This window comes from Symsagittifera roscoffensis, chromosome 10 (assembly GCF_963678635.1).
Source record: "Symsagittifera roscoffensis chromosome 10, txSymRosc1.1, whole genome shotgun sequence".
In the NCBI taxonomy this organism is placed as follows: domain Eukaryota; kingdom Metazoa; phylum Xenacoelomorpha; order Acoela; family Convolutidae; genus Symsagittifera; species Symsagittifera roscoffensis.
The window spans coordinates 17,525,712-17,642,116 of NC_087071.1; the positions used below are offsets into that span (position 1 = coordinate 17,525,712).

At 34.3% G+C, this 116,405-nt stretch overlaps 2 protein-coding genes across 5 annotated transcripts; both read right to left on the reverse strand.

The window, feature by feature from the left end:
* Positions 1-5,393: 5,393 nt before the first annotated feature.
* Positions 5,394-83,143, reverse strand: LOC134855629 (excitatory amino acid transporter-like). 4 transcript variants are annotated; one of them, XM_063872182.1, is made up of 11 exons: positions 82,356-83,143; positions 58,685-59,019; positions 44,214-44,280; positions 43,422-43,568; positions 42,734-42,885; positions 14,777-14,903; positions 14,160-14,269; positions 13,601-13,724; positions 10,860-11,010; positions 10,242-10,420; positions 5,394-6,408 (listed from the first exon to the last, which is right to left on the reverse strand). In XM_063872182.1, the coding sequence occupies exons 2-11, from the start codon at positions 58,950-58,952 to the stop codon at positions 6,240-6,242; spliced, it is 1,494 nt and encodes a 497-aa protein (XP_063728252.1). In that variant the 5' UTR covers positions 58,953-59,019; positions 82,356-83,143; the 3' UTR covers positions 5,394-6,239. The 4 variants fall into 4 exon arrangements, with proteins under 4 accessions (XP_063728252.1, XP_063728250.1, XP_063728249.1 ...); XM_063872180.1 differs by lacking the exon at positions 82,356-83,143 and adding an exon at positions 73,259-73,499; XM_063872179.1 differs by lacking the exon at positions 82,356-83,143 and adding an exon at positions 61,438-61,761.
* A 7,646-nt stretch (positions 83,144-90,789) lies between these two features.
* Positions 90,790-92,574, reverse strand: LOC134855333 (dehydrogenase/reductase SDR family member 4-like). Its single transcript, XM_063871829.1, has 3 exons — positions 92,282-92,574; positions 91,604-91,951; positions 90,790-91,244 (listed from the first exon to the last, which is right to left on the reverse strand). The coding sequence occupies exons 1-3, from the start codon at positions 92,566-92,568 to the stop codon at positions 91,088-91,090; spliced, it is 792 nt and encodes a 263-aa protein (XP_063727899.1). The 5' UTR covers positions 92,569-92,574; the 3' UTR covers positions 90,790-91,087.
* Positions 92,575-116,405: the final 23,831 nt, after the last annotated feature.

A 116,405-nucleotide genomic window follows, 5' to 3' on the forward strand; every position in this document is an offset into this window, starting at 1 on the left:
CTGCCACTAACGAGTTCGACCCCTTCACCAACCAAAGGGTCCATTTGGTATTTTTTACACGACATCCTGTCTCGACCAACTGGCACAAAAATTTATCTAAAGGTGCCTCTGGCAACAGTTTATAATAATTTGGAGGGGGAATAAAACAAGCTCAGTAAAACAAGAAGAGCAACTTACGCCATTAAGTTTTATTTTTTTGCCTATTAATTTTGTTAATTATTAATCACAATTAATCATTTAAAATTAATTTTAATAATCAAAATTAACAAATTTGGTTAATTTTTTTAAAATTTCAAGTAATACAAAGTAACTTTAAAGTTTCAAAAAGAAGAAACTAAAAATTTGGGAAGAAATTTATATCAACTAAATTTTGAAAAATTAGTACTTTGAGCAAACAAAAAACGCAGTTCGCGGTAGCTCACTAAAGATTTAATACCAAAAACATTTAAACTTAGTCGCATAACATGTGGTATAGTAGGTGAGCAACAGCTATATATTGCGTCGAGAAATTTTGTGAACAGATAACTAAATTGGCTGCATTTAGTATGTTTCAAAATCATACAGTTTTGATACCTCGACTACCTCATGGTTCATTCCACGACATCATTTTGGTCGACCAACAAAAGAAACCAATTAAAAAAAAATTTGGGGTATCACGCTATGAAAAACGCAAGAATTTTGTTTAAAAACCTCCAAAACATACAAATTGTACTAGATTGGATACAAGCAATCATAATAATCAAAAACACAAATTATGATTGTAGAGTGTGTGTATATGTGTGTAGGTTTTCTATGCATAGATATGTTTATAAACTGATTTGCTTTTGCTGAATTTTGACTTTTAAAAAACTTAGCAACAGACATTTTGAAAATTTTCAATTATTATTTTTCAGCACTTCCCTCATCACATACCTATTTAAAAAAAGGTTCAATTGAAGTTTTATCTATGAACAACAAATCCAAATCTAACAACCGCTGTTGTCTGCCGTAATCAAAAAATCTAACAATTACGAAAAATTTAGTTGTTTGGTCAGTGTTTGTAATTGAAGTTTTCTTTGTAGTTTTTCTACTGCTTCGAAACTGCTCGGGTTGCATTCCTTCTTAAACAAACTTATTACTGCTCGACCATTGTACTGATATTCCCCGCCAACTTAAGCTCATTTAGGTTTTTCGTTATAAGCTGGAAAAGTAAAGCGGAGCTAGTTTTCGTTTGAAATCAGACGTTATTTTTACTAAGTCGGTTGCCTTTTTTTGCTATGTATGTTTTCGTAATTTTACTAACTCACTTAAAAAAAGTAATTTTTTATAAGATGTTACACGGTAACAGAACCGAATATGATATTGTCAAAAGCATTGTTCCATTTATCGATACCTCTGATCAAATTTGTACTCAGGTTTTCTTTGTCCGCTTACAAAAAAGCAGATAAACTAAATAAATCTGATAAATTCGAGTCTTATATCGAACTAAATCCCTCCAACTATTAATGCGTACGCAGTTGAAAATGGCTTTTTTTTTGTTCACACAAAAATTTGTATTCACAATTAATAATTATAATAAATTGTTTCCAGTATAGGTTCACATTGATCGTTATAAATTGTATGAATGACCACTTGAAAATACCCAGTCTAGGAGATTAGACAATTTCTGCTTGTTTTCAGACGTCTTAAAACAATTGAGTTTTATGAGTATTTCTATCGGATTGATCGACGCGGCAATTGGTATATTCCTCTTCTATTGAAAGTCTTTAAAATTTTTTCGTTTATTTATCAATTTCAGCAGCTACTTGTTTGTTAAAAATTTTTCTCTCAAACTTAGAAAATATATATATAAATATGTTTTTTGTTCTCTCATCCCCGTGGATAAATTTGTTTGAAAAGCCTGCGCCATTTAGTGGTGATGGGCATCTCGTTCATAACCGATGTTGGACCATAAGGCTTGTCCTACAAAGTTATTAACTGAATTTATCGTTGGCGGAATAAGTACAAAAACCCGGCATTTTATTCAAGTTAGTGTAGCAAGGTAAAAAAAATTGCAAAAAATTCACACTTTCATATGCCATTTTTTAGAAAAACGGAAATCAAAAACATCTTGATTAAGTAAAAACTGACGAGAAAACCAGAGCTGACAAAAAGTAATTGAACAATAATGAATCTCCAACATAACTAATTTTGAGCTTGCACTTTGTTTTCAAGTTTGTTATAACCTAAATTTTTGAGCTGATAAAGTACGCTAAATTATGCAGTACCACTCAGTATTGATCCAAGTTTCAAAATATATGACAAAATGTTTGCGCTCGGGTTGTTATTTTTTCCCCAGAAAAAAATCGACTTTTAAGTTAGTCATTTTTGCGGAATTTTTATAACAATCTGATTGATACTGATGTCTTTGATAGTTTTTAACTAGGAAACGAACGGTGGTTTGTAAATAGTCACTTCGGCCTACTTAGGACAATAAACAGGCAAAATATTTCATTCTTTAGCGCGTGGGTGGAAAAATTCCGGCTCAAAAGTTTGTTCAAACTGAATTAAGACTATTTGTCGCTACTTTTACGCTACTAAAGCAACAATTTTTGTTTGTATTTTATACGACGTAAGGGGGAAAACCTTTCTGTAAGTTTTTCATCGTTATTCATTGAAAAGCTTTTAACAATCATAATCAGTATCCAGCGCGAATCCACATAGAAAAAGTCGTGGATGTTTCACATTCGCTCTGCTGATATATTTTTAAACTCATGCAAAAAAAATTTTAGAGAATGAAAAAAAGAAACTCGGCCAATTTATAAAAAAACGTTTATTGCCCACTTATTCACTAAAATTTTAACTCCGGAAAACAAAACTCCTACTGAACCATTAGAGTTTATTTCGTTTTTTTTTTTGGAAATTCAACATCGTTGATGATTCAAAAATATAATTTTTCCTTATCAATTAAGCGGTCAAAACTCTATCAATACGAATCAACTAACTAATTCCTTAGGTACTGTTCATAAATTTTACATGTAGTAGTTGGTTTTCTTTCGCTAAGAACAACAATTTTTGGAAAAGGCTACAAGCAAAACTTATGCGAAATTGACTTTTTTGGATTTTACATTTTGATTGCAAAAAAGTCTCTGGAATAACACTTTTGATGATTATTGCTGCATTCTTTTATTGAAATGATCTTTTAGTGGTATTTTCGGTTTTATCCTTTTGTGGTTTCTGTTAAACTAATTGCTACTTAACAAATTCTCCCTGTGAAGATTGGTTAAGTAATTTTAAATCTCAAGACATTTGAGAAAATTGCAATAGTGACTGCATTAGCAATACAATTGAGGTTTAATGACAAGCTCTGTGATATAAACAAAATAAATTTCCATCAAATAGCTGCAAAAATTTTTGGAAACAAATCATCATTTCAAATTTAAAGAGGTTCTTCGAACTAAGCCATTGAATCACAAACAAATTTTGAAAAAAAATTAAACATTTGAAAATAAATGTTTACTTGAAGAGTGTATATTAATTATCATTAACAGTGAAATTTTTACCTAGCCTAAAAACACAAAGCAAGCAAGGTTTAATTTTTGTTGACTACAGATTTGCAATTGTTTTATTCGAAGCCATAAAATAGAAAACAGAAACCTTGAAAGTCTTATCAAAACTTTTGCAGGATATGCGATTTCTCGATTATTTGGGATATTTGTATTCCAGTTACCTTTTTGAAATTCTAAAAACAAATCAAAACTAAAATTGAAAAGCGAACGTCAGTTTTGCAATAAACACTGAAATTGTGTACTTTGTAGTGAGCGTAAAAATTAGACATGAATAATTTGGCATATGCTAAGTGATAGTATTTGAAGGGATCAAAGTTAGTCACTCGCAATGGAGTTCCATGGATAATAATTGATTATATTGTCATTTCATAGTCAGTATCTATATAGTTACAAAAATAACGAGTATAATCTATCAAAATTTGATTATGATCCTATATTTTCTAATCAATGTAATCCATTTTAATCGATTATAATCGAAATTAATCCATTAAAAGTGGACTACAAGCATAATGTTTTTAGTCACAAAAATCTTTTATAGAATAATATAATCGATTATGATGTGTTTTTCTTGAAGAATTTATGAGTTTTGCTATTTTTTCTTCAAAGTTATCTCATTTCCTGTTTCGTGCAGTTGCTACGTATTAATTTTCATGAATTTTTACTTTTACTTATATCTAGTTAATTTTTCTCTACTTCACGTCACTTCGTAAACTGCATCACCTCTTTTAACGAACCCTTCCCCAATTCACCTCCCCCCAGTTTACCCCATATCAAATTACCCCGCATCCCATTCAGTGGAACAAAAAACTTGGGTGAGTCGGTTAAAATGGAGAAAGGGGTAAATAGGCGTTGATCACACTGAGTAAACCCCCTCCCCTTTTCCCTGCTCAATGGTAATTAAACTGGGGGGCTGTAAATTGGGGGGCTGAGTTTGGGGGTAAACTTTAGTTAATATGGGGGTGTGCGTAGGGATAAACGTAGGGGAGTGGTTTAAATGAGGATGTGAGTGGGATGGGAGGGCGCAAATGCGGATGTGGGGGGCAAAGTGTAGCGGGTTAATTTGAGTAGTTTTAGATTGCGAGTAAGGCGTGAGTAACGCAGAATTATTGCAAGTTTTGCGAATGATTTTACAAATAATCTAAAGATAATAGTCCGTTATAACCAATTATAATGGATTTTAATGGATTGTGTTTTTTCGAAAATAATCGACTATAATGACATTATAATCGATTTCGTGGTCTAAATTTGCAGATATAATGGATTATCAAGACACCATTTTAGACAACAATTTTCCATTGTAATCGATTATTATCTATTGAACTCCGGTGCGGGCAAGATTTTCAAGTTTAACAAAACGAACCCAACTATATACGTAACCAAATAGCTGTATCCTGATAAAAACTGCGCAGCGTATTGGAAAGCAAGTTTGACAAAGATTTTTTTTCTGCAAAAATTTATTAACTGAAAAGCTCGTAAGCTTCTTGGGGATTCATTGCGGTATCAGATAAAAACATCTTTAGTCACGATTCGGACTCCAAAAACAAATATCAAAAAGTTCTAACAGTTTAAGAAAAACTGATCTGATTTCTTATACTATTTCACTCACAACTCTTGTGAAGACGAAACTGAGCGTTGATTTTGTCGAATGAATTTGATTTAGAACCTAGGTTGGTGGTTTTTAGTATCTTTTATATATATATATATATATTTTTTTTTCTCTTCAAATAATTCTTGTAATGATGACTGTAGTCGTTATTTTCTGTGATGCTTGCCATGCAAATTTCTCTTTAATCATCGATCTTTGTCTAGGTTGTACGCGCAATATCAGGCATTTCTTGAGAAATATCTCGGCAGCACCATCCAAAATTGAACCTCAATGAGTAAATTGAACCTCAAACTTCAAAAAATAATTATTAATAAAATTCAATATTTTATGTAAATTGAAACAACTACGATTTGAATCGTAATACAAACAAACATTTAGCAATCTACTACAACGATTTTGAAGAATCTAAAACCAAATTGTTGCGAGAGCTTTGATTCTAATGTATCCAAATACAAACTAGGCCATAAATAAACTTCAGTTTTTTTGGTTACTAAAAATTAAACGGCGGGTACACAAATGATAGCTGCGTCCCTAGAATACGGATATATATTTTTTCAAAATGACCAATCTGAAAAAAAAATCTTTTTTGATTTGTAACAAATTGGTATTACCTATATTTCATTCATGCTTTTTCTAGGAAAATAACTATGATTTTTGTCCATCATAGATGAAGAGATTATGCAGAGACAATTATTGGATTAAATTTTACCATACAAATGATCTTTTGATTATAAACAAATAATTATGATAACCGTTATAAATTTACTAAATCTCACCAAAAAGCTAACAAACATTTCAGAAAAGGATGCTAACATAAAAAAATCAAATAAATCAAATTTATTACTCTCATAATGATTATTTGTTAAGAGTTTGTTCGTTCATTTCTTCAAAAAGTTTGTATAACTTCAATTTTTGGTACTACTAAAGCGAATTTCAAATTTTTGTTGAGAAAAGGTTAGAAAAAAATAATAACAAAGAAAAAATAATAACGAACAAATCCCGCCCAATGACCTTTACAAAAACCATTTATAATTTCATATTACAAACGAATTTTTCTAACTGTTCATGATCAATAGTTCTGTGATTCTCTCGTTCTTAGTATCTTCTCAAACTTGCTCGTCCGCAATGTTCTCCTCTGCCTGTATGGGTAATTTGGGGAAGTCGACTTTGTTGTCTTTCGGTTCTGTGCCCTCTAGTTCGGCTTTGGACATCTCGTAGACGATGGCTGCTCCAAATGAGTCACCCATCACGTTGATCATTGTTCGGAACCGATCTCTACAACACGAAACAAATAAGATCAATTTAAAATTCAATTCCCTCCCCCAAAGCAGTTTTTTTTTGGGGGGGGGGGATATGCGAACTTTGTTTTAAACTGAAACTTTCAGCCAATGAGACTCGAGTATTTTAAACGCACCGCTCAGCAAGTTTACTCCAAAATCAAACGGTCGACAGCTCTCTGTGTATAAACTGCGGCTTGCTCAAAGTAACAGCGGATTGTCAATAATCTTGAATTTCTCTCTGTGTATTTGCGGGTAGGGGGACTATGTTTATAATGAGGAAAAAGCAAATTTCTTAATAGTTTTTTGATGTTTCCTCAATGAGATTAAATGAAAACAAACTTGCCTTTTTGGAAGCCTCTTAAGTTTCAGTTTTAAAAAATTAGTTTCAATCTTTGGACTGACTGCTTTTTGAAAATCAAATTTGAAAAAGTATATAATGGGTGGTGGTTTTTTTTTCAAGTGAAAATGGACAAAAAAAGAAACCACATTGGCTAGATTTTTTACCAAATTGAAGCCTTTTGAAATCTTATTACGGTTGCAATGATAAACTCCAAAACTTCTTCGGAAATCAAACTAATAAGTTATTCTAAAAATTTTGCAAAAAAATTGAAGACATGCCTTAAGAAAATTGCTGGGAGAGGTGGTGAAGTGGTTACGTCTCCGCCTCTCAAACGAAAGGTCAGATGTTCGCGGCCCACCATGATCTGTGCTCGTTGCTTGAGGGTGAAGCAACATTACCCAGCCCAGAAAAATAACCAGAAAAATTGCATCTAGTTCTTAAACAGAGGCACAACAGCGGTTCGCCGTGAAAAGCTGTACAGCTCTTGTCTTGGTTTTTCCCCCGTGGATAAATGGTCTGAATCTTAATATCACAATTTTTTTCAACAAACATGATTTTGTCTGCTTTCATTTTCTTTTTATTTGATTCAATTTCAGTACATTATCATCAACACTACATTTTTCTCTTTTATCGGTCGTAAACGAGGTGCCATGTGCCATCTTTTCCATAATTTATAACCTCACTATACTCGAAATACTACACACTAAGACGCCATAAAATCAGCAATTCCCGTCGTTTTCTATCTTCCTGCAAAAAAATCCATTCAGATACCATAAATCAAAAGAGAGAACAAATGACTTTAGATTCCAAATATCAAATGACTGAAATCTCAGATTTTCGTTAAAATTCGGAAAAAAATGTTTCTCTAAATGTAAAAAAAAACCATTACTCTTGAGAAATCTTTTCAGCAAAAACTACTTGCTTTCAAATTCAACAGATCAGAAAACAATATAACCTTATGCCAAAAAGTTTGCTGTTGAATAAAAGAATTAAAAATAAGAAAGATAATATTTTCCCGTTTTCAGTTCTCTAAATTTTGAACTTTTTGGCTAATCGCGCATTCTATAATGTGAACCTTCACACAATTTTTTGCATTTTAGTTTTTAAAAAGAAAACCAAACAAGAATGATATTAAAAGCAGTTAATGTTTATTCAGCACAATCTCTACAAAAAAGGAAACGAATGAATCCGTTCATGAAAATCGACCTCCTAAGCCAATATAGATAAAATATTTTCACATTTTATTCACAATTTTCAAGTCCATTCATCACCAGGTGAAGAAATGAAAACAAGCCAAGGCGCGGTACTATATTCAAAATTGACAAAGCGTTATGAAAAAGAAATTGGCAATTTGCTGCGAAATATTGAAACTCAATCTAATCTTGGGAATGGGGGAAAAAAGAAAAAAAAACAGATATGCAAAAGATTATTATGTAGGTTATTAGGTTATTATGTAGAATATAATGTAGTTTCTATGTTAAACCTATTCAGCTCAATCAAACTATGACTTAAAGCATGACAAGTGCTTATTCTTCTGCCATATCAACAGATAAAACGATATTTTTAACAAAAATTATTTTAAGGAAAAATATTTTTAGCATAAAAGTTTTTTTCGTGGTTCAATTTTGATTTTGACTAAATTTTTTAATCGTTTTCTTTTTATTAGTTAAATTCTTTATTAATCCAAATTTCAAAGAATGCTTGTGCGCGGGATTGTCTTTTTCTCCAGACATTCATCGACTTTTTAACTAGCAACTGTTTTTTTATACAGCCTAAAAATATTGGTTCCCAGCACTCAAACTTTGAAACTGTTTGTACCTGTGATCGTTTTCGAAAAACTATAATGGTTTAGTTTTGGGACCTTTTTGTAGACTATAACTCAATTTGGCATAAATAACGCACACCTTAATTCGTCAAAGAAAGCTGACCAAACGCCATAAAAATAAAAGCGACAACGGATATTTAAGCCATTCTGAAGTCAATTGAGGCAAAAATTTGCATATTATATGAAACCTTATTGGACGCAAATCATTTATAGTTAACATAGCGTTTGGTCAGTAAATTTTAAAAAACCTTTCAATCAAAAATGATTAGATCGACATTAAAGGTTGTTCAGAACAGGGTTTGTCCTGATGCAAGCAATCATATTGTTCTTTAGAAGTAAAAATTGACGCGACTTATAGAAATCTCTTCCTTAAGTTTATTTATTGACATTTAAAATGTCTACCATGTGTTTTTGACAATTTTTGTTTTAAATGCAAGTTAATTTCAAACTGTTTTTCAAACTTGCTTATGTTGCTGAGGAACGATGTAAGCTTTATAAATAGGCCAAGCTGTAGCTAGAGAAGCAACGTTTGGTGCGTGTTTGACCGATGACTATTGAGACACACCTTAAAACATGCCAAAATCAACCTCCAAAATAACCAAAAAATAATGTGGAATTCAGGAGCAAATTCTACAACAATCAAAGTGATTTGACACTAAATTCTATTGAGATTTTTTTCCGTTGAGTACAAGTTAGGTGAAAAAATATATACTGCAAATTATTAAATAGACCAAAATTATAATATATGCCTCAATTCAATTCGATACAAATTCTGAGACGGAAATCTCCCTTCACGCAATAATACCACAAAATATATGGCACAATAGCTATCCAAATTAGACCGAATTTGCCATCATTAAACTCTCATAACTTAACGAAAATGAAATACCTTTTTTAAATTTGAGCGCAGTAAAACATTGCCTTACGAATGATTACAAAGCTAGACAACATATAGTTAGAAAGAGCCAAGGATTGCAAGCAAACAGAAAAAATAACGATTTGTTGTCTGAAAAATGTCAACTGTCAAATTTCGAAACATTTTATGGCTCTTTGAAAGCGGCTTAAAATTTTAAAACATTTGTGAGTGACTTTTTTTGCTGAAATTTCACTTTTGAAAGTTCTGATAATTTCAGGAACAATTTATGATTGATCCTTTTTATATTGAAAACTGGATCAACAAGTAAAATTTTATTCCGCTAAGAAATCTGAAAACTAAAACCTACTTCAAAATTAGAAGTCGATCACGATTTTCGTAGTCTCTACAGATTCGTACTCGGGGGTAATTTTTGAATGTTTTATTGTTCATCAGTGGAGTTTGTCTTCTTTTTTAAGAAAAGAAATGAAGTGAACTTAAAAAGTAAATTAGAAAAAAAACCTTGAAAAGTCTAGCTTGAACATGGACCAATTCTAAGGTTATTCCTGAAAAAATAATCAAGAACTATATAAGAGTCCTTTCTTTGATCATCAACTCTAAGAAGTAAATCAAAAAACGTTGAAAAGACTGAAGTTTGTCCAGAGAAAAAAACCACGACGAGCACAAATTTTCCGTCATTTTCTTCAAAAGTCAGGACAAAAAGTGGCAGTTTGGCCTCGTAATAGTGGAATATGATGATAAAATAATATTTACAAGTATATAGATAGGAGGACTTGAGCTAGTACTCACAGGAACCAGTCGATGGTGTAGATGAGGGATATCTGTTCGGTGGGCAGACCAACAGCAGTGAACACCAGTATCATGGTCACCAGTCCAGCAGAGGGAATACTGGCTGCGCCCACACTCGCCGCAATACTCGTGATGCAGATGGTCAGCATGTTGCCCAAGTTCATGTCTATGTCGTTCAGCTGACATAAAAAACAACAGCTATTTATATCACGCCTCTAAGACCCCCCACCCCATGAAATTAAAACAACAATTTACGGAGTTACTATTCATTTTACGAGTTTATATAAGCGCACATACCCCCCTTATCTCTCTCTCTCTCTCTTCCCACTAGATAATAACATCAATTTACCATCAAGTTGTTTTCCTTTTACGATGTTGAGAATGTAAGCTTTTACAAGAGAACTTGACAAAACCTCTGCGCACGCCGCTGAAAATCACTTATGTACGTGCCGCTCAGCTCTTTACGGAGAACTCCTGCTCTGCCTTTAATCACAAACTACATGCAATTAGTTTAAGGCACCACTACGGATCTTAGTTGGCCTCGAACCGCCGACCTATCGACTGAGAGTCGTATGAATTAACATCTTGCTTGACCACCATGTCGAATAATTCTGTTACCTGTGCGATGAATATTGCAGTGAGTGCCTCGTAGAGCGCAGTGCCGTCCATGTTCACAGTGGCCCCGATGGGGATGACGAATCTGGTCACTCTGGCGTCTATCTTGTTCTTCTCCTCCAGACAGTGGAACGTCAGAGGCAGAGTCGCAGTGCTACTCACAAACATAACTGAACATCATGCAAAATTTTATAAGAGAACTTGACAAAAACTCTGCGCACGCCTCTAAAAAGGCCCTGATAACTGCAAAAAAATAGATCTTTTCCATGGATGATTCAATTCTGTTGCATTAATGATACGGTTATCTCAGAGATGTTTTCTGATCAGAGTTTAATTACAGTGTGCAGAGTCTGGTCCTGAATACTGGAACTTTACTGAAACAATAAAGAAGCCGAACACACGAACTAATAAGAAAATTTCTAATTAAAACAAACGGTTTTGGGATTTCCAAAAAAACTCAATTTTCATAACATTTCTCAGACATCGAAAAGGGATTTAATGCACACATTAGGCTGATGAAGCACAAAAACTTAGAACTATTGTCTCTAAAAAAATTTCGAAAGAGTGAGGGTCATTAGTTCTTAAAAAATTCAAAGTTTTTGTAGATTTTCTTTGCCGCCACATGCAACTTTTAAACGGTGAAATGATAATTTGGCAATTTTTGTTTTCTTTTTTGGCACAAGTCACATTAAAAGAAAAACTGCATCTTTAATGTTTCAGTGAAATTCCAGTACTGAACCAGACTCTGTACACTGTCACTTCAACTCTGATCAGGGAAAACCTCAGAGATAAAGATCATTAATGCACCAGAATTGAGTCATCCATTAAAAAGATATAGATTTTTTCAGTATCATAGTTTTTATTACAAATTGAATAAAACAAAATTTATCACAAAAAGGCAAATCGCAGGAGGTAGAATTGAATACGTGAGCGAATAGGGGAGGGAGTATGCTTTAAAAAACTGACAGCCCGCATCCAGTTTCAAGTGTTTATAATCAGTTATATTATGAATTAAGGACCGGTCTTACTAAAGTTGAGAAAAAAACGATTTTAAGCAATTAATAATCGATTATAGTCTCTCTTTTTGAAATCTAATTACGATCATTTAAAATATATTTAATCGATTATAATCGATTACTGATCGATCTGTTCTCCGATACATTTATAATCGATTATTGTTATCCCGATTTCTAATTGATATGTTGTTAACAAAAAAAAATCCATTTTTACCGATTATAATCGATAATAACCCTTTTTATGTGCCCATTTTGTATTGGACCTTGCATCTGAATTGCTTAAAGTTTATGCTTTTTGTAGACGTTGGTTTATATGAAAAATGAGAGGTTTTCAATTCAATTCAAATTCATAACTTTTTTATATCACTTTTCTTCACTGACGTTGTTTCACGATGACCACTCAAAAAATTTTAAGCCACAAAATATTACCACATTGCTTAAGTTTCATGATTTTATTTCACCTACCGCAAGAGATTTTCAACTAAATTGAAAGGATTTTTATAAAAATTTTGTTTCGTAATAAAACTTTGTGTTCAAACGAACCAAAGTGTGACAAGACATTTTTTTAGAGATTAATTGACGCAAAATTAGTAATCCATCGGATGTTTTTAAAATATATTTTGGTGCGCGAAATAAAAGATAATAATTGTTTCTCAACGATTAAAATTGATTTAGAGAGTTTTTCGTATAAAAACAAATATGATCGGTTGTAATAGATTAAGATCTCTTGGAAAATATCAGGGTTCTAATCGATTTAAAATTTTCTAAAGAACTAACTAATTATAATTGTCAAAAAATCATAATCATAATCCGATATATAATTGGTTGCTTACGCCTAAATTGGGATGCGTGTAGATTTCGTTTAGGCTGTGAGTGTAGGAGAAATTGTTGAAAGGTTTGCAAATATTTTTGCAAAAAATATATAGAGATTTTAGTCCATTATAATCATATATAATGGAATTTAATTGGATTATAATCCATTATAATGAAAATTAATGGATTATGATTTTCCAGAATTAATTGATAATAATGAAAATATAATCAATTTCATGGTCTAAATTTGCAACAATCATTAATTATAATGACAACACTTTAGACAGCACTATTCCATTATAATCGATTATTATCCATAAATTTTCGGTGCTGGATGTTAGAGTTCTGCATTTCTATACATTGCTGTTTAAGTGTTTGAACACAATTATTTTTTGGCAACGTCAATCCGGGTATATGTTTCAGACCAATTTTGAACAACTAAAGAGCCGCTTTTGTCGGAACTCATTAATGTGATGTTATAACTATCAATACCCAGAGCTCAATCAAGTAATCAAAAAAATTTTCACCTGTTATCAATTTTTGACCAATTTGTAATCACTGATGCAAGGAAAATATCCAGTTTCAATTAACGCGTATCAAATAGGAGAAAAATAATCGGGCTCAGAAGTCAACCAAACCTGATATAAGGTGAACCAAACTTGCTAACTCATCCAAATAAGGTTTGAAAAGACGAACTGCATTTTACATTAAGCGTGGGGGAAAATTTTCAAAAAAAGTTGAAAAATATTGACACTTTAAATCCAAATATACTCCAAACACTTCTCCGGACAGACGGATTTAAATAAAAACACTGCTGAAGGGAGGCTGTAAGTTTTTTCTGTTAAGGCTGTCGGGGGGGGGGGGGGGGGGCTATAATAGGGATGACGCGTCTGATCTTTCCAGCATGTGATGTACCTGGATGCAGTTCCGAATGCCGTCATCATGGCCGGGAGCATGTTGCGGATGAAGACGAGGGGGTTCTTCCTAGTGAACGCGAAGTACAGACCCACCAGCGTCACACAAAAGTGAACCGAAAGACCTAACAATAAACACGTATAACAACAATAATACAGTGAACCTAGTAAAAAACACATACAATTTAGTCCAGACAAATTAGTCAGTATAAAACATCGCAAAATAACAGCTTCACTGCTGTATTAAGAGTATTAAGAAAAAAAATTATTTTTGAGTTATCTTGCCGCTCCTTCCATTCTAAAGTTTCAGTGCTTCCAGGTTAAACATTTTCAGCATTACATAAAATGAAAATTTTTCTGCTCAGACAAGTTTGAAAACGGACCATTTGGGCTCAGGACTTTCTCTCAGGCTCTACTCTGAGAGTTATTTTTGCCAATATCATACTAGTCTACAAATTTGCGAGCCCGGTAACAATTTATTGTTATAATTAATATTCAGTTTTCATAGTAAAATTTTCACACTGCTTGAGTGAAAAATGAGTTGCCAAATGGATTCGAACCTGCTATGACTGTGAATATGAACATGCCCATCACTTTTCCGGTGGAGGCGAGGTCTTTGATAGTCAGGATATTGGAGACGATCAGGAAGAAAATACCCACGGGGGAGTACCTAAGCAAATAGTACCTAAGCACCCCTTCTTGTTCGGAAAAAGAAATGTTGCTGTAGTCTCAGCCGATACAACTTGTATTAAGTGACGTCGTTAAGACTTCTTACATAATTGAGATTAAAAGTAAACGTAGGAGTAGAAGTAATAAAAACTTTCTAAATGTCATGGACAACTCAAATACTTGATTGAATTTTAATAAAGTCAAGTGATTTCTCCATGTTTCTACAAGGAGCAAGGCATCCCTGAGCTTATACAGCATACTTTTTTCAGCGACTGATAATTTTTTTCCGTGAATAATTTTTTTCAAAGCGTATAACTCATGAGAACTCACCGATCTACTTAACAATGCCCCTTTCAAGAACGGGGATGTTGATGAGTAAATTAAGTTAGTCGAGTTTTCGACCAATCATAATGCAGCAAAACTAGAATTCTCAGAAGAAAGCCCCGCTGCAAATTTACATTAGTTTTTATTAGTAGGGGTGTAGATTGTTCGGTAGATGCTAACTTACCACATGAAGAAGAGGACTAGCTTCATGATCATGTCGTTCAGGGCGGAGATAAGGGTGATGAGGGGTTGGGACACCTCCTTCATCTTAGTCATCACCACCCCGATGCAGATGCAGAACGTGATCAGACCTACAACACATCACACAAATATCACACCTGAGCTACGAGGAAATCACAATCATATTCAACATTTTAAAAAAAAACAACCATTATTACCAGCGAAACATTTTTTTATTAACAGCAAGACAAATGAACTCTTTTTTCTTCACTTCGCGGGTTGACGCCGCAGCGATTATTATGGCTGCTTCAGGCTCTTATCAGTGGCCAGTTTACACAATCAGGACGGAAACATTGAAAATGAAAAGCTAGCTCTGAATTAGATCTGAGTTACATCCGAAACAGCTCTGGTTTTTGAAATTACAGCTCAACTATTTTTGTATCAGCCCTAGTTTTACGAGTTTTCAAAGAGGAAAGCTCCTAGTCGATTATCATACTTAAACTTGAAAAATCATTCCGTACGCCATAAAGTTGATGCTCATATGAAGTGCGGGAAATTTAAAAACTGCCGAAAACGCTTGAAAAATAAGTGCAAAACTCACTAATTCAAGGTTTCAAAATTTTCTAATCGACTGGGTATATAACAACAATAAAAACCAAAAATGTTTTCGTAGAAAGATATGAAATTAAATTAAAGGGTGTTATGAAAACACTTCTTTGATGGTTTTTCATTTTTTGTATTTATTCGCTTGCTATTCGTTTGTACTCATTCTACTGTTTTCAAAAACACGGCCAATGCTTATTGCTAGAAAATAAGATGGCTGAAAAAATAACTTGAAATTTTGATAGCAGAGTAAAAATATATATACAAGGCTAATTGTATATCAAGGTAAAGCCCTAAAGGTTCCAATTATGTCTCTTAACTGGTCGCGAGAATCACTATGAATTTTGAACTGCCAAAATATCAAAAATTATGTTCTAAAAATTGAGTAGTAACAGGAATTAAAATGAAAATTACGTTTGTATCAATTCGATTTTGAACGAATATGAGTTCGGGATATATTGCCATACATAAATACTGATATGGCCAAAACAATACATGCACCTGATTCTAGTTATTCTAAAACTTTTATATTGATAGATTTTTAGAAGTTTTTTTTTACAAAAATGGGTTGTTTGTTTTGTAAATAGTATAAAAATAGTATTTTTTAAAATAGCAAAAAATCAATGATTAAGTTATAAAACTTGTTTTGGAGACAATTTTATACCAAAACAAATTCTGTTGTATGTGTAGCTGAGAACAAAATAAAACTATTAATAACTGTGATTTTAAATCTTTTGAACAACTTTGTTTTATTTAAGAAAAATTGATTTTTTTAAAGTTTTTTTGCTCTATATTAGATGGATGGTCTAGGCAACCGCAAAGCTTTTTCTAGCAGTGTGTTTTAATAATTTGCTCACAAACATTGGAACTGAAAGACAAAAAAAGACTGCTCGTATCAGGGCAAACCCCTGAATGTTTTGACTGTCTTTCAAGGTCTATGAACCAGTACTCGCGTTTAAAAAATGATAAATTTTTTTAAGGTCTAAGAAAAACAATTCAATCGCCAAAAAAACGACAAAAAATACGTAAATTTTGATTTTTTCTTAAATCATTCCCCACACGCCGTATCAAATTCAAAGTGATGGATTTTGTTCTCAGTAACGTAGAAATTATGACAAATAGCTTGTTTCAACCAATTTGGAACGATTTCTATGAGGAAAACCTCCGCACACGCGTTAATTGCGAGTTAATTGTCCCAAATTGACCAAAATGGTAGTCTTTAAACCCTCATAAATTTATGAAACTGGCCACATGGGAAATATGTTTTCGTATGTAAGCTCAGGATAACAATACTTTTCGAATATAAACAAATTCCGTCAAAATGCTTAGTTAAAAAGTCGAAATTTGTCTGCAAAAAAAACCCACCCGAGCACAAATATTCCGGTACTTTCTTTCTGAAAGTCGGAACAAACGTCTACTGGTAACTTCAAATAGGTTTCTTCACATTGGAGAGTTAAATTCAATTGTTTTCTCCGAAACTTCTCAAAAACATGCTTACTTAGACAAATGAATCTCTTGGGCAAATGAATATTTAGGCAAATCGTTATTCATACTCTCTCGGACTGGAGTCAAAAAACGAAATCGCTCTCGCTCAAGTACCACTCCTTTTGGTAATTGAAACGAAAATTTTAAATGCAAAAAGTGACCTTTGAAGAAAATTTTGCGTCGAATTTGACAACCTCAAAAAATTTTGTAAAAAATTGAGCTTTATTTCAAATAAAAACGCTAATTCTCTTGATTCGGCTTGAAATATGACATCACTCTCAGAAAAAACTGAATGTTTTGCTTTTTAAACACAAATGTAGCAAAAAGCGGATCATTTTGAGACTTTATTCGTTTATTTGCAGAAAAACACAGGATAAAATTTCAATACTTGAAACGAAACTGTTTTTTGATATTTAAAAAACATTAATTTCTTATATAATTCCAAAGATTGTATGACTATCTGGGTTTGCATCTTTCTACGCTATATTTGCACCACATTTACATTAATTAAAGAAAACAGCTCGGATCAAGGAGAAGCTCTGAATGTTCCGACTGCCTTTTAGGGTTTATGGAGCAGTAATAACATTAAAAAATTAAATGTTATAATACAAACTGAAAAGAAAATTCTAAATTTTGAAATTTTTCAAATGAAAATCATTCCCCCACACGCCAAATAAAGTACAAAAGGATAGATTTTGCTCATTGTAACAAATCACTTATGGCAAATAAGCTTTTTTCAACCACCAATTGGAACAATTTCTAAGACGGATTAAATCTCCGCTTACACGTTAATAGCGCGAAGTATATCGCGCTTTATTTGTCCCAAATTGGCCAAAATGGCAATCTTTAAACCCCCATAATTTTATGATCACAGGTGAAATTTTTTTTTCAATTTTAAGCTCAGACAACAATACTTTTCGAATGATACAAGAAAACCTCCGTCAAAAATGGCTAGTTAAAAAGTCGAAATTTGTCTGAAGAAAAAAAAACCACCCGAGCACAAATATTCCGTTACTTTCGTATCGAAAGTCGGAACAATGAAGTGTTGACTTGAAGTAATGTTTGACAAAATTTCTGAGTGAAATATTTTGTTCTGTAACGTGTAAGAAAGAAAACATTGTATTAGGGCTTTTCCCTCGCATAGTCAAATATTTGTGATTACTCGTCATAGAGAGTCGTATGATTAAACACATTGGAAGTTCGCTCATCCATCATTCAATTTATACCAAAAACTTCTAAATAGTTCTCTTAGTAATAAAAAAGAACGGTCTAAATACTTTGTTTTTCAGTTTTTTGATATTTGCATGCCATTTGTTTGAAATGAAATCAAGTTTTGACATTAGTTTACAAATAAGCTACATAATTATTTTCCATGTCTCAAAAAAGTTGCTGATTAATTTTGGAAGTTAACTTCCGTCGTTTTTCCCAATTACATAAACCGATTGGAAAAATTAACGCGGTACAAAATGTTTTTAAAAGATGTTTTTTTTTTCAATTACAATAGCTGCTTGCGCATCAATCGGTTATTTTTTCTTTCAATCGTCAGAATTCCTAGCAAGAAAAAGTTATTAAGTTAACCTTAAAATAGTGAATAGCGAGCGCTGACGTACTTTATCATGTGAGATGAATTATCATCGGAAGTTCAGTTCTCAAAACATTTTCGATATTCATTTCAAATTAGTTCATTTTCCTATCAAAATAAACATCCTTCAAAATCTTCTGACAGTATATGCTAATTATCTATTCAAATATTCTCCTCTTTTGAGATCTACTCATGTACCAAAAAAATTTGGCCGAAAGCTTAGGAAATCTACTTATAAAGATTTTTTCACGACGTTTTTAAAGAAATATTCAATTATAATTTTGGAAAAATTTTCTTAGAATTTGTGTTTTCGGCTTATTTAAACCCATTTATTAACTCTGCCGACATTTTATTTTGAGAATTTGTAATTTCGGCTTTTTTACCATTCATAAGTTCTGAATCAACACTGAATGGAGTCATGACGCAAATTTAATTTGCCCCCGGTGCTTATCAGAAACGAATCAATAAATCTGCAACTACCCCGTCATTTTTGCTGCTCTAACCAACCCCAGGCTGAAAGAATAAAGAAAAAACTTAATTTAAATTATAGATACCAGTAATCATTATGCATAGAAAATGTTAAATTTAGGCGTGGTGATTATTTATAGATTTTCTTTACATTTAAAAAGTATACGTACGTTGTAAAAAAAACATATATTTTGAAAACGTCTAAAAAACGGAAAGTTCAAAAATGCTTCTGTATCAATTGGTATTAATTTGAATACGTTGGGTGGCAACACAAAGCAAGCATGATTTCGTTGTCTAGCAAAACGACTTTAAGTTTGACACTGACAATGTTCATTTTTGCAATTTTCATGGAGAAAATCAAGTACAGTTGAAAAACATATGTTGGAGTGACTTTTGCAATATCTTTTCACAATATGGAGAAATTGTTTTACTCTCACTTTTTTTAAAAATTAAATTTCAGTCACCAGAAACAAAATCAGCCAGTTTTGATATTAACTTACAGCACCTCTATAGTTTGTAAAATTTAAAAGTAACATCTACAGTTTGCTTTATATCTTTGTTCTTTTTTATACTTGTAGGAACAAAAAATGCATTGAAAGCGTGTTTTAAAAAACGCAATACAAAGACAGTTATCCAAAATGTCATGAAAAACATTTTTTTGAAACAATTAAAATGAATTTAAAAGCATTGGTGTTTTTGTTTTCATTTTGAATTGCTTTTCAGAGCAATTTTTATCCGAACTGAAATGTTTGGCGTCTTGAAGGCAGATGGAAGAAAATCTTCAATCGGCTTTGAATTATTTATTTGAAGTCGCTTCCTTTTAATAATATTAATGTGATAGAATGGCGGAGCCTTATACCGGATTTCATAAAACCGGTTTTGTTAGTTTAAAAAAGGCCGGAACGATTTGGATAATAATTTCAAACAAACAAAAACAGAATAAAAAGCAATCGCAGAACAATTTATCAGTATAAAACCTTCTAAAGCAATTTTACGTAGTAAAAACAATTGTTTCATCAGATAGGTTTTTAAATGACAGAGACTTTTGTGATATAGTGACGTAAGCAAGCAAAATTTATGAATTTTACATATATTTGTGTATAAAATTAATACTCATTTACCTTCATCAAGGTTTACTTTTTCTTTATCCAAAAGGACAAGTTTTAAAAACCTATAAAAGAAAATTGTGACCAGAAATATTTTTATCGGTGAGCGCTCGAGGGAGGGATACCGCTAAAAATTCTTGTGACCAAGAGATGAAAAAAATAAAATAGAGCCAAAAAAGGAATATGCAGTTGTTACATACGATTGAAAAATGGCTTGAAATTTCTATTGTGAAATTGCACTCCGTATGTCTTGAGACCAGCTTGAAGCTAAAAAAAACACGCAAATCTAATTAATAATTTCACTTCGTTCTTTGATTCTAATAAATCACAAAAGCCATGCAGAAATTTTTAAACTTAAACTCTTACCCATGGGTAAAGTTTTTGATCGTGATTTTTTTATTTGAAATTTTCGGGAAAATAGTCTATCGTCAAGGAAGTTTAAAATTACAGAAAACAAAATAACGGTTATTTGAGCGTTTTTGAAAAACAAATTGTCTGCAAAAGAAGATTTTGTTGTGTATTGGATATACCCTGGGTATGTCATGCACTCATAAATTAAAATCTGCAGTAAAAATATTTTCTTGAGACTGTTTGTACGAAAACAATACGTAACAGGCGACAATTCGTAACAGGCTAAAAGTTTTATGTAAGGGACTTGGGTTTGAAGATATTTTTATGGTGAGTTTGATGAGATGAGCAATTTGGTAAATCAACACTCGTTATCTGTCAGCGTTCAAGCATTACACAAAAAAAGACGAAAAACTCAATTATTAAAAGAGCTTTTAAACTTGTACTATGAGAATATCAGGTTATAAAAAATATTACCTTGTGCTAATTAATGCACAATTTTTGAAAAGTTCTGGAAAATTATTTTTTGTATTTTTGTTGATTTTGAAAATTGCCATAAACGGAAACAGTCAGTAAAATGTGAGACAAACCATATAGTTGTTTTTAGACAAATTGCATACAGGTTGAGCCTTGAATATTCTGATAGTTATTCAACATGTTTCAGATACAACTTGGGGAAAAAATTGATCAAGCAAAAAATTTCAGAAACTCGTTGAGTAAATTCCATATTAAAAATATTACAAGTAAGTTAGCACCAAATTAATTAAGAGAGCAATTCCAATTCTTACTAATTGAGAAAGTATATAAAATTCTAAAAGCCAATAAAATTCTAAAATCGGTCTAAATTGGCTGATTTGCAATTTCAAATCTTGATAAATCCACCGAAGACCATTTTTTTACATATGAACGTTATGAAATGATCTCGTCATTGGAAAAATAAAAAATGTTAAAACTCTTTTTTTTTTCATCGACAAATTTGATCGGAATTAAAAAAATAGGTTTTCCAAGTAAAAATATTCTGCTAGTTTCATCAAAAATTGCTTAAAATGTGATGTATATAAGGCAAAAACTATACAAGGCGTATTAAATCCCTGTAATTTCAGCAAAATTTTATCAACAAATCATGTGATTGGTATTCATTGCTTCGGACTGAAGACTAGCAATGCTTGCTCCGCTTCGCCCATATTCGTCGCAGATGAATATTGCGCGTAAATTGTTGCTTACCACTACTCTAGATTTTCTGTTGACCCTGATTTTTATTTTTGTTTAGATAATTGTGTTTTTTCATGCACGAGTTGTTGATTGAACCCGGGTCAAGGATCTCATTTTATTTTTTCACGACCAAAAATTCGTCCGACCAAAAATATCTTTCGAACGTCTCGACCAAATTTTGGTATGTTTCGACTTTCTCGACCCAAAATTTTGTATGTTCGACTTTCTCGACCAAATTTTGAAATATCTCGACTTTCTCGAGCCAACAAAGAAATTTTTTGACATTATTTGACACAGTTGAGATATGTTTTGAATTTCTCGGTCAAAATTCGACATGCTTTGACTTTCGCGATGGTCTCGACCGACATTTAATGGGTTTTTGTGCTCAACCCTGCATGAAGTATTTTGATTTTCCGGACCAAAATTGGGTATATTTCGACTGTCTGCACTTTCTCGACAGGCAAAAACTTCCAAAACTGATTTGATTCTTACCAGATTCGTTTCAAAGTGCTAAATCAACAATGGGACGAGTAAGGATTATCGCAACTCTCTGGATCATAAAAAAGTGAGCTTAAGCTTGAGTTCATTCTGTTATCAAGAACTTAATTGAAAATACTTTGCCAAAAGCTCCTGCGAGCCATTAATGCATGGAACCCACTTTTTACAAGCATAGCTTTAAATAACATTTACTTTTTATAATTATTGCTTATTCTTCTTCTTCTGAATTATAAAATCAATTAGAATTCTAATTATAAAGTCACATTGTCGGAACAAATTTCTTGTCATGAAATTCACAAAAAGCAACTGAACAACGGTTGATATATTTTCAAAACTCGGATAAAGAAGATGTTTTGAGTTTCACTTGCGCGGATATCAATGTACGCAAGTCAGTTCCAGTGAGATTTATTCACATATATTATTGAGGCATTTTTAGTTTTGTTTTGAGCCGAAGAAAAAATCTGTTAAAAAACTCTTTGTAATTTTATATTTTATGGACAACTTATTGAAAAGGTTTTGATAACTGAGTTAATAAAGAATTTTTTTCCCATTGTTGTTTGAGCTTATAGCGGTCAGGCTTAGAAATTTTTTCCAGGGTTCATCTACTCTCCTCAAAAATGGTTGACAAATGTTAATAGTTTCTGATTTAATCAACCAATTGAACGATCACTTTCCTAAAGTTGAAATTTTTTCATGATGACATTTGTAACCGCTGTAAAAAACACATATAAAACCAAAAAAACTTTATCTAGGCAGCTGTCCCGGCAGTACATCTCATCTGAGAGTAATATAAGTTTCCAATACAGAGAATTGCAAAACGTTGGAACAGACAAAAATAATTGAAAACCTGCGTTGACAAAAATGGATTAAAATCGCTTATTTACAGAAAAGCAATTAGATTTTCGATAAATTTTATTTCACTTTTAATACAGTTAAACTGTGATTATCACCTTTAGATAATTGATTAGATTTTTTTTGCTAAGCTTTTATACAGTATATCTTCATTTTTTAATCACTATCAAAAGACAATAATATGGTTTTTTCGTCCATTTTTACACAAACTATATACAGATTTTATACAAACTATCTACGGATTATCTAAGAAATATTTACAAATTATCTACAGATTATCTACAAATTATATACAGACTACATGCCGATTATGTACATATTTTATACAGACTATTTACATATTATATACTGATGTTAGAGGGGTACCTTCAAACTTGTAGTTTTCGTAAAACTCGTTTCCTCAACTCACTATAACTCTGAGGAGGATTTTTTCTGCTCACAAAAATTGCTAAAATTTGTGGGGAAAAAACCATTATTAAATCCAAATTTGGATGATCAATACTGAAATTGTTACAACACTATAAATTTTAGACAAAATAATCAATTTTTAAACAAATTATATGCAGATTATCTACGGGTTATTTACAGATTATATTTAAATATTTATACACTATAAAAACGATTATTTGGCATGAAAGTCTTTTATTTTTAATAAAAAAGAATCGATTGTATCTGTATAGAATCGATTATTGTTCGAAAAGTGAATGCAGATAAATTGATTTTGTACTTAAGTTAATCTGTAAGTTTTTCTGTATATAACCAACTTTTATCCATTTTTGTCACTGCGGGAAGAGCAAATGACCTATTCCAGACAACTTTTGCATGCAAACATTAATTGTTCAGACAGAACGTGTGTCTCAAGGTCACTTAAGAAGTTGCAAAAAATTGGCAGATTTGAGTTATGACTGGGGCGTAACTCATAGAGTAATTTCGGATAGGGTACACCGTCTGCTCGTCACGCTATCTTATTTTCGGCCGGATAGATTCGTGCAACTTCTTAGTCTAATACCGATCCTAATCTTACTCTTATACTATCTAGTCTCAGGTTGTTTAACTAGTCTCTGCTAGGCTCAATAGATCTAGGGTATACTGGTTTATTGCGGCTGCTGAAGTGCTCGGGAGAGTCCAACTAATTTCTAAGTTAAATTCAAATCTCTCTGGTGCTGAAATTACAAGTAACTTCAGCACTTACAAATAAGTGGGTTGTTAGTTAGATGGATCATGATTGGTTAATATTAAATACTTTACATTGGTAAAACATTTAATTTATCCAATCATAAAATATAGTTTAGATCAGGTTCCACCCATCCGGGTTTTACAGTGTTTTTTAGAACAGTTCTTCTGTAGTTCAAGGATGGATGATGGACGTTGGTATTTGGCGAACATCACAATTTTCTTTCGCTTCTCCTTGTGACAACGACTGAGTCTTTGCAACAAAACCAATTCTGATTTCAGAATGGTTGGCTATGTCAGGTTTTTCTGTTCTTCAGGGAGAACTTCCTTTGTATCTGATCTAGCTTGGGAATGGCGTGGAGATTGTGCGTGGAGGGGATGCCTGATTACTCGGATCTGTACGTATACTTGAACATCGAGGTGGTCATTGGTCTAGTTCAATGAAGTCCTTTTCTGCGAAGTCAAGTCGTACTCTAAATCCTTTGAGTTGTGATTGTGAGTGGCATATCGATTGTAGTTGGTCATTCTCTCTCGAGTGTAGTGAGGTCGTCTTGTCTTTTGATGTTCGTCCTTGGTGTTGTATTCTGATCTATATATTGCATCATGTGATTTTACATTTTATAAAACTTTTATTAGTTTAATATTTTTTAATCATGATTTTAGTTAGTTGTTTTCACAAAAGCTTTTTGTTTTAGTTCGGTTATTTTGAAGAGTTACTCACCCTTGAGTAGCTCTTATTAAAAATAAAGGTGTGGTCACAAAGCGTGGATGTAGCGCGGTGGGTTAGGCCGGCTATAGAGCATGCTCAGGACGTCCTTTCCTGGTGGGTTAGGCCAGGTGTGGGAGTATGATTTCATGCGGTTTTTGTGAGGGGTCCTGTTATGTGACAACGTTTTATGTTGGGTTTGTTGTGGTTTTACTTATGTTTCTTTGGTTGTGTCCTTTTTTCAAAAATCAAATTGTTTGTGGTATGGGTTTGTCTTTCGACTTTTTTGTGTTTTATTATTTCTTTCTAAGACTTTATAATAGTCTTCAAAAGAATAAATTATCCAGTTTTAAACTGGGTTAATCCGGTTTGGGTACCGTTGGTTTCCTTTTCTTAGTCATGCTGTTATTCTATGATTTGTGGTATTTAGTAAGCTGCGTTGGTTAGTTTTGTTTAGTATATGATTCCTCTCCAACCGGGTTAAAGGAAAGTTTGAAACTTGTTATCGTGTGTTAGAGTTATTGAGTGTGAAAACTTGAAACTGAAATTCATTATTTTAAACAATTCTTCGTGGGCGAGCTGTGCGAGTATGGATAGAATTTCTGTGCGAGTGAATGAAAATATCAAAAGGTTAGTACTGCAATTGCATTTTATTAATTTACTGCATAGAATTTGGAAATTTACTGCTAGTAATGGGGGAATTTTAAGATACAAATTTTCATCATATGTAGATTTACTGCTTTTGGGGGAAAATTTTATAAATTAATTTACTGCATTGGTATTGAATTTATAAATTTATATGTGTAAGAGATTAATAGAATTTTGGAAATTTGTTTGATGAAATTTGCGATTTTTATTTGTCTTTTGTGGTTTTTGTAGGTGATCGTCGGATGAAGGCTAAAAATCTAAAGAAAACATGAATAAAGAATGGTGAGTTTTTTCAATATTTTAATTAGTTAGTAATATTCATTTAATTCATACTTACCTGTTAGTCGTCGGGAAAAAAACCGTGGGGGAAGATGTCGTGAATTAGTTCTGAAGTTGTGAGTAGTTTAGCTAATATGCGGATGATATTTTTAGTTTGAAGTAGTGGCCAAAGCAATTGAAGTGCCTTAATGGTGGTTAGTTCTTCAGTGCCTACTGCAAACTCATAAGGTGTGTTTTGGATTAAGTTATATAATTTGTGGTTAAATGTAGTGTTATGGATGAATTCTAAAATGGGGATTTCTATAGGCTGTACAAACTCGTGCGGGATAAGGAAGGGTCGGGATTCTTCGGCGTTGAAGGTCTTGGTGATGGGACAGAAGATGTACATTTGGGTTATGGGGTCATAATTACGAAGAATACCATGAAGGTTAGTGTCTTTAATACAATATGTGAAATTTAGGAAATATGGTGAAGTGTATTTTGAATTGATGAATTGGAAACGATGGTGTGGTTGTCTAGAGGGTGTGTGGAGGTCAAAGTGATTTTGGATGAAACGATAGTAACTGTATGTATGTGTTTGTTTAGTTCGCAACATAATATCGTGTGAGCAGTGTAAATCTCTTTCGTGTGGTGCAAGGAAATGAAAGGTTAGTGAGAAGATTTGGAAGCGTTCTTTAAAACTTTCGTATGCTTGTGTGCTTGTTAGTGCTTCTGAAATAATGTGATCAAACTTTCGGTCAAAGATGTTTAGTGTAAATACATATGGTGTCTTGATGAAAAATTTCTCGGTGATTTGTGGATTAGCGAAGCGATCTTCATCTAAGAATTGATCTTGGTTAGCTCTTATGATGTTGTGATCGTAGTATTCTAGTGTATATTCATTAGCTCTAGGTGCAGTGTGTATTTTTAGTGATTTTTTATATCCTACGTAAGTAAATTGTCTAGCGGTGAGTGGTGTAGTTAGTCGATATAGCATGTCTTTGTTTCGGTCTGTATCGATGGAAGTGTTGGTTAAAGGTAAGCAAAGAGGGTTAGTGAAATGATAGTATGAGGTCCAAGAGAGAGTGGGCATTAAAACGTATTCGTCTACAAAGTTGCGTGTTTCGTTAGCGTCATGAGGGGTGTTTAAGGTGTATTGTGGAAATGAGGGTAAAGTGATAGCTAAAAATTCTCTTGTGTTAGTATGCTGGGGGTGATTGATGTATTCACGGGCTGTTCCTGGTTTTGCTGGGAAAGGATGGTTGGGGAATTTTCTTTTAAAAGTGCGGTAAGCTCTATTAGTATTGAGTGAGGATTCAGTTGATGTGGATGATGGTGCTAATGATTCAGAATAATTTGAAGAGGGTGTAGGAGGATTGGTTGAATTTGTAGTGGAGGAGATTTGGTTTATGGTCGGGGTGTTAAGGTGGTAGGGTTGTTGTTGGAGGGTAATAAAATTGTCTAGCTCTGGTGAGATTCGGGGGGTATCTGGAGATGATTGGTCAGAGTGGTATGAGGAGTAGGTTGGGGTAACTTGGGAAGCATAAGAGGGTGTAGGAGTGATGGGGTCAGGGTTATTTGACAATATGGGTTGAAAGGGAGGTTGAGAAAAATGAGAAGGGTTATGGAAATTATTGGATGGAGATGGTTCTGAGTCGGCAAATTCATCGGGGGTTTCAATATTCGGGTTATTTAGCTGTGAGATGGAGTATAAAACTGAAATTTGTGAGTTAGTGTCGGAATTCATGCCTGATGTTACATTGCTAGATGGAAAATCGGGTGGCGGAAAAGCAAAAAGTGGGATTATTGGGATTGAAGAGGTAAGGTTGGTTGGATGGGAATTTGATCGATGGAGTGATCCAAGTTGGCGGCTCATCGTGGGCTAAAAAAATTATTATTTTGAGATTGAAAAGCGGTGGTATGGGGTTGTTCAATAATTTGTTCATAAGTGTTATCATCGTGTGATTGATGTGTCATTATATGCTGTACGGGACTTTGTGATGTGATGAGTCTAAAATTTGGATTATGTGTGATTGCTAAATTTCGAAAATTTCGTGGGACTAGGGATAGTGGATGGTTATTTGGCAGGGGTGGCAATTGTGGTGCCGTTGGCTGTGTGTCTACATTGTTATGTTCTTCGTCGTATGTATTTTGTCGTGTTGTTATTTTTGTGTTATATTCTTTTATTTGTGCGTCTAAAAGAATTTTGTTTATAGATGTGGAAAAGATTCCAAAAAATCCTGCAAAGAGTATGCGTGCTACACTTGCTTGTCTGTTTACTTGTGTGTGTATAGCACATGTATTGTAGATTCCTTTTAAGAGTGAGAAAAGAAATCCAATAAAGTTAAACATTGCGTATAAAATAGTCAATTTTTCTAAGATGTAGTAGGGCCATCCTAGAAAATCTAGGATCTCATTTTTGAGTGTAACAAAGCTAAAAATGTTGATTGGTGATATATCTTGGGGACGGTATTTTTCGCCGTTTAGATATATATAATCTTTAATGTCTTTAAAATATCCGCTATAGTCTTGTGTGTAGATATCGGCAAATCCTGCGGTTTCTGCAAGTTTGCGTAAGTTTTGGTCAATTGATTGTCTTTGTATAGTGTCCATTTGTGTTAGTAACTCTTGGAATTGTTGTGTTCTAATGTGATGTTGAATATCTGATTTTGAATAGATTCCTATTGATTGTAAGTCTATATTTGGGTTTCGAGCGATAGCGCGAATGCTTTCTGGTGAAAATTTTTTGAGTGATTGCATTAATGTGGGGTATGGAGTGAGAAGATAATATTTATTTTCATCAGGGTTTAGTTGTACTACATTGTGGCTATTTTCTGATCCACATGGGACTGCGGTATCCCAGAAATAGGTTCTTCGTGAAAGTGTATCCACGAAATGTACTTTATTCTTATAAAAGATAGGGATTCTTTTATAACATCGTTTATCTTCAAAAACGTATAGTGGTGATACTTTTTTAGTACAAGTATAAAACCATAAGATGTTTCCTTCATAGTCTAAAAAATTTGATCTATTTCCTGATAATAAATATCCTGCGTAGGGTATTTTTAATACTGCTAGTGCAAGTGATTGTAATATTTGTGTTCGTTCTAATTCGCATAGTTGATGTAGTGTTTCTAATTCGGAGAGTGACATTTCTTGAAAAATGCGGCTAATTGTATAGTCTAGTTTCATATCCAAATGAATATCATAGTGGATATTACCAAAATATGTGGTATTCATTAGTGATAATTCTTGTAAGCGTGTGCTTCTGGTGTCATAAGGTTTTAGATGTCCACCAGGTTGTCCGTTGCTTTTTTCAAAATTAACTGGTATATAGGATGTTCCTTCGTTTAGAGGATGACCTGTGGCATATGGGTCGATTTTTACTTTTCCAGTGGTCATGTCGAATCCTTTTTCATATTCAACTAAAATTTCAGAGTATTGTGTTCTGTGAAGTGGATTTCTGTATTTACATGCAAGTTCTGTTTCTTGATATATTTGAAAACGTGTCAATTTATTTTCTATGTTATCTATGTTTCTAAAATCGGAACTTAGTTTTCGTGATGGATGGACTTGTTCGTAAGGAATTGATTGTATGAAATATTTTTCGTGAAATTTTATCATACGAGCGTGTATTTTTGCTACTTGAAATGTTGTACATGTGTCTTCGGGGAACCAAACAATTGTTGCTTGTGTTCTTGTTGTAGGGTCGCAATATCCTTGATCGTTTTTACAAGGTAGTCGGATTCCTTGATAGATCATTGTATTATCAGATAAATCTCGTGTGAGTTGTATTTTTTCGAGTTGTATTTTCCAATCGAAAAACATTATTTCTTGATATCCTTTATTTTTTGTGTCTGCTTTGCAGTTTGATGGGTTATTTATACCAATGTGTGGTATCCAATGTTTATCATGTAGGTCATATGTTAATCGTCCGTGTGCGCCGTTATACGGGTATTTTTCGTCTAGTTTTATATGTCCTTGGTGTCTTTCAAGTTGTGATTGATGTACAGAGTCTGAAAAAACTTGAAAATTAACTAATTTTCTTTGGGAATTTTTATTTTGTGTGATGTTTAGTCTAAGTAATTCATTTTTACAATCGTCGGGATTGAGATGTAAAAGACGTTCTATATTACTTTGATAGAATGATTCATGGTCAAGTCGGTTTTTGTTTCCGTTCGAGACTTGTGAACAATGTACTTTCTTTTCGGAAAATGTTGCTTTGAATTTATAACCTGTAACTGTTGTAGCTCGGGCTTTTGAGTAGAGTGTTGCTATTATATCTGTGGTTTCTATAGCTTGTGGTTCTGTTTCACATTGTGATACTTGATTGATTGCATATTTATGTAGTGTTTTTTGTTCATTTTCTTCGCAATCGTAATGTGTTACTAATAAATCTTGTGGTCCTGTACGAGGTGAAGGGTTTATGTTTTGAATTGAAGTTACTAGAAAAAGGAGTTGGAGAAAATTTAATAATTTTAGAATATACATGTGTATGATAATCCTGAGTATGGATTATAAAATGTAATGTAACCAATTGTGTTTTTGGTGTATCTGTCGTATTTATATATTACTTCGGTAGTTATAAACGGTGGTGGTAGTGATTGAGCTGTGATGTTAGGTGGATTTAATGGGTAGGGATGTTGTGTAATATTGTTTAATTTAACTGTGATTTCAAACTTTAATTGTAAACTGTTTTGTTGGAGTATTTGAATATTGTGATCACGGATATCGTTGTGAATATCTTGGCGATATTGTAATCTATTAAGTGCCCAGTTATGAAGGCGGTTACTTTCTTGATGCTGTCCAAATAATGGTGGAGGTGCTGTGAATGTATTCCAATCTAATCTTAAAGGAATATTTACTGAAGATTGTTCTCGATATCTGGCGTCGAGATTATTTGGAAAATTTAAGTTAAAGGGTAGTGGTGAAAATTGACTTGTTGATGGTGTTGATGGTAGTGATAGTGTTTCTGGTAGTGATGAGGATGTTGTTGTATCCGTAGAAATATCTATGGGGTCATTGGCTAAATTTGGTTCACCTTGTGTAAATGAATGTGTAGTCCAATATGGTAGTCGTGATGTTAGGTTTGGGGGGTTAAAAGGGTTTTCTCGTATTTGTTCAGATGTTGGTGTTGAACCTAAGTAGTCTGAAGGTAGACTTGAAGTGCTTCGTTGTGAAAGAAGTGTAGGGGTTTCTGGTGTGATACCAGTGGTGTTTTCTGGAGTAGTTTGTGTTGGGGATTGAGGTATATCAAAATGAACTCGGGGAGTTTGAAAATTTCTATTTCGTCGAGGATGTATAATTTGTCTATTTATTTCTGTTGTGTTTTGGTTTTGACTAAGGTTTCGTATTCTACTTAGTTCTTGTGGTAGTGTTGGGTAAAGATTATATGTTGGTTCACTTAGAGGTGCTTGTCGTTGAACTGGTTCTAGTGGTTCAGATAAACGAGCGTGCCGTTCTTCAAAGGTGTATGGATTGTCTTGAAAAGAAATTCGTGTAGATGTTTGAGGATTTTGAGTAGTTGAAGGTGGTGTTGGATTATCTTGGGATGATGTCGGTGAAGACTGATTTTGTGACTGTTGGGTAGCAATTTTTGATGGATTTTTGAATTGTTACTTTAGTGAGAAGGTTTATGTTTATTATAATATTCTTCTAAAAAAAGAATTAGGAAAATTGTTGCTAGGGCAAATGTGATGATTGCTTTCTTTATACATTTACATATGGTCAAAATGAGGGATGATAAAAATGTTATAAAGATTACAAACAATAGAAAAATATCAGTTCTACTGAAAATTGTTCGTATCATTTAGACAAGTTGTTAAAATCGTACCTGTGGATATATTCAAGGGTTTTGGAAAGTTGGAGGTATAGTTCAATTATTGTGTAGAAAATTAAGAAAATATTACAAAAAATTATTATGATTATTAGAAAAGATTCGATGATATCAAAAAGAAATATTATAAAAGTTTGGAGTATTGAAAAAAAATGTTTAAAATTGATAAGTATTTGAACGACTGTTTGAGAGAAAAGCATTTAAGAAATGATCTCTTGGTCGAATATTTTTTGCTGTTTGAGGCGATTTTCTAGTGTGGTCGAATTATTTATTAGTTTTTTGACAAGTGGGTTGAGTTTCGTAAAAATTTGTTGGGGGCAATTTTCATGGTGACTGGGAGGTCGTCTTTTTCTTTATTTTTGTTTGTCAAATGATCCGGGGTATGGTGAGATTTTTATACTTTAGGCTAATTAAAATTTTCATTTTGTGACTTTAGGCTAAGTTATCAAATTTGTTTTGGGGGTATTCGTGGTCTGAGTTGGGGAAATATTGTTGATCTTTGGGTTATTAGATAAGGGAGGGGTACGGTATTATGGTGATATTTATTTTAGCTGTCAAGTTGGAGTGGTTTGCTTATTTTTAACCTGGAGGTTGTAAAGTTATAGTTAGAGATGTGCCTGGAGTTCTAGATTATTCGTCTAATTGATCTTAGTTTGAGTTAGAGAAAGTGGCGGATTGGATGAATCCTATTGGTCTATTTTGAACTAGAATTATTGCGTACTTGTGAGCATGTTATTTTGAAAAAATGAAATGAAAAATGTTACGGAGGTTTCAAGATTGTGAAGTGTAAAATTTTAAAATTACTTTTTAAATTCTACTTTCTTTAATATTTTAGATTGGGGGATGAACATTTTGTAGTTTTTACGTGGTTGATTTCGGAGTCTTGTTGTTTTTCTATGTTCTGATTTGTCTATTTCTTCTTGGGGTATTATTTGTTCTGTCATTTTTCTATTTTTTCTTTGTTTTGGAGATTCTTTTTGGTTTTGCGTATTGTTTTTTGTGACGGTTGGTTTTGTGTTTTGATTTTCGGTGGGGTTATCATTTTGTTCTGTGTTTTTCAGATGTGGTTCATTTTGAACGATTTTTAATCCTGTGAAAGAATATAATTGAGTTAATTCACGGAGTGCGTATTCTTTTGGGTAATAAGGTAATAGGTTGTTTCGATGTTGAACGATTTCTTTTTTGTTTGAGTCGATAATTTTATATGTGACATCAGTGGGTTTTGCAATTATTTGGTATGGTCCTTTTCGAAGGGGTTGTAATTTTTTAGAAATTCCTTTTTGAGTATTAAAATTAGGTATTAAAACAAATGTTCCAATTTTTAAATCGGAAGCTGGTGTAAATCGTGAATTGATTTGTTCATTTATATTTTGTCTTTGTAATAATTTTTTTGTTATTTTTTGGTAAATTTCATTGTGTTTCTTATCTCTATTTAAAATCCATTCGGTGTGTGTACCGGAGGCTAATTTAAGAATTTGTGGGTGATGAAAATGATCTTCATCGTGCGTATGTAATGGTAGGTTATAACAAATTGAGTCTTTATTTGGTTGACAATAACCTTGTGCGTTTTTATGGGAATTTGCTGTAAACATTATTGGTTTGCGTGGCTTTTGGTTGAAAACCATTTCGTATGGTGACATTCCTAAAGTTGTCGTGATTTGTGAATTATATGCTAAGGGAAATAATTTTACATCTGCTGACCATTCGGTATATTTTGTATCATTTCCGTTGATGATACATCTAAGATATTCTTGTAGTGAACGGTTCATACCTTCGACTAAGCCGTTTGTCCAAGGTGCATGAGATGTACGTGGTTTGTGTTTAATGTTGTATAAATGACATAGTGTTATTATTTCATTATTTATGAATTCTGTACCATTGTCTGTGACTAAAATTTCTGGTAGTCCGAATTTTGCTATCCAGTGTTCATAGAGTGTTGTATATGCGTAATAAGCATTACAATGTGGTACTGGGTTAAGTGCTACATAGTGTGTGAATGCGTCAACAATTACCATAATGTAGGAGTTTCCTTCTGATGAGGGTGAAATTGGTCCTTTAGTATCAAATGAGATACGGTGATTAAAGTACAGACTTTGTCCTTTAAAATCTTGTTTTTGTGCTATTTGTTTTTGATTTGGGTAAGGTTTATTCAGTTGACATACTATACAATCATTGCATAGTACTTTTATCCAAATTGGTGCATTTGGGAAGTAAAAATTTTGTATAAAATTTGAATATGTTTTCTCTGATCCAGAGTGTCCTTTAATATTTTGTGTATGTGATATATTAAAAGCTATAAGAATCATACTTATAGGAAGACAGGGAACTGTAGATTCATTTAGGTTATACTCTAAAAGGTCTGTTTTTTCGTTAATTGTTGTGTTGTTAAATTTGCGAAAGTATCGGAGGAGTGTTTTATTTCCTAGAATGGTTGAATCTGCTTTGATAGGTTTAGTTTTATATTTATGCCATGATTTCAGTTGTCGAATTACTGGGTCAAGGTTTTGATATTGTTTCAGTGTTGAAATTGTAATTGTTTCTGTTGGGGGGAGAAAAATGTTTTCGATTTCTAATTTAGATAAGGGTATTGTATCAAGTGGGTCGTGAAGGTCAAAAACTTGATTTATTGTGTATTTTGAATCACTTGTTTGGGGTCCTGATAAATTTATTTTATCAGTTAAATCTTCTTTTTCAATTAGTGGAAAATGATCTTTTTTAGGCAGGTGTTGTTTTGTTCGTTTTTGTTGGGTGTTATTTTTTATCCATTGAGAATATGGGATTGGTTTGAAAGTTGAGGTTCCAAGTAAATCAACTTCATAATGATTATTTTGACAATCTAGATAAAGTGGAAAATGTTGTAAATTATTTATTTGTGATTGTTCAATATCAGTTTTTACTGCATATTTGCATTCTAATCGGGGTGATGTTTCGTTTTCTGCAAGGTAGAATTTTATATTTTTGGGTATTTCAACTGTGGTTTTTCGCGTAAGTAATTCAGGTGGTGTATTTCGACTTAAGGTGTCTGGTAATGCAAGATTTTTTCCTGCAGTCCAAACTATATGTAAGTTTGGAAATTTCATTAGAATTAGTTGAAATCTGTAAACTCGGTGGTTTGGGTTAGATTTCTGTGTGAAGAGAAAAATGATTGGTTTGTGATCTGTGAATAAAACTGTGGGATGTTTTGATCCAAGTATCAGAAATTCATATTCTGTAAGTGTATAGATTATGGCTGTACATTCTCTCATTAGAGTTGAGAGTCTTAGCTCTGCTTGAGTGAATAATCGAGAGTTTGCTGATATAAGGTTCATTTTATTTGTACCATTATGTGATTGTAATAGTGCTGCGCCGATGCCAAAGTTCGAAGCATCGCACATTGCATAAAATGGTTGATCAGGGTCTGGAATTGTGTTTGAAATTTGTTCGGTTAAAAGTTTCTTTATTTCTTCGAATCGTGTTTGATGTTCTGTATTCCATTCAAAATTATTTTGTTGTCTAAGGATGTTGTAAAATGGTCGTAGATATAATTGCATTTTATAAACATATTTACTTAAAAAGTTTAACATTCCAAGGAATTCTTGGATTTTCTTTTTATTTGTTGGTGGTTGAAGTTTTTGAATAGCGTCAATGCGTGATTTCAGTGGAGTGATTGTTTTTCTTTCTATGTTATGTCCTAAGAATTTAACTTTTGTCAAAAAGAAGTGTGATTTATCGGGGGCGGCCTTCAGATTTTCGTTCTGAAGTATTTGGTGATATGTTTCTAAAACTTTGAACATTTCGTCTTTTGTTTGTGATTGCATAAAAACATCGTCTAGATAGGTGATTGCGTTTTTCTTGAGTATCAGTGGTCTAAAAATTTTGCTCATAAAAGCTGAAAATGCTGCTGGTCCTATGGATATTCCATAGAATAAGCGGTTAAATTCATATTGTTGGTTTCCGATAACAAATTGTGTTAAACGTCGTGATTGTTCATCTAGTGGCATTTGATTGTATGCACTATTCATGTCGGCGGTTGTGAAGTATTTGCCGTTTATTTTTGTTAAAATAACTTGTATTGGTTCAATGGGCCAATTACATTTTGATTCATCTATGAGTGAATTGAGGTATCTAGCATCGAGAACGATTTTTAATGATTCTCCTTTAGCTAGAATGATAACGGGGTTGATGAATGTGTTGCCTTTTGGTTGTTCTTCTTTGTTTACTGGTGATATAATATTGTATTGTTCTAAAATATCGAGTAATCTGTTTACTTTATCATGTAAGTGAATTGGTACTTTACTTGCTCTTTGTTTTTTGAAAACTGCGTCAGGTTTTAATGGGAGATGTAGTGATGAACTTATTTTACCAACATCGAATTTTGATGTTGCATAGACTGATGAATATTTAATTAGCTGTTTGGCTAATTTTTCGAATTCGTCTTGTGTTATTTGTGAATGTTGGAAGTTAAACATTGTTAAGAATTTTTGTTGGTGCTCTGTGTAATTACTTATGTTGAATGTAGGTTTGAAATATGGAGTTTTTGTGAAATAATCCGTATTTCTGTTTTCGTTACTTATTATATTATTTATAGATAATTCTTCATTAAGAATTGTAGATTGGCATATATCTAGTAATTGGAGTATATTATTTACGCGATAGGCTTTTTCGTGTATTGGTGTTATTGTAGCGTTGGTTTCACAATATCCTAGAAGTCCTAAAGGTAATGTTACTTGGTAAGGTGTGTTGTTATAAACATGTAAAGAAATTATATCTGAATTCGAATTTTTCAAATATTTTATTGAAGAGATTGTGATTTTGAAAAATTTATGAATAGGTTTGAATTCAAAATCTGACATATAAAATTTTTGTTTGTTTTGTTCTTTATCATATTGGTGAACTTGTTTGATTGAAAAATTATAGATGTTTCCTGATAGTGGTTTCAGGTGTTTTCTTTGTTGGTTATATATTGGATAGAATTTCGAAAAGAATGGTGGTTGTTTATTTAATCTTTGAAAAAATGTTAAGGATGTTTCTTTTGTTTTTGTATATTTATCTTTGATTAATATTTTACTATTTAGTATGTTAATTGTTGGTATATACTTTGAAATAAATGGTATTCCAATGATATTATATTTAATATCAGTGATATGGAATATTTGTTTGAATGGTTTATTTAAAATTTTGCTTTGCTCTATTGTTCTGGTAGGGAGGAGAAATAATTGGATTTTTCCGTAGTTTATCAATGTTGATCCTTGTGCTGTTGCTAGCTTGCTGGAGGTTTCCAGAGGTGTTAGCTTTGGGTGTAAGGATTTTATTTCATTCCATGTGGGAATGTTTATTATGTTTGATTCTGCTCCTGAATCAATTAAAAAATCTATTTCAAGGTCTGGTGGTTGAAATTCTTTATTTCTTGGGCTTTCTAAGAGAAATGGTATTGTCCAAATTTTTTCTTTGGGTTGTTCTTTTTGTATATTTTGGTAGATGTGGTTTGTATTCAAGCATTTTGTTTTGGCATTTTGATCTGGTTGTGCTGTAGTATTTTTTGCATTTGTTTCTTGCGTTGTTGGTGTGGAATTTATGGGTGTAGTGTAATGATTTTGAAGAAATTCTGATTGATTTTCATATATATGTGATGGAAAGGGTTGTTCATATATAACAGATTCATAGTCATTTTCGACTTTTATCATATTGATAGCAAGAGTGTTTTCAGTATCACTTTCTGAATCTGATGATGTACAATTTATTTGATTGAGTTGTAACGTATCGGTTACTGTGTCATCAATACCTGGGGGGTCTGATGTTGTTTCTGGATTAGATTGTACTTGATTGATTTGTCTTTGATGTTTAGGTGTACTGCTTCTATGACGATTATTAGATGTATTATAGTGATTATTATTTCGGTGTGGTGATTTGGAATAATTTCTGTAACGATTATTATAACTTGGGTGTCGATTTTGTGAATTATTTCGCGATCTGTTTTGATAATTGTTGTTTGGTCTGTTATAGTTCGATCTATTATATGAGTTATTTCTTGATCGATTGTTTGGGTAATTCTGGTTTCGGTTGTTTGAATAACTTCTATTTCTATTATAGGAGTAGTTTCTATTCCTATTGTATGATGAATTTCGTGATTGGTTGTTTGGATAGTAGTTATTTCTTGGTTGGGAATTAGATCTAGAAACAAATCGTTGTGTATTCGAATTTGATCTGGAGTAGTTATTTCTACTATTTGGTCTATTGTAGTGATTTTGTGATGAATTATACGTGTTTCTTCGTTCTGGTGATCTTCCTCTATAACTTGAGTTATATGGGGATTGATTTCTTGTATAACTTGTATTGTTCGGAAGTGGCTTTCCTGAACTGTTGTTGCTGTATACATTTTTGTTTGGTAGATTTTGATCTTTTTTCATGTATTGATAGAATGATTTATTTGGTTCTTTGTATTTTTGAGGTTTATTTTGACTATCTTGCTGTTTTTGTCTACATTCGGAAATACTATGTCCGTATCGTCGGCAATAATTACACCATTTTTTGAAAGATGGTTTGCCTTTAAAGTTCGGGTTCTTTTCGTAAATATTGAGTATTTCAGTGATTTTTTCAACGAGATCTGTTTCTGATTCTTGTATATTATTAATATTAGTGGGAGTCGTTTCAATTTTGTTAACGTATTGTAATTTCAGATTTTCCGTTTCTTCTAGTTTCATCGTAATTTCTGCTTGTTCTAGTTTGTCTACTAGTTTTCGAAAATCTAAATCGGGTTCTCGAATTGAAGAAGGATGGGATGCTCTCTTTTTTATTGCTATTTTCCTTAATTGTGGTGTTAAGGTCATCATTAAGATTTCTGTCATCTTAGTGTTTTTATAGTCGTGTGTATTTAGTGAATATGCTTTTCGAACTAGTGTTTCGATTCTTACTGCTATTTGCTTGATGGTTTCGTTTGGTAATCTGCGAATTTCATTACATAAAACTCTTTGTTGTTGTTTGTTTCTTTCGGAGTCAAACATTTTTGAAAATTCTTGTGTAAATCTTTTCCAGTTTGATTTTATTTCTTGAGGTAGTACTGAAAACCATTTTTGGGCTGCGCCATCTAAGGTTGTTTGTATTAACGCTGTGCGTCGATGTATCCAATTTTGATGTAGTGGCGTATTTATTGGTTCAGGTCCGATATTTAAAATCAGGTTTGCTGTTACTGCATTTAAATAGTCTTCTACAGAGTATTCAGGGTCTGTTCCTGTGAAAACCATTAAAGGTTTGTTTGATGTTATTGATGATCCACCCATAAGGTATGGATTCATTGTCATTTGTAATGATTCTGCTGCATTTGGCATTTGAGAAAAATTTGAAAGTTGGTTTCTTGTTATTTCATGTTGTTGAAGATAATATGGTAGTGGTATTTCATTTTGCATTTGTGATGGTTGATACGAGTGTGCAATCATTGGATTTTGTTGTTGAATTGGTTGAAAGGATTGTGTATTAATTGGATTTTGTTGTTGAATTGCTTGTTGATGTTGTGCATCTATTGGTTGTGGAGAAAAATTCCTATGATTTATACGTGTTTTCTGTATTCCTTGTCTACGATATTCTTGAGTATTTTGTGCAAATATATCTGGTTGTAGGAAATCTTCATCTGAGGATAAATAATCCATTTGATAAGATGTTTGTTTTTTATTTTTATTTTGTTGAAAAAATGGGTAATTTTCACTGCGATCCTGTGGAGGATTTGGTTGAAAATTATTTGAATTATATTGGGCTGTTGGGTTATCCCAGTTTCGAGGTTTTGTATATTGATTAAAATTCCTTTGTGGTTGATAATTTGTTTTTGACGGATGTGTATAATTATAATTATGGTCTGCAAAGTTGTTTCTAGTGAATGTTTTGCGTGTTTTTGATGGTATTGTCACGGGTTTGTATGTTTGATAATCCATATGTGAATATTTAGGGGCAACCGAAGGTTTTACGGTTGATTGTAAGGTTACCTGTGTTTGTGAAGGATTTGTATTTCTTGGTGTTGTTAAATTTGGGCGTATTGGTGAAATACTTTGTTGTGTAGTTGTTGTGTGTACAATTTCTTCATTTATGAAGTGTGATGGTGTCTGGATATCTTGTTGAGTAAGATTCCTAGTTCCATTGAGGTTTTCATTGTGTATGACTGTAGAGTTTAAACTATTATTTTGTGTATCGGGTAAAAATGTATTATAGTTTAATGGTGTTGCATCAATTGTTAATGGTATTACTCTTACATAGTCTCTTATGTAAGATATTGTACCTATTGCTTGACTTGAGATTGATTGTGGGAAGCTTATAAATGCGGGATGAGACCATTCGGGGTCCCAAACATAATCTGATTGTTCTGTGATAGCGGTTTCATCGTTCGAATTTTGGGGTCTAAAATTTTTTCTTGCTTGTGCAATTAAATCAATATTGTGTGTGAAATAATCTATTATGAACCATGCTAAAATTTTTTGTAAATCGTGTCTGGTATGTTGTGAAACGTCGTCTTTCGTGAAATTTTCTTTAATGACGTTCAAATAACTAGAGAGTAGTGTGATTTCATGTCGTACTCTTAAATGTTTAGATGTGTCTGTCGGTGAGACATTTGTTAATGGTAGTTCATTTTCTAATATTGAAATATAACTATATATTATTGCGAAAACTTCATTGGTGAAAATGGAGTTTGCTCTTTGTGAGTTATGGTATTGGATGCTTTTTATATATTCTGAAAAGACTTTTGAAAATTCTAAATCGAGATCGTCTGTTTGAATAGTATATGTTCTATTATTATGGTTTGGGGAAGTGAATTCTATAGAGTAGATTCCATACTGTTGTGTTATGTTGCATATATCTTTTAGATAGTGATCTATGATTTGTCTTTTGATTTTTACATCGGGGAACTCTGTTTTACATGGACTAATTCCGGGTTCAAATAAATTTATGAGTAAATTTTGACAAAATAAATGTTGTCCTCTATCAGTATCTGCGTCTACTATAAAGGGAAAGATTTCATCATCATCTGGAGTTTCTTCACCTGGAGTGTGTGTTGAGCTCATTTTTTCGTTCGATGACTGTTAATATGTAATTATTAATGTGTCGAATTGGTTGATTCCAATTGTATAGATGTACTGGTTTGTGTTTGTACTGCTTTTTTATTCTTCTTTTTCCTCTTTGTGATGAATTTGAAGTTGTTTCTGAGTCAGAAAAATATAATTGATCGTGAAGTGGGTAATTTTTATCTACTGATTCTTTTAGTTTGTAAAGTTCGTCTAAACTGTTGGTTTCTGATTCTGAAAATGCGTTTCGATTCTTTGAAAATCTTTTTCGTGTTATTTGTCTTTGTTTAGTTATTATTTTTCTCTTTAGTGTTTGTCGTTTTGTGCGAATGTATCCAACTGTTTGTGTATGAGGTGTGATTACAAGGTCGTATTTTTTGTTATCTATTTCACAATTGTGTAAAATGATTGTTTGTTTATTTCCTAGGTTTTTAAATGACATAAGGTTTAGGATGACGGATGCAAAAGGTTGTTAAATGATTTCTATTTTCTTAAACTGTTAGTTCTTACGATTTTTTGGTTAGCTTAACCTGGGTCTTTTTGTTCAGGGTTGGAGAGAAAAGTATATCGATTCCGGAGAATGATTTTACTTTCTCGTGACTAGTATAAGCTAAGGTGTTAACTTACTTAATCTTACTTAAGGGAGTGATTGTGTTCAAGGGTTGGAGAATAGTAAATCGATCCACAAGGTTCAGGTATAATTAGAACGCGAGTAGTTCGTTAGGTACTATTTTAAACTTACTAAGTCTAAGATTTATCCTGGGTCTGGTAAGAGGGGGGGTCAAGTGAAGGATGAATAACCGAAGTTCTTCACTGCTTATCCTAATTTGAATGATTAGTTTTGTTTAAAAATTTCTATTAGTCTTGGGTTTTTAGAAAGGGTTGGATAGTGAATCGACGTTTGAGGTCGTTAGACACTAATTAAGTGGGTGGGGGAGAACAAAGTTGTTCTGTTTGATCCAAGGATAAGCCTTGATGATCAAATTTAAAATTTAATTAAGTAGAAAATGATTTAAGATCCAAGGATAAGCCTTGATGATCTGGTTTTAAAATTAAGTGACTTTAAGTTTTAATAATGTTTTAATTTGTGTAAAGTAAAGATTTAGTGTTTTTATGATATTAGTGGGTTTGATGATTGCTGTTATGTTTTAGGTGATGAAGCTGGAACAACAGGATGATTTATGATTACTAACCATTTATTGTCATGCTACTAATTTTTATTTTTATTTTCCAATAAATATTTTTCAAACATGTTTTGTATAATACTGCAGAATTTTAAGAAAACGATCTTAGATCTTTTTATCAATCGTTATTGTATAATATTAATTTTGTTTAGCGCCTGAAATGATTTTGAAGATTAGCTTCAAGGTTTTATGTTTGCAAATGGAAATCTAAATTCATTGCAAGTAGTATTCGAAATATAAAAGTTTGTTCTGGCTTTTGCCGAACTATCATATAACTATACGGCAAGTTTCTACTTTGTCGTATGTCGTCTTTGGTTCGATGTCTTCTTCCAATTCCGGGTAGTTCTATTATGGTTCGGAATATTGGCTCTGATCTATTGAGTCGGAGAGACATTTCAATTAAATTATTGTCGTATAACATTTTGTAAATGTTTTTGTCTAATTTCTAATCTATTCTTGGTTAATTCTAATCTAATAAGGTCTTGTTCGAGACTTATGGTCGCACCAGATGAGTTATGACTGGGGCGTAACTCATAGAGTAATTTCGGATAGGGTACACCGTCTGCTCGTCACGCTATCTTATTTTCGGCCGGATAGATTCGTGCAACTTCTTAGTCTAATACCGATCCTAATCTTACTCTTATACTATCTAGTCTCAGGTTGTTTAACTAGTCTCTGCTAGGCTCAATAGATCTAGGGTATACTGGTTTATTGCGGCTGCTGAAGTGCTCGGGAGAGTCCAACTAATTTCTAAGTTAAATTCAAATCTCTCTGGTGCTGAAATTACAAGTAACTTCAGCACTTACAAATAAGTGGGTTGTTAGTTAGATGGATCATGATTGGTTAATATTAAATACTTTACATTGGTAAAACATTTAATTTATCCAATCATAAAATATAGTTTAGATCAGGTTCCAGATTGCTCCTTTCAATAATTTTTGTCTGTTCCGACTTTTTGCTACTTATTATAATCTCTAACCTAAGACATTCATGCCATTGGCGTACTCCACTCCACTCTGCTGGTAGACTGTAGTCACCTCTCCTGTCTTGCTGTCGTTCACTTCCACAGCCTTGAAGCTGGTCCTCGCCTGCTGGAAACACGCCTGCACCAGATTGTCCGGAAACATGTTTCTAAACACAAACAGGGTTCAAATAAATAAATTTTTTAAAATAATATATGTAGAATAAATTCAAACACAAGTATACACAAAAAACAGCTTAAGTCAAACTCCTTTCTTGAAAAGTCTTCACAATTGGTCAGAAATTATTAACAAATTCTAAAAAAAAGTTACCCAATCTGTCAAGTTTGAAAAAATTGAAAAACAAAATCAATTTTTGCGCGGTTTGTGCGCTGTTTCAATCGAAAAAAAAAATGATCCTGAAGGTGCAAAATTTAGGATTTTTTCAATAAGAAAAGTGTTAAAACTTTGCACTTTCGTGATCAAAATACAAAGCGATCAAATTAAGTGCTTACAGATTTTCTTAAGCTTCTCAAAAAAGTATATCAATTTTAAGCATACGAAAAATCGACAAAAAAAGTATCCGAGTATACGAAAAAAAAGTATTTGAGTTTTTGCGAACATGTAGGGATTCAAACCGGGGTCAGCTATCGGGCACCTAATTCCGTTTTTGCATATTATTGTATCAGTCAACATGGTCACTATCACCTGACGAGGTCGAATAGTGCGTCGATGGTGTTTCCCTTAAATGCGTCTGGCTTCTCCGTGAACTGGTCCTTTGGGTTGGCCTTCGGGTCCCCCGGGTGGATGACTATGACCATGATCAGACCCAGAATTGTGGCCATGATGGTGGTGCTATAAAAAAAATTAAGGTCATTTCGATCAAACGGATTGAAGGCCAGCTTTTAAAAAATCCTCGAAGAAAATTTACACTTACGGTTTTGCAACGAGAAAAGTTTCAAAGAAAATAGCTGAATTTGGCACTCGAAGTATAAAATAAATATGATTTTTCGAGTCATTTTTAAAAAAAAATGAGATATTTAGTTTTTAACTTCTATTTTCTGAATTTTTCATACAAGTTAAAAATTTGCTAGAAATAATTCAACGATGAACTTCAGCAAATTGTTAGGTTAACTACTAAAGGTACTTATTTACAAATGAAAGGCTCCTTCGAAAAAACATCAGTGAAAATTTGTCTTAAGAGTCACGATAAAAACAGCCGAACAAAAAACGAGTCCGAGGTCATCTTGATCTGGTGTCTACTGTTCTGATTGCTTGCAGTGTGTACCTTGAAGAAGAAAGACCCTCATGTGCAAAGAACCGAATGCGCAAACAAGTTTCAGCCTATCAGAGCTCAGTGTTTAAAAACTCAAAAGAAATAAGCAATAATAAGTTCAGTCTCTGCTTTGGACATGTTAAAGGGCATAATTGGTAGACAACTTTCGCACATTCATTCTTTCGCGCTTGAGAATATGAAAATAGCCCCCCCCCCCCACCTACCTAAAGTAGTAGAGGAGTGCCTTGGAACCCATCTTCCCACTCGCTTCAGAGTCCAGGGCAGTTACTCCTGAAACACATCACAGACAAAACTAAGACTTGATAGTATGGCGTTGAAGGTGAAAAAGTTGATATGGATCTAGATTAGTGTAACAGTGATTGTCACGTTAATTGAAATCCAGGTTCTACATTTTAACCAAGGCAGCCGGTGGCGGTGCAGATTTTTGTAGAAAATTGTCCTATTTCAGTTATTGGCGCAAAAAATGTCCAATTTTTTTTCATTTTTCCTACAAACCTTGTGTTGTTTTCTTGTTTAGTAATAGTGAATGAAAATAGACACAAATTGGATATCATTGTATAGTTTGATACCTTAAAATAATTAATTTAAAATTGGTTATTGTTCTGACCATTTAAAAAATGGGGAGGAACTTTATATTCGGATGTGTTTGCTTTTTTCCTTTTTTTTCTTTTTTTTGTTTTCCACAAAAAATCAGCTACCACAAATAATCATCGCAGAGAGTTGAGGGACCTATCATATTAAGTCGCGATTTCAGCTCTTTCAGTCGTGATTCGAACGATAATTAAAAAAATAAGAAAAAAGATTCCCAAATAAAAAAAACGGTATAAAATTTTTGATTTTTTGTCTGAATTCGAGCGAGAAAAGCGAGCAAAGAAAGCGAGGGACACGCTTATTTATGCTTATTTAGGCAATTTACAATAGCTTATTTATGCTTTGTTTTAATTTTACTCGAGTAAAATTAGTTTTTGGAGATTTCTAATGCCATTTTGGGAATTACCTTTCAACCTTTTTTTCGATCTTCAAACTTAACGACCTTTTTTTTTAGGTGGAGGAAACGGATTTTCCAAAATCAATATAAATATTCCAGTTTGACCAAAAATTTGAAAAAAAAGAGTTTCTGGGAACTTTTTGAAAAATTGGACCAAAAAACGCGTTTTTTCGGCGCGCGTTTCACCCTCAAAATTAATATATTTTGGCACCGAAGGGGCCTTTAGAAAAACTCAAGTGTCCATCAGCCAAAATTGGAGATCTGAAAACAGTACAAGGGGAGTCGAATCCCTGAGGGGGGTGGCATCCACGAATTGCAGCTCTTTGCTAATTGAAACTACGAGCATTAAAACTAAGTTTAGGTTTTGAAACAATTCAACGCTCTTTTCAGGTTTTTAATTTCTAGTTTATTGTGAAAATATCATTATCACCGAAAATTACAGAAGTTCACGCCTAAAAGCTGTCCACTTTATTTGACAAGAACACTTATTTTGAAAACAAAACTATGGAAAACAATACGCGCCTAAATAAGCACAGATTAGAAAAATGAGATAGAATTTTTGAACGGCAGAAAAAACTGTACACGATTATTTGTGTTTTCTGGTGCTGAATTAACCACATTGCTGCTGGTAGCATATAGGGAAAAGTCGAAAAGATTTCATTAGAAACAAATCCAACCAACATAGTTTGATTTGTTATATAAAAGTTGTTAACAATTTTTGATATGTAAAAAGATTATCCATATTATTTTTCGAATTGACTACAACTAGAGTTAGAGCTGCAACAAAACAAATGACGTGCTTTATCATGAGAATATTCTCTCATGTGGCCGTTTTATGTTCTCTCTCATGTAAAAAAAATCCGTTTTGATTTAAAAAAAATCACTGAAACAAATGGTTCACTGATCATGACTCCATTGAGGCTCTAAGCGTAATTAGCGTCAAAATCCATAAACCGTTTGATTTTTTTTCAATTGAAATGCGGATAAATTTTATTTTTTTAATATTTCTTAAAATGCCAAATCAGAACAGTTTTTTGCATTTGATTTACTAGATTTGTTCCATCATAATGTCAATTTAGATGTACTATTTATCAATAAAATTCAATAATTTTTCAACGACAATTTTTTAGGCCAAATATTATCACAAAATCAAATTAAAAGCATACCCTAATTTTTTTCCAGTTTTTTCTATTCTTTAATAACCGAAAAATTTTAATGTAAGCAGTATAGAATCTGTATAAAATGAGTATATAAAATGGAGACAAAAATCGATTTAAATTGATTTTAACTGATTCTATTATTACTCGAAGTCTGTACAAAAAATTTCTTAAAAAAATTTTAAAGTGTATTTATATCGATTTTTGAGCTTTTTTGTATCAAACTAAATCATTTTTTATAGATCTTTGCTACATTATCTGATAAAATAGATTATATTCCAATTTTTGTCAGTACGGAAAGTTGTTAAAAAAATTACTCCTCATAAAAATCACGATTTTTTTGGAACAATGAATTAATTATTTCTGTTTATTTTGATTTTTTAAATTTTTTTTGAAATTTGCTGAAACAAATCAGATGTTTTATTAAAATTTTTAAGTGTTGAGAAATGGGAAAAATGGCAGAAAAATATCAAATCAGATGGAAAAAACATAATGTTACGAAAATGAGATTAAGCTGCTGCTGCTTCATAAATTGAATTTTTCAAATGGTTTGTGAATTTTGGAATACAGTTAATTTTGTTATATAAAATTTGATATCATTTTTTGATACAAAAAAAAATTATCCATCTTTTTTTTTCGAATTGAATACTACTAGACAGGGGCGGATCTAGGATTTTCTCGAGGGGGGGCGGATTTTCAAAAAATTTTCCAAAATTTTGACGATCTTTTTTTTTTTTTAGGTCAACCAAATTGACTTATCGAACTCTCCCAAAGCACTGTCTTGCCCCTATTTTGGCAAAATTTTTTGCGCCGCACTTTTTGAAAAATGTTGACAAAAAAATCGCGTTTTTTTGGCGCGCGCTCCCCCTCAAAGTTAGTATGTATTGGCGCCAAAGGCGCTTTTAGAAAAATTTTAGTGTCGGTCGGCCAAAAATGGATGGACTGAAAAAGTATCAAAGGGGGGACCCTTTGGGTCGGCAGGGGGTCGAATCCCTGAGGGGGGGGGGGGGGCGTCCGCCCCTGCTACTAGATTTGAAGCTGCAAGAAAAAAAATTTCCTGCTTTATCATGAGAACATTCTTTCATATGGCCGTTTTTGGACGTTTTTTTATCTAAAAAAAATCACTGAAACAAACAGTTCACAGATCATGGCTTCAATTAGGCTCTTAGCGTATTTTCCTCTCTTAGCTTATATAGCGTCATAATCCGTAAACCGTTTATAATTGTTCATTAAAGTTCATTCACTTATTATTTCTTTAAAATATCAAATCAGAACAGTTTTTTTGCCTTTTATTCACAAGATTTCTTTCATCATAATGTTAAATTAGATGTACTATTTATCAATAGAATTCAATAAAATTTTACTAACAATTCCCATTAAAAATACCGTGCCTTGAGAATTGGGAATAAAGGAAAAAGATTATCAATTTAGAGGAAAACAATGACAAATAAAAACAATAATGCGATTAAACTGCTTCTTTTTTTGCAAACACTTTCGCAATATTCTTTTTTTGCCATTTTCTCAAGCGTTTTTACAAGCCACCAATTGCAAAAATTGCTTTTTGCAAACACTTTCGCAATATTCTTTTTTTGCTATTTTCTCAAGCGTTTTTACAAGCCACCAATTTCAAAAAACTCAACGTCTGTGAAAAATGCAACCGTTAAAGATGGAAAAATTTTACAATTCACTTTTCTTTTTTCAAAATCATATTTAAGACTGAATGTTTCAATCAAAGTCCAGACTTTAAAAAAATTTGTGACTTTTTCAGATTTATAACCATTTTTTAGAGACAAAACGAAACTGTTTCTGATTTAAGAACTTGCCAACTATTTTGCTGTGCTTTTGTTTTCATTTTGGTATGTTGAAGGCCCTGTGTTATTTATAATTGTCATAAAAATTAACCCTAGAATAAATCAGTTCAAATAAACAACTCAACTCAACTTCAAATTTTTTCCATTTCAATAGAAAATGGTGCATGTTTTCGGTCACTTCACAATTTCTTGTTCCAAAAGAAATTGGCGAGCAAAAGGCCCCAAGGAAAATTCCTTTTAACGAGAAAAAAATGTGGACACAGAATGTCTTTTTGCAGTGTTTCGAACTGTTCTAATTTTAATGTAGTATCGATCACTTTCACCTCGATTTGTCAAAACTGCTAATGCAGTTTTTTCCCTTTAGTTGCTTTATGTTAGTAACAAAACACTCAAAAATTACAATTGAATGCTCTGATAAAAGCGCATTAAGACTGCCTGTTGCGACCAAATTTTTATTAGAGACAAAATAAACTTTTTAGAACCGAAGAAAAACCAGCTTGAAAGTTAAAATAAAATTTTCCCACAAAAACCGCCCACTCTTGTTTTTTATCCGCAAAGATTCAACAGCCAATAAAAGCCAACCAACATTTAAGTTAGGCTGCGTAAAATTTTTCATTCAAAAAATTAATAATCTGGAAAAAGCTGAACAAAAAGTATCGCGCAAAAAAGCATTAACTTTGGAGATGTATTTCAGGTAATCGAATTTGAATCAAAGGACCATTTTCTTTTTTAATGCACTTTGAAATGTGCATATCAGTGAAATTAAAATCCGTTTAATTTTTCAAGTATGGAGCACTGTATAAAATTAGAGAGATCACACGATTTCAGCTTTACCTTTGATGATGCAACAAAATATTGAGAGAATCAGTTTTTTTATCTGATACTATTTTCACTTTCTTTTTTGAGTGAATAATTCCCTGATAATTTCTTTTTCTAGAATGGGTCATATAATTAGGACAAATTGCAACCCGGGTTGTTCCCATCAAAAATTAGCGATCGAAATTGGAAAAAAAAACTTCAGTGCTTAATGAATTAGAGGTGTTTTAGCGATTTAAGCGTTGAATTTTCGTGATTTAGTGATTAATTATTTAAATACCTCAACCCCCTATTTACTCCCTCCCCCTCCTCGTTTTTACCCCTTTTCGTTTACAGCCCCGTCAGTTAATGCGGGGTGTGCGGTGTGGAATGTGTGGTGTGTAACGTGGGATGTGGAATGTGTGGGGAAGAGTTGTCCCCCTACGTTTAAATCTCTGCCCCAACTCCTAACTAAATTCGTAAATCCAAAGGAAATCGAAAAAATTGAGAAAAAAAAACAAAAACAAAAAACGAATGCTGTGACAAAATTTAAAGTTCTAATCGTTATAATAAATGAGAAGAAAATAAAATAATTTAAAGCTCCAAAAGGTAATGCGATTGAATCAGCGATGAATTCGCATTTTTAAAGCTAATTTTTTCTTTATTTTCCAGCGCTAACAAGTCATTGATAAATCATCACTAAATCATCTATGTTCTTCATTAAAAAATTGTTAATTCATTGATCTATGAAATAACATGGTATCCATGAAAATTTTAATAAAACTGGACAAGCATTTTTTCATCAATGATTTCCACTGGGAGCTCAACCCGCGAAGAATAATCGGTATCTACATTAAAAAAGAGGTTACCACAAAGAAGTTAGCCTCTCAACAAATTTCATCTAATTTTGGCTGAGAAACAAAAAATCCAGACCAGTCTTCCTCGACGCTATTTTTAGAATCCGAATCGCTTCCTAAAAATTTGAGTCTGTTAACTTATTTGACCTTGTACGAATTTTTTTGACAAAAATAACCAGCCTAAATCAAAACTTTTTTTCATTTTTGAGTGGTTGAAACAATAACATATCATTTTCTAAAAACTTTTAGAAAAATATCTAAAATTCACCAGATACAAAAAACCAGATATAAACCAGATATGAAAACTGTTTGACATCTCCAAAAAGACAAAATTTTATCTGTACTTATTAATAAATTCTTATGTCATATCAAAGATAACAATAAAAAAATAAGAAAAAAATCATCTCAATTGAAAAAAAATATGAAAATTTGTTTTTTTATTGGGGCTGTGATGTGCACTGAAAGCGCAGACTCTCAACAAGTTCTCCTCGGAACAATTGAACAATCGAAATTTTGAGATAACTTCAATTGATTAAAGTTTTCAACAAAGTTAAGCAACAGTCGCAGATCTATCGGATATTACAAAAAATTCTATCCAACAATTAGCAAAAAAATTTCTGAGAACAAAAATTTTGAATTTAAATTTGAACCATTGAGCAAGAAATTGTAGCTGGAAAAAATGAGCCCACAAATTGTGACATTTCAGCCAAAAATGCTTTTTCACGAATAGTATTGTGAGTCACAATACTATTCGTGAAAAAGCAGTTTTGGCTGAAATGTTTGATACAAAGTTAAGCAAAACTGTTCGTATCAGCGCGAAGCCCTGAATGTTCCGACTGCTTTTTAAGGTCTACGGAGCAGTAATAGCTTGAAAAAGAAAAAGTAAGAGAAATAAAATAAAAACGTTTGTCTTTTTGTAAAAATCATCACCCCACACGCCATTTAAAATACAAAATGATAAATTTCGCTCCTAGTAACAAATAAATTAAGGCAAATAAGTTTTCTTCAACTAATTTGGAACGATTTCTGCGGCGAATTAAATATCCGCTTGCCCGTACATAGTGCGAAAAATATCGCTCGTTAATTGTTCCAAATTGGCCAGAATGGCAATCTTTAAACCCCATAACTTTACGAAAAAGTTCACAGGTAAATTTTTTTTCAAATTAAAGCCCAGGACAACAATACCTTTTGAATGATGTTGAAAATTCCGTCAAACATGGCTAGTTAAAAAGACGAAAGTTTGTCTGAAGAAAAAAAACCCACCCCGAGCACAACTAATCCGTTACTTTCGTTACGAAATTTGGAACATTAATCTTGCGCAAATGCAAGGAAATGTTAGAATCAATTTAATATAATGTTGCTGTTTCCCAATTTTATTATTTTTTCGACAGTTATTCCAGCGCAACAATTTTACCAGCTTACTCGCTAAACTTATGATGGAGTTCTAGCCAAGAAAACCTGCTGAAATTTTCCATATATAATAAATATTTTTTCTCATCTTTTTCAGTAACGAATTTGAGCTTAAAACTATTTTGATTTGTTCGCGAACAATATTTGAACCGGATCGTTTCGCCGCTTATGCGTTGGAAAACGAAATATGCATTTGACTTGTTGAAAAAACAACAATCTCCCCATAAATATTCTTTCACTTTCTTCAAAAGTTGGAGAAAAAAAGCGTTTAGCTACGATAAGCTCGCGTAATACGCTGAAATTAACAAGCCTAATTGTGAATAGCATCTGAGAAAAAAATAAGGTATCGAGAAAACTTCGAATATTTTTTACGCTAACAGATTGGATGAAATTTCACAATGTTACAACAATATACATAGTCGAACAGCCAAAACGATCGGATTTGGGCACGTTGCAACCTTCGTGATGTCGAAGAAACTCGATATCAGGGTAAAAGCAAAATAATCTGTCGTGGGATCACACAGGATCAGATTTCAGCTGCTACAGCCTCAATTCACAAGCGAATGATCAAATGTCAAGAAAATGGCGGGAAACATTTTCAACATCTCTTGAAATGAATCGTTTTTACTTTATATAAATTTTCCACATCTCGTCTATAATGTGTTAAATTTTCATTTGTCCACGTCAATTCAGTTAGAAATGACAGCCTTTTCAAAAGTCTCATAAGTTTTGAAACACCATGTATTAGGTCATTGGCTTAGTTGTCTTATGAAACAACATCATCCATTCCATTGTACTGGCCGTTATTTAAATATTTTTAGGTGTATATAACGATTAAGAAATAGGATTTTTTTGTATAAAATCATTTTCTTTGAATTATTGTTCAAATTAATTTTTCCTTAAGTTCTTTTTTTCTTGGATCTTATAGGCTACATGCAGATTGAATGGTTACTTTTAGGTCAAGCAATTCTTTTGATTTATTGACGAACCAAGAGTAATCAATTCTTCTAAAGTTCAGGAACTTACTGCGGATACTGTTTAATGCCTAAGTATAGATGAAAATAAACTGAACCACATTGTTTTTGATCGAATTAAAACAAGTAGACCAAATCAATACTTATCCGCATTTATTTAGCCGACCATCAGAATCGGCACATTATTTATGTCTGTCACGGTAATAAATTCACTTTTAAATCCCCCAACTTTTCTTCCCTTTCCCCCCAATTTTATTAACTACATCGCCGGACAAAATCCGGGTAGGCAGGGCATGTTGTGAATCCCACCGCTGCGTGTAAATAATTAATCCGTAAGTTATTAACCGCGAGTATCAAAAAGGCTAAGTTACACCCAATGCAAAATCAGACAAATTTTTAAATCTTGAAAAATAAAGGGAAAAATATATAATAATAGCTTTAAAAAAGAAATTTTTAAAATTTAAGAAATAAAAATTCAAATTTTACAAAAGCTTGTTCTAAAGTTTATGAACTTATCTTTTTGCATCATAGCAAAATGTTCCTTCAAAATTTGTCTTCATTTTTTTCTCGTTCTTTTCAGCGTGACAATAGGGTAATCTAGCGTGTATACATAAATGTGGTTGAATAATTTAGTATATGGGGAGCTATGGTATTACTACTATACTATCTGTCACACTCGATTATTGATGAGGTATATGGAGAATTTATGGCCAGCAACCACCAACAGTCACTATAATTTAGCACACTTTTTGTTAGTGTCCTGTTATTTTTTTGATTTTTCAGTTATTTTTTGGTCTAGTTTTCTGGTAGGCAAAATTGGTGGAATTTTCAAAATATGCTTGCTGAGCTCAGCTTGTTTTCTCGGCCTAATTTAAATGAAAGATAATTAAAAACCTTTAAATTGGACTGCTGTGAGCATTTTTTTTAATGTTGGTGCTGCAACGTTTTTGTGAAGGGGGAAATATTTTGAGTTTTACATTAATTTTGAATTCATATACAAACAGACGAGACCTACTTAAAAAAAAATCTAGGTAAAATCCGCAGGCCATTCTGCTAATTTTTTTCTGCCATTCCCTCCCTGATATTCACTAGTTATCTTGCATACATGGTGGCTGGTTATGCATTTAGTTATAACCCGGTTTAGTTAGGAACATCAAAAAAGTTGAGTAAATCAAAAGCTCAGAGGGAAAAACAACAAAATGAAGAAAAACACCATCAGCAAACCTGCAATAAAATCAGCAAAAAAACTGGGCAGCAAATTTAAAAAACTACAATTTGAAGCTGCCCTTCAAAAATGGCAAAAGCAAACTGTTTTTGTTTCAAAATATCGATCAAAATTGACAAATTATGTTGAAATTCCCGCAAGGTTTTTAATAGCAGTCATTGCAACCCTAGCTTTCAAGCAAGCAAAGAAATAAATGAAAACTTTCTTTTCATTTTCTCGTAAGCTATACAAGGTACAATGCTATAATTTTGACACATGGATGCCCGGGTTGAAGTCTCGCCGTTAATTATTTTGGTACAAGTATGATAGTTGTGTCACAAAAATTAAGATGGTTACCTGAAGAAAATTTGTTAGGCCTTAAGAACCTTCGAAAACATGGTTCGCATTTGTTTACCTGTGTTTTTAAAGTTTTCACAAAAAATGCGGGACGCAACTATCATACTTGTACCATCGCTTTTTCTGTAGCATCCCAGTGATTGCTATTTTCCAGCGCTGATTAAGGTTTATTTCAGAGTTTGTTGCATAGTTAAGCCTGCGATATTTGAGAGCTATTTCAGCAATGATTCCGTAAAAACTATCGCTAAAACTTAAAAAGTTTTAAATCATTCCAGCACCTTTCAAATGCGAGTAAGGTTTTATGAGCTCTTTAACTTGAGGATATCTAAGTCTTGGTGGCGGAGAGGTAGCATACATGTTTAAAAAGCTGATGATTGGAGGGAGCGAACCCAGGTAGTTGACTATTTTTGCTGATTTTGATAAGTTTTTTATCGCTGTTCCATCGCTGAAAATTTAAAAAAAAATCAACGATAATCTAATCTATTGATAAAATTTGCTATTGTGGCAATAAACATCGATAATTTATCATTGGCGATCGCTGTTTTGTTTTTCACTTTTTCATCGCTAATTTTCAATATGAGCTCAACACGGGTGATGAAATTATTTAAAATGATCAAGTTAGAGGAGTTAATTGCCAGACAATCCTTACAGCTGGCTCCTCATACTGCGCAAAAACAAAAAGTAAAAATGAAAAAAAAAACCCGCAGCATGAAAATCTCGCTAAATACTTCTGAAAATCGCGGTGTTGACACTGATTTAAATCTCAGAAACAAATATTTCTGCAAGTAGCCGAAGATTTGTATAGCCTGATATATGCCTAAAATCATTATCATTAGTTATTTTGTCTATTCAATTTTTTCAATGGGAGTAACAATAGTGGTTAGAATATTTAAACTTTTGAATCGTCGAAAGCAATTGTCTTGATTTTCAGTGACAGGCTGAGATTGTTCATCTCTTGAAGAAAACTTCCTCTGCTGTTTTAGCTGACCCAAAAGTTTAGGTTTTTTGGCCTGTTCATGATTTTTTTTCGACAACATGAATTTTTGTAAAAACCAATCGTGGTTGAAAACAAATTTATGCGAGTTTTATCATCATCAGCCACGTGAGAGAGTTCCAACCCTGTACTTTATACAATTGGCGGTTGTACAAAAACGAAAAAAAAAAGAAAACTCTCATTTATTGAACCGGTCGAAAACCAGATTTCGCAATAAATTTGCATATTGATTGCGCCTCTGGCAAACATATCAGAAACAAAAAACTGTTTAAATTTAAAAATGCGCAATGGATTTGTAAAAAAGTTTATTTTAAATTAGGTTCTGGTGCAAAAAAAAACATTTGGTTTGCTTGAATTGATTTTTGAAATAGACAAGAACATTAAAAAAAGTTTCCGAACATTCTAAGAATTGATTTTCCATATTACGTTTTGTTTTGGGATAGTGACAAAAAATCGCATCATAAAGAGTTTATTTTTATCATTTTTTAATCTATGTACGATAAAATGAAAAAGTTTATAGGTAAATCGCGCCCAAGTTATGCCCGTCTCAATAAAAATAAAAGGCGCAAAACTTTGAAAAAAGGCAGAAGGCAGTTAAATAATATAATCAGAGAAGCAAAAAGAAGCCATATTTTGACCTTGAAACTTTCGGAATGTTTTTTTTTTGAGAAAATAGAACAAAACAATGATGAAAAATGGGCTTTAAGTTGTATGAGATCAAAATAACATCGGCCTTCTTATTAAACTTAATTTCAGATCACCCTTAGACCTATTCATTTTGAAATTAAATTGCTGCAAATAAAAACCTAGATTCTAATTTGCTGCAATTTCCAACGAAGTGCCAAGTTAACATCCTCCCCCCTAAAACGCTTAATTTGGCAGGAAGTTATTTTTGTCCAAATTTTAGTACAATTTAAACTGTCGGTGTTAGACCCACCATGATCCGATCTCAATGCCTGTGAGGTCACAGAAAAACTCGCATGCATGTTTCAATAAAGTGATACAACAGACTTTTGCCACGATGAGCTGAAAAACATTTCTTTCCCTCGAACTTGGTTGGTCCTAAAAAAGTTTGCTACCATTTCTATGAAGTTGATGAAATGAATTGAAGTTTCTCCGAGGTTTCATTTCTTAAAAACGTCAAATACAAAGTTCAAACTTTTCCAAATCTCAGTGTGACCTTGCCTGTCTAAAGTAGTGTCTTTCTATAATAAAGCCAAGAGCGAATTCCGTTTGATTTTCTTTGTACAATTATTTTTTTTATCCTCATTAATAAATGTAAGCGAAGCTCAAAATATTTTCTATTTTAAGAACCTGTCATACAAAAGGTGCTTTTTTGGATGTGATTATTGCGCGCTTCGCTTTACGCTCTAATTAGTTAACAAAGACAAGCTATTTGTAGACAGCAAAAAACATCTATTCAAATATCATAAAAAACTGAAGCAAAACAACCGTTGTAGCTCATTACGAAACAATCCGAATTGAGTTAATTAGCTCTGTATACCATGGCGAAGATAAAAGTTTCGCAAAAAACAATTTTTCAATGAAAAATTGACGACGTTCCAATCTGAACTCACTTTAATTGCCAGAAAAAAAAACTTTCACGGATTTGCAATTTTTCAAAAACTTAAACTCAATTTTGAAATCAAATTATCTCATTTCTGACCGACGAAACTTATTTAATTTGAAACAATCAGCACTACTATAAGAAGATGGATTTTGGATTGTCGGAGTAAACAGAAACTTAACAAATTTAATTGAAGTCGAAAAGGTTTTTATAAAATTACCGAAAAAAGCTCACAATTGAAACCCAAAATCCAGAAATATCATGCTCGTATTAAGCCCGTATGGATTTAGTCTTTTTTAAAGTGGTGATATTTTAGCATGTAAAGTAGTCATTACTCTTGTATTTAGCACCAATTAGTCATTACAAAGTGATAACTTAGTGATTACTCTTCCTCGTCATTTTCAGTGGAAATGGTAGGAAATTGAGTTTTTTTTGCAAATCTCAGCTTTAAAAACAAATATCAGTCATAATTAGGCATTTTATCAATAAGGTTTTCTTCAGTCATGATTCGATTTGTATTAAAAAGTACCGAACAGTTTTGATTACCAATACGTGACACGCAATGCGCTTCCATGTATAATAATTAATTATATTGGATTTTCATGGTCTGTCTCCATAAACTTCTGAAACAATCGATTATAATGGATTAATAATAGATTATTAAGCAATAGAAGTAGAGAACAATTTCATCCATTGTTATCAATCATAAAGGAGTATAATGGTTTATAAAAGATTATGATGGATTATAATAGTTTTTTTTGTTAGAGCCTGGATTTTCCAAATTTTTAAGAGTAAATATTCAAAACTTGTAAGTTGCAATCGCTAAATTGAGTTTACATTTGGCTACAGCAAAAAATTGTATTGTTTACTGCCTTTTTTTACTTGTTCCCCCTCACCCACTATTTAGCCGTTACTTTAATTTACCGTTAGCACACGTGAAAAATATAGTAATTGGGTGCCCCCACCCCAATTCCCTACTGATGGGGGATATAGGTGGGGAATATAGGTGTGGGGGATATTTGTGAGTGGGGGGGGGGGGGTAAATTTGAGAAGACTTGGGTTTAAAGTGTGAGGAATAAAATTTTGCAAAAAATAAGTAAATGTAAGAAGGTTTAGAAATCGAGTAGGCTGTGAGTAATACAGAAGAAGCTGCAAAATTTCCAGAAAATTTGAAAAACAAATTACAAATTATAACTATTTGTACAGTCAATTATAATCCATTATAATCCATTATAATGGATGTTAATTAAATTTTAACTAATTTAATTTCTCTAATAATAATGGATTTTGAAAAACTATAATTGATTGCGTGGTCGCAAAGTGTAATTAAAATGCAACATTTTTGACCGCGAAAATCGATGATAGTACCTTATTATCCATAGAACTTCACTATGGGCAAACAAGGGTGTGTCTATCTCGATTAAGCATCAGTACAAAACCAGTGATTCTAATTTAATTAATGAACTTATGAGTCATCAAATCTATTCACACAGTTTTTCGAAGCCAAATTTATTATCTTGTTACTTGGGAAAAAAGAATGTTTAGAAAAAACCAGATGGCGAAATTTAAAAATGTTAACTCTAATTTTTTTTTGCTAAATTCATTTTTTTTACTATTCAAGCAAAATGAAGCTGAAAAAGCAGCAAGCCTCCTTCAGTGACCATGCTATCGACCAGACATTTTTGAAAATGCCACAGGAAATCATGTTTCCGCCCAAAATTGCACAAAAGAAACTAATCTTGACCCTGAATTGGCAGTTTGTAAGCTTTAATAATGTTTGTAAATTCTTGAAAAATGCCATTTTTGGCTGATTTTGAATCTTGGCTACAATGGTAAAAAAAAGCAGACCAAAATTCAAAATGACCTCTGAAAGAATTCCTCAATTAGATTTTTTCCGACTACTCTTCGGAGCTACCTCTCTGTTACGAGGAGTAGTGATTGTAATTGATTTCCTAATGCTTTTTTGACAGGTGAACCTTATTAAGGGCATTCTGATCCGCCTCCATGGGGGATTGTAATCCGCTCTTGCTTCTAGTTAGTTATTTTTACTGACTTAAAATTCATTACAACTAGCGGCACATCCTAGATTGTGTGTAGAATTTATAATGCTTTTCTCAACCCAACAAGATACAACTAGGCTAAAATTACATCTTGAAAATAAAAAACATCAGTTTTCAAGATATGAGAAACTAATAATGGTCATAAAGGGCATTTGTCCTAATGAAGACAAGTTTTTGGATCTACTTATGACTCCAAAAAAAATTAAAATCGATTTTGATTGTTTCGGTCAGTTGGCAAAGTTATCACATACTGAACTCATAATTTTTGTTCTTACATCTGCAGTCAAATATTAGTACAGTCAATCTAACTCAATGAAATAAAATTCACTAAAAACATGTACAAGGAAAATTGAATTCTTTTTGAGTTCCTCCCCTCTTTGCAAAGATTTTTAGTAAATCAATTTGTTTAATATTTTTTGAAGATAACTTAATCGTATCTATAGAATAATCTTTAAAAATTTTTCGGCCGAGTTATTGAATTAAAAATACAATTTACTAACCGGAGATCAAACTGCAAGTGATGAGTGGCAAAATCAGCATCTTCAGCATTCTAAGCATAATTTCTCCCGGAAACTTCAGAACGTAAATCGTGTAGGGCTCCGGCTCATACGTTCTAAGGATAAAACCCACGAGCGCCCCCATCAGAACCGCTAAGATTGTCAGATATAAAAGTAAATCATTGAGGAAAAATTCTAGAATTTTCTTTCCCATAGATTTGGGCTGTTGTTGCGATGTGGTGCCGCCATCGGCTTCAGCTGTTTCGCCCATGGTTGTGCAGTTGTATGTCAAGCTAAGGGTCAGAGGATCGAAGCTACCTGTGGTCGAGATACGTTATCTAAACGGATGCAATGAGTTAGTATATCATTTTCACAAAACTTAATACAAAAGCAGATAATACATGCTAATTCGATAGTTTTTATTCTGATTTTTGAAGCTAAACTCCAGACAAAATTTTAAAATTCCCAACATTTTAAGCTTGTTTGATTTATTTCCATAAAGCTAAATTGATCTTTTTACTTTGTTTAGTAAGACTTTTGAAAATAATGTTTTGGAAAATTTTGTTTAGTAGGATCATCAGCGAAAACAAACTTGTTTCAAGAAATAGTTTTTCTTTCTTTTGGCAGTTTTTGCTCTGATACAATTTTGCTGGTCGATAAGGAAAAAGTTCAAAAAACTGCTGAGAGAAAGCTGATCCTTTGAAATAATTATCTAAAAATAACACGGTTTTAGCAGTTTTTCGAACCAAAAACTCTTGCACTTCAAAGAAAAGCAGGTAGTTCCGAAGCTAACGACGTCAAAAGATATTCCAAGAAAAAAATACTCCCTTTAAAGTAAAACACACAAAGTTAACAATGAAGTTGAAAGTAACTTACTTATATCTAAATTCACTTTTGAAAGGTTTGAAATAAGTGAGCAAGCTCGAAATCCCTTTCTTCAATATCAAACAAATTGGAGTCAAGCTCAAACATACTTAAGAGATAAATTGAGAGTAGCTGGCATATATTTGACTACTCTGCAAAAACTAGTCTCTGAAAATCAAGGTTCATATAAAGGTGATTATGACTAGATGTGGGCAATCAAATCAATTTAGAAACTTATCGAGTTTGAAGATGCATGGTTTTTGTAAATTGCATGACAAAATGCGAAAAAACAATCTTAATTAAAACTTCAGGACAATCTGATCAACTACTATGCACTTTTCATTGTTTTATAATTCACAGTTATTATATATCACTATTTATGATGTTTGTTTTGAATATTCAAAAATAAAGTTTGCCGCCTTCTGTTAGGTGTCGAATACACGTGTTAAATAGCAAAAAAACACTCCTTATGTTTAAATATGCATGTTTTTTTTTTAAATGCAAAAAACACATCATGACAAAGGGCGAAAAAATTTCATGTTAAAATGCTCAAATCGAAGAAAAAATGTATGGTTTAGTTTTCTCAACATTTTGTTCCTTTCATTGTCAGAATTTTTACAAAATTCTGAGAAACTAGGACTGATTTGACTACAAAAAACAACGACAGAGACTCGTCTCAGTAAACCATGTTCGTCCATCGCTCAAAAAATCCATCTTGTTGACCATTAAACGACCATGTTGCATTTTGACCGAACAATTTTTGTTTAAGGTTTTTTAGATCAATTTTTTACAGAGTGGGTGCCAAATCAGAGTGGGTACCAAAATACTTATTTCACGTCAGTTTAAAGAGTAACTTTAAAAATTTTTTTGGCACAATGACAATTTTAAGGCATAGTGTTTTTTAACTCAACTATCTGGTTTTTGCTCCTTCACTCAAAACTCACTATTCGAGCATGTGCACGAAACACAGGTGCGTGAAAGTATCCGCCTTGACAAGAAATGGCTTGCAACAAAAATTGAGACTTTCAGAAAGGTAGTTCAGATCATTTGCTGTCGGAAGATATAATTTTTTGTTTGTACAAAATCTACGTAAGTTTTGTCTAAATTGTCCCAAAAATTAGCCATTTTAAAACAATTCCAGAAGGAGGAACCTTTGAGTGGTCACAGGGTCGAATGCCTGAGGTGAGGGTTTGTTGTGTTCCCCCTTAATTCCGCCCCTGCTACATGATTAATTTGCATAAGCGATAGCCAGTGCAATGATAATTGTTAATACAAGATAAAAAGTTTGAAAGTATGAGCTTTTCTGCTCAACTTTCAATCTGATTTTTGTTAATTAGTGGCAGAAGCCTCTGATATTACGTGAAACATAGCTCTTAAAGTCTATTTCTCATCAACAAATATTGAACTCCCCATTTCAATTAAAATGAATTAGAATTACACGGCAACCAAGCGGTAATGGTTCACTGTATATGAAGTTCGATGTAACACGTTTCTCAGTACTGCTACAATGAGCCCTTTATTAATTTCGATTATTTGTTGAAGTTATCAATATTGCAATGAATTGTCACCATGCGAAAAAAGTGTCATCTGGTTTAAATCATGCATTCTAAGTTTTTTTGTGTATCATGCCGCGGACAAACAGTCGAGAAAAATGAAATTTGCTGTTCTCCAAAGCAACTTTTGAAAATGTTATTTTTTGAAAGTCAGACCAAACAGTTTTGCTATTATCTTTAGTTTTACATGAAAAAAAAAACTGAAAAATAGCGCGTGAAACTTCTTTTTTTAGGTTCACTGGCGCGGTGTGAAAAGACTTACGAAGTAACTCAGGGGGGCAATCTGAAAATTAAAGAATAACGAGTTCTGATAATTGAAAAACAATGAAAAAAACTTACACACAGATGAAGTGTCAAATAAAATCTGCAGGTGAAATGGTATTCAATAATTGGAAAATAACTTGACGGTTTCAATCCGTAATAAATAGAGGATTAAGTAGGAAAAAAGAAGGGAAAATTCAAATGAATGAAATTTGGGAAAAGAGAATTCGGTGATGGGAAACAGAAAAAAAAATAAAACAGAATAAATAATTGTCAGCTAGTAGTAGTACTGGTTAAATTATAGTTCCTAGATGGGGCATTAATATTGTCACTAGAATTGTATTATACATCAAATGCTGCTGGATATACAACGTCTCCTATTTTTGTTTTTAGGCCGCTATTGGACGAACGGGATAAACTAATTTTGCTACCGTTATTTTTTCAGCTCATCGTTCAAAGAATATTTTTTGTACACTACTATACTCATATGACCTGAAAAATAATTTGGCTGTAGTCTTTGTTTATTTAGTGTTAGTAGCTAGCTTAGTATTTTTCTGTGACAACTTAAAAAAGCTGTTTTTTTTCGATGGGATCTCGTATTACTTTCGAAAAAGGGATCTTTTTTCCCATATCCCCCCTTTGCAAACGCGGGGAGAGTGTTTACTAGGTATAAAATTTACAAATATTTAACCATTGAATAATTTCACTATAGGAGTGGCAATGTGTCAAATACTGGGGAGGTTGTGAGTGGGGGTGGGGGGGTTTCAATAGATCCCGAAAAAGGGACGGGAGAATTAAAAAAGTAGACGAGATGTGTCGTGAAATTTTATACAACAACAGGTGATGAGAAACCAAAAAAAAAACAATAGGAAGACGTGTTTAAAAAATTAGTGTATTTGATATTTTTTTATCTTTGGCTGATCTTTTTCTCATCAAAAATAGGTTGACTGAATTTGTGAATTTGCGTTACTAATTTTTTTTTCATATATTTGAGATCAAATTCGATTTTTGATATGAGGATTAATCTAATCCTGGTTGGAGCGAGTGGCAAAATTGATGTTTTTAATGCGTTTCCTATTTTTCCCCTTTTCCTGAAGAAGAAAAACAGGATGAAATTTCATCAGAGAGAATGAAAAATTTGATTAGAAAATTGGGAACCGAAAAAAACTTGGAATTTAGACCTTATAGATGGGAGCATTATTATACTGCATCAATAATTTATATTGTACTGACCAAAAAAGGGGTTACCAGAACATGAAATTGAAACTGCAGCTCATAAAAATCGATGAAATGAATAAAAAGAAGCTAAATAATAAGCAGATTTAATGAATCTAAAGCTCAGATTCTCTATATCAAAAAGACCATAACCTTTACACTATTCGTAAGTACCATCGAATTTCATCATGCTAAATAATTGCATTTTTGAAGAAGAAGTTTTAGCAAAAAGGGAGACTAAACGAGAAAGAACGTGCCTATCAAAAAAAGAGAAAGAACGTGGGGGGAAGGGGGGGGGTTCAATAATAGATCCCGGAAAAGGGACGTGAGAATTAAAAAGACTTGTTTAAAAAATTAGTCTATTTGAAATTTTTTTTTGCACAAAAAAAAAATTATTGCACTTAACTTTTTTAAACTTATTTAGTCAAGGTGTTTTATATGAACTGGAAATGTCTTTCTGTATTTCTGTTTGTCAATCTGACAGATAGCAAAGAAAAAACATGACATCAATCACTGGATGACATAATTGATTACCTCCCCAAGGCAGTCAAAAAATCATAATAAATGGAGTCCATTTTATGCAGAACGGTAAAGTTCACTATTAATTTCAACTGCTTATAACTGTGTTAAACATTTTAACATGTAACAAAAATTTTTTTATTTAATAATACGAAATTTAATGCAGAATTGTTCCAGAGTAAAATTCCAAATATGTGCCATGTGCCAAAAAAAAGAAATCAAAAATGCTATATTGTTGAAAAGTCGCCTTGAGTTTCATAAAGTTTAATCAATTGAAAAACTGTACAAAGACTTTTTTTATATTTTAATCAGTGAAATAACTTTACACAAACTTTTAAACATAAACACATATGCGATGCGGGGCTTCGCGCCACTTGTGTTACAACACTGACATAAAATAAAAACATAAAACTTTAAGGTAAAGAGGCAACTGCTTTACCTCCAGGCCAAGGGGGATGCAAACTGAAGCAAGATAAGAAAAACTAAGAAGAGAAGTAACGAGAAGATAAAAAGAGAAGTGAAAAGAACCATTCAACTGATTTGTTAAGCTAGATATTAACCCGAAAAAAAGTCTATACTCCAGTTTGATAACGCTTGCTTATCGCAAGCGTAAAAATGTTCAATTACAAAAAATCTTGAACAAGTTAGTCCTTTCAATCGGGGAGGAAAAATTGAGGGACCAACCTATGAGAGTGTGTAAGAAATGTGCTCCCTCCACAATTCAAGTTTTTAATGTTTCTTTGGAAGATTAGGCTAAATTAATTTTCGTCTGACTGAACACCCGCACTAAAGTTTCTCCGTTAATAACCAATCGTTTAGCGATTTTACTTTCAAAAATAAACTTAACCATGGGACAATCAACTCGTTGTCATTTTTATGTCCGACGACAAAAAACAGATTAAATGGTTAAAATAAGTGATTAATTTACTTTAATTTTGTGTCAAATTCTTTTATAATGATTTTAGTGCCCCAAAAACTTTAAAATTATTCGGAGCGGACAAAAAAGTTTGGTTTCCTAATAAAAATTTTCAACGAAAAAATTATCTTTTGTGTGTATACTTTTTCAGAAATAAAAGCTTGAGCGCCGAAAAAATTTTGTTACAAAAAGTTATTTAAATGTCCTATTTTGACATTACATTGTAAAATGCGTATACAATTTTCATCGAAAATTTTTTTAATCAAATTAATCAAAAAAAGAATCAACAAAGAAAAAAGTCTTCAATAGCTTTTTTCAAATTCTCGATTAAACAAATGTTTTTGAAACTTATCAGCTTTTATTTTTGAACAGCATTTTGAACTATACAAGACGCAGCAAATTGAAGTAAAAAAATGAAGTAAAGAGAGTTCGCGGAAAAAGTAGACATATCATAAAGTAGACATGTCGTAAGCCAATCAGAATCGAGATAAAGAAACAAACATACGAATCATTTTTTCTTTTTGATGGGCTTATGCTGTGTTTACTCCATCTGTTAACATGAATGAAAATTGTTAGACTGCTTTGTAGTTTATGCAAAACCGTTTGGCTGCAATGCAATTTTAGCTGAAGCTACTGATTTTTCAATGCCAAGTTTTCACTTTTTTTCCAAAAAATTCGCATTTTCAGATGTGAAAGATTTGCATTTTCAGAATTTCAGAAACTTTTTAGATGTGCATTTGCTTGCAAAATTTATTTCTTTGCAAATCCATGACATTTTTTTGACATAATCACTGCCACCAAAAAGTTTGAAACGAGCCATAGTTATTGTTTCGACTCTCGATTCGAAAGTAACGGAATATTTGCGCTCGGGTGGGTTTTTTTTCTTCAGAGAAATTTCGACTTTTTAACTAGCCATTTTTGACGGAATTTTTTTAAAATATCATTCCAAAGGTATTGTTGTCCTGAGCTCAAATTTGAAAAGATATTTCACCTGCGATCATTTTTCGCAGAGTTACGGGGGTTTAAAGATTACCATTTTGGCCAATTTGGGACAATTAACGCTCGATATATTTCGCGCTATTAACGCGTAAGCGGAGATTTAATCCGTCTTAGAAATCGTTCCAAGTTGGTTGAAAGAAGCATATTTGCCATAATCGATTTGTTACAATGAGCGAAACCTATCCTTTTTTAGTTTATATGGCGTGTGGGTGGATGATTTTCAAAAAATTTTTTTAAATTTTAGAAAAAAAAATCATTTTGTTCTATTACATTTAATTTTTTAAGGTTAATACTGCTTCATATACCTTCATAGGCATTCGGAACATTCAGGGCTGCGCCCTGATCCGATAATGTCTATTTTGCAATGCCAATGAAACATAAAATTAAAGCTTTTACGTACGCGTTTTTACATATTGAAAACTTTGCATCAATAAAAAATCTGTTTATGCTAAATGAAAATCTATTTAAAAAGTCTAAATGAAAAATCTAAAAAAACAAGCTGTTCTGTTTTTAATTTACACTTGCTTTAAATCTAACAATAGAACTTCCAAGGCATTCTAGATACTGCTCAGATTGGGGTGGGGGGGTAGTCAAAAACACTGAAAAAAGAAATTAAATATAATATTGATTTACTGCTGATTTCCTGTAAACTTGCTTTAGGACAACATCTTACACAGGCTAACAAATAATTCCCATGTGCTTTTACTCATTAGATTTTACCTTCACAATTCGGTGCAATTTGCAAAATTTTTAAAAGGTCACATTTGTTGTATATTTGCAAATTTCAGCAAAATGGTGACAGAGTTTGAAGAACAAACTGTCTGCTCAATTTGAGCTGCGATTCATTTGCATATAAAAAGTGTGCTTGTGACATCTTAATGGATATTTATGTTGTGTGACAAGTACTGAAAAATAACCTCGTCTGCGGTTGACATTTATGGAGTACAACTAAGCTGCAGTTTTCTCTAGTGATTGGAAAAAAATGTAAGAATGCTCTTATCTGTTTCTGAAATGATTGGCTCTTTTCCACTTTTCCCCATTATTTGAATTTCAGTTTTCAAAAAGTAGTCTAGCGTTGTGATAATGTAAAAGAAATTTGCATGGTTAACGAAATAAATATTGTAATAAAATTTGCTATTCACAGTTGGCATTGGAACATTTTGCTGTCAGGCTAATCGCAAGGGTGAAAATTTAGCTGCCAATTGTGACTACTCGAAACAGTTTTGTTTCCAAGATAAGATTTTTTTCTGTGATTTTTTGAAATGTTTCAAAAAACTTAAACTCATAAAACCATGTCTCAAAAAACATATATTTAAATTCAAATTTATTTACTGTAAAATTAATGCAGGGTTGTAAAATTGAAGATGTGGCCTCCAACTAGGGTTGCTTGAAACTTTTTTTAGATTTCGAAAAAAAAACGTTTCTGAAAAATTCGTCAACCATTTCTACCGAAAGTTGATTGTGAAAACTTTATTAATGAGAAAATTTCAATCCACTGATGTGTGCTGTCAAACTACCCGATGAATACATTGTTAACTATACTGTAAACTTCACATGTATTTATGGAGTAAATCGAATCTTTAAATTTGATCGGAGACAATGAATTTAAGGTCATCCAAAGGTGTCAGCACCAGAACTGAACAGAGTGATTGACAGAGTGAGATTGACTGACAGTATGGATTGAAATAAGAAGAACTAAATAACTGGCGAGCTAGTTCAATCAATATCACATTCCCCTTCTTGTAAAAAAGAAAAGTTTGAATAACTGAATATGAACGAAAAGCTTTAACTAGCACCATAAAAGATAATCGCTGAAGTTTAAAAGTTTTACTAAATGTTGATTTTTTTTCACTGTTCGACAGTCAGCCTTTTCCATAGGCTGTTTAGTACAATTCTTAAGTAGATTTGGCCCCTTTTTCGCTCGACTCATTTTTCGCCGCCTCCGGTTTTTTAAACATAGCCAACCATGACCGCGCCCATTTGTAGACCGCGGTCTTTTTCCGTCCTCTACGTCTCGATGGCTTTTCATCCTGCCTGCTTGCCGATTCCTGAATCGAATACGAGACACGTCGCTGGCTCCGGGCCTGCTTCTTTTATCCCTGTTTCGGTCGCGTTATCGAGCCAGGTGTTAACGAATCCTTGAGACGGTTTTTTCACTCCGTTGATTGCCGCGTCGAGATTTTGTTTCTCTGTCGTTAAATAGCTCCTGGTTGCCGATCGCTCTCAATATTCCGGCCTTTTTGCCCATAGTTGTCGCCGTTTACTTACTGACCATTTTTGTCTGCCCGTCTCCGTTTCCGATATCGTCTCAAGTTCACGCGTGTGACTTGGACATATCTTGATCTCCGTTGATTCAACCGCCCATAGTGCCCTTTGGATCGAATTAGCTGGACAAGAGAACGACGGATTTAACAATAATGTGCTTAAAAATCCGGTGTAGCTCTTTGGAAGATAACAAACCCACAAAACGAGCACGGAATTATTAGTACTATTCCGACAGGGACGTTGCTATTCTGTCCCTGTCTGCATTTTGCTAAAATCGGTAAATCGTCCTCCTACTCCGAATTGTCCCGTGATCGAATTGCCTCCATTTTCCGGGGATGCCGCTATTACTTGTCGTCGTGGTTGGCTTCGGGCTCGATCTCCTTTCTGCCGCGATTTTCAGTCAAACTTCTTGTAGCGTTGGTGGTGCAGTGGTGGTTCCCGATGCTTGTTTTTGTGGGGTGCTTACCTTCCAAAAGGCTACGCCCAATTCTCTAACCACATTACCGTTTATAATTATAATTGTATGCTCGCCTTGTGATGCGAACTTAGTTTCTATTTTTTTTTACCTGTGAAGTTTTCTGTTCCCGTACGCTGGAAAATCAATATCGACCACGACCCTGTGGTAGCCAATGGGCCTGCCTTAGCTCTGATCAGCGGCTCCATTTCCTGTTTCCCAATCTGCTCTTCGGATAGGATGATTGGGTGTTTTCGATGCTTGAAGTAGTTTTCAGTATTCGACCTCACCCTCAGTTAGAGTCCGCCGGATGCGGCATATTCGTGGGTACTGGCTCATTTTGATCTAACTTTGATTGATTTACGTTATTCATTTTAGATTGCTCAATTGAACTTTCTTAGTCTGGTTTCTCAATACCGTATTCGCCTCTCTGCTATGGTTTGCCTCGAATAGTATGAGTTTAAGAGTAGCGTTATTTGAGAATCTTAATGCTCCAAGGCCTTTTAAGTATTTTCTACTTTAAGTTTTCTACTTCCCGGCTAATTGTTAAGACCAAGTCCTTTAGTCCGCCGATTTAGTTCTACGCAATCCGTCGCCCAGTTATCCTTCACCGGTGATTGATTGATTTGAAAAACATCATGGGAATTTATCTACAGCCACGATAACATATTTTTTCGATTCATTTAAAATGATTGGCCCCTAAAAGTCTAACTGAAGCGACTTATTCAAATAGTTTGGTTTCGGTTTTTACCCAAATACTTAAATACACAAATTCCTGCTGCGCACAGTTTTGAAGTTCTTAAAAGACAAATTACATTCCTTGCATTTTTCAGCAATCGTCGCGATAGATGTAGGGGTACGGAACATCTTCTGCAGATGCATACTTATTTGACTAGCTATGTTGGTAGTGGTGTATTCGGTTGCTTTTTGCCGCGTGCCGTGTGTAATAAATTCGGAATAACGAGCTTCTCGACCATCCAGAGGTACCCATCGTGCAGGTGGAAGTCATTTGTAAACTGATCGCACTATTTGCTCTTTGCCAATATTTTGCTACAAGTGTTAGGCGTTTGGATCTAATCAAGCCGATAGTCGCCTTTAATCGCGGATCAGCCGGTTGTTGCAATTGAATTAATTGAAGTTTGACAAATTCAGGGAAGCGACTGTTTTTATGTACAATTTTACAGTTTGTCGGAACAATAGACATAGAAATCTTTTTGGCGTATACCTGCGTATTAGACTCGCATGGAAAGGTCGAAGGAGTGGAGATTATCGTTATGCTTCGGTAATTCTTCACCTCGAGGTTGACCCTAGTGATTTTGAGATTACATCAGTTTGTTTGACGTCCTAGCCACTCTCAATGCTTGGATGGCGCTCCAGCGTTCTCTCGAGTGTTCTAAATTTTCTTTCCGATTGTGAGTTTTCAAAAAAATTTCATCTGCATGGTTTCAAGTCAATAAATGCCCCAACTAACTTTGAGCTTTCGTAAGCTGACCATTGGCTTATGAAACTTGCCGGTTTCATTATTGGTAAATTTCTCAGCGCATGAAATTGCGCCTTTATCGGCCGTTTAAATTGAGAAACTTGCATGTTTGGCTCTGATTGAATGAAACTTCCCGAGGCGTCTCATCGTTTGAGTTATTATTTGGTCCCTTGTAATTAATCAAGGCTGTGAACCTTAGGGCACAGCGACTTGAAATTAATTGAAGTCGATTTATTGAAGTCCCATATATGAAAATATGCTGACGTACGTGATGACCGGTTTTGTTTCGCTATTTTGAGGCCGCGAAAAGTAATCTAATAAACCAAATTTTGCCCTCATGTAGGTATCGCGATGCGAATGAAATCGGCCTCCAACTTCGGAACCAACTAATCGAGGACTGCTCCGAATCCATTATAGCCGACATCGCCCACCATTCGAATATCGCGATGGAAAACAAAAACACCTAACTCTACTATGTTCGTTAGATATCCCTTCAGACTTTCAATCTCCGTTTGATGCTCCGGTGCCCACAATTTTTTTTCACGATATTTTTTTAAGTTCGATAAAATTTTTACTCTACGTTTGTTTCTCGACTAAACCGTAAATGACCATACGAGTATATCAAATCCATCGTCGAAAGTACACAATCCCTAGTTATATCGCCTATCGTTTGCTCAATAATATCCATCAACTCTTCAATATTCGTCATTTAGTTTTTCGTTTGTGCACCTGTTTATTCAGTTCCCGCAATGCTAACGCTAATTTCAGAGATCGACCCTAATTTAGAGTTTATTAACTTACCGACCCGGCGAAAAAGATTTTTACATTTCGTTAAGTTTTCCTACCCTGGGTCAACTTTTGCTTCGGCCTCTATACTCATCTCACCAGCTTCCCGTCGCCTTCTGAATCAACTGCAATCCATAATGGGGCAATGATTAATATTCCTATGAACGCCGGTCGATTACCTCCTATCTCTTTGACTCTTGCTGCTGCAGCCCATCCGTTCGACTCCAAAAACTTCAAAAATTCCCAGTAGTTGAAACGGGTTTTTTCCGCGATCTCGGAAAACGTCGTCTTCGGGCCTTAGAGCGTTCAATTTCACACCTGCGGCGCCCACGTTATTTTTAGTTCATCGATCGTAAGCCGATGCTAGGGATAAAATATCAGTCCACTTGCTCTTTTTTCATCTTTTAACTAAAGCGGTAACTTTATGTCAGCCACGTTTAGTTTTAAATCCCGTTTTGACTTGCTAGACATTACAACGTAGTCTCCTTGAACTCCGTTGTTCCTATCCTCCGCCATTTTGACCCAACCAGCCAAATTTTTGCGCTGAAATTGGGTATATTTTATATCTGGACTCTTTCAGTTTTTGATCTTCTTGTCATTGAATCAACATCATTACCGGACGCGCAAGGCTTCCGCGTTTGCCCCGGCACCTCCGCTCGTCATGCCCTGCTTTTTGCAGAAATTGCACGTAACTCCTTTGGCTAGGCACCTCGTTGTGTGCTCTAGTGTGAATCCCAGATGGTAGCAATTGTATCTACGTCTAATTCCTGCTATTCATGTTTTTTTAATGAAAACGTCCGTAGAATTCTTCATTCAGATGTCCCAAAGTTGCATATTGCTGCCAGTCCAATTAAGGCCGCTAGTCCACTGTCGCAAGTATACTGCTTGAGCGCCGCCATTCCACTGCTTGAGCGGTTCTCCGATGTGTTGCTCTCTCCATTTTGTATTTTCATACATTTCGCTCCTCTCGTTTTTGACCTCCGTTTCGATCGCGTCCAAGACCCTTGAAAAATTTGTCGTGCCTAGGTCCAGATGTGGTTTTGTGAAATTCGTCCTGCCCAGGCATGGGTACATTTTGAAAATTAGCGTCTGCTCCGCTTCCAATCGAGTATTTTCATCAATGTCTCCCGCTAGAGCCGTGACTTGCACCGCTATTGACGCAATCGCATAGTATAAGTTTTTGGGATTAATCCCGCACCTTGCCACCATCCTCCATTGAATACGGTTAAACCAACAATCCCATAACATTTGCGGCTCCGCGATTTTTGGTGGCCAAAACGAAGTTATTCTAAGTAACTTCCCCCTTTCCCACTTCATCCTGCTGGCTGCGCCATGTGAAGAGATTGTAATCAAAACTGTAAATTTTAGATTTCTGTAGAGAGTAAATTGGATGTCCAAAGTTGATCGGAGACAATGTATCTAAGGTCATTCGAAGGTATAAGACAACTTCGAAGGTAAGTATCTGCTAGCACCAAAACTAGACAGGTTGATTGAAATTATGAAATTGAGTGACGCAATGGATTGAATTGAAATGAACTAAATGAACTAAAATGATCTACTTTAATTACTATCTCAACACCCTTATTTTTAAAATTTCAAGTTTGATTCATCAAATAATTTTTTATCAAAATTCGAATTTTTCAACTCTATATCGTGGTGCTGGCACCAGAATACTCTCCGAAGTGTCAGAACGAGCAATTAACTGTATCTGATAAAAAGGTTCAGTTGCCAAGATATGCCGTTCTTCGTTGTACGAGTTTGCAAAACAAAATCTGACTGAAAATTTTTACTGATGTTTGCTGCAATAACCTGATGATATGCACGGACTAATGAAAATCAAAAATTAGATTTAATAAATAACCTCATTCAGGAAAAGTATGCAGATAAAAAGCTACTGTTTTTAAAACTTTTTTAATTATGAAAAGTGAAGTTGTATGCTAACAATTTTAGGGCATTTTGAAACCCATCTCTGATGTTTGAGGTAACCATTATAGTTAAAACGAGCCAAAACAAAAAAAATACAGTCCGTTCAAACTACGAAACAAAAATGCCAAAAATTCTGTAGGATGTGCCTAGTTTTTGTTTTATGAGTTGCCTTAGATTTTTTATTTTATGTCTTTCAGGAAACAAATGCCACGTCCATCATTCTCTTTGAAGCATTTTAGGTCGAAGGTACCGAGTCATGCACAGGTTTGGACTTAAAATTTGAAAACCTAGGTCAGTCTTGTCATAATGCAACACACTAGACGTGGAAACCACTATAACTACTGCTTATATAACTATTGCTTTGAAAAAGTTTTGTTCTCCATGCTTTGCATTGTAATATCACCTGTTTAGCTATCATGTCACGTGGCAAAAACTACAAAAACAATCAACAAAAGTTTTGTGGTTGGAAAAGAAACGACTCTTTTTCCTTTTTCCCCCACCTGCGAATTTTTGCGAATGATCTTTTGTTCGTATAGTTCGATTGCTACAAAAATTGGCATGCCAATAAACTAGGCCATGAAAAGCATATTTAGTCTCATAAATAAAAAAAATTGTCAAGAAAGCGGGGTGGATCAGAACAAAAAAAATTCTGATGACGAGTATCACGAAAGCCAGGGGGAAGAAAATGCCAAGCAGGACATACAAACAGAAAAATGATGCCTAAAAGTCCTATCGGGACTATAAAACTCAAACCTAATAGACCCAACGGGACATTAAAACTCAATTTAACAAACAATAGTTTATAAAATTTTGTTGTCAAGGGGGAATGTCAGACGGTCTGGATCGACAAACTAACCTTACATGTATGTTATTTATATTATTAATAATCTTATGCTAAACGCCTAGACGGCCAGTCACTTGACCTTGATAGACAGAGAGGACGAACTCTAATTGAAATAAGAAACAGAGTTGAATTAATGTTATCTGTCAACTCGTCGTTTTATACCGCTCCGACTTAGAAATAAGGTTTTTCGATCCATTCGGGTTCAAGGATTAGAAAATCATACCCTCCGGTATGACACCTAACCTTGTCAAACTAGTTGTTACAACACAAAATTGATGATTATGTGGGAGAAAAGGAAAAAGAGCCAAAGAAAAAACTAGAGTTCTAAACTAATTGTAATTGTTTTAAAAGTTATTTGCTGAACTGTTTTTTTTCTTAACTTACAACAAAATTTCAGAGGACAAATTTTGGAAAAAAGCATTGGATATTTATGTCCTTTTTAGCAAGTTGTTGATTTTGGTCAGATTAAAGTATCAAATGGCTGCCTTAAATTACCTTTTCTCCGATTCAGGACAACTTCTGCGACAGAAAATACTCAGTTTCTAAGTTATTTGTGGTAAAATTAGATTAAAATTGTAGGAAGTTTTAAATTAGGCCCCAAATATTCAAATCAGGTCGTCTAGTTCCAGTTTTGAACTTTAAGTTAGACTGAGGTGCCTACTAATATAACAAAAACAAGTTACTGGTCATTTTATATAAGCAAGCAACTGTGCTCTCCAACTTCAAATATAAATAGAAGTATATTTCTAAGATTTTACGAAGATTAAACCAAACAAGAAGATAAAGACGGTTTAAATCCTCTTCTATTGAAACTCACTCAAGAATTTGCCAGAAGATTCACTATCAAAGTCAAATTTGCAGAATCGGCAAACAATTCTAACGTGAAAACCTGAACCTTGAAGCTAGAGTTTATAAAAACTGTGTTGAATGTTAACAAATTCGACATTCATATTGTAGTTTCTCCTGATTTTCTTGGAGTTTTTGCAACTTTTGTTGCAAATTCGGCTATATCGGAAGTTCTTCAGGCTTTCTTGGACTTATACAAACAAATAAATAATTATTGACAAGTTTGCAGAATTGAAATCGGGAGTTAAGTTTTATCGAATGTTTATCAAGTTTAAGCGACGTTAAAAGATTCAAAACTACAAGGGTACTGAAGCCCGAAATTCAGAGCTTTCAGAGCTTAACTTTTGTTTATTTTAAAAACCTTTTTGATACTGAGAGTGCAAAGGGTGTGTTTAGACTTTCGCAAAACTGATATCAACAATTTTGTATATTTGAAAAGAAGCATAAATAATTGAGTCCACTGGACGGACGAAACCTCCCCTACTTAAGAGAAAGAATTAGACTCAGATACAGCCTAAGGCACAGTTTTCGAAGACCCCGATCAACCTTAAAAGCGTCCGAGCAGCCCTCAAACATTCCCAAAGACAATTTATGGTGAAATTTTGTACTCAATGTTCCTCTCCGCTCGAAGAAAAAAGGCGCTCTAAAAATACACCTTGTCTAAAAGTTTTAAAAAGTTTTTAAAAATTTTAAAAAAAGTTTTAAAATGCCTCAGAATACATTTATTTTTGTCACATCGTAACACAAAAAAATTCCTGCGGTGCGCGTTTAAAAATGGTAAAAAAAGTTAGAGAGGTCAATAATTTGGGTTTCATCTCATTTTTGACTTTCTGTTTTCGAACACAGTCATTCTGTCAGGCTTTTTTGACGAGTAAAATTTGCACTAAGATTGCAGGTGGATTACTATAACACTTCATACAACCGAATGATCATCATATTTAAAAAAGGTGTGTGTTTTTCGATCTGATATATTGTTTGTAACGATCCATTTTGCCACACAAAAACAGTATAAAAAAACAAATCACTCCAATGGTGTAACAACATTGGCATGAGAAAAAAAATGGCCAATAATTTCCATTTCCATTTTCATTTTAAATTGAAAACTTTTCATAAAAATTATTCTACAACCTTTGTTTCTAGATTTATGAATCTACAAAGTCAACCAGTAATTTTGTTAGCAGTACAGAACTTTTCCAGCACATGCCGTTATTTTTTTTAAAAAGTCTATAAAATCATGTCTTTCTTTCAGTTCTATAAAAACTTGAGGGTAAAAATTTGTTCCTAAAAGTTCAAGTGATAAAAAAAATTGTGTGACGTGGTCTATACTCACTTGAACTATTCATTGATTAACAATTGATGAGTGTTAGTAAGTTGTGCCTACATTATTTCTGGGTAAAAGGTTTACCAAAAAATTCAAAAACTGCAGTAGCAAAGCGCTCTAGAGATGTTTTCGTTGTACTGAGAGCAGTTTAATAATTTAGTAAAAAAGAATGTATTCTCACATTTCGCCCTTCATACATTTCCCCCTTCATACATTTCCCCCTCATTAAATTATTGGCACATTTCAACCCAAACATCACTCGCCCTCACACATTTCACCCGTGGGTTATATTTTAAGGGGAGAGGTGTGGGGTAAATTCCATTTTCTCCCCCATGTTAGTTTTGCATCCTCCTCCGCACGGTAAGCCTCAAATTCAAACCCCCTGTCCAGGAGCGGATCTAGGATTTTCTCGAGGGGGGGGGGGGGCGGTTCAAAAAACTTTGAAAAGACCTTTTGGGCACTTTTTGGAAAATTTTGACAGAAAAAAATCGCGTTTTTTTTGGCGCGCGCTCCCCCTCAAAGTTAGTATATATTGGCACCGAATGCGTCTTTAGAAAAAATCTAGGGTCGGTCGGCCAAAAATGGATTTTTTTAAAAGTACAAAAGGGGGGACCCTTGGGGTCGGCAAAGTGTCGAATCACTGAAGGGGCTTCCGCCCCCCCCCCCCCCCCCAAATTCGCCATTGCCCCTGCCTCCATTTGATTTTTGAGGAAAGTAGAGTAGTAAAGAGGGAAGTAAACAGAACGCAAGGGGGGATAGTAAATGCGAAACAAAGATGGGGTAAATGTCTTTGTTGTATAGTTGATTTAAACTTTTTGTGAGTTTTGTTCTTCGTTTAAAAAGGTTTCGAGACAAAGGCGATGCTGCAACTTCAGAAATGCAATTCCCCTTCCCACTCACGTTATTTTTACCTCCTGTTTTATTTTATATGCCTTTTCGTAAGTTATGCTCAACCCGTCCCCACGTTATACTTTGGGGTAGAAAGAGGGTGGGGTGAACTCCTTCCCCTCCACCATTTTATCTTTCCATCCCCATCGCTACGTTAAGCGTCAAGTTCAACACCCCGTTACCATTTAAAGTTTCCATGGAAGTTGGTAAGTACAGGGGGAAATAAACAGAACGTCAGGGAGATCATAAGCGTGATAAAGCCGGGGTTAATGTGGTTTCATAGTTGATTTAACTTTTTGTGAATTTAAGTTTTTGTTTGAATGAGTTTCTAAGCAAAAAAGAAAGAAAATCTAAGCGTCAAGTTCAACTCGCCTATCAAATTCATCTTTGAGGTAAGTAGTGGAATAAACATTGAAAAAAAAACAGAACGCGAGGGGGACTGTTAAGGCGAGATAAACATGAGGTAAAGGTGGATGGTTTGTAAAACTTCAAATCAAGCCACCCTCGTTATTTGGTTTTGAGGGTAATATAGGGGAGTAAAACATGAGAAAGTATCAGCGAAAGTGAGGAGAGACGTCAAAAGTGAGATAAACTTGGAGTAAATATGGTTGGTAGGTTGATTAAAACTTTTTTGTGAGTTTTTTTCTTTGTAAGGGAGTAAGAGTTTATGCCCGTCCACATCCTCGTCCCCTCCCCGTGTTGAGTTAAGGGTAAGAGAGGTTGGCTAAATTATTTTTTCGCAGCCATATTTTCTTTGAACCGCAGAAAAATGTGGTTTAATTGTAGTTGATTCATTGTTTTGAAAATTCGGCTCAATTTATAAGCAAAAAACTACAAACAGAAATGGTAAATTTGGATTTCAATTTTAAAATATCAATGGAAACATAATACTTTCACATTCAAAATAACAGAAACTGAACTATACACCAAATTTGAATCAATTAAAATCTAAGCTGTTTTTTGTTCTATCAAGTTCGACTGAAATGCGATTCTCAAATGAAACGAATTAAGTGAGAATTGAAATCACACTGGTTTCCTCGGATACTTTCATACACTTTCAGCTTAATTTTCTATATACTTTCAACTTCCAAAGAGCGCTAACCGGAACGAGCTTAACGATCGTTTGGGTATAGTTTTCTGAGACGGTTCCAAAGTTTGCGAAACGGGCGACGTTGTTTTTGCCGTAGTTATTGATATTACTTGCTAAAGTGGGTAGTAGACCCTAGGGCTAGTAGATTCACCTAATCACACTAGGTATCTTGTTTCCAAAGTATCTTCGGAGAGAGCGTGCCACTTAACTCTCATATTGATTGTCGGAAAGTACTCACGTAACCATACGCTGCCAAGTTGCGTTTGCATAAGCTTGCCCACGAGCATAGCGATTAGAGCGAAAATAATTTTCACTCGACCCTAGAGACAGAAACGTTAGACTGTGCTGAGCTATAGGAAAATGATTCCGTGTCAAAGGGTCAAGACTATCTGGGTCGTCCGAAACAGGAGTGAGCAGACAGGCCCTAAGTGAAAATGCAACTAGGCATATGGTTGTAATCAAAACCTCGTCAGTCACTTTTATTGACCCTAAGATTTCATAGAAGCTGCGCTTACAACTGTTCACCAATCGCTCCTATGCTCCACCCTGGATTGGCGCACTAAGTAGACTATTCTTCCACTTAAAACTTTTGTGCACGAGTGACAATTGAGCTTCTGCGTTCCAAGTTTTGATGCACAGAAGAAGCTCTTTTTTGGCTCCTACAATTGTCCAACCAAATTGTTCGACCAGACTATCGAGTGTTCCTCGCTTAAAAAAAAGCGCTCGATAGCCATCACACAAGAACTTATCATGGAACCAACACCATTTGATTTGTAAAACAAGTAAATAGAAAACTCCAGCGTTTCTCCAAAGATCGGCAAAGCTTACAAAACGAAATTTGAAAAGGTCGACCCCAATGTTTGAGTACGGAGAAACGGTCGGACTAAGCTGTGGCTGCTATCCAAAATTGTTGGTTCTCTAGTTATGAACGCGATTGCGAAAAAACGTTGGATGCGGCCGGTAGATCTAATCAAATAGATCTAGATCAATTTGATGAAAGGCAAGGACGATTAAATACGGCTCGACCTTTTGACTCGCTTTCTTCCAGCTAATTGCTCATATTCTGCTGAGAACGACTCCGAGGGCAAAAAAGCAAAGTTTTGCCTCTGCGATGACAATTTCTGCTGGATCAGTTATGGCCATATCTTCGAGAACAAGGTATACTCCTCCGAAAACGAGAGCAAAGTCAATCGAAACTGCAGTGAGGGGAAAGATTTAACAGATCTCAACACCTCATTCAGATCGTAGACCGAACCACCTAGGCAATTTTTTCTCAGAAATTTCCCTATTTGGCTTGAAACTCCATGTTAAAGTTTTCAAAAAAGAAAGGTATTTGAACCAACTGCCTTGCTTGAGGAAGTCAGCAGGGCAGTAACGTCTAGGGTTTCTGTGTCAGCGGAATTTTCTCCGCTCAAAACATGGAAACATTGTTCAACTAGTGTCGACTCCAGAATTTCGTCTAATCGATTGGCCACAAACACGGCCGATCAAGTACGACCACTGAACGACTTTAGTGCTGTCAGTTCACATGAAAAATTTAAAAGTGCTGAGTGTCAAAGCTTCTTTGATATCATCTTCCAGACAAGTAGCGAGAAGCGAAGCTTGAAGTTTCTGATTTGCAATTGAATGCATCTTCACTGGTTACTCTTGCTGTGCCGAACTCGAAGGCAAGTTGACATTTAGACTAGGCATTTTTTTGAGCGCGGACTGCTACAGAACAGAAAAACGTCAATTAAGCTAGCAACGAACATGTGTGTTTAACTAATTCTATTGCAAATCAAAAAAAACAACAGCGAGAAATTGTGAGCTTCTCTAAAAGTAGAAAACTGGATTGCCGTTTTTTTGAATCTGCGGTACAATTCTTTTGGCAGTGGGACATCCCACTGTTAACCACTCAATCGCTAAATACCGTGCACGTACGTTATACGGAGCGAAAAAACCTATTGGCTCGAACACAGACGACAAAAAATAAGAATAGTTTGCAATGTAATAGATTCATTGAGTTCGCGGTTAACTACTCTGCTCACAGCCACTGTATCGGTGACGTGGTCGCAATTGAGCGGTACAATTTTCTTCAGAGTTGCTAGCGCCCGTTTTAGTGGGATTTAATTTCAAGAACATATCGAGAACAATACTAACAACCTTTGTCAGATTGAATACACCTGCTTAAGAGGTTCAACCAAACTGCGTTTTAATTTCAGAGCTTCGTCTGAATTTTTCACGAAGCCAAGGTAATCATCTATCTAATAGGTATTTAGCATGGCGTAAGCGACTTCGCGATAACGGCAAAGAGCACAAATAACTTAAGTCGGAGAATCTTTTGCTCCAGATACATGCCTGGTATATTAAAAAACACTCACATCCGATGTTGGATCCTGGCGCGACAAAATACGCAAGAAACTTTGATCGCATTCTATTAATACGATTAGCACAAAAATGCTTTCAATGTCTGCGGAAACTGCTTATTTATGTTTTTTTGAAGAGAAATACAACGAATGACAAAATATCAGCAGATCGGAGCCAACAAGAAGCGAGATATTGAGCATTTGCCGTAAAATTTGGACCCACTGTTCAAAACTTGCTAAAAAATGCCAGATTTTTACGGATACAAAATTGGGTGGTTTGGAACGTACCATTCTCGGCGAATGGTTTTATGAGTTTTGTGACTACGGAATTCTCCTCTGAATCACCACAAATATCCGATGCGTAATAATTTTCAGGTTTAATTGTTTCCCACGATGCTTTGCAAGAAAATTAAATTGGACCAACGATTCGTACAAGTTATGTGGAAGATGAAAATTGTCTTAAGCTCAGAGCATCCCGACAATGTATCATTTCCACGTGAAACGTGGTAAAATGAAGATTTTATATCAAGAGTTATCATAACGAGCAAGTTTATCAGCCGCAGAATGTTCATCAGCTTGTTTAAACGTCCCATACTAATCTAGCGCGAACCACTTCTTCTCTTGGTCGGCAAGTGCTCCATCTTCAACATTGCCCATTGCCACTGACAACTCAGCCAATAGGCAGACGAACAGCCGAACTAGTATTTTGATTTCTTCCGTGAAAGTGTTCGAGAAGCTTGATTGCATCAAAAACATCCTGCCCCAAAATCATTTCAATGTTGGAGTTATTGTAGAAAGTACTTTCTTTTGGCTGCAGATGCAGAAACTTATCTTGCACAATAGGAGGGGAGCATCGTCGCTTTCGCATGCAACGCTCAAATTGTCTTTCACAAACTGCGTAACACTAAATGTGTAAACATATTGATCGACTTTGGCACGCAAACTCACTTCGGGCTGTTGAGTGAAGAAAGATTCCCTCAAATTGAAGCCGTTTATCAGAATCTCTAACTTTTGACCAGTTGAATTTTAACGTTGTGCGAGGCTTGCCGAAATCCATGAATGGAACAACAGGAATGGCGCATTACGAGAGATGTGATCATATCTGTGCTTTAACCTATTTCAAATTGAAGCACAAGAAGTTTTGTTTCCAGAGTGAAGTTCCTAGAGACTCTCCCAAGGTTTGCGGAACGGGCTGCGTTGTCTTTGCCGTAGTTTGATGACATTACGCGCGCTAGTAGCCCCTAGGTTTCTAAGCAATTGCAGAATGTAAAAGTAAGCGTCAAGTTCAATCCCCGTATCCATTTGGTTTTTTGAGGAGTTACAGTAGTAAGCAGAGGGATGTAAACATATCGCGAAAGGGATGCTAAACGCAATAAATCTGGAGTAAATGTGGTTGGTTGATTGTCTTAATTTTTTGGGAATTTTGTCTTTTGTTTGAATAGGTTTCCATTGTTAGTTAAGCACAGAGGCGCAGCTGCAATATCAGAAAAACAAAACCCTTACCACTCACGTTAAGCTTATCTCTGCACGTTAAGTTTTTTTTTGCAGGCCTTTTACCACATTATTTTTGCAAGCCGGTCCCATGCGTTTTATTTCGGTGGTGGGGCCGGGTAAAATCTTTTTTTTTCTCTAACAAGTTATCTTTCCATTCCCCTCCCTATGTTAAGCATCAAACTTCAGCCCTCGTACCAAATCACTTTTGGTGAAAGTAAGGAAGTAAATTTAAGAAAAAAAACAGAACGTGAGTGGGGACGGTAGTATTTTACGCTTGGAACTCCAGTGCGGAACCTAAAAATAAAACTGAAAATTAAATTTTTGCATCGGTTAAAAGGACTTTTTTTCAAAGAAAAATCGCAAAACTGAACCGTAGAAACAAACAAGGATAGCAAGTTTCTGTGCAATTGGCATAGAATGTTCAGACTATATTTATAAAAATTACATAATTTTTTTTTAAATTGTATTTGTTGCTTGTAGATGATGTGAACCAACAACTGAGAAAACTATATAAACGGGTAGAAAATTAGTAAATAAGCATAGTCGACATCAGTTGTTTAAAAATTTTAAGCAAAAAAATGGAAAAAGCCAAAAAAATACTACTTTTTTATTTCACAATAATTTTAAAGAAGTTTTGGAAAAAGTTTTTGTCCAAATATCGCTAAATTAAGCACAATTTTGGCATAGGGTCCACTAAAAAGCTTTTAAATGAGTAAAATTGAGTTTCGATAGCCTACACCTTTCAGGTAATGACGGTATTTGATCGCTTTACTCGCTCAAATTTAGAATGTAACTCAAAAATTTCAAAATTTTCTCATTACTCGTGCAATTTTTTACATGACTACTTTTTGAGGAATTGGGATTGCCGGGATCGTTTTTAGAAAGTATTTTAGTAGAATAGACACTGTTGCTCACAGCAGTTGCGCCAATGTTTCAATTTTTCTTTCCAAAGATCAAATCAACTAAACGAGTTCTTTTGAAAAAAAAACCAGGATCAATTGAGGAATCTCCCCCCGTAATGACCAATTGAGCTATCTCCCCCAATCAAAAACGGTAAAACGCTAAAAAAACGTCAGCAAACGCAAGTAGATGGTAGATGGTTGATGTGTCCGTTGCACGCAATCAATTGACCGACTGAAGTTTATTTTATATGAGTATCGAGAAAAGTTTTGAAAAAAAAGAAGAAAAAAAATCGTTTTTTTCTTTTGCTAATTTTTGTTTGGGTGACCAGGGTTGGTGCTCTAGCCTTGAATCTGAATAGCAAAAACTGTTCTTCGCAGCACCTTAATATTGTACGCAATAGCTTTTTTCCTTTGAAGAGAGAAAAAAGTCGCTTTCTATGCCTCAGTTTAATTGATTGTTTTTTTCACTTTGAATGAAAATTTTGAGCTCGGATATTGTAGTTTTTGGAGTGTTCATAGACATTTTTCAAGTACCTTTTAAGCTCAACCCCCCCCCCCCCCCCCCCCACGCGAGAATGGGTGGGAGATTGCTCAATTGATCCAAAGAACGCGCTTGATAAGTCAAAGAATTTTATTAAATTTTGACTGGAAGATCTTTTAATAAACACACATAGTAGTTTGAGTCTCTGATTGCTAGGTGACTTACCGATTATCAACAATCATGGACGATAAAAAAATAGTAGCTGCAATCCAGAATTACAGGAATTTCTAATTTGGGAGCGCTAAGTTTTGCTGCATAAAATAATAAATAATATTTTTTTCTGAAAACTTTTGCAGCAAGAAATTGATTCTACTGAAAATACGAATGTAAAACTTTTTCAGTTTTCGGGCAAAAATAAACACAAATGAAATATGATATAAGTCGGTAATTTTATTAGATTATAGAAACTTCATTGAATGTAAGGAAGAAAGTTCCCTTTTATAATTTCTTTTAGTACTATGTTCCAACAGCAAACATCACAAAATCCTGTTCGTCTATTTTAACAGTCATATAATACCTATTTGACACCTGAACAGAAAATAAAAGAAACAGCAGTACAGAATTAGGCGTAAAATATTGAACAAAATCCGGAAAAGAATATGCTCGGAGCTAAAAAGAATGACTAGAAATGTAATACTATATGTATGTAATTCGATCTAGTCACTGATGATTGCTAAAAACAAGGTAACTGGTAGAAATGGTAAGAACGAAATGAACCAATTAATCTGTTTGAAGATCGTCAGTGCCATCAAAAATAAGAAAAAGGAGAAAGCCTGCAAAGCATAGGATATATTTATTCAACCCGCACTTCACAGATAAAAAAAATTGATCTGCAAGATTGTGCAACTTCAAGAAACGTAAGTTAATTCAATTTTTACCCTCCAAAAGATTGTTTTTTTTTGCAAGGAGTTGTGTGAGATAAATTCATTATCGTGATTATAAGAACATCCATTTCAAATCGACCGCTTATAGGACAAAAATGAAAGCTAGTATTACACAGATGCAAAGCCGCACTTCTTCGCTTCAATTTTGATGCAGAAAAACTAAAAACCAAAAGTTGATTCACATGCCATACAGAAAGAAAAACAAAAGCTCCGATTCCTGAATCAGAAAAGTTCACTGCAATTCGCAGAACGTACAAGAGCAGCTAAAATTCCTGAGAAGGATATTGCGACCTCAAGATAACTAGTTTTTCATAAAGAAAACAAGATAAACTATCCGAAATCATTGAAAAAATCGAGTAAAGTTTTTATCCAATTTTAACAATCACGTAGAATTTTTTTTTAAAAAATGGATGAGCAAGATCAAACAGACAAGATGGCAGACAAGATCTAACACAGACAAAAGTTTTTCCTCCGAATTGCTTTCCCACGAAATATCAGAAACAGTAAAAAAAAACTTATCAACAGGTGCGCATCTAGGATTTTCTTGATGAGTGGGGAGTGTGGATTTTCAAAAATTTTGAAAAATTTTTATCGACCTTTAATTCAAAATGATATTTTGAGCTCTGCCAAATCACTCTTAAGACCCTATTTTGACCAATAATTCTGCGCTACAATCAATTTTTTGAAAAAAAACCGGCCATATCAGGCGTTTTTAGGTACTTTTATGAAACTTTTCACCAAAAAATTTTTGGCGCGCGCTCCCCCCTCAAAGTTAGTAAATGTCGGCACCGTGGCGCCTTTAGAAAAACTTAAGGGGGTAATCAGTCACAAATAAATATCTCAAAATAATGCAAAAGGGGACCCTTTGGGTCGGCAGGGAGACTAATTCCTGACGAAAAGTGTCCGCCCTTGCCCTTCCATCCTCTAAATCCGCTGCTGCTTCTCAATATTCATACATGTAAGCACTTCACTTCAATTTTTAAACTCAGAGTCGAGGCTTCACATCGCAAACACAAGAAAATTCTTCATGTGACTCCTATATTCTTTTAAGTAAAATGAGACTTTTTTTGCCTTTTTTTCTTATTTTACTTAGATACCTTCAAAAGCCACATTTAGAATTTTCTTGTGTTTGCGATGAGCAGCCTCGACTGTGAGTTTAAAAAAATGAAATTCTTTAGTAAACATTGAGAAGCAGCAGCGGATTTAGGGGGGGGGGGGGGGTTGGAAGGGCGATGGCGGACACTTCACTTGAGAAAATCGACCTCTTCGGGCCCTCTTTTGCTTTATTTTGAGAGATCTATTAGTGGCTGACTGCCACTAAAACTTTTCCAAAGCCAGCACGGTGCCGATTATTTTTGTATCAATGCATAGTTACATAATTAATTTTTTGAGACTTCTTTGGCCTTTTTTAAGTTTAAAATTTTCCGCAACCGTACTAAAATTTTAAACAGCTGGCCCACGAGTTGGATTAGAAAAAACGGATTCAAAATATAACGGTACGCTCGCCGATTTGCTACTGTAATCACGCTATAAACCAAAATTTTATCAGTTTTAAAGATATCTAGAAGAGAAACAAAAAAGTGACATTAAGAAACATAAAAAGTCAAAATCAGCGATTGTTATGCCAAAAACATAACGACATCAATTAATTACTCAAAACAACCAAAAACAACTGGTTAATCATCACAATGATATTTTAACATAAATTCAAACACTAAATTCTAGTTTGTGATGTTTTATATTTGGTGGGGTAGAGTTGCAAATGCTTTGTTGGGGAAGCATGAAGAACTACTTTTTTTTAAAATCCTAGAGTACCCGCAACCAAGTTTAGGCGTAAGTAATCGATTATAACGGTTGTTATGATGTTTTTTTTGACAATTATATTTGATTATAGTTACCAAAATTAGATGTTTAAAGGATTTACAATTGATTACAATCGTGATAGTTTCCATGAGCTAATAATCTCTTAAAATCGATTCTAATTGATTATAGTTCTTACAAAAAAAACTCTCAAAATCAGTTATTTTTGATTATAATAGATTATAATCTCTTATTGTGTCAAATCAAAACAATATTCGAATTATATCTTGTGGGTTAATAACTTTGTGTCAATAACAAAACTTCTGAAGAAGAGATCTCTTGAACACTTTGGTTCATCTGAACACAAAGTTTTACCACGAAACAGAAGTTTCACAGAGATCCTTTCCTATTAGTGGAAATATTTCCGCGGCAGATGAAAAATAAATCTTCCGAATCAATCATGAAACTAAACCAATTAGCTGATGTTTTGGTGGTTAAAGAACTTTAAAATGTGCATCCCAAAACAACTTTTTTGGGGAAGAAATGAAAAACTGAATTGAAAACTTTAAAAACACATTTTTCTCAGTTTTCACAGGAACCAACGTCTACAAAAAGCATAAAATCTAAGCAATTTATATGCAACTTCGAAGATACAATAGACAAGCAAAAGGGATTATAATCAATTATAGTCGATTATAATGGATTTTTGTGTAAAACTAATGATTTAGAAATTGGAATAAAAACAATGGATTATAATCAATTATAATTGATTATAATTGTATCGAAAAATAGACAAATAAATAATCGATTAATAAGTATTAAAATTCATTATAATTGGACTTCAAAAAGAGAGATTATAATCGATTATTAATTGATTAAAAGCGATTGTTAAAAGACTGGTACCAAAATCGTAATATAGTTGATTATTAACCTTTGAAACTAGATGCGGGTATGTCATTTTTTTGCTTTAAATTTGATATAGGGAAAAAAGTTAGGAAAATTATACTTATAAATTTGCAATATTCTAGGTAGAGACTATATCTGACTTCATTAATGGCAACATTTTTGAAATCCTGTGTGAACGTTATGCTAAGCAAAAAATATTGATATTTAATGCACACAAACGCAAAAAGGATTTTTGATAATTAAGCAAAATCACAGGAAAGCATGCAAAAGACTTTGATGCTTTCTTGGATGAAAAGTAATTCGGATGCAGTAAAAAATGCATTTCAGTTGAGCGGTTAAATTACTTTTCATTGAACTGTCTGATATAATTTGAGCCTTAAACAATTTGTCCAATTTTTATAAAATTTTCCTTGGTGGCTAATTTGGCTATTTCAATTATATTTGTTCTTCACGCATTACCTCATCAAAAATGTGAAGTGAAGGGAAAAAAGCGAATTCAAGTATTGTTTTGCTATTTCACTTTCTATGTAGCGTATACCATTATCCGGCCAAAATGTAGTTTGGATAAGTGCATCGTTTTGTTGGGTGTATGACCCTAAGACTCGGAGAACAAGTTAGACTCGGAAAATAAGAACAGGTTCAAAACAGATGCGGAATCAAGCTTTTTTTTCGGGTTTTGCTTACAAAATGTGAATTCCGCGACCGAGCAATACTCAAAAGAACAAGACTGCTTGTATCAGGGCGAAGCCCTGATTGTTCCGACTGCCCTTTCAATTCTATGGAGTAGTGTTTGCTTTAAAAAAAAATTGATGAAACTGTGCTTAAATAAAAATTTTAAAAGTTTTTAGCTCAGCTGCATTTGGTAAATGCATGATAAGTTAGTTTATGTTCTATCAACTCTTACAAGATGATAATTCAGAAAAATTTAAAAAAATTTGCAAACGTTTTGTTTTGAATTACACTTAAAATTATATTTCGAATAAGTTTTTCAATTAGAAATAAACGAGTTCAGGCACTGTAAATTTTAGGCAGTTGGAAGTTTTGACATCAATTTTTGCTGCAGAGGCTCAAATCATTTAAACTTGAAGAAATACATTTGGTCGTAAATACTATACTGTTTAAACACTTCTATTTGAACGTTTATCTTTTATCACAATTGAGTCTCATGTGAGCTTATTGCCCTTTCAGTTGTCTAGTCTTTTTTTATCACATCTACAATGCATTAAATGGAATACGGATTGAGATAAAAGATGGAAAAAAAAGACTTTGAATAGGGGCTGAAAGTCACTTGCTGTCCAAACCCACCACTAATTGACTGCTGAGAAACCCAAATTGGCCCCTTTGATTCTCTTTTAATCAAAGCGAAAAAGAACACTTCCAAAATACTGCCGAAGTAATCAGTAAGATATTGATGTTGAAAAAATAACATGCAAGATAAGGCGAACAAATTCCATGCGCTTTTTACGTAAAAAAGGGGAAAATGAAAGCTTAAGCGATTGCGTCTGCATCTTTGATCGTTTTTCAATATAAAAACTCAAACTTTGATTCAATTTTACTCATTTTTCTTCATTAGCAAACAAATAAAACTGTTAATATCAGGTAAAAGCCCTGAACGTTCCGACTGCCATTTATTGTCGATGAAAAGAAATTTGGTTTCAAAAAATGTTGAAAAATTGGCCAAAAAAGAAAAGAAAGTTTGTTTTTTGATTGAAACCCCTCCCGGCATGCAAAGTACAAAATGATTTTAAATAGTGACTGATAATGTAATAATAAGAGCAAAAAGTTTTCCTCAATTAATTAACGAAAGATTGAATTTACCTCTTACAATCAAATTGCCTGTTCATATAGCATCAATTTCTCAAATTGAAATATAGTGGTCAAAGTCGATTGCCCACAAATTGTGCAATTTCCGTTAACTTTTGAGATTTTGACATTATCTTTCAGGTGCTTCAAGCAAACTTGCCGCAAATTGCTAATTAAAAAAGTCGAAAACTATCTGGAGAAAAAAACACCGCCCAGATCACCAATAATTCGTCTGTCTTCAAAAGTCGGAAAAATGTTTTAAACTTTTTTGCTTGTTTCAGGGCGAAAAGGGGATAAAATTTAGACATAATTTTAGTTTTGCTTTATTTTGTACATGATCAATAATTGCAGTCTAGTTTCACCCGACATCGAGGAACTGCTTCGGAAAACCTTCAATAGCCCAAATGACCAGTGAAGTTTGCTACGAGAAAAAATATATCACTCAAACACATGCATGCGACGGTACCTATGACTTTTAAGTTTTTTTTTGTTTCTAAAAACACATCCGAGTGCAAAATTCTCGAAAGCTTCTGGCCGGAAAAAAACTCAAATCAAACGATTCAGAGATAATTTTGACCAGCAACATTTTAACGCGCTTTACTGGCAAGAACAGCACTACCAAGAGCAAAAAATGCAATTATCAATTATATCAAACCTCCTGTACAATGTCAAAGGTGATAACATGTTTTAGGTTTGAAACAGAAATGTTCGGACAAAAATTCAAAAATTCTCTCTGAAAAAATATAATTGATTAAGAGGCCAAACTGTGCACTGCATAGGTCCACGTTTTGTTGTGTGTAAGTCATTGGAACTTAGGCACAAGTCTTTAAACATGTTGCAAAATGAAAGTAGGTTCCACCTGCAAAAATTCTACGAATTCCGCGCCCAAACACTTTGTAATCTAAGTTTTGCTGGAACCTAAGCTGCGTCGCGGATTTTGGAAACAGCAAAAATATCTAGTTGTTCTCAGTTGCGCTAATGTAAGCAAGCCGGTTCGGATAAATTGCTATTTCCACACGTCAATAAATATATAAAAAGTTTTGGATTCTGCAAACTTAACTGCTTTTGGAAAAATTTTGAGCGAAGGTTTGTTTTAGCTATTTTTTTTCGAGGAAAATTTAGCAAACGCATCAAAAAATAGGCATGCTACGGATCCCGCGACGAATCTGTTTTTAGGATTTTTGACGAAACTGCGGAAAATAAAAAAAAACTGCAGTTTGTCCTCGTAATGCTTCAAAATGTTTTTGCCCGAAAAGAAAAAATTAAAATTTCCTATAATAAAAATCGGAGTTTACAAAGCCTTCAAGTTGTCCGAGATTGTGAATTTCAAATTTTTCCCTGTGAATAGTTTTTGCATAATTAATTATGGAAATAATTGAATTCGGAATTTTAAATGTAAAACGATGAAAATACTACTGGAACGGACGGAAAACGGTTCTTTTTATCGTTGCAGTTCCCAGGGGCGGATCTAGGATTTTCTCGAAGGGGGGGGGGGGCGGATTTTTAAAAAAATTCGAAAAATTTACCTTTTTTTTAACGATCGGCCAAATTGATTTTCCGAGTTCTCCTAAAGCAGTAAAAAAGATAAAACAGGTCAAAAAAGTTTTTTTGGGCACTTTTTGGAAAATTATGACAAAAAAATGCCTTTTTTTGGCGCGCGGACCCCATCAAAGTTAGTATATATTGGCGCCCAAGGCGCCTTTAGTAAAATTTTAGGGTCGGTCGGCCAAAAATGGTTTGTTAAAAAGAACCAAAGGGTGGACTCTTTGGTTTGGCAGGTGGTCGAATCCCTCCCTCCCCCCTCCCTAAATCCGCGCCTGACAGTACCCATGATGACTAACAAAATTATTACAAGAACACAAAAAAAGCTGATTTTTAATGGACCAAAATTTATTCATTTGCATCAAAATCAGTTAATTTTTACACTCTAACCCATTAAAGAAATGGCACTGTTCGATGACTTAACATTGTAAGGGATCCGTTTTTTTAAAATCATTTTGTTAGGAAGAGCTTTTTTCAAATTGAAAATTTCGAACTATTTTTTTGCAACTATTCGTGATTCATCAGGATTGTCAGAAAAGTTGTTTTAACCAATTAACTCTATCTTCAATCCAAATAGTGAAATAGCGTAAGCTCTGAGGTGCTCAAGACGCCCAGAAATACTCAAAAAATTAAAAATTACGCGAAAGTGTGAATCTTATTAGCAATAAGCACAAGAACCCTAACAATAAAAACTCATAACTCTTAACCGTGCTTCAACTGAAATAGTTAGAGAATTCTGCCTCATTTGAATGCATAATGTTTCACAATGAGGATTAAATAGCAAAATACGAAGATAATCATGTGTTAAATAAAATAACATGATGCGTCAATTAGTTTTGCTTTTCAATTTTAACGCATACGAATGCGATGAATAACGTTACATTTGAATCCTGCTCTTCACGCAACTCCTTCGATGTTTGTCAAAAATCCTTAAGACCAAAAGACAATTTAAAAACATATTAATGAATGCATAAAATCTGTTAACTACATGTAACAAGATTAGCCGGTACAAGTAGCACCGAAGCTTCCGATCAGTTTTTTTGCGGCAAAATCAAACTGAGTTTTTTAAGTTATGACATTTTGCCTGTTGTGATGACACTGAAAGCAAGCCTACAACAAACAAGCATACAATCGCGATTCTTTCTAATATTTTTTTTGCGTTCTCTTTATAATCTTTTGCGATACTTCTATTGCATCCGGCCATTTTTGCTTATTTTTGATCTCGCGTGGCATTATTTGAAAAAATTTCTTTCATTTGTATTTAAGTTTGGCTTCAGATTTTTAAGCAAAAAAGGCACACATTTTTTCACAAAAGTCAAAATCATGTTTTTCAAAAACTGAGAATTGCGATTGAAGAGCCAAACATTATCAATGAAATGTGACGCCTTTCAGTTGGAGAAACTAATTTTCACCAGCATCATTTTTTACTAGATTCAAAACTAAGAACTCAAAAGTTCACATGGGTAATTCTCAACATTGAGAAACCATTTTAGATTTTTCTTTAAGTCAATCAAATTACAATTAAAACGGCTCTAATATGATATATCAATCAACCCTATCTGACCGTTATTCGTGGTCCCTGATTTGGTGATCGAAACCATAACTATTTAAACTATCTATCTATGTCATTGAATCATCTTCATAACTTAAGTTCAAGTTTTTATTGATCTTTCATTGAAACGCGTTAAGAAACATGTATTTACAAATTTGAACAATGTTCATAAGTATATTAAACGTACGATTTCAACTACAGATAGAACTAAAGGCAGTGCTGGTAAACAATTAAAATTTAAACGCGAAAATCAAAAGGAGTTTATCAAGCAATCACAATCTCCATTTTATTCCAGATTCAGTTCGTTTAGTGACTCCAGATCAATTCTTTTTTGCCAACTGTCTTCTTTGCAATCCATTCAAAACTTCGTTTTTCGCCAGGTTTTCTTAGCAGGAAAAGTTTTTATTTTCTCATAATCTTGAATTAATTCCGCCTGCAGCAACTAGGGTCTCTCCCGTAACATACGAGGCATCATCGGAACACAGAAACACAGCCGGTCCTCCCATCTCGTCCGGGTCTCCCACTCGCCTCATCGGAATCACATTCAAGTACTGATCTCTCACGTCACTATAAAAATACAAAATGCTTACTGAATTTTCCTGAATTTACAGTTTCCTTATCTTTGATTTTTTGGAACTCATTTTACCAAAGTCAACTTGAAATAACATCGGATGCTCTAAACTGCATGAAAACGTGATCAAGTGAACAGATTCCTATAAAAAATTTATACGTGCAAATTGCCGTCCGTATGAACAATTTTTAAACAACTTTATGTTGTAATTATACGGGGGGGGGGGGGGGGGGTGGCGATAAACTGGAGAAGAGCGAGTCCATTCCAAACATGACTTACTATGAAAAATCCTAGTGAAAATACTTAAATATTGAACAAAAAAATCGCTACTAGCCCAACTACTCTATTATTTCACCTGTTATCAAGTAGCGGGTCACTGAACTTTGTTTTAATCAGCCCAGGCGCCAAACAGTTCACCCTGATATTAAATTGAGCCAGTTCTGCTGCCATTGTTTTCGTCAAACCTAACAAAGCAGTTTTGGAGACACAATAAGCTCCAATACCTGGCATTGGCATATAAGCTCCTATTGATGACACAAACAGTATAGAACCGTTTCCAGACTTTTTCAAGTGAGGAATAGCTTGCTTGCAAAGTAAGAACCCAGACTGAACGTTTGTGTCCAGAATTTTGTCGAAAGCTTTTTCATCGACGTCGAAAATGTTTCCAAATGTTGGACTAACAGCTGCGTTGCTTACTAAAATGGGATCAATTTTAGTTAACGCCGCTGAAAAGCAACTAAGATCCACCATGTTTAAATCCAGATCAATCAAGTCTTTTTAATTACATACTTTCTATTTGCCGTTTAAATCAATTAGATCAATCGAAAACCTATGACTGTGACTCATTGTTAAACATACTCGAAAAAGAATACTTTCTTGAATCAATGAAAATTGGAAAAAAAGAATAGAATCACACCTATGCATCTGACAAAAACTAAAATTCGTTTTCTTTTCCATTGAAAAAAAAATTGCGGTGGTAAATTTACTTCATCATTCTTTTCAAGAGGCAACAATTAAATTGATCCCTAAATTGTCCAATCCTCCGAACTTATTCACAGTTTGTTCAATAAGATTCTCCCTGTGATCTTGTTTTCCAACGTGACAAACCATTCCCATCACATTAGACGCCGGAAGCTGATTCTCTTCAGCAACTTGGTGCAATTTTTCAACTGCTGAATCAACATTTTGCTGTTTGCGACTGCTGATTACAACTTTGGAACCCTCTTGGAGAAACCTCTTTGCGATTGCGAAGCCAATACCATCGGATGAAGCCGTTATGACAGACACTTTTCCAATAAGCCTTTTACTATTTGATGCCATTAGTCTGAAAAAGTGACAAGACTGAACTCTAGATTGAAAATTAACATCAAATCGGATTTTTGTTAAGATAACGGGTAATCGGTTCAGAAAATTCAGTCCCTCAATTTTTATTAACTCCTACTCTAAAAGGTCATTAGAAATGTGGTTACACCTGACCACTTAATTGTACTTCAAGTGAATGAAATCCAAAAGAGGTATTTCAAAAAAAACTTCAAGTGGATGAAAACGAAGGGAAGGTTTTCATAGAAATTGAGTTGACCAGGTTGTGATTCATGAAGAAAATGTTGAAAACTTTGAGAAAATCGTACGGGGTCAGTACGGTATCACATTAGTGATTTCGGTAGTGCTTCAGACTCCAAAAAAAATGTTCATCGAGAAAATCTGGTAATGCTATTCAGAACCAACTTAACGGAGACTCGCTGAAGAATCTCATTTTTTTCTTTTTTTAAGTTGCACTATTTTTTGAAACAAATAGAATGCTATAAAAAAGTACTAAACTCAAATTTACAGATATGAAACCCAAAATATTTGAAAACAATTAAAAACACTTCTGCGCTACTTGGACAGCAACGGGCTACTTTTGCTGCAACTTGTGTCCGATTGCTCAGCTGAAAAATGTACTTAACCTGAAGCAAATAAAAAATTGAAAAAATTGCGGCATTAGAGCCAAATTTCAGCTAATGCTGCAACACCTTCTAAACATGAAAACAAATCATTCCGAAAATTTTGTGGATTAGGTGACCAAAAACTGTATATTCGAACTGGAAAAAAATGCGAAACACTGAGATCAAAAAATCGAACCATGCTGGCAGTTCAACCCACAAATTTTGAAGGATAGGTGCTACGTTTCATCATGTGTAGAGTCAAATATCAATTTTCTACCACCAAATTGACACCAGCGACTTTGATTTTTCACCCAACCAAGAAAAGTTTAACACCACTCGTAGCAAACCTTGAAATATGAAAAGGAAATTAGAAAAGGCTTCAATCACTTTTCTACAATAGAACTTTAGACGGATTTACATGGTGCCAACAATTGAGAAAAGGGTAACCCCATAAACAGTGTAGCTTTCAGCTTAAATATTATTGTTCCGACTTTCGTAACGAAAGTAACGGAATATTTGTGCTCGGGGTGGGTTTTTTTCTTCAGACAAATTTCGACTTTTTAACTAGCCATTTTTGACGGAATTTTTAACATCATTCGAAAGCTATTGTTGTCTTGAGCTTGAATTTGAAAAGATATTTTACCTGCGATCATTTTTTGTAAAATTATGGGGTTTAAAGATTGCCATTTTGTGACAATTAACGCGCGATATATTTCGCGCTATTAACGAGTAAGCGAGATTTAATCCTTCTTAGAAATTGTTCCAAATTGGTCCAAGGAAGCTTATATGCCATAATTGATTTATTAATAGGAGCAAAACCTATCACTTTGTACGTATTATGACGTGTGGGGGGATGTTTTCACAAAACATTTCAATTTTTTTTTAAATATTTCAATTTTATTTGATTACGTTTAAATTTTTCATATTATTACTGCTCCATAGACCTTAAAAAGCAGTCGGAACATTGAGGGCTTCGCCCTGATACGAGCAGTTTTGTTTGATTTCTTTACGTTAATGAAAATAACGGCTCTTTCCCAGTTCCCCCCCTTTCAAATTCAATTTTGAAAAGTCTATTTAACGTTGTCATAATGCAATGAAACTTGGCGTGGTGAACAAATCGACAATTCTGAACAGATTTGTTCTTCATACTTTACAGCGTAAAATCACGCATTTAGCCGTAATAACACGAAAAACAAATATGAAACTCGGTATTTTGAAGGGGGGAAACTGGAAAAGAGCCAAAATAACTTTTCTCAATGAGACTATACTTTTTAGCGATTACCGAAAAGTTGATACAAAACAAACCATTTCAATTATTTTGAAGTTTTATTTCAGAGTCTAGTTACAAAAGTATCAATCGAAGTTTTATTTCAAATATCAAGTTAATTAACTACCATATTAAACTGCACAGAAGAGAACCAGCTAAATTTGAATGCATCGAAATCAGAATTTACAACTTTTTGTCAGAAACAGATGGTCGTATCATAAATGATCATTATGTGGATAAAAAAATCTGAATGCAAATATTATGCTTAAATCTAAATTCAAAACTGTTAACTTACTCAAAACTGTCAACAAATTTAAAAAAAACAGCAAAATAATATCTCATTGAACTAAAAGTGTAAACACAATGGGACAACAACTACCAACATTAACCTTCAGTGACTCCCTTCACCGTTTAGTACCAACTAATTTAGATTATGCAGCAATAAATTTCCCATATATTATAGCTGTTGATTTTTTTTATATTAGCAGTTATATTGGGCTTCGATAAGAATGTTTTTCAGATCTAAACTAAAATCAGTGCAAAAACGTTTTTTCGAATTGACAACAGGTCTCACTGAAAATTCTTCAATTCTATATCGATGTCTTACAACGCGTACCAAAACAAGTCTTCATTTCTGACCTGAACTACTTTATCTGTAATAATAATTTCTGTTCAGAATCTCTTTATGAAAAATTTAAATAAAGCAGGGATATTCCTAAGATTCTTTTTTCGTAAATTTCGTAAGATTCATCTTAAGATTTGTTTCTCAATTATCTTAAGATTCTTTATTTCAGAAATTTATTATATTGAATTGTCATTTAATTCTCATACTTATCAAACCCTGTTCAATCGATTACGTTTTTCTGTAATGCATAGGTATCAACCTTTTGCGCATTTATGAAAATTACGTCTTTCTCTCTTTCATCTGATTTCTGGTCAGAAATTAGCTGAATCTAGGCTATTTCTAGCTAGAAAAAAGTCTTCTGATGGGAATAAAAACCCCAACCTGCCATTGGATAAACGGTTGCGCTAACCGCTAGGCAACATGACCTGATACTTTCAAATTGTTATAGCAACCTTCAGTTAATTTGCATTATATTGCAACGGCTCTTGTGTATACTCGAGAAACATGTTTATCTCGTAGCGGTTGAGCTGATTCTTGTTTATTTCTTCCCAGAAGTTGTTTATTTCTAAACTATGAAAAGAAATAGATCATTTCTGTACAGGAAATGCGAGAAAGTTTGGCCAGATAATCTATATAACTTTTCTATCTAGAACAACAGCCTCCGTTGGGTACGGCAAGTAAAAGGAATGCTTTTCCATATGAACTTAGTTATTTGGTCATAGAATTGCCGTTTTTGGCAGCAGAAGAATACAAACAATGAGTTTTGCTTGCTTTCTTTCAAGACATATGAAATTACTAAAGCAGAGTGAAAGAGACGAACTTGATGACATTGTACGTAACTCATCGCTTCCTATTGAGTTACGCCAGCACGGGCGAAAACCAAGACCTACCTCTGAGATCTCTCAAACTGACGCAAAAGAGTACTTATATTAATTGTTCTGTTTTAATCCGGTTGTAATTCGTAATTTGATGAAGCTCGGTTCTTTCCAAATTAAAAAACCTTTCTGTCTTTCTTTTGGAATCAAAAATTTACTCAAAACTCAAATAGAGGCGAGGAATGCTAGGAAGGAAAAACTATTAATGAAGTTTTCTGAGGACGTTGTTATTTTACTACAAGCTAAAAAAGACTTTTTTCAATGTTCATTTTTGGGGAGCAAAAGCACATGTTCCAGTGTGTAGATAAGTGGTGCAATTATTAGTGCGCTACTTGCTCAACATTCATAGACTATATTTTCATTTTATTGATTTGAATTTTTCTCGCTTTTTTTTCTATAACTATTTGGTTCAAGCGATTCAGAAGACATTCATTTCTTATTGCAGACAGTAATCAGCAGAAGGAGAAATGTACTAATTACATACCATTATAAAATAAGGTAACATTTAAATCTATAATAATAAAAATGATGATGTAAATAGTATAAAATGAAGTAAAACAAAACAAATATGTCAACAGCTTATAATTAATATGAAATGAAGTAAAATAAAACAAACATGTAAACTGCTTAAACAGCTTAGAAGTTCTTAGTAACATTCACTCTCCTCGATCAGTATATAAGTTGAATAATATGGCACCTACGCTCGAAAAAATCGCAGCAAAGGCAATACTAGTTTTGTAGAACAACTTCAACTTGTAGTTAACCGCCGATTAAAAAGTTCGAGATTTCCGAAAGCTTTCATTTTGAAAAGTACCAAAAAAAATGCCAAAAGCTTCATCACTCTATTGAGAAAAATATCTTCATTGGTGAATCAGTTTCGCACGTGATCAGTTGGACAAATTTTGATTCAAACCAATATCTTTAACTTGCAATTGAAAAAAAAAGAAAACTCAATGTTTAAAAATATGAGCAGCTATATCCTAAGTTCTGAGTCGATAATCATAATACACAGCTTCTGATAAGAGCCTTCACCACTTTCGAAGCAGTTTTGCAAGCTTGTAAGGCAGATCTTTTGAAACTTCTTGAAGCAATCACCCAAAAAAAAAACAACTTCCTTCTGCAAAAAGTTATTAGCAAAGTGCAGTGCACTCCTCGTGAAACTTGCGTTCTTAGAGTGCCTGAGTTTCGCAAGGATATAGCTTGAAGAAAAGGCATGAGCCTCCTAGAAAAACTATCAAACGTTGCCGAGGTGAAGCATTCAATTTTAGATGGACCTTTTAGGTGTTGCTTAGATTTGATTAGAGTTGCTTTGATTTTTCACCGATGGAGTTTTAATTGTCATTTCGAAAGAAAAATATCAAATGTAATCAATATGGCTTGTCGTAGCACAGCTGCCGCCTATTCTACGCATGTCGGAGAAAATCGCGCTTGCGCCTTGGTTTGTGGGAAGAGGGAAACCCTGGTGGTCTGACATACTAGCACAGCTAAAAACAGAACTTTCTGAAATTCAACGGAAGAGGAGTGTGCAGGTTCCAAATGGACCTCTGTACCTTCTCAAACTCAATGTGGTCCTCATTATAGCAGAGCTGATGGCCAAACCTAATTTTTAAAATGTACCAACAAAATGTATACTATGGCTGTCAGTGCAGTGAACATCCGCGTGTCTCGTACGGATCAGCAAACTATTATCTGCTGAAGATAGTGCTTAACAATGTTGTGTATTCAGTTCAACGTGAAATAAGAACTCTTTAATAGCTTGAACCTGGTCGAAAAACAAAAATTTTTGGCGAAGAAAACAAAAAACTGTCATTATGGCATGCAAGTGTATCTCCGTTGATCAATAGGCTTGAAAAAAAATTATTTAATATTCTAATTAAAATATTCAAAGTAAGCAATATCGTAAGGCGGAGATACACTTGCATGCTTGCAGCTATGTGTGTTTTCTAATTATGTATGTATGTTTATTTGTAAGTTTCTATGGATGTTTGCGATTGTGTTATATGAAATTAACCATTTTGCAAAACGATTTAAAATATGGCGTAACTTGAGCTTATTCCAGTTTCATTGTTTGGTTTTCAAAGTCGGAAAAAAAATTTTGTGTTCTGTTTATTTTAGAAAATTTTTGATTGATTGGCTCCAGATTAATATCATAAAGATTACGGCTTTTCAAACGTTTTCAATAGTTTTTTTCTGTATACAATTTTATGATAAAGACATAGTTTTTTTTACATTTTAAGTGAGCGTAGGAATGGTTGAATTTTAGCAAAATTATCAGGATTTGAACAATCACAGCTTAGAGAGTGTTGCGTTATGTTGTCTTCAACAAAAATTGAATTTTACAAAGGTTATGATTTTTAAATGAACAATTTTCATGGTTGTGCTAATGATTTTCATTTTTCTTGTGATAGTTTCAATGATTTTTTAATGAAAATCATCATGACATATCAACATCATCATCACCATAATAATTTAAGTTTTAAACGAAGAATTGTTACTCATGAGTTAAAAAACAATACGTCCGTAGAAGAAACATCAGTTGGTACGTCGTTAATAGCCCTGTTAATTTAACAGGTGTGCAGAATTTTTCTACCGGCGTCTAATGATTACTGTTAACAAAGCTTTTAAACATAAAAGAACGCCTAATCTGTTACAGTGACAAATTTGAGTGACCAGTTTTTTAAAACTAGTTTTTCATCTAATGCATGGAAAAAAATTAATGAAAAATGAGTATTTTGTAGTAGACAGTTTGATGTGAAGAGGTTTTTTGACAATTTGATTTTTGCTATTACCGCTTTGTAATGAAAACATTAAAAATGAAATCTGTTAAGGTGCCCCCTGTTAGCAGAATGGAGTGCCTGAGAGAGTAGGTTCATTAAATACACAAAATGCAATTGATTTCCAGTATTAGCGATGTTCATTTATATTCTTGTTAAGAGTGACAATTATTGGGGACTCTCATGTAGATCACGTTGGCGATGAAACCAGACTTCATGGGTCATTCCGGCTTGAAAGCCCACCAGCTGAATAACACTTATCTGGAGACTATTTTGGAAAGGCAACCAAGTGTAGTAATTATCATGTTGGGTGGAAACGATGTTTACTTTCACCAGAAAAAGCCTGATTTAAAACTGAAGAGTGCTAGCGAAACGTATGAAAATATAATGTACTTTCGCAAAACTTTATTTCAGTGCCAGGTTCCCGTGCTGGTTGCTGCTTTAATAACGCGGCCATCAGGCCTGGCTGAAAATGAAAAAGTTAACAAGCAGTTGACCCATGAGCTGCGCACTTTGTTTTTCGGCCTAAGCTCGAGTTTGAGGAAAAAGTTGACATTTTCGGGAAATTCAAATTCCGCGAGAGTTCATTTAGACGAAGAACCCTATTGCAAAGTGTTCCGCAGCATAAAGCAACAACTATCTTGTAAGAAAAATTAAAGAGAAATTGATTTTTTTATTTCAACTTCAATGAACACAGTTTTGCTTCAAGTGATTTCCAGTGTTAGCGATGTTCATTTATATTCTTGTTTAGAGTGATAATAATTGGTGAATCTCATGTAGATCACGTTGGCGATGAAACCAGACTTCATGGGTCATTCCGGCTTGAAATCCTACCAGCTGAATAACACTTATCTGGAGGCTATTTTGGAAAGGCAACCAAGTGTAGTAATTGTCATGTTGGGTGGAAACGATGTTTATTTTCACCAGAAAAAGCCTGATTTAAAACTGAAGAGTGCTAGCGAAACGTATGAAAATATAATGTACTTTCGCAAAACTTTATTTCAGTGCCAGGTTCTCGTGCTGGTTGCTGCGTTAATAATGCGGCCATCGGGCCTGGCTGAAAATGAAAAAAATAACAAGCAGTTGACCCATGAGCTGCGCACTTTGTTTTTTGGCCTAGGCTCGAGTTTGAGGAAGAAATTGACATTTTCGGGAAATTCAAATTCCACGAGAGTTCATTTAGACGAAGAATCCTATTGCAAAGTGTTCCGCAGCATAAAGCAACAACTATCTTGTAAGAAAAATTAAAGAGAAATTGATTTTTTTATTTCAACTTCAATGAACACAGTTTTGCTTCAAGTGATTTCCAGTGTTAGCGATGTTCATTTATATTCTTGTTTAGAGTGATAATAATTGGCGAATCTCATGTAGATCACGTTGGCGATGAAACCAGACTTCATGGGTCATTCCGGCTTGAAAGCCCACCAGCTGAATAACACTTATCTGGAGGCTATTTTGGAAAGGCAACCAAGTGTAGTAATTGTCATGTTGGGTGGAAACGATGTTTACTTTCACCAGAAAAAGCCTGATTTAAAACTGAAGAGTGCTAGCGAAACGTATGAAAATATAATGTACTTTCGCAAAACTTTATTTCAGTGCCAGGTTCCCGTGCTGGTTGCTGCGTTAACAACGCGGCCATCGGGCCCGGCTGAAAATGAAAAAGTTAACAAGCAGTTGACCCATGAGCTGCGCACTTTGTTTTTTGGCCTAAGCTCGAGTTTGAGGAAGAAGTTGACATTTTCGGGAAATTCAAATTCCACGAGAGTTCATTTAGACGAAGAATCCTATTGCAAAGTGTTCCGCAGCATAAAGCAACAACTATCTTGTAAGAAAAATTAAAGAGAAATTGATTTTTTTATTTCAACTTCAATGAACACAGTTTTGCTTCAAGTGATTTCCAGTGTTAGCGATGTTCATTTATATTCTTGTTTAGAGTGATAATAATTGGCGAATCTCATGTAGATCACGTTGGCGATGAAACCAGACTTCATGGGTCATTCCGGCTTGAAAGCCCACCAGCTGAATAACACTTATCTGGAGGCTATTTTGGAAATGCAACCAAGTGTAGTAATTGTCATGTTGGGTGGAAACGATGTTTACTTTCACCAGAAAAAGCCTGATTTAAAACTGAAGAATGCTATGGAAACGTATGAAAATATAATGTACTTTCGCAAAACTTTATTTCAGTGCCAGGTTCCCGTGCTGGTTGCTGCGTTAATAACGCGGCCATCGGGCCCGGCTGAAAATGAAAAAGTTAACAAGCAGTTGACCCATGAGCTGCGCACTTTATTTTTTGGCCTAAGCTCGAGTTTGAGGAAGAAGTTGACATTTTCGGGAAACTCAAAATCCGCGAGAGTTCATTTAGACGAAGAATCCAATTGCAAAGTGTTCCGCAGCATAAAGCAACAACTATCTTGTAAGAAAAATTAAAGAGAAAATGATTTTTTTTATTTTAACTTCAATGAACACAGTTTTGCTTCAATGGATTTCCAGTGTTAGCGATGTTCATTTATATTCTTGTTTAGAGTGATAATAATTGGCGAATCTCATGTAGATCACGTTGGCGATGAAACCAGACTTCATGGGTCATTCCGGCTTAAAAGCCCACCAGCTGAATAACACTTATCTGGAGGCTATTTTGGAAAGGCAACCAAGTGTAGTAATTGTCATGTTGGGTGGAAACGATGTTTACTTTCACCAGAAAAAGCCTGATTTAAAACTGAAGAGTGCTAGCGAAACGTATGAAAATATAATGTACTTTCGCAAAACTTTATTTCAGTGCCAGGTTCCCGTGCTGGTTGCTGCGTTAATAACGCGGCCATCGGGCCCGGCTGAAAATGAAAAAGTTAACAAGCAGTTGACCCATGAGCTGCGCACTTTGTTTTTTGGCCTAAACTCGAGTTTGAGGAAGAAGTTGACATTTTCGGGAAATTCAAATTCCACGAGAGTTCATTTAGACAAAGAATCCTATTGCAAAGTGTTCCGCAGCATAAAGCAACAACTATCTTGTAAGAAAAATTAAAGAGAAATTGATTTTTTTATTTCAACTTCAATGAACACAGTTTTGCTTCAAGTGATTTCCAGTGTTAGCGATGTTCATTTATATTCTTGTTTAGAGTGATAATAATTGGCGAATCTCATGTAGATCACGTTGGCGATGAAACCAGACTTCATGGGTCATTCCGGCTTGAAAGCCCACCAGCTGAATAACACTTATCTGGAGGCTATTTTGGAAATGCAACCAAGTGTAGTAATTGTCATGTTGGGTGGAAACGATGTTTACTTTCACCAGAAAAAGCCTGATTTAAAACTGAAGAGTGCTATGGAAACGTATGAAAATATAATGTACTTTCGCAAAACTTTATTTCAGTGCCAGGTTCCCGTGCTCGTTGCTGCGTTAATAACGCGGCCATCGGGCCCGGCTGAAAATGAAAAAGTTAACAAGCAGTTGACCCATGAGCTGCGCACTTTATTTTTTGGCCTAAGCTCGAGTTTGAGGAAGAAGTTGACATTTTCGGGAAACTCAAAATCCGCGAGAGTTCATTTAGACGAAGAATCCAATTGCAAAGTGTTCCGCAGCATAAAGCAACAACTATCTTGTAAGAAAAATTAAAGAGAAAATGATTTTTTTTATTTTAACTTCAATGAACACAGTTTTGCTTCAATGGATTTCCAGTGTTAGCGATGTTCATTTATATTCTTGTTTAGAGTGATAATAATTGGCGAATCTCATGTAGATCACGTTGGCGATGAAACCAGACTTCATGGGTCATTCCGGCTTAAAAGCCCACCAGCTGAATAACACTTATCTGAAGGCTATTTTGGAAAGGCAACCAAGTGTAGTAATTGTCATGTTGGGTGGAAACGATGTTTACTTTCACCAGAAAAAGCCTGATTTAAAACTGAAGAGTGCTAGCGAAACGTATGAAAATATAATGTACTTTCGCAAAACTTTATTTCAGTGCCAGGTTCTCGTGCTGGTTGCTGCGTTAATAACGCGGCCATCGGGCCTGGCTGAAAATGAAAAAGTTAACAAGCAGTTGACCCATGAGCTGCGCACTTTGTTTTTTGGCCTAAGCTCGAGTTTGAGGAAGAAGTTGACATTTTCGGGAAATTCAAATTCCGCGAGAGTTCATTTAGAAGAAGAATCCTATTGCAAAGTGTTCCGCAGCATAAAGCAACAACTATCTTGTAAGAAAAATTAAAGAGAAATTGATTTTTTTATTTCAACTTCAATGAACACAGTTTTGCTTCAAGTGATTTCCAGTGTTAGCGATGTTCATTTATATTCTTGTTTAGAGTGAGAATAATTGGCGAATCTCATGTAGATCACGTTGGCGATGAAATCAGACTTCAGGGGGGCATTCCGGCTTGAAAGCCCACCAGCTGAATAACACTTATCTGGAGGCTATTTTGGAAAGGCAACCAAGTGTAGTAATTGTCATCTTGGGTGGAAACGATGTTTACTTTCACCAGAAAAAGCCTGATTTAAAACTGAAGAGTGCTAGCGAAACGTATGAAAATATAATGTACTTTCGCAAAACTTTATTTCAGTGCGAGGTTCCCGTGCTGGTTGCTGCGTTAATAACGCGGCCATCGGGCCTGGCTGAAAATGAAAAAGTTAACAAGCAGTTGACCCATGAGCTGCGCACTTTGTTTTTTGGCCTAAGCTCGAGTTTGAGGAAGAAGTTGACATTTTCGGCAAATTCAAATTCCGCGAGAGTTCATTTAGACGAAGAATCCTATTGCAAAGTGTTCCGCAGCATAAAGCAACAACTATCTTGTAAGAAAAATCAAAGAGAAATTGATTTTTTTATTTCAACTTCAATGAACACAGTTTTGCTTCAAGTGATTTCCAGTGTTAGCGATGTTCATTTATATTCTTGTTTAGAGTGATAATAATTGGTGAATCTCATGTGGATCACATTGGCGATGAAACCAGACTTCATGGGTCATTCCGGCTTGAAAGCCCACCAGCTGAATAACACTTATCTGGAGGCTATTTTGGAAAGGCAACCAAGTGTAGTAATTGTCATGTTGGGTGGAAACGATGTTCACTTTCACCAGAAAAAGCCTGATTTAAAACTGAAGAGTGCTAGCGAAACTTATGAAAATATAATGTACTTTCGCAAAACTTTATTTCAGTGCCAGGTTCCCGTGCTGGTTGCTGCGTTAATAACGCGGCCATCGGGCCTGGCTGAAAATGAAAAAGTTAACAAGCAGTTGACCCATGAGCTGCGCAATTTGTTTTTTGGCCTAAGCTCGAGTTTGAGGAAGAAGTTGACATTTTCGGGAAATTCAAATTCCGCGAGAGTTCATTTAGACAAAGAATCCTACTGCAAAGTGTTCCGCAGCATAAAGCAACAACTATCTTGTAAGAAAAATCAAAGAGAAATTGATTTTTTTATTTCAACTTCAATGAACACAGTTTTGCTTCAAGTGATTTCCAGTGTTAGCGATGTTCATTTATATTCTTGTTTAGAGTGATAATAATTGGTGACTCTCAAGTAGATCGCGTTGGCGATGAAACCAGACTTCATGGGTCATTCCGGCTTGAAAGCCCACCAGCTGAATAACACTTATCTGGAGGCTATTTTGGAAAGGCAACCAAGTGTAGTAATTGTCATGTTGGGTGGAAACGATGTTTACTTTCACCAGAAAAAGCCTGATGAAGAGTGCTAGCGAAACGTATGAAAATATAATGTACTTTCGCAAAACTTTATTTCAGTGCCAGGTTCCCGTGCTGGTTGCTGCGTTAATAACGCGGCCATCGGGCCTGGCTGAAATTGAAAAAGTTAACAAGCATTTGACCCATTTGTTTTTTGGCCTAAGCTCGAGTTTGAGGAAGAAATTGACATTTTCGGGAAATTCAAGTTCCGCGAGAGTTCATTTAGACGAAGAATCCTATTGCAAAGTGTTCCGCAGCATAAAGCAACAACTATCTTGTAAGAAAAATCAAAGAGATACTGATTTTTTTATTTTAATTTCAATGAACACAGTTTTGTTACGTTCAAGAAATTAAAACTTAACAAAAACTAGAAAGAAGGTTTCTTCGATTTCAAAACTTAATAAGATTCAGCAAACTGCATCAACATAAAAAAAATTGCTGGAAAATTAGCTTATTTAAATCCATGTTCGAAATAAGAGGTCCATTATATTTTTTGTGTCCTTTGCATATTTGAAGTTCGATTGTAGAGCTAGCTTCTCTATTCTAACCACGGAAATGAGCGAGACATGAAATGAAAATAAAGACAAGTTGGACAGTTGAACAGAAATTGTGTGAGGGTTACAAAAAAGACATCGACCTCTAGTGAGGAAGGTGAATATTAACTTGAACTGTCCAGCAAAATAAAAGTCTAACATGTTGATCCTTGATCTTCGGCCATAGAAAGTTTTCATTGGAAATATCTTACATTTTTTTTCTTTTTTGTGCATTCAGTAAATTGTTTAAAGTTTCTGTTAAATATGTTAAGTCTTCACAGAAAAGCATTCACAGAAAAAAGCAGTAACTAACAGCTATAGTTGACATAGTTTCATTGTTATGTACCAAAAAAAACGTTTTTGGTTAAGTCAAAACTAATTGATTTTATTTTTTTCAAAGCTCTATACAAAGCCGTAGGTGGTTCTAACCTCAAATGAGATATGTTCTGGATGAATTACATCATTGCTAATGAGTATACCTGTTGAAAACTTGTTGCAGTCCTCAAAGTATAAAATTTTATGTGCTCTTAAATGAATTTAAACAAAAAATTGCTTCGTATTAAAAATGCGTAAATTTATATGCGGTCGGTTTTAGTTTTGTTCCTATAGTACCGTATGTATTTCTTCAATTCATAAAAATATCTCATCATTCATCCAACTGTTTTATTTATTAACTTTGCTTATTAGTAACAAAAAAGTTAAGAGTTTGACCCATGTTGATCCAGATTGTCAAAATTGGTTTACCTTATCAAAAAGAGCAATCATATGGGTTCTTCTCAATTTAAGAGATCTTCGGCCATAGAAAGTTTTCATTTGAAATTTCAAACATTTTCTTTATTTGCGTTCAGTTAATTGTTTCAATTTTCTGTCAAATATGTTATGTCTTCGAAAAAAGGGATTTACAGAAATAAACAGCAACTAACAGTTTTTGTTAAGTCAAAACTCATTAGTTTCGCTTTTTTAGCTCTATAAAAAGCCGCAGGTGGTTCAAATCTCAATAGGGATACGTTCTGGATGAATTACATCATTGATAATGAGTATGACTGTTGAAAACTTGTTGCAGTCCTTAAAGTATTAAATTTTATGTGCTCCTAATTGAATATAAACGAAAAATTTCTTCATATGATAAATGCGTAAATTTATGTGCCGTCAGTTTTAGTTTTATTCCATTATTACCGTATGTGATTCTTCAGTTCTTAAAAGTATCTCCTCATTCATCCAACTTAATTTCAATGAACACAGAAATTAAAACTTAACAAAAACTAAAAAGAAGGTTTCTTCGATTTCAAAAATTAATAACATTCAGCAAACTGCATCAACATAAAAACAAACTGCTGGAAAATTTGCTTAGTTAAATCCATGTTCTATATTAGAGGTCCAAGATTTTAATTGTGTCCTTTGCATATTTGAAGTTCGATTGTAGAAATAGCTTCTCTCTTCTAACCAGGAAAATGAGCGAGACATAAAATGAAAAAAAGACAAGTTGGACGGTTGAACAGAAATTGTGAGGGTTACAAAAAAGCCATCGACCTCTAGTGAGGAAGGTGAATATTAACTTGAAATGTCCAGCAAAATAAAAGTCTAACAAGTTGATCCAGATTCTCAAAATATGTTTAGCCTATTAAAAAGAGCAACCAAATGTGTTCTTTTCGTTTAAAGAGATCTTCGGCCATAGAAAGTTTTTATTGGAAATACATAACATTTTTTTCTTTTTTGTGCATTCAGTAAATTGTTTAAAGTTTCTGTTAAATATGTTAAGTCTTCACAAAAGTGCATTCACAGAAAGAAAACTGTAACTAACAGTTATAGTTGACAGAGTTTCATTGATATGTACCAAAAAATAGTAAAGGGTTTCAATAGTAAACTTCAATACTTCAAGATCCGATTCGCTAAATAAAATAACTTAAAAAGTTGCAAAATTGAATTGCATGAATATCTTGCATAAAAGATCAAGTTTTTTGGAAATTTTTAAGGTCTGCGCAGCAATTTGAGTATTTCCAAGTTGACTCGCTTGGTTATCCGGCTAGGATACATTACATTTTTGCTGAGCGATTTGTGTCCTGAAATATTCAAGGTGAACTGGAAATATTCAATGTATTGCAGCTTCAGTAGCTGACTTAGCACAAAAATTGAACTTTTGCTAAGCGTGTCGCAAAAATTTTATGAAACCGCCTTACGATATTGCTCACTTTGAATATCTTAATTAGAACATTAAATACTTTTTTTCAAGCCTATTGATCAACGGAGATACGCTTGCATGCTTGCAGCTATGTTTGTTTTGTAATTATGTATGTATGTTTATTTGTAAGTTTCTATGGATCTTTGTGATTAAGTTATTATATGATATTAACCATTTTCCATAACGATTTAAAATATGGCGTAACTTTAAAGTTTGGTTTTTAAAGTCGGAAAAAAAACATTTTGTTTTTTATTAGAAAATTTCGATTTTTCTTTCTGTAAACAACTTTATGATAAAGACATAGTTTTTTTTACATTTTAAGTGATTGCAGGAATGGTTGAATTTTAGTAAAATTATCAGGATTCGTACAATTACAGCTTAAAGAGTGTTGCGTTATGTTGTCTTCAACAAAAATTGAGTTTTACTTAAGTTATGATTTTTAAATGAACGATTTCCATGGTTGTGCTAATGATTTTCATTTTTCTTATCATAGTTTCAATGATTTTTTAATGAAAATCATCATGACATATCAACATCATCATCACCATAATAATTTAAGTTTTAAACGAAGAATTGTTACTCATGAGTTAAAAAACAATACATCCGTAGAAGAAACATCAGTTGGTACGTCGTTAATAGCCCTGTTACTTTAACAGGTGTGCAGAATTTTTCTACCGGCGTCTAATGATTACTGTTTACAAAGCTTTTAAACATAAAAGAACGCCTAATCTGATTCAGTGACAAATTTGAGTGATCAGTTTTTTAAAATTAGTTTTCCATCTAATGAGTGGAAAAGAATTATTGAAAATGAGTTTTTTGTAGTAGAAAGTTTGATGTGAAGAGGTTTTTTGTCAGTTTAATTTTTGCCATTATCGCTTTGTAATGAAAACATTAACAATGAAATCTGTTAAGGTGCCCCCTGTTAGCAGAATGGAGTACCTGAGGGGGTAGGTTCATTAAATACACAAATTGCAATTGATTTCCAGTGTTAGCGATGTTCATTTATATTCTTTTTTAGAGTGAGAATTGTTGGTGACTCTCATGTAGATCACGTTGGCGATGAAACCAGACTTCATGGGTCATTCCGGCTTGAAAGCCCACCAGCTGAATAACACTTATCTGGAGGCTATTTTGGAAAGGCAACCAAGTGTAGTAATTCTCATGTTAGGTGGAAACGATGTTTACTTTCACCAGAAAAAGCCTGATTAAAAACTGAAGAGTGCAAGCGAAACGTATGAAAATATAATGTACTTTCGCAAAACTTTACTTCAGTGCCAGGTTCCCGTGCTAGTTGCTGCGTTAATAACGCGGCCATCGGGCCTGGCTGAAACTGAAAAAGTTAACAAGCAGTTGACCCATGAGCTGGGCACTTTGTTTTTTGGCCTAAGCTCGAGTTTGAGGAAGAAGTTGACATTTTCGGGAAATTCAAATTCCGCGAGAGTTCATTTAGACGAAGAATCCTATTGCAAAGTGTTCCGCAGCATAAAGCAACAACTATCTTGTAAGAAAAATCAAAGAGAAATTGATTTTTTTTACTTTAACTTCAATGAACACAGTTTTGCTTCAAGTGATTTCCAGTGTTAACGATGTTCATTTATATTCTTGTTTAGAGTGATAATAATTGGTGACTCTCATGTAGATCACGTTGGCGATGAAACCAGACTTCATGGGTCATTCCGGCTTGAAAGCCCACCAGCTGAATAACACTTATCTGGAGGCTATTTTGGAAAGGCAACCAAGTGTAGTAATTGTCATGTTGGGTGGAAACGATGTTTACTTTCACCAGAAAAAGCCTGATTTAAAACTGAAGAGTGCTAGCGAAACGTACGAAAATATAATGTACTTTCGCAAAACTTTATTTCAGTGCCAGGTTCTCGTGCTGGTTGCTGCGTTAATAATGCGGCCATCGGGCCTGGCTGAAACTGAAAAAGTTAACAAGCAGTTGACCCATGAGCTGGGCACTTTGTTTTTTGGCCTAAGCTCGAGTTTGAGGAAGAAGTTGACATTTTCGGGAAACTCAAATTCCGCGAGAGTTCATTTAGACAAAGAATCCTATTGCAAAGTGTTCCGCAGCATAAAGCAACAACTATCTTGTAAGAAAAATCAAAGGGAAATTGATTTTTTTTATTTCAACTTCAATGAACACAGTTTTGCTTCAAGTGATTTCCAGTGTTAGCGATGTTCATTTATATTCTTGTTTAGAGTGATAATAATTGGTGACTCTCATGTAGATCACGTTGGCGATGAAACCAGACTTCATGGGTCATTCCGGCTTGAAAGCCCACCAGCTGAATAACACTTATCTGGAGGCTATTTTGGAAAGGCAACCAAGTGTAGTAATTCTCATGTTAGGAGGAAACGATGTTTACTTTCACCAGAAAAAGCCTGATTAAAAACTGAAGAGTGCTAGCGAAACGTATGAAAATATAATGTACTTTCGCAAAACTTTACTTCAGTGCCAGGTTCCCGTGCTAGTTGCTGCGTTAATAACGCGGCCATCGGGCCTGGCTGAAACTGAAAACGTTAACAAGCAGTTGACCCATGAGCTGGGCACTTTGTTTTTTGGCCTAAGCTCGAGTTTGAGGAAGAAGTTGACATTTTCGGGAAACTCAAATTCCGCGAGAGTTCATTTAGACAAAGAATCCTATTGCAAAGTGTTCCGCAGCATAAAGCAACAACTATCTTGTAAGAAAAATCAAAGAGAAATTGATTTTTTTTACTTTAACTTCAATGAACACAGTTTTGCTTCAAGTGATTTCCAGTGTTAACGATGTTCATTTATATTCTTGTTTAGAGTGATAATAAATGGTGACTCTCATGTAGATCACGTTGGCGATGAAACCAGACTTCATGGGTCATTCCGGCTTGAAAGCCCACCAGCTGAATAACACTTATCTGGAGGCTATTTTGGAAAGGCAACCAAGTGTAGTAATTGTCATGTTGGGTGGAAACGATGTTTACTTTCACCAGAAAAAGCCTGATTTAAAACTGAAGAGTGCTAGCGAAACGTACGAAAATATAATGTACTTTCGCAAAATTTTACTTCAGTGCCAGGTTCCCGTGCTAGTTGCTGCGTTAATAACGCGGCCATCGGGCCTGGCTGAAATTGAAAAAGTTAACAAGCAGTTGACCCATGAGCTGGGCACTTTGTTTTGTGGCCTAAGCTCGAGTTTGAGGAAGAAGTTGACATTTTCGGGAAACTCAAATTCCGCGAGAGTTCATTTAGACAAAGAATCCTATTGCAAAGTGTTCCGCAGCATAAAGCGACAACTATCTTGTAAGAAAAATCAAAGAGAAATTGATTTTTTTATTTTAACTTCAATGAACACAGTTTTGCTTCAAGTGATTTCCAGTGTTAGCGATGTTCATTTACATTCTTGTTTAGAGTGATAATAATTGGTGACTCTCATGTAGATCACGTTGGCGATGAAACCAGACTTCATGGGTCATTCCGGCTTGAAAGCCCACCAGCTGAATAACACTGATCTGGAGGCTATTTTGGAAAGGCAACCAAGTGTGATAATTGTCATGTTGGGTGGAAACGATGTTTACTTTCACCAGAAAAAGCCTGATTTAAAACTGAAGAGTGCTACCGAAACGTATGAAAAAATAATGTACTTTCGCAAAACTTTACTTCAGTGCCAGGTTCCCGTGCTGGTTGCTGCGTTAATTACGCGGCCATCGGGCCTGGCTGAAATTGAAAAAGTTAACAAGCAGTTGACCCATGAGCTGGGCACTTTGTTTTTTGGCCTAAGCTCGAGTTTGAGGAAGAAGTTGACATTTTCGGGAAACTCAAATTCCGCGAGAGTTCATTTAGACAAAGAATCCTATTGCAAAGTGTTCCGCAGCATAAAGCGACAACTATCTTGTAAGAAAAATCAAAGAGAAATTGATTTTTTTATTTTAACTTCAATGAACACAGTTTTGCTTCAAGTGATTTCCAGTGTTAGCGATGTTCATTTACATTCTTGTTTAGAGTGATAATAATTGGTGACTCTCATGTAGATCACGTTGGCGATGAAACCAGACTTCATGGGTCATTCCGGCTTGAAAGCCCACCAGCTGAATAACACTGATCTGGAGGCTATTTTGGAAAGGCAACCAAGTGTGATAATTGTCATGTTGGGTGGAAACGATGTTTACTTTCACCAGAAAAAGCCTGATTTAAAACTAAAGAGTGCTACCGAAACGTATGAAAAAATAATGTACTTTCGCAAAACTTTACTTCAGTGCCAGGTTCCCGTGCTGGTTGCTGCGTTAATTACGCGGCCATCGGGCCTGGCTGAAATTGAAAAAGTTAACAAGCAGTTGACCCATGAGCTGGGCACTTTGTTTTTTGGCCTAAGCTCGAGTTTGAGGAAGAAGTTGACATTTTCGGGAAACTCAAATTCCGCGAGAGTTCATTTAGACAAAGAATCCTATTGCAAAGTGTTCCGCAGCATAAAGCGACAACTATCTTGTAAGAAAAATCAAAGAGAAATTGATTTTTTTATTTTAACTTCAATGAACACAGTTTTGCTTCAAGTGATTTCCAGTGTTAGCGATGTTCATTTACATTCTTGTTTAGAGTGATAATAATTGGTGACTCTCATGTAGATCACGTTGGCGATGAAACCAGACTTCATGGGTCATTCCGGCTTGAAAGCCCACCAGCTGAATAACACTGATCTGGAGGCTATTTCGGAAAGGCAACCAAGTGTGATAATTGTCATGTTGGGTGGAAACGATGTTTACTTTCACCAGAAAAAGCCTGATTTAAAACTGAAGAGTGCTACCGAAACGTATGAAAAAATAATGTACTTTCGCAAAACTTTACTTCAGTGCCAGGTTCCCGTGCTGGTTGCTGCGTTAATTACGCGGCCATCGGGCCTGGCTGAAATTGAAAAAGTTAACAAGCAGTTGACCCATGAGCTGGGCACTTTGTTTTTTGGCCTAAGCTCGAGTTTGAGGAAGAAGTTGACATTTTCGGGAAACTCAAATTCCGCGAGAGTTCATTTAGACAAAGAATCCTATTGCAAAGTGTTCCGCAGCATAAAGCAACAACTATCTTGTAAGAAAAATCAAAGATAAATTGATTCTTTTACTTTAATTTCAATGAACACAGTTTTGCTTCAAGTGATTTCCAGTGTTAGCGATGTTCATTTATATTTTTGTTTAGAGTGATAATAATTGGTGACTCTCATGTAGATCACGTTGGCGATGAAACCAGACTTCATGGGTCATTCCGGCTTGAAAGCCCACCAGCTGAATAACACTTATCTGGAGGCTATTTGGGAAAGGCAACCAAGTGTAGTAATTGTCATGTTGGGTGGAAACGATGTTTACTTTCACCAGAAAAAGCCTGATTTAAAACTGAAGAGTGCTAGCCAAACGTACGAAAATATAATGTACTTTCGCAAAATTTTACTTCAGTGCCAGGTTCCCGTGCTAGTTGCTGCGTTAATAACGCGGCCATCGGGCCTGGCTGAAATTGAAAAAGTTAACAAGCAGTTGACCCATGAGCTGGGCACTTTGTTTTTTGGCCTAAGCTCGAGTTTGAGGAAGAAGTTGACATTTTCGGGAAACTCAAATTCCACGAGAGTTCATTTAGACAAAGAATCCTATTGCAAAGTGTTCCGCAGCATAAAGCAACAACTATCTTGTAAGAAAAATCAAAGAGAAATTGATTTTTTTAATTTAACTTCAATGAACACAGTTTTGCTTCAAGTGATTTCCAGTGTAAGCGATGTTCATTTATATTCTTGTTTAGAGTGATAATAATTGGTGACTCTCATGTAGATCACGTTGGCGATAAAACCAGACTTCATGGGTCATTCCGGCTTGAAAGCCCACAAGCTGAATAACACTGATCTGGAGGCTATTTTGGAAAGGCAACCAAATGTAGTAATTGTCATGTTGGGTGGAAGGGATGTTTACTTTCACCAGAAAAAGCCTGATTTAAAACTTAAGAGTGCTAGCGAAACGTATGAAAAAAAATGTACTTTCGCAAAACTTTACTTCAGTGCCAGGTTCCCGTGCTGGTTGCTGCGTTAATTACGCGGCCATCGGGCCTGGCTGAAATTGAAAAAGTTAACAAGCAGTTGACCCATGAGCTGGGCACTTTGTTTTTTGGCCTAAGCTCGAGTTTGAGGAAGAAGTTGACATTTTCGGGAAACCGAAATTCCGCGAGAGTTCATTTAGACAAAGAATCCTATTGCAAAGTGTTCCGCAGCATAAAGCAACAACTATCTTGTAAGAAAAATCAAAGAGAAATTGATTTTTTTACTTTAACTTCAATGAACACAGTTTTGCTTCAAGTGATTTCCAGTGTTAGCGATGTTCATTTATATTTTTGTTTAGAGTGATAATAATTGGTGACTCTCATGTAGATCACGTTGGCGATGAAACCAGACTTCATGGGTCATTCCGGATTGAAAGCCCACCAGCTGAATAACACTTATCTGGAGGCTATTTTGGAAAGGCAACCAAATGTAGTAATTGTCATGTTGGGTGGAAACGATGTTTACTTTCACCAGAAAAAGCCTGATTTAAAACTTAAGAGTGCTAGCGAAACGTATGAAAAAAAAATGTACTTTCGCAAAACTTTACTTCAGTGCCAGGTTCCCGTGCTGGTTGCTGCGTTAATTACGCGGCCATCGGGCCTGGCTGAAATTTAAAAAGTTAACAAGCAGTTGACCCATGAGCTGGGCACTTTGTTTTTTGGCCTAAGCTCGAGTTTGAGGAAGAAGTTGACATTTTCGGGAAACTGAAATTCCGCGAGAGTTCATTTAGACAAAGAATCCTATTGCAAAGTGTTCCGCAGCATAAAGCAACAACTATCTTGTAAGAAAAATCAAAGAGAAATTGATTTTTTTACTTTAACTTCAATGAACACAGTTTTGCTTCAAGTGATTTCCAGTGTTAGCGATGTTCATTTATATTTTTGTTTAGAGTGATAATAATTGGTGACTCTCATGTAGATCACGTTGGCGATGAAACCAGACTTCATGGGTCATTCCGGATTGATAGCCCACCAGCTGAATAACACTTATCTGGAGGCTATTTTGGAAAGGCAACCAAATGTAGTAATTGTCATGTTGGGTGGAAACGATGTTTACTTTCACCAGAAAAAGCCTGATTTAAAACTTAAGAGTGCTAGCGAAACGTATGAAAAAAAAATGTACTTTCGCAAAACTTTACTTCAGTGCCAGGTTCCCGTGCTGGTTGCTGCGTTAATTACGCGGCCATCGGGCCTGGCTGAAATTGAAAAAGTTAACAAGCAGTTGACCCATGAGCTGGGCACTTTGTTTTTTGGCCTAAGCTCGAGTTTGAGGAAGAAGTTGACATTTTCGGGAAACTGAAATTCCGCGAGAGTTCATTTAGACAAAGAATCCTATTGCAAAGTGTTCCGCAGCATAAAGCAACAACTATCTTGTAAGAAAAATCAAAGAGAAATTGATTTTTTTACTTTAACTTCAATGAACAAAGTTTTGCTTCAAGTGATTTCCAGTGTTAGCGATGTTCATTTATATTTTTGTTTAGAGTGATAATAATTGGTGACTCTCATGTAGATCACGTTGGCGATGAAACCAGACTTCATGGGTCATTCCGGATTGAAAGCCCACCAGCTGAATAACACTTATCTGGAGGCTATTTTGGAAAGGCAACCAAGTGTAGTAATTGTCATGTTGGGTGGAAACGATGTTTACTTTCACCAGAAAAAGCCTGATTTAAAACTGAAGAGTGCTAGCGAAACGTACGAAAATATAATGTAATTTCGCAAAATTTTACTTCAGTGCCAGGTTCCCGTGCTAGTTGCTGCGTTAATAACGCGGCCATCGGGACTGGCTGAAATTGAAAAAGTTAACAAGCAGTTGACCCATGAGCTGGGCACTTTGTTTTTTGGCCTAAGCTCGAGTTTGAGGAAGAAGTTGACATTTTCGGGAAACTCAAATTCCGCGAGAGTTCATTTAGACAAAGAATCCTATTGCAAAGTGTTCCGCAGCATAAAGCAACAACTATCTTGTAAGAAAAATCAAAGAGAAATTGATTTTTTTATTTTAACTTCAATGAACACAGTTTTGCTTCAAGTGATTTCCAGTGTTAGCGATGTTCATTTATATTCTTGTTTAGAGTGATAATAATTGGTGACTCTCATGTAGATCACGTTGGCGATGAAACCAGACTTCATGGGTCATTCCGGCTTGAAAGCCCACCAGCTGAATAACACTTATCTGGAGGCTATTTTGGAAAGGCAACCAAGTGTAGTAATTGTCATGTTGGGTGGAAACGATGTTTACTTTCACCAGAAAAAGCCTGATTTAAAACTGAAGAGTGCTAGCGAAACGTATGAAAATATAATGTACTTTCGCAAAACTTTACTTCAGTGCCAGGTTCCCGTGCTGGTTGCTGCGTTAATTACGCGGCCATCGGGCCTGGCTGAAATTGAAAAAGTTAACAAGCAGTTGACCCATGAGCTGCGCACTTTGTTTTTTGGCCTAAGCTCGAGTTTGAGGAAGAAGTTGACATTTTCGGGAAACTCAAATTCCGCGAGAGTTCATTTAGACAAAGAATCCTATTGCAAAGTGTTCCGCAGCATAAAGCAACAACTATCTTGTAAGAAAAATCAAAGAGAAATTGATTTTTTTATTTTAACTTCAATGAACACAGTTTTGCTTCAAGTGATTTCCAGTGTTAGCGATGTTCAATTATATTCTTGTTTAGAGTGATAATAATTGGTGACTCTCATGTAGATCACGTTGGCGATGAAACCAGACTTCATGGGTCATTCCGGCTTGAAAGCCCACCAGCTGAATAACACTTATCTGGAGGCTATTTTGGAAAGGCAACCAAGTGTAGTAATTGTCATGTTGGGTGGAAACGATGTTTACTTTCACCAGAAAGAGCCTGATTTAAAACTGAAGAGTGCTAGCGAAACGTATGAAAATATAATGTACTTTCGCAAAACTTTACTTCAGTGCCAGGTTCCCGTGCTGGTTGCTCCGTTAATTACGCGGCCACCGGGCCTGGCTGAAATTGAAAAAGTTAACAAGCAGTTGACCCATGAGCTGCGCACTTTGTTTTTTGGCCTAAGCTCGAGTTTGAGGAAGAAGTTGACATTTTCGGGAAATTCAAATTCCGCGAGAGTTCATTTAGACGAAGAATCCTATTGCAAAGTGTTCCGCAGCATGAAGCAACAACTATCTTGTAAGAAAAATCAAAGGGAAATTGATTTTTTTATTTCAACTTCAATGAACACAGTTTTGCTTCAAGTGATTTCCAGTGTTAGCGATGTTCATTTATATTCTTGTTTAGAGTGATAATAATTGGTG

Excerpts from the sequence above, each read along its gene's own strand:
- LOC134855629 (XM_063872182.1), bottom strand. The coding sequence starts at position 58,952 with ATGGGCGAAACAGCTGAAGCCGATGGCGGCACCACATCGCAACAACAG. Across the intron at positions 43,569-44,213 it reads GCACTCCTCTACTACTTTAG|CACCACCATCATGGCCACAA; the intron begins GTAGGTGGGGGG and ends TTTTTTTTATAG. Across the intron at positions 14,904-42,733 it reads CAATGGCATGAATGTCTTAG|GTCTGATCACGTTCTGCATC; the intron begins GTTAGAGATTAT and ends GATGTGTTGTAG.
- LOC134855333 (XM_063871829.1), bottom strand. The coding sequence starts at position 92,568 with ATGGCATCAAATAGTAAAAGGCTTATTGGAAAAGTGTCTGTCATAACG. Across the intron at positions 91,952-92,281 it reads AATAAGTTCGGAGGATTGGA|CATTTTAGTAAGCAACGCAG; the intron begins CAATTTAGGGAT and ends TAAAATTGATCC. Across the intron at positions 91,245-91,603 it reads GACCCGCTACTTGATAACAG|TGACGTGAGAGATCAGTACT; the intron begins GTGAAATAATAG and ends GTATTTTTATAG.